The 123,130-nt window shown below is 36.9% G+C and overlaps 3 protein-coding genes across 14 annotated transcripts in view; 1 reads left to right on the forward strand and 2 right to left on the reverse strand.

Moving 5' to 3' along the window:
• Positions 1-1,257: 1,257 nt before the first annotated feature.
• Positions 1,258-15,940, reverse strand: ABRACL (ABRA C-terminal like). 5 transcript variants are annotated; one of them, XR_009957938.1, is made up of 6 exons: positions 15,821-15,940; positions 15,149-15,344; positions 12,669-12,735; positions 3,603-3,684; positions 2,756-2,848; positions 1,258-1,312 (listed from the first exon to the last, which is right to left on the reverse strand). XR_009957938.1 is itself a non-coding variant. In XM_062572466.1 (4 exons), exons 1-4 carry the CDS (start codon positions 15,829-15,831, stop codon positions 11,502-11,504), a joined length of 309 nt encoding a protein of 102 aa, XP_062428450.1. In that variant the 5' UTR covers positions 15,832-15,940; the 3' UTR covers positions 11,454-11,501. The 5 variants fall into 5 exon arrangements, 4 of the variants coding, with proteins under 4 accessions (XP_062428451.1, XP_062428452.1, XP_062428453.1 ...); XM_062572466.1 differs by lacking the exons at positions 1,258-1,312; positions 2,756-2,848; positions 3,603-3,684 and adding an exon at positions 11,454-11,536; XM_062572467.1 differs by lacking the exons at positions 1,258-1,312; positions 2,756-2,848; positions 3,603-3,684; positions 15,149-15,344 and adding an exon at positions 10,970-11,501 and having other exon boundaries at positions 15,821-15,922.
• Positions 15,941-35,274: 19,334 nt separating this feature from the next.
• Positions 35,275-104,061, forward strand: REPS1 (RALBP1 associated Eps domain containing 1). 8 transcript variants are annotated; one of them, XM_062572470.1, is made up of 20 exons: positions 35,275-35,493; positions 53,690-53,813; positions 58,136-58,332; positions 67,967-68,120; positions 74,501-74,628; positions 75,097-75,259; positions 75,564-75,627; positions 76,286-76,440; positions 82,118-82,257; positions 87,060-87,140; positions 90,089-90,176; positions 91,052-91,153; positions 94,320-94,392; positions 96,592-96,710; positions 97,416-97,480; positions 98,460-98,645; positions 100,113-100,208; positions 100,819-100,967; positions 101,548-101,653; positions 102,746-104,061. In XM_062572470.1, exons 1-20 carry the CDS (start codon positions 35,341-35,343, stop codon positions 102,812-102,814), a joined length of 2,412 nt encoding a protein of 803 aa, XP_062428454.1. In that variant the 5' UTR covers positions 35,275-35,340; the 3' UTR covers positions 102,815-104,061. The 8 variants fall into 8 exon arrangements, with proteins under 8 accessions (XP_062428454.1, XP_062428456.1, XP_062428455.1 ...); XM_062572472.1 differs by having other exon boundaries at positions 94,323-94,392; XM_062572471.1 differs by having other exon boundaries at positions 87,063-87,140.
• Positions 104,062-119,126: 15,065 nt separating this feature from the next.
• Positions 119,127-123,130, reverse strand: part of CCDC28A (coiled-coil domain containing 28A) — a 9,447-nt gene continuing 5,443 nt past the window's right edge. The window contains exons 4-6 of the mRNA XM_062573752.1: positions 121,576-121,730; positions 120,937-120,959; positions 119,127-119,863 (exon numbers count right to left, since the gene is read on the reverse strand). Coding sequence (XP_062429736.1) covers positions 119,809-119,863; positions 120,937-120,959; positions 121,576-121,730 — 233 coding nt within the window. The 3' untranslated portion in view covers positions 119,127-119,808. The remainder of the gene's footprint in view (positions 119,864-120,936; positions 120,960-121,575; positions 121,731-123,130) is intronic.

Consider the following 123,130-nt stretch of genomic DNA (forward strand, 5'->3'; position numbering starts at 1 on the left):
ATATAAATCACTTCAGCTACAATGGAATGTGATGATTTGAAACCGTCAGATCTGGAAATGGAAAAAAGAGATGGTCCTGAAAGATTCAAAACACCTTGAATATACTAAGCCCAGTCCTACAGCTTTGATTGAGACATATTCAACAAACATCAAAGTATAAGCTGCAAGATCAAACACTTTTTACTGGAAATCTTCCAATAAAACTTACCCTTTCTAGGTCTGCATATATTTATAAATACTGGGCCTAATTGTATAGCAGTTGCACTTTATGTAATCACCTGCTGTTGTGCAAACTGAGTATAAAACACCTTTTCTGATCTAGTAATAATTGTACATCATTTTGCCATTTTTGTGAGGTGCAAAGCCATGGAGAATGAATGCTTTGTTCAGTAGGGAGAAAGAAGTTGGAGTGACAATTTTCTTGCTTCCACAAGATTGCCAGGCTATAATAAGCAGAAAGGATAGCAAAATGAAAGGCACCCACAAAATTGTGGAAGTTACATAAAATGGAAGTGGAAAAAATGAAAGCACAGCAGATTCACTCATGCAAGCAACATCAGCTGCAAAGTAGGCAAACATTATCATCTTTACTAACTTGTCCTCTAACCTTGCTCATAGGCAGCCCTGAGGACTAGAGGGAAAACACAGCTTGCATCTAGTTTACATATTATTTCTGCTAGACTTGCACTGCATGAGACCTAGTAATGTGCTGATAGGAAATTTCAAGAAAGAAAAGCCTTAAATGGTGTTCAGGAAAAAAACGGTTGTCAGCTGGTGATGCTTAGCCACTCATTTCTAAAAGGAACTGTTTATCTACAGAGAAAAGAACAAATAATACTTCTAAACATACCAAAATTAACGCTCTTCTCAACAAGCTTCCTGGCTTTTGCCATGTCTTTGTTCAGCAGTAAAGATGATATGAGAGCGCAAACTAGACTTGCGTGTGCAGGTTGTGAGGAGTTATATGTTTAGCTTGATTAATATTTGTTAATGTAGAAGATATCTAGCCTTTCTGGAGGAAATTGGTTATACCTTTGCCTTGTAGCAAGTCTTTGCAAGTTCAAAAGGGGTGACAAATGTTCTTCAGTGGAAGTCGACACAAGCTTGGACAACAAATGCTGTTTTTCAGGTTGCCTTGGCTTCTGCCATTTGCATTAACACTGCCAAGATCCTGCCAAAATAACTGAGCATGAACTTTCCCAAGGGCTGGGCCCATGCACACGCCAGCACAGGAGGACAGTGTGCTACCAGGAACAGCTCCCATATGGATCCAGAATGAGTCCCTGTTTCTCCATCTTCCTTACACACGACTCTGCAAGGAGAAAGTGTTCCTATCAGCTTGGAACATAAAGGAGAAGAAAGATCTCCACGCAATGCTTTATCAGTGGCACAGTCACTGATAAAGTACCTGTCTTCTTTACACAGGCCACAGATTTTGCAGAACTTGTAGGAACTTAATGTCTCCAAGACATCTACTGCCCTATCAGATTTGATTGAAATTGGTAGTACATTTGAAATGTGTAAGGGACAAATTGAGTGAGACAGGAAATCACATGTTCTGTTTCCTCAGGAAATATATACACATTAAATATGCATCTATGTGTGTGCATGTGTATTAGTATTTAAGTATATATGTATATCTCTATGTATATATGTTCATACACATACCACTTAAATAATATGCTTTGGATTGAGGTTAAACACTCCACAGTTATAAATGACAACTTCCTTGCAGCCTTAATTCAGTTCTTTGTGTATGTGGAATGGGAGATAACCTTTTAACTAAATGTTCTCTCTCTTTTTCTTTGTCACAGGGATCTTGTCATACGGTGAGACCAGCAATAAGAAAATGAAGCAAGATTTAGAGGTAATGAGGCTCTTTGCTTCGTTTGCTCCACCATACAGGAAATGAAACTTCTGCAAAGAACAGGAGGAGGAGATTGCAAGGGAGAGCATGACTTTTGGGATAAAACAAGTGAATATTACAAAATAAAATTCAGTCCTATCCCTGCCTCTGCTACACACTTCCTCCCTGATCATAACCATGGTTCCTTCATTCTATTCCACTGACAGTGAATCCACAATTTAGACATGATAGAGAGGAAAAAAATGTATGAGGGTCAATATAATATAGGCTACTATTAGAGTATTTGGAAGCTGTGAAAGAACAGAAAAGACAGAGTCTTTGTAAGAATAGGAAGGTAAAAAACAGGACACAACACCCAGGAGGATTATGTACCTATTAATATCCTAACTCTATGTGATAAAATGTAATTCTTCCCTAATAGAAAATCTTCAGTTAGCAAAATTCCCCCGGGATATTTTTCTAAGATCCACTTTAGTGTGTGAAACACCCAAGTTTTCTGACAGACCAGTTATTCTATTTGAAAAAAACAACAGAAATTACTTCCCTAATTTTTCTTCCTATAACCATGGGTAAGTTAAATGACTTCAGTGTGGAAGAAGTCAAGTAGTAGTTTAGGAGTTTATTAGAAGAAATAAAATAAAGATTTGAAAGCATCTCTTCCATGGATTTTTTTTTTTTTTTAAGTTTTACAGTATTGGGGAAATAAATTCTGACAGGAAAAGTATATTTGAAAAGCTACTAAATGAAAATTTAGATGATACTAATATTTATGCCCCTACTTCACCAAAGCAAATGGTCCAGTCAGGACCAGGTTAGCTGTGCATAGCGTGGTAGATATCCAAAGTTATGATACTCATTCTGAAAAGTTTTGATTGAAAAGCATGCTACCTGGAAAAACACAGGGATGGACTCTTTGACCGGTTGCTTTTACAAGAGTTCGGTCTAGGATTTATGGGCTGATTCCAAAGTGATCTTGTCTACCTATTGTGCAAAGATAGAGACATTTTGCAGTATAAATGGTAAAGGTTTGCTCATTGGGTTTTGGTTGTGCAAAAGAGCAAGAGGGATGTAATTCTATTTAATTTAAATGTCTACTCTAGAGAGAGAAATAAAATCAAAAAATAGAGAGGATATGCCTATAGACTAGACTGTATAGAGATGCAAACTCACACTTTTCTTCCTCCAGTGAGGGCCAACATAGTCAATCTTTTGGCCCTGACGAGCCACATCTGGTGGTGGAGAGGCACCAGGCACCCGCCTTGTACTGCAGACAGCCCAGAGAGGAGGAGCGCTGTGGGCATTTCACCCATGGGAAAGGCCAGCGGAGTCCCACCTTGCAGCTGTGGGCAGAGCTGAGCTGAGCACACAGCAGGACCTCAGCCTCACTGAGACACTTCAACCTCTCCTTGGAGATCTCTGCCTTCCCACAGCCTCAAGACACTCAGCAATCACCACACCAGCACAACCACACTGCAAATTCAAACCAGAAACACATCTCCTACTGACTTGGGGTTTTTTAAACCTGGATAGAAATAAAAGCGTCACTCATAAGCCAAGTGTATTTAGAATTTCATCTGATGTCTGAGCTATAGGCTTGGTACCATCCAATCAGTGGTATGCCACTAACTCCTGTCAGTCATGATGCCACAGGATCACGCGGTTATGCCTGGATAGCTTACAAACTGCCTGGGCTGCAGATGGGAACTCTCAGAAATAGCGAGCGCTGTGATCGTACCTGTAATTTTTACACTGATTGTCCCCTTTTCTCTATAGCCATGGCTTTACACATGTGAACTGGCCCATAGATTGCTGAACACCTGCAAAGATAAAGGTCTTATGAAATGTAGCAAAATCCTTACAAATTTGATGGAAAAATATATTATTATGGTTTCACCTTAATTATAGAGTTAATTGTAACTATAGCAATTTTAAATAAAAAACTTTCCCTCATACTGTAGACAGTGGCTTGAAAATATGACCCATTCACAGCCAGAAAAAGAAAGGCAAAGAAGAACCTCAAGCACTCTTCAGTAAAGAACTTTTCAAAACCTCATCTTTACATCAACCTCTCGATATTTTTGCAGCCTGACTCATAAAATGCTGAGTGTATGTGGGAGAGGCAGAGTGGGAGTGAAGGGATGGCACTGCCATTTAAAAAATGATTATAAATAGATAAAGTACCAGCTGTCTGCATCTTACCCTCAAGATATCATTAACTGGCCAGGATTATAGCCTTCATCCATAGCTAATAAGGCAAAGATGATTAGTTTTGTTTCTTAAATTTAACAGAGTGTCGTAAGACTTGACAGCTACATATACAGCTTGCATGCTATGACTAAAGTCAATATTTTTCTAGACAATTTCAGTGATTTTTTTCATTTAAAATGGTGATGATGAATATAACATTTTTTAAATGTATTTGTATTATTACCAGCACTCTGGATTATAATAAAACAAGAATTCACAATATCACTCACTTTACACTGTTTATACCATTTACTTCCTCTTGCTTCTGTTGAAATAAATTGGTTTCATTTTTATTTCTGGAGAAGTGCAAGGTCTGTTTCACCTGTGGCTTTCATGCACCAGCACATCCCGATAGTGCTTAGGCTGCCGACCTTAGGGGAGAACATTTAACATTTAAATCCAAATATAAAGCCTGCTGTCTTCGGCTGTTTTAAAAGTGTAACAGAAGCATGTTGGGTCCAGGCACAAACATAGCAATGATAATGGGACTGTGGGATCATCATTTTTTTTAACCCTTTATTTTCTAGTCAGAATGTTGTTGCAGTTTTAAAACTAGATGTGTTCAGTAATGTCAACAGAGACGTAAAGACCCTTATCAGGGCACACATCTCCATGTGGGGTCCCAAGTATGATTAGAAACTCATTAGAAACCTATGAGAGGTATTTGACAGGCAACCAAGTTGATGTGCTGTAAACTGTCAGACGTGTTTATAGGGAACAAAACAATTCTGCGAGGTTCCCCGGCTGCAGTTCCAGTTATCTGGCCAGCTGCCTGGCTCATTTAAATGTAATACAATATAAGCATAGCTCCATAAAGTGCACATCGTTTTATATAACATAAAGCAAGGTGCAGGTGAGGGGATGCCATTCTTGGCTCTGCTGTTATGTGGCTTGAGCAAATCACTCGACTTTCATGCTGCTGATGCAGAACTACAGACCAGCTTCCCAAGGAGCCTGAGGTGCAGTGTTTCATGAAGGGATTTCTCTTTGCCTGCCGACATGTTTTGCGGGACCTCGGGTGCCATGCAGAAGGTAAATGTGTGGGGCCTCAATGGCAGACTGCGAACCACCCTTTCCAGCACTCCTAGTCCCTCCACGCATTACCACCAACCCAGAACAATTTGCCAAAATAATAAAATGCCTCTTGATGGCCCCTTTTGAAGAAAATTACAGATTTCTCTGTACAGGGCTGAGAATTGCTAAGTGTCTGTGCTTCCCAACGCAGATCCTAAGGGAATTTAGACACAAATATGTGCCAGTTCCCTCTGGATGTAAGATGGGCACTTTGATGGGCTCTCAGCATAGCCAAGATGGCAATGCCTCTGGGTATATAGAGGATCACATGATTTTAAGTTCCTCCCAAAAATTTTCAGTTATGACTTGGATGCCTGTAGACTTGGAGCTACCTCAGCCATTTGGAATCAAGCTACTTATTTAGTAGTAGTAGTCCACATCAGCAAATTACGTACTTGGATTTAGGTACCTAAATGCCACCAAAGTATCTGTAATGAAGTTATTCTCATGCTTGGATCTAGTCTTCTCACTGCTGTTACACAGTGCTGAACTCCTGCTGGACAGTGTTGAGTGTCTTTAACTGCTGTTGCTTTTACATCTTTTTCTCCCTCCCCCCCCCCCCAAGAAAACTGAAAGCAGAATTCCAAGAAAAATATATTGTGCTCCAAAATACAACTTTATAAAGGAAGCTTTTTATAACATTAGCTATGGAGATAGATCATGGCCTCTTGACTAATATAAAGACCTTGAACTTACAAATCAACTTGCACCAAAGCTTCACACAAGGTCTAATTCTGCAAGGTATAAACTCTCAGTTCTCTCAAAGTGATCTTTTGTGGCATTTAGTAGACTTACAAAAGACTGCTAAATGCAGCTCACTACATTCCTATTCAAACACGTCATTCACTGAGCATTTCCTCACTGGGAAAATTGTCAGGTTGTGGGTACATGTTGTATCGACATGGATGCATTATATGCATACATAAATATATGGTACATACTATTTTTTTCTCTGAAGAAACAGCTTTAAGGACAGCAAAGTGGCCTTATGACATTTTGTGTCACTCAAATTGCAGTGTTTGGGCCAGAATAAGCTCCAAAAAGAAGCAAGGGCATGAACATAATGCTACTATATTTGTGAAAATGCTGTGCTGGAAAATGTTCAAGGTCTGACACTAGGCATTTCATTGAAAGGAAGTTTGACCTGGATTTCATCTGACAAGATACTGGAGTGTGTTTGTAGATCACACTATTCCCTCCCCAGGTACCAGCCTGGTATTTAACCTCTCAGAATCACTTAGGTGCTCTGGCAGAGATAAACATAATCTGCAATGATATCTATGCTACACTATAAGATACTGTTTTTTTCTAGAGCTTTAGTCAAAATATCTGCCAAGAGACTAGCTTCAGCTGCTTAAATATGCATCTATATTGTGTTTGTGACTAAAGTTGTACTCAGAATGGTAGAACTAAACTGAACTGCCACCCTCAGGAAAACTTTATTAGAACAATTCCACAGAAGTAGTTTATGTAACTAGATCTTAAATACACTGGCTTTCTAAAAAATGCTGCTATGCAGTTATCTTTAACTAACCATACTTAAAAAAAAAAATGTATGTAGAAATAGTGAAATACAGACTCCTTGAAATCATTGCTCTGGAGCTTTTCTTCAATCTGGTGTTGATTTTTTTTTTTTTTTTTTTTTTTTTTGAGACTGTCATTTCAGATCAAAATATTGAAGATATCATGCCTTTAAAATCAGATTTTCACAAGATATAAGCTGGTATAGTGTTTGTTCATCGAGCAAAGGCAGACTTCTGTTTTTCACTGTCATCTACAGCATCAATAGTTTTGACTTTGATCCTGTCTACACCTATTTGATAGCACTTAGTAACTGTTTTGTCCTCACTTTGTTTTTGTGATACATGCACAAAAAGGAGCAGGTATGTCCTTATCACAAGCTTCATGGCCTATTTCCTAAAAAAACTTGGTCTGTAGGGAAGCAGAAAAAAAAATAGAGTATTTTTGGCACGTATCATTGCCATTTGGGGTGCAAAACAAAGTATGTCATACTAATTTTTGTACTGAAAGGTATTCAGGCTTAAATATGCTGTCGGGTCATCAAACTCATATTCTTTAACCTAACCAGATCACTCATTTTTCCAAAGAGCTGTCAGAGCACTGAAACATATTTTTGGTCTAGGAGTTCGTTTTCCTTCAAATTGCTTTGTTCATATTTAGTTCTACGCTTTGTGACCGAATTCAGAATGATTGCCTTCTTATTCTCCATCAGATAAAGATGTGTTACAGAGCAAAAGTTCCACATTTACTTGAGAAGGAAATTAACACTTTTGTAAAAGTTACTTTAAGCACCTTCCAAAAGAAATGCTTAAGCCTGGGAGGTTTGTGTTTGTTTGTGTTTTAAGTCTTGAAATCACAACCCCTGTCACACAATTATCAGACAGAGGATTTTCAGGCAATACTAAATGTGAACTATGCTGCACTGTGCAGACCAAACCTTCAGGACAGTTTTTTTATACTAGGTGGGGGTGAGTCAAAGATACTGATAATTTTTTGTGATGTTTTGGCTCTGAGCCAAAACATTAGGCCAGTCCTGTGGCATTATTTGGTTCATGCTGTAGCGGCCAAAGACTCTGCAACTGTTTAAACTTGCTTAACCATCATTTTGTGCTGCTGGCGGAGAAGAGAATCTCAGCCTCTCTCTGAAACATTCAACATTTTTTAAGTAAAACTCCTGAGTATCAGCTGCAGTATAGTCAGTATGTGCAAATTTCCTGCCACTCTTACTTTTTATTCTTTCATTCAAGTATTTTTTGCAACAAAGAATCTAAGCAAAGACAACCAACTTTATACAGATACAAACTGCAGAAGTGGCATTGCTGTCACCAAGAGAATTTCCCCTGAAGGAGAAAGAACACCTCCCGGAAAGCTCTGGAAGGGAGATGGAAAACGAGCAAAAACAATATGCATTTTCAAAATTCGTTCCAATGGGGAAGAGGCATGGGAAAGATAATACCGTATACATTTGAGTCCTTCATCTGCTCAAGTTTACTTCATGGCTTAGTCAAAACTGCCTTGGAAAGCACATTTATATTCAGTCACTGGATTTTGCATGGAAGCAGCTGAGGTGAGGTGAGTACATACATTCCACTCCATCCATTACTCTTAACAGTCCCTGCTGAAGACACAGTGGTAACATCTTAAGCTGCACTGGCTAGATTTACCTGCGGCTCATCAAATCTTGTTCCTGGGTTCCACCATGCTCCAAGAACTTGGGCAGGTAAGAGATTGAATCAGTTAAACTAGTCCTTAACTCATTTCCCAGCACTAGGATATGCAAGTAACCACTCCGTTGACCACTCTGACGTTGTTCAAGATCATACCTTTATATCTTCTTATTTTGCAGCAGTCAGGGGAATGACTTGCTATTTTGGAATCACTGTTGTTCCTGCCTGACCTACTCATTTCCCTCAGACCCATGACTGATAGGGTCATGAACCCACCATAGTGGATTGCTATCTGTCCTATTGCTCACAGAAATAGGTAATGTCTTTCCTGTAATTAGCTTTTCCATTATTGTGTCAAGTGCTCCAGGAACATCTTGCGTCTCAGCCATTAGCTGTGGTAATTATTTCCTTCTGGCAAGAGGATATAGAGGCCTGATCTCCCACATGTGAAATACTTAGCATTTGATTTTTGCTGTGACAAATTTAGAAATGAGGTCAGGAGTGCTGGTGTGGAGTCTAAAGAAGCCTACACAACTCAGGAGCCACCAGACAAGTTACACATTCCACTTAGGACAAGTTCCTGGATATACTTGTCTGTGTACATTGTTCCTCTTCTGCTTCCAGAAACAGAGCAAAAAATGAATCTTAACCTCCTCAGGCAGTACACAGTCGGAGTCTCCTGTGGTTGTTACACATTTGCTTTAGTGCCAAGTTTCTCCGTTTCTTGCTACACAGTGTTCCCAGAAGCCATGGATACATTTATTAGTGTTGCTAAAAGGATAAATTCAAAATGAGACGTAAAGGTCTTTTCATAATCCCTTCTCAGCTCCAAACCAGCACTGAACTTTGAATTTACTAGTACCTAAATCTTCAAGCCTGAAGCTCCTTCACTGCTTACTGAGCTGTTGTGAATGTGCCCAGAGAATCCCCCCCACACACTAAAGCCTACATCCCCAAATTTCACAAAGCACTATCTCAGCATATGCAGGCTATCCTAGGAAGCCAGACAATGACTCAGGCCTTCTGTAAAACAAGAGGCAGAGGAAAAAGAGGAAAAAACTGCGGTTATCTGGTATCACAAAGCCCTCTGCTTTCATCTCAAATGCAGAAGGTCTGGCCCCAGCCTCCCTTCTACCCATGGAGTACAGTGGCCCATGCATTTGTCAGCTCAGGTTTGGAAACAGAAGAACAGCATTTGAGTGACACTGCATTGGAGCCTGTAAACCTTGCTGACAGTCTGCCCTGCTTCCGAACTTGAACTGGCCTGTACACAGACAGCTCGACCTTCCCTGCATATCGCTTCCCTGCTGTCCAGATTCTAGGGCCAGCACAGGCAGAAGCAGCCCAAGTCTGTTCCACACATGCTTTAAGCTTTTCTCTTCCTGCATGAAGCAGAGTAAGCAAAGATTGAAGGGACAGCAGCTGGAATTACACAGAGACATTCCATCGTCATGCATGCATTTCCTCTGTCTAGAAATAAGAAGGTATCTTTAAAGCATTCTGCACTTGCAAAAGGCTGTTAAGCATAGGGAAATTCACCCACCTTGCAAGTTCATCAACTTTAAAGAGTGTAAGTGAAGCACAGAGCAGTAGTCAGTTTGCTTAGACTCACTGTGGCTTTCACCATAAAACAACTCTTTCTCCCTACTAAGAAGAATTAGCAGTAGGTTAGAAAACAATCTAAAGGGCTATTTTTTCCTCTCCTCTCAATCTATGCCTGGGGTGATTAAGAGAACATATGATTTCTGTGTGAGAAATAATCACAATCTGAAGTTGCTGTACAGCTTCCGGTTAACTTTGCGTGATAGCATTCAGGGAACTCCTCACCCATTTCCTTCATAAGTTTAGAGACAAATAAATGAAGGTATATTACACTGCCAGAGATGCATGGGGCACGTCTATCATTTGTAGCTTTCTGTGCACAATCTGGTCATTAAACAAACACTTTGTGACATATGAGCAGGCATCTATTTGTTAGTCTAACAAGAAAAAAAAATAGTGAAAATTGCTACTGAAGTAATTCTAGACTGAGAACAAGTTCATACTTACTATGCATTTATATGCTCTTTCCTTTTTCATGTGAGCCACCAGACAAGCTGAAGAAGCTCTACAGCTGCCTTAAACTGCATTCCTCACTGCCATTGCTTTTACAGAGCTAGAAACAATGAGGAATTGCTGTAGCATTGGCTTGCCTCAGCTATGCTTCCTCCCACTAACAGGAGAAACATGCAATACAGAGGTGGGAAGGGCTGGAGGTTATAGTAAATTCTGCTGAGGGAATTCAGCAGTGTGGGAAGTAAAACTGTGATTGCTACACAGAAGCAAATTATCACTAGTCTGAGCTTTGCTGAACATGTGGCACTCAGTTCACTCTTACAAACCCGCTCTGAAGCAAGCCTACTTACATATCTGACTCAATGTTCTTTGTTTTTGCTCCTTGTAACAAAAGATGGACATTCTTTGATTGAACCATGCTGCAAAGTTATTTCCAACTCACTGGCACATTTTCTGTATAGTCATTTAATCATGTTGCTTACCGGAATTCAATCTGCTTTCATTTCTGTTTGCAAGTAAAAAAATACAGCAATACAAATCTATTATGTGCTTTTATTTTACACTTTCATGGCACATTTTAATTTGTAAACATTAAATTATCAGTCTCCTTCTTCATGTGTTGAAAACAACCATCAAATACCTTTATGAGTATTACCTGAGATTGAAAAAAACCTGAAAACTGGCATCTTTCACCTTATCGTGTACAGTACTGTTTGAAGAAGAATTACAAAAGGGAATGTTTTCCAAAATAGGATGGCTTCTTTTAGACTAGAAAGATATAGAAAATACATCAAAACATACTAGAATCATTAGCCTTATTCAGAGAAAGTTGCAAGTCACTGCCTGAAACAATTCAATTAATGCACAGCTGAAATGTATGCTGCTTCAATCCTGCAGTAGCATGATATCAACGTTGTCATGAACACCTTGTAAAAGTAGTTCCCCTTGATAAGAGACAATCTTTCGTCGTTTTGCAGCCTTAAGAGTTCCCACTAAAGCTTCAAAGAGGTTGGCACATTTTTCATCAGCAAAGAGCACACCAAATTTCACACTCACTTGTCCATCAGCATCTAAATCAAAGATAAAACATGAAAACACATGCAGACTGTTTTCCAGTTAGGAGATTACTGGGGGAATAGAAGCATAATACTAGAATGCTGAAAGTAAACTCCATGGTGTTCCCCAATTGCTATCAACCTGATACTCCCTTCACTTCCATGATGTTTGTCCTTATAGGAAATAGCACTATGGGAGAAGATACTATGAATGCTGATGATAAACATTAGGCAAAGTTCCCGCACGGTAAGACTTTTCCTTTCCCTCCCCACCAGTGACTTGTATGAAGGACCATGTACCAACTGTGTTTCTTTTTACTGATGACTTCTGAAACCTATGACCAACCCAGGCTACTGAATGTCTTCAAAGCACAAGAAGTAAGTTTGTTTCAAATAAGTTTTTATATTTATGAATATTTAAGGTCCACATTAAAAAAGTGTGAGTGCCTTTCTCATATACAAAGAAAGAATCTGAAAATACATTTTAAGGTTAGCTAGATTGAATAATCTAAAAGACACATACAATCATACGAAATGTAAGAAGCATACAATAGTTTGATTTTTAAAAATAAATGAAAACAAAGGGAATTGCATGAGAACTGAGCAATATATAACAGGTTCCACATCCACAAATTGCAAAAATATTTGCAAAGAAAGTAGATTTTTAACAATGAAGAACATTCTGAATGGAAAAGTCTACATTCTAACCAAGTTCAAGAAAAGGTTGGGACTATAGCTCCTGGATTAAGAGTTTTAAGCATACAGATCAATTCCCTCAAAATAATACTACGATGATCAGGAATGAAGTGTATGAACACTGTACGGAAGTTCAGTAGTTACCAAGGAAGTGGCTGGAAGGTAAAGGAGTAACTTTTTCCTTTGATGGCTGTAGCCAGTATCTTTGAAGTCTAAATAAAAGGGTAATTTTGCAGTTGATTTTAATGGGAGTACAATTTCAGGCCAACTTCCCCTGTGCTGCAGAGCCTTAAGTGTTTAACTTCATAATGGGACTACTTTAGATGATGAATTCTAGAGAGTACTGTGCAGTCCAACATTAATCACATATACAAATTCTCAGGATATCTGAGCCTGATTAATTAAACTTGCCAAGTTCAAAAGTTGGTATAACATGACTACATATGTATGGTCACAGATATTATAATACTTTATTACAATACTTACTTTTGGTTCCCAACCGCCGAATCTCCTCAACTAAGAGGTCAATTTCATGTTCCACATTCATTGTTGTCTAAAAAATAAAATAAATTTAACAAAGTTATTAGGACACCATGTGGTCTTTGCATATGTCCATCATAGCCTGTTCTGTTTATCAGAAGTATCACAGCATCTTATAAATCCCTGCAGCCTGGAGACACATAGTTTATAGGATAGTCTAAGATTTCAGTACTGAAAGGATAGAGCCACCATATTTTTGTGGAAAAGGATAGAAAAAGAAAACCTCAGTACTTTCTAAACTCATATATGAAAAGCTCGCCTCAAAGTGCTAAAATGTGTGGGTCTGTTTGGGGGATATTTATTTTATTTGTTTCTTTCTTTTTAAACAATGATCAGCTTAGGCTGATCATTATTTCAAGAGCAGTCAAAAATAAAGAGCATCTTGGTTTGGTTACATCATAGGTCTTTGGGGGCTTCGCATTCTTCTATCAATGATCTCAGAAAAAAAAGGGAATACATTTCTTCAAATTCCCCTCTAAGAGGGCATATGGTGGTGGGCAAGTGGCTGTAGGGTTTTGTTTTTAAAACCATGCCCAGCTTTCTACTCATCCTGCCTAGATACCCCAGACATCTAGCTCGTTATAGCAGGTCTATGCATGTAGTGCCTGACAGGGCAGCTGCTACTGCACATCCACTACTGACAGTAGAACTGATCCTGAGACAAACTATGCAAGTGTCCTAAGGATGCCAATATTTATCTCCATTCACAGGGATCCCAAGAAAGTACTGCAATACAAAACATGATCTGGTGCATCTCCTCGCTGCAAAACATGGCAATTGTCATTAATGCACATCAATGCCATGAAAGTTTAAACATATGCAACTTATGGCAATACTACAGTTGCATAAAACATTTTTTTGGCAACAAACGACCCAAGGTTAATAACTGCAAGAACCTAAAATGTGCTTTGAGATCTATGCTGTATACAAGGCAGTGTCAACACAATGAAACCTTTAGACATGGAACATCTCAAGCTAATAATGGTGTCAATATAAGTACATGGAACCTGGAGCCACAAAGAAAGCAGACAGAAAGTGTCAAATGCAGCCTCAACAAGCACTGGCAACACAGTGTGGAATAAAAGCTATAGAGAGAGCTTTGGGGGTTGAGTACTATCTGAAAGGGTCTCAGGTTGTGAGCACAGATCCTGTCTCTACTGTTCAGGGAACTGCAATTCTGCACAGATCTAGTAAGAAAACAGAGCTAGATCATAATATCAGGCTGCATCAACAACTCTTCCTTCTAATAAAACAAAAAGAAATTCCTTTTCTTTTTAATTTATTGGTTTAAAATAGGTAAGAGTGATATAGTTCTACCTCCAGACCCCTCATGACTTATGCAAGTGCTAAAATACAACAAACAGAATTTGATTTTCAAAATACAAATTGACTCACAAAAAGATGCATCTTTTTTTTACATGACAATTTGAGCAAGCTTAGCATCAGCATGGATTTTAGACACAACCTCACCCAAGCCACAGTTTCATCCCCAACACACAATAACAACATTCAAGCAGATATTAACAAACTAACATATAGCTTTACAGCAGCATATAGTGCCTTGGTTATCTCCTCCCCAAAAAGTGTGTTAAAATTGCATGGCAACACGACTTCAGAATTTTAATTATGTTAGGTCATGGAACAAATAAACTCTATAAGCTTTTAAGCTTTATTTAACTGAGTATTATATCGTTAAAAGTCACTGAGGAAAATATGACCGACTAACAAAGAGTTTACAGTACCATTAATAATTTGCCAAACTGGCAATTTTAATATTTGCTGTTATAATATCATCAGCTTCCTTAAAGTTGTCCTTTTCTATCCCCCAGAGATATACACACCGTGAATTTAAATAGTAACATTTATAAATAAATTTTAAAAAAAATCTACATTACTATGCAAAATTCTCAAGATCAAAGAGAACTATAGCTGTGTAAGGCGTAAGTGGAAGAACGGATTCTAGGTATTTCAAAATTAAATATTCACGTTCAAATATTAATTTTATATTGTCATGTACTGCACACACCAAATAGCAAAGTGTCTCATGTTCATTAGACAGAGATACCGGCAGAGGCCAAGGTGGTTACTTAACATGAAAATTAAACTTCCCTCTATTTACTGGAAATTCACCCAAGAAGCGGGGCCCTCGTACTGCCGGCACACCGAGTTATTTCCCTTCGCGCTCATCTCTCGGAGCGACCGCACGCACCTCTCCCGTTACAGAGGCGCCAAGGCGCCGGAAAGATGGCGAGTCCCGTCCGAGGGCACGAGCTGAGCCCCCTCCCGCCCGGGGGGGCAACGCGCAGGAAAAGGGGAGCGCGGGAAGCGGAAAGGGGGAAGGAAAGGGGAGCGCCCTCCCCTCTCCTCCCCTCCGCGGGCAGCGCCTGCCCCGCTCTCCCCAGAGGCAGGGGAGCCCCGCTACTCACCCGCTGCCGTCGCCGGGAGCCGCGGAGAGCCGGAGGCAGGGAGGGCGGCAGGGAGGGCGGCAGCGGCGAGGCCGATGCCAAGCGAAAGGAGCCCGCGGCCGCCGAGGGAGAGAGGGGGCGGGCGGCGGCGAGGCCTCGCCTCGCGCGGTTTTCCGCCGAGAGCGGCTTCCGGGCGGGCGGGTAGCGACGGCCGCGGCTGTGCAGGGAAGGAGGGAGGCTGGGTGCTCACCGGGGTAACTTCTTCCCCCCGCCGCGCCCGGGCCCGGCGGCTGCGGGTTGCCCGGCGCCGCGCCCCGCCGCGGCTCGCGGATGGGGGAGCCGCGCCCGCGCCGCCATCTTGCGCCGTGCAGGCGCAGGGCGGCGGGGGCTGCTGTCAGCCCTGTCCGCTCGCCTCCGGGCCGGTGCGGCCGCCCCGCTGTTAGAAATCGGCTACTTCTCCCGGCCTCGGCCGCCCGTGGCCCTGTGCCACCCTGGCGGCCCTCGCCCGCTTCTGGAGGGCTCCTCATCGGGCAGACCGGGCCACTGGCTCCAGGCCCTCCACTCCTCCCCACTCCTCTGAGGGGACCAGCAGGCTGCTCTGCCCGCTGCAGCAGTATTTCTGTACATCTCGGAGGCAGCTGTGCCATTACTTGCTTTAATATGATTTATACTGACCTACCCGAATTACTTTACCTGTTAAACATCTAGAGTTGGTGTTGCCCTGCCTACCGAGTGCTGCAGCGCAGCACTGTCCCAGGGGCATCCCAGTCTTTGGCAGCAGGTCTGGTTCTTCCTCAGTCACTTTTAGCAGACGAGCTCCCAGACTAAGCACGTAACCGTGTGTTTCGGCAGACTTCTGTTTAAATCTGATGTTAAGGTTACGCAGTTCTCCCTCTGTGGGGACCTCATTCTTCACTATGTTTCACGACCCAATTTTGTGTCATCTGCAGGCTTCATCAGTATGCCTTGTTCTTTCTGTGAAAAGGGCATTAATGAATTTACTAGGAAAAATCAGTTCCAAGACTAGTCCTCGAGGAACTCCCCTTCTAGTATTTCTGTTCTCAATGTAAAACATTATGTTCTGTTCAGTCACTTTCTATTACTGTACTGTGCCTCGTATCCTCCATCTCTGCTGTTTTCCCCACAAAGCCAAAAGCTTTGTGAAGTCCAGGGCATTTGTTTTCTCCTAGAAAAACACTTATTTTCAAAAATGTTAATGAGCTACTTTAACATGATTTACTTTGATAAAGTCATGTTGCATATTAGCCTGTTTTTCATTCACCTCCAAGTCCTTGCACTTTGACACTACAGAAATAAGGAGAATGCAGTTTAAATTTTTGTATTGTATTTGCTACTGCTGTTGTCTTTCTTACTTCACCTCATAGCAGTGTTTACATTTTCTCTCAAGGACACAGGCATTAAAGGAAAGGACAAAGTACTCTTACAAAATAACAAGCCTGCTAGTCAGAGGCAAGGCGCTCACCAAGTATTTTCTGAAAATTCTCAGTGGCACAGCTTAAAACATTGGCATTCCTAGCTGTCTCTCCTCCTTTATCAGGCACAACTGCCCCCCCCCCCCCCAAAGCAGAGCTGGTATAAGATGCTATTTCCAGCCCTTGCAATTCATGTCTTCATGCCTTAGTTTATAAAGGTGAGACAGATAATTTCTCAGACTGTGAGCTGTGCATTTTAGGCCTGGTCCTTTACTACATTCTCTCATTCCTGATACAAGAGAATAAATATCTAAAGGCATCTTAAACCACTACAGCAAACTTTGCTAGGGCTCGTTTGGCAGAACCTGCAGCTAGATAAATTAATTTGCATGCTCAAAAGAATGCCAGGAGGATCCATTTTCATCACTCTTAAGTGATGCAAATGTAAAACTGGAGTCCAAGCCCTCTCCTTTTCCTAGGATTTTTTTAATGTTGGTGTTTTCATTAGAATATTACCTTTTCATTAAAAAATTACTACTTTCCTTAAACACCTCACTACTTTTCATTTAAAAAATCACAAGAATATCTTTGTCAAAATGAGAAATATTGTGTGCTGCTTTCTGCAAAAAGCTATAAATTCAGCAGGTGACAGAAAATCAAAACATTTCCATGAACAGATTAGCTGCATTTAACATTAATAAAGGCTAATCTTTTCAAGAAAACCAACTAACAATTAAGAAAATAAGGTTGAAAGAGGTACATTCCTAAGTTAATAATTAAATGAAAGAATCTTAAATCTCTCTGTGAGAGATTTAATTAATTATTCCAATGACACCTGAATTTTGACCCACTGTGCACATACTATAGGTATTGCATATGTGTATGTATGCATGAAGACACAGGCTTTTTTATTTACTCAAGGCCCAAGCTGAAAGTAGTTTTTAAGGGTTTTAAAGTGACAAAGACTAATCTTTATCATAGAGTCCTTCTTCTTCCACAGGTAAAGCCAGCTACCATCTAATGAGGGAGAAAGAGGGAGTCTGTATAGCTGGCCTTGCGTCATGTCACTCAGAGTATATGCAGTAACAAGCTATGCTAGCAGGAAATATAAGCCATCAAAACTGATCCTCGTTTCATCCCCAGGAGACGATTTGTCTTATTTGTTGCAGAAACTTGCAGTGAACAGTAGGGCAGTGCAGGAACTAAAAGGAGAGTCTTATGTTCTGGGAGTACCATCCTAAACTATTTTATTGTGTGACTTTGTGAGTTTTTTAAGTTGCTATTCAATTCCATTTTTTACCAGTATATTGCAAAAAATCAAATTAAGCTGAACTGAATTAAAAGACAGGAGGAGAGGATTCTAGGAAAAATGTAATATCTGAAGAGCGTTATATCTGTGCATATAAGGCCATATTATGTATTTATGTTACGGCATACTGCTTTTCATAAGATCGCCATATTGTTGGCCAACACAATGTTGAATACTGTATTAAAACGTATAGACTTTTAAGGAGAAATCAAGACAACCTTTTAAAACAGAATCTAATTAGTATGTTAGCAAATGTGGGAAGTATTTCAATTATTTGGCAGTACAGACTAAAAGTGCTATTTTTCTGCTTTTATAGTTAAGAGCATGCTTTCAGTTGAGTTATATAAGTACTCTAGATTTCTTAATCATCAGAACAGCATTACATTTGCACAAATAATGCAGTTCATTCTGGGTAATGTAATGGTTATTACAGATGATTTCTCTTTGATGGAGTAATAGTTTGGGACTTTTCAGACCAAAGGTATTATTATTATTATGAAAACTACATTAGAAATGCTTTCAAAATCTGTTTTGAATCATAACCATAATCTATAACAAGTATATCAACTATACATGTGAGAAAGAGAAACAAGGATCTGTAAGTCTTTATCTTATTTTCATTTAGCCTATTTTGAGGAATTAAAAGCATTTTTTAAATTCTGTTTCTTGAAAAGGAACAGTGTAATGTACCCAAATATTGACCCCCTGGGAGCACATCAAATGATCAAAACACAGTATGTTTTCATTACTGTTTCTTTCATGGCTCTTCCTTGTCATGTAATGTTAAGATAATTCTAGGTAAATCAGCAATCAAAAGCATCTGTTGCCATGACAATCAGGGGAACAGCGATTCTACTGGAGTATACAAACAAGCTGGGCAGCATAAGTAAGTGGTAAATGGCTGATTATGTTGTTGCATGGGCAGCAGCAGAGAGCAGCAAATGTGGAAATTGGGGAGATGGTGATTTTCTGTTGTTTTGTTTCCCCAAAATGATACTTAAAAAGCACAAAACAGGACACAGGAGCACATAGGACAAATATGGAAATCATTGCTCACACATATTTTGTATCACTGGTTAAGATCATCTTTGGAATCATAATGCAAATTCTCCTTACTGCATCCCTGAAGTAAGGCAGTTCTACCTTGAAATGATTGTTCTCATCTGACCATCACTGATACGTCGTCTCCTCAAAAATCCCACCTCCCTCATCTCCAAAAAAATACAGTTTTACAATTAGTTTACAATACTTTACAAAAAAGAGGAATTATGCAACACAAGGTTTAAAAATATGGGTTGAAAACACAAAAGCAGACATACTGGATCCAATCAAATATCTATTTAACCCAATATTTTGCCTCCAGCAGTTACAAGTAGGCATTTGAAGAAAAAGTGTAGTAAACAGGGAAACTAACAGTTGATCCCCTGGCTTTCTCTCCTAGCTGCTGGCACTTACTGGATTACGTTAGGGATTTCCTGAGCTGGAGGTTGCACCCAAATCATCACGTTTGAAAGTCACAGACGGGCATTTGTTTATGAGTTTTTCTAATTCCTTTTTTAACCTAATTACACTTTTGGCAAGATATCCTATGGCAATTATTGCATAATTAATTTATTGAATTATGTGTAAAAAGTAGCTTGTTTTGCTTATTTTTAACTTTCTCCCTGAGAATTCATTAAGTGCTTCCTCTTTCCTGTATTCTGAGAAAGCAGTCCATCTTTCTTCACCTTTCTCCGTGATTTCCATGACTATAGCTCTCCAACCACCCTTCCCTTTGGCAAACTGAAGAGTCCTAGTTTTATTTAATCTCTTGTATGATGAATGCCATTCTATGTTGCTGATCTTTCTTGTTCTTTATAATTTTTGAAATCGTTCCATGTTCTTTTTTGAGACTGAATTACTAGGACTGTCAACATTATTCAGCAAATGGCTATAGCACATACAATTGCATAATGATGTTTTCTGTTTTGCTTTCATTCCTAATAATTCCCTATATTCTACTTGCCTTTTTGAAAACTGCTGAGCACTGTCCACAGTGATTTCAAAAACTCTTTCCTAAGTGGTAGCAAGTCATTGTTCTGTTATATATAATTAAGATTATTTTCCTCCTAGATAGAACATTATTTTGCATTTTTCAGCACCATCTGCTATTTTATTGTGCAAATATCAAATATTAGGATAGCCTCTGGTAATTTGAAATAGAATCATTCACAGACTTTATCACCTTTTTTCCCATGTCAGTGATGACATTTGAACAACATGGGTCCCAACACAGATCTGCCAAAGAGCACTCTAGTAACCTCTCTCCTTTGTGGAAACTTGACAGTCAGCTTTATCCCTTTGTCTCCTTCTGCCTTTCAGCTGCTTACTGGTTCAGATTGGAGCCTGTCTTCTTATCCCATGAGAGATTAGTTTTGTAAAATCATTTAGTGTCTACAGTAAACATGTAAACAGATTTGTTGTAACAGGTTTCTCCAGACAGGCATGCAGTGCATCTGAAAAGAGCATGCAGAAGAATTTTACAAGGTCTTTTGCAAGGCAATGGCCATTTTTTCTGTTTTCTAGCATACATCAACTAAATATTTTTGTTTTGCTATTATCTTGACAATAAATAAACTGTGCTCTTCTTGTTTTGCACCATATTATGCTCTTAAGGTTTTGTTTCATTATGTGTGCTTGTGGGTGGGCAAACACACGTGCATACACAGATATACCACAGAACTTTCTGTTGAGATCCTTACTAGCTAAAATAGCAGTAGAATTGCCACTGTGATTTGCAGATCTTTGTGCTGGAAGAGACCATTTTATCTGTCTTCTTATCTAATCTAGGCCTTGTTTTGTTTTTTCAACACATTTTTGTCCGTGTTTTTGATTTAGTTAAGTTTAGTTCCTGCTTCATGTGCCTGTCTCACATTCCTTTGCTGTAACACTGGCAACTCACACCTACTGCAAAGTGCCACAGATTCTCCCTACTGTCTCCAAATCTGGAGAAGCTACTGCACTGATTTAAGCAGGAGTGTGCATGTGTGTCTTGTCTTACCCAGTCTCATCACCTGTCTATGCAATGGGCCTCCTGCGAGTCACTTCTCAACATGGGTGTGCCATATTGTGCAACCCACTCCAGGGTTATGATTCAACATGAAGTAGTAAAGCAACTTCAGCCCAGGCTAAAACAAGTTTTAAAAATATGTCTTTGCATGATTTAAAGATTTCAACTGATGGAAGATCTACTATCTTCCTAACACCTATGGACTTTCTAACCCCACAGAAAAAATAATATACCTTTTCTTGGAACAAGCCAGGTCACTGGCTGCAAAGAGAAAGAATCAAAGCAAGTCAGTGTAGAAATCTGAGGGGAGTAAACAACATTCAGCAAGCATGGCTGTTAGTCAGAAGAAAGACTATATTGTTTGGGACAAGCCAGTCAGCCAGGAAAACGGCACCATGTTCTCTTACCTACTCCACACCCAAAGCATTTCCATCATTCTTGGACTAATTATTAGTTGTATTTGGCTGTTCTCTCCGTCTTAGAGCAGCAGTTGTTTCAAAGGAGAAAATTATTTGAGCAAAATGAAAGACATAATGATGCTTTGCAAAACCTTCCAGGCATTTTCCTCTAAACTTTGTTTTAAGAGATCGCTTGTGTGGGGTCTTAGCTCCAACTTCTCCTATAAGAAAGAAAGAAAAAAAAAAGTTTCTTTCAGTGAGCTGGAAAAATAACAAAATATAGGCACTTTTTAAAATGTAAAAGCAAACATGACTGACCAGCCTTAGAACAAGAGAGACTGTAAATACAAACAGAGCTACTGCAGACAGTCTTGGCACTTGAATGAATACTTCCATTGAGTTACATGGAGTAATTCACTTAGGCTGTTATTCACCTGTATCTGTGTGTGTCTTATTTCGGAAATTGCCTCAGGGCAACTCTACTCTTCTTGTAATCCACTAGATGCTTCAAACAGTGTAATACCCCTAAATTAAGCATGTAAATCTTTGCTACACTTGAGCAGAAAAGGAGCCCTTAAAATCTTGATGGAAATCACCAAAATGACTTGCTCTTCACCTAACCCAATCTAATCCTGTGGGTGGAATGATAGAAATATCCTGCTGTCAGCACAGGCTAAAAGACTGGGCCCGTAATGTTAGTTATACATCAAAAGCTTTAACAGAACTAAAGGATGACCCTAATCATATCTGAGTATGGTCATATGAACATTGTAAGACAGAACTCAGAATCTCTCTAAATATGCACAAGGGCAGAATTAGTAGAGAGTATGTTTTGAGCTTGGGTGATGCTTTTCTATAGAGTAAGTTGTGAAGCAAAGGGTATGTACAGTCATACCCTTTGAAGGTGTTGAGGGAGCAAAGTATCAAAACGTTTTTAGAGACAAAAAGTAAAAATACTTAAATCGCTGGTTGTGTTTAATGTGTTTTATGGTATTCTTTGCTGTAACAGCTGAATTCTTGAAAGAGAGGAACAGGAAGACTAATTACATTTTCAGATTCCTTGCATCAGAAATCTCTTGCAGCAAGAAATGGCAACACATCTGATCTCCAGATAGCATGGTAACAGCTGAATCCTCCAGTCCCTCTGTCCTCGTGTTTAGCATGTATCCTGAAAAAAACCACCTCCCTTCTCCTCTTCCCTCTACACATACACATATATACACATTGACATTTTAGGGACTTTTTCAGAAAACCAACAAAACTGGCTTTGCATAAAGTTGTCACTAATGGTAACAAAGATGACAGTTAAATTAATACAGAACTACTATTCACATCTACTTCAAATACAGCTCTGGGTGTAATATCTTTATTTATTAGTTTCATATAAATTTATTTCCTAAAGCTCAAGCATTAATAATGGCTCGTGACAGAAGTTCATCAAATCTTTTCCTGAAGGAAAATTTTATTTAAATACAACTGTGGATTGACATTTGTCAGGTTGCATTTATTTAACAAAGTCTTGTCATGGTGAAAGTCAGTACATTTTTTTTTTTAGTGAAATGTCAATACCTCCTGCTGGCCATGGAAACTTTGTTCAGATAAGTTTATGGCTGGGAAAAAGCAAAAGAAAATTTTCTCTGTCACTGAAATAATGGGAGCCAATAACTATTTAATGCAATCGTCTTGATTAGGAGCATCACTTTTAGGAGAAAACAGCCAAAGCTTTTCCAGAAGTGAACTTTATTTTTGATAGTCTACATTCTAGGTTCCCAACTCAAAAACTGTGCTTAAAGGAGCAAGATACTGGATCTTTTGAAGCTGATAATCTTTGAAATTGCACTGTATTTTGAAGTCAATTACAGGGAATGTTATTGGTTCCTGCTTATGAGGAAGTGTATTTTTAGGGTCAATTTTTTACATAAACTGCCTTTTAAAAATTCTTTTCTGATTTCAAGATGCAAGACCACATCTGAAATCCAAATGAGCTGCAAATCATAATGGATTGAACTTACTAATTTCACTGGCACTGTTGCTGCAAGTCTTTTGATCCTAATTCATATTATTTCTTGCTGTTGTAAACTACAACACAGAACAACAATCAGATTCCAAATGCAGCTGCCCATATAGCACTGCTAATGGCCTCATTTACTGACCTAATATTCTAGAAAGAATTTCTGTCAAGGTGCAGAAGGCCAAACTGTATGCTGATTTCAAGTAGTAGACACATCTCTACTAGAGGTATATTAGAATATCAAATTAATTCACATTGTTGAGCATACCATGCTGTTTGATTATGTGCCAGTTTTCTCCTGCAGCTAACATCTAAGCTTCATGAAATTTCATGAATTTTTCCTCTGCAAATTTAATTGTAGTTGTGAATCCAAAACTTCTGGGTGGCTGTTTAAGTCTTACTTTTTTTTTTCCCCTTCCTCTTCTTTTTCTTTCTTTTTTTCTTATTTTTTTTTTTTCCTTTCTTCAAGGAAACTTTCCCCAGGCATCTCTGGTGTATTTTGTAAAGCTTAGATTTAAAACATAGTTAAGAAAATTAAATGTAATCATCTATTTTTTTGTTTTGTTAGCCTACCTAATTGTGTTACATGCTGACTTAGCTAAGTATATAAATAAGCCTCTCAAGTCCTTGTGACATTGATACTATTCTGAAACAAATATTATGTATTCTTTGTCACAAAGATGAATAGAACAAATGAATCTCACTTCTCATATGTTTACGGAAGGAAAGCACAAAAGCTGTCTTGCATGAAGACAAGTTTTTCTTTTCTTTGCGAACTGTTAGAGAAACTTCCCAGTACACTTCCTCTGAATCCAAGTCTTTCTTATGCAAGTTTAGACCAGCTTCAACTTCCTTCCTCTATTAGAAACCAACCTATTACCCTATTTAAAAAGTTTATCTCTATTTGACTTTAATGGAAGCATATACAGTAATTTTAGATTATGTGAGAGTATACTTCTGATGGTCTACAAATTTGACAAAATCAATAGGGTTTTGCTGATGATTCCAGAAACTATACATGTGTGTATTTCTGCTCTAGAAAACATAAAAAGCCATGTAAATACAGTACTATCAGGAAACAAAAAGGGAAAGGCAATATTATTTTTTCTTTAGACAATCAGTTGCGTCATGGACTGAGTAAAGTAAGTCTGTGTAGGATGAAGAACTTGCCAACTTTTTAAACAAGGTATGCATGTACATCAGAGAGAAAAAGTACATATGAGCACATGTACAGTATTTGAGATGGGTTACAGAGGAAGTACTTCTAGACATCTTCCTCAGATGTACATTAGGGAGAAGTGAGATCTTAAAATGGAGGGGAAAAAACCTGAGAAGACACTTATTTTCAGTTATTTAACACAGTGACATAGCTGAAGCCGTAAGAGGACAGTTCACAGAGATCCTATGGGTGGAAGAGAACACACAAAAAAGGTCTGAAACAGAGGTAGCTGACGATTAAGCCAAGTAATGGATGAATTCTGTCCAGTAGCAGGAAGGGATGTAGAGCCAAGGACTGCAGTGGGCCAACTTTCCCTTTCGCCTCCTATTGAGTTACCATTTCACCTGCCAGTAGAAGCAAAGGAGAAAAGAGAGCTGAAGAGATAATGTAGTTAGAGACTAGCCTCTTGTTTTTCCTTAAAAGGAAGGGTTGTGCCCCTTTATGTTCCAATCTTTTAGAAGATTTCCATTGTCCTCAGCCGGGGTTTTCTCAGCATATCTTTCAGAACAAAGTCTCTGATGAAGCACTGTTTAAAATGGCTGACATTGCACTATGATGTACATCAGCCACTGAAAACTGTTAACTTGTAGGTGCTGGCAGAATAGAAATACTGTGAACTGTGTAGAGAATACCATACAGACAATTAGCAGTCTTCCTGAAAAGTCAAGAGACATTTAAGAAGCATTTGCCCAAGTGTTGTGTCTAAGATTTGGGGTAGGAATCAAAAGATCTCAAGTTTTCAATCAAGCTTTTAAGTTCTATGACCTGTGCATACAGCTGCATTAATATTCATCTCAACAAATTTTAGCTTCCTGAAAGTAAGGTAAGGGCTATAGTATAAATAATTATCTCTCTGTAGTAAAGAAAAGAGATGAGGAGGTGAGGACCTTCAGAAGGTGAGGACCTTACCTTCTGAAGAGCACCACCATAGAGAGAGCTCCAGTAAGTAGCCTGGAGATGACATTTAACTTTTAAATAGCTAAAGACACGTGGAACCAGTAAAAGCTCTTTGGTCACAGTTGTAGGTTGAGAGATACATAACTGTTAATGCAGAGTAAGCTATTAACTGAAGTATCAAGAGTATATTGATGACCTTATTCTACTGATTAACCAAAGATTCCTTAAGTAAATGCACAAATGATCCTCAGCATTAATGGCTTCTCAGAATAGCAAATAGCCATTAATAAAGACTTGGTATGTCAGTTAATTAGCTACTACTGCTCAGATTGCCCTATCTTTGTGTTTCTATCACAGAGGCAAACAGAAGGTGGTAAGTCTAATATTTCATCAGTAGAAGTGCAGGCTCTTTTTCATTCACTTACTTTCTAAGGAATACCCATCCTTTATTTCAGTACTGGGAAATATAATTCATATGTGTTCCCAAGCTAACAACTGACTATGCAGGCTATTTTTCTCACAGGTCAGATGTGAAGAAACAGAGCCATTTCACTTCCTTCAAGATCTCTATATAAAGACAAGAGGAAAACAGGACCAGACCTATTGTTCTTTGAGTTTCCTGCCTCCTTTTTTACTGTGCCTCATTTGAAAAAGCAAGGCACTGCCACTCTGAGTCCATCATCTTTAGTTAGCATATTTAGATATCTAATAAGCTATAAATTGCTCTTGTAATACAAAATGTCAAATTTGATAAAAATTCATTTTCTTCTTTTGATAAAAAGGCTGTATAATGCTTTGTCAAAAGTAGCTGCTGCTTCAGTTTTTCTTTTAGATAAAATAAGGTAGCTCTTCATTTAAAATCTCCCTTTCAAATTAATAAGCTCAAGGTATACAAATAAATATCCTGTCCATAAAATCTCAGTAAACTATTTTTTAGGTTCCTTCTTCTCAATTGTTTTTTTCCAAGTCTTCAATCATTTGAATGGCTGGAGTATGCTGATCAAATATAAACAAGCCAAAAGTCTGAGTTATGAAGTATATTTGGCCTACTCTTTGGCTACCCTGGTCCTAGGCTTTTTGCCAGGGTTATAAGAATCCTCCTTGGAATGAATTGGGAAACAGTACAAGAAGTTTCTGCTCTTACTCAGCTAAGAATGGTTACTGAAGATCTGTGAAAGCAAGCATGAGATCACTGTATGCTCCCAGCAGGCCCTGGTTTACTATTTCTTCCATCTATACAAGATCTACCACAAAATAATTGTAGTGATCATGCTAGGCTTTTCCTTTCTCAATTTCTCAGCCATTTGTAAGACACTTACAAAAACAAGTGCTACTCAAGACATTTTCCAAAGCCAGCCATGAAGAAACATACTAGTACATCTCTCTGTGCTGTGAGGGAAAGGAGAGAATGGTATAGCCTGCTGCTTTCAAGCATCTCTTCAAACTGGAAGACCTAGACTGTCATCTTAGCAAGGTAAGAGCAGTGTTTGGATTCCTGTAAAGAATCAGTATTGCCTTTTTATCACAACAGTTGTTTGATCTATTGTGGAGTACAGAACAGATACCAATTCAGAAAACTCATAATCTTCCAATCAGAGAGGTAACTATACATTGTAATCCCTTCCTAATGAAATTGTTTTCTCTGTGAAAGAGCCAAACTGCTCTTAGCCTGAAAGAAGGGACATTTGGGAATAATAATGATGCAAGGAGCTGCATCATTTCTTCACCACCTATTTTACCCTCCAGTAAAAGAGAGAAATACACTTCATGCACTTGGGGTATTCTCTTCTCTCCCTTGTCACAGACACAAATCCTGTCAAAGGACTTTGGTGAGAAGAGCATACAGACACACAAGTTGACATTTGTATGCAAAAATGTATAGATAACAAGAGATACAATTGTCTTTCTGGATTTATGCATATACATTCATTCCATACTGCCAGTGCCCACTTTATGATTAGAAACTCTAAGATCAGAACCTTTTTGTAGAAGGCATAAAAAGAAATGAAGTATTTGGTAATAATTCTACTTAAATGCAGAGAGCCTTAGCTCTGTAGACTTAGCACCCATTCTACCAAGTGTAGTCCCTTTAAAATGCCTGGAACAGACTATAATGTTTCAAAAATAATGTAATTTCTTTAGAACATTTGAATGTATATTAATTAAGTATATTTCTGTTCTGATCAAGCAATAGTTTCAGTTCAAATAATATTGATTTTACATTATAGGATTGTCATTAGTATTTGCTAACAGTCAAATTTAGTATGAAGTTCTGATGGTAAGAGCTTTGTTTCAGGAATTATTTATACACTAACAAAAAATGCATCTTTCTGACTTTTTGAGTCATTTAATGCAACAGAAAAAGTTTCAATTCTATGTTTGTAGTATATATGTTATTGTCAAACTCAAAAAATCATTTTTCTTTGCATAGGAATCGTGGTACAGTGAAGATGCTACCATCTTTTAAAACCAAATTCTGCTTCCAAGTAGACTAATGTAAATGCAAAGTTATACTACTTATTGTGATGGCATTATTCTAATTTTTACAACAATATAGGTAAGCTGGGGACATGGCGGTGAAGTCAATGACTTAAAGGTGCCAGGGCCCCGGTTGCATCCTCCCTCCTCCTAGGGATTTGGCTGCTGGGGCCCAGGGCCAGCTCTGTGTTGGCACAGCTGAGGACAGCCCCTTCCCACCAGGGCCACAGGCTCCCTGGCAGCAGTGGGGAGGCTGCAGCCAGACCCAGCTCCCTCTCCCAGGAGTTGCTTCCAGCTGGGGCCCTTGTGCACGGCCCGGCTTGAGCTCAGCGTCTGCAGTGTAGCAGCCCTGCTTGGGCATGGCCGTGGGCTGCTGATCCAGGCCTGACCTTAACCCGCAGGCGACCACCCAGCCCAGCCTTGGCGCAGACCCATACGCCTGGAGGTCTCTGATGATCTGGATTGTTGGTTGAACCCAGCTACCATCCCCGGGCCTGCTCTGCTCCTTACTCCGGGGCAAAGGGACTCTTGCTGCCATGGTCATTGCCTCTACCTGTCTTGTCACCATGCTCGGCTCCTTGCTCCCATCCTCATAGGGAGCTGCCAGGCTTTGCTGGTCCCCAACAATAGGTGTGACTAAAGAGATGTAGTTAGAAATAAATCTTCAAAATAAGTCAAGATATTCAGTAGAAAGAAGGAAATAACAAATATTATAGAAAGAAAAAATAACAAATACAAGAAAGTGTGAAGAACTGAGATTCTCTAAAATATATTAAAGCAAAGCTACGTACATACATAAGCCTTATATATTAGGTTCCTTTATCATAGGTTGAGCATATAGCATTCTTAATCTCCCTGCTATCCCTGATTCAAACATCAGAGAAATGCCATTAAAATAGCATTACTTTTAACAAAAGAAGCAGATTTGAAAGAAGGCTGGGCTGTAGAAGGATCCAGAAGGCTTAAAGAAATAGACTAGATTATTGCCATCTTAAACAAATATAAGCCAGAGAGAGTGTTACATTTTATTATCTTACCACATCAAGAGCAGCCCACATCATCGAGGAGAAAAAGGAACACATTAAGGTCCTTGGGAAACTGACATTAATAGATAACAGTTAAAAATACAGGTTGAGTCAAATTCTGAGCAAGAGACAGAATCACACTATAAAATAACAACCTAGTGAATTCAGAAAAGATACCAAAGCTCAAGGAAAAGGAGTTGGGAGTACAAATCCCAGGAATATGGATATTGGGAGAAAGATGTAAAAGAAAAGAAGAAAAGGTGGAATTAAAATCCCTGGGTAAATGGTTTTAAGTAAAAACATGGAAAAAATAGTAGGATGGAAATGGAAATATAATTGAAATTGAAAGAAAAATTACATTTATATGGCTAAAAGCAGAGAGTAGAAAAAGGAAGGGTATATATGGGAAACTATAAATAGAGATCTGCAATTTGGATTTCAGCACTTCTTCCCACCCAGTAACCAATTTCTGACAAATTCAGTACTGTGCCAGAAGTTTCCTGAAGTAGCCATTAACAACCCTCGCAGATGGAGATCTTTATTCAGTTGGGAAGGAATAACATCCTTTTCCATCAGCAAGTTAGAGCGCACTTCCACATTCAAGGGGAAAGAGGAAAGAGTGAAAAGTATGAGAACAATGAGAACTGCTTATGAATCCAGCGAGACGGGAACTAAGTAAATTATAAAGGCACTGAAGGGAGTATAAGAATACGTTTAGACTAGCTCATGCTTCAGTAATGTAAACTTTAGGAACAAATATACAAAAATAAATACATGCATTAAGAAAAAGTTATTTAAATATAATGTTATCATACTTCGAGGCAGTTGTTATCAATATATAAAGGATTTTATAAGTAAGTATGTATGCTAGATAATGCCAAAAAGCACAAAGAGAAGTTAAACTATCTGACCTCTCCCAACACTACTAAATTATAAATAAAGGATATATTTATAAAACAGGATGTAGACTCTGTTGTGAATAACCTGTAAATAAATACGACAGCAGAACCAGATGCATTTATAATTAAATGTTAGCAGGCTCTAAAAGGAGTTTTAACTTCTATAATAAGAGACTAATTTAAAATTATCAGCAAGCATCCATTCAGAAGAAACAATAAGAGTTGTAAAATCTAAAGAGAAGTGGGATTTGACTAGCTGCTCAGGCTTTTGAGGTCCTGGGATAAATACAAAAAGTAACTCTCCATTCATCCTCTGAAGGAATTCCTCCCTAGAACTTATTGAACAGAGTTGTGCTAGGGCAAGGGCAGGTGCCCCCCACCTTCTGAGGTGCAGATATGAACTCTCACATAGAAATCCACCAAAATCATAAAGGAAAAAAAGATTTCTCTTTTCCAGTATCTTTCACTTGGATTTTTTTAAATAAAAAGTTTTTATTTTATAGGCTTTCATTTAACTGCTTGCTTCTCTCAATCAATTGATATATTTGGATTAAAGAAAAAAGGAGTCAAGTTCTGAAATATGTGCAGCTTTTACAAAGACCATGATAGATATATATGAATTAAAAGCTTAAGGGAAAATTGAGCAGGTGCAATGGTGGATGACATGGGAAAGGTATGATTCGTTCTCCATCGTGGCAATTTACACATTTGTTTTATAATACACCACAGATAATAAATATCTCCAGCCAGGATCCCATACATAGGTTAACAGTGATGTATCATGCTAGAGAGGCTATTGAGAAAGAAGTTATATTACCATATAAGATGTGCCTGCACAGAGAGGCAAAAGGGATTAGAATGACCACATTCTGGTAACTCTGTTCCTTTAGATCCACTGTTTACCTGCTGAATACCAAGGGGCTCTCTGCATTAAAGAAAAAAATGATACTCTCCCTGTTGTTATTGTCTGCTACGTAGCTCTGTGTGGAATTTTTTCACCCACCATTGAAAACAGACTAAATATGGGGCATTCCTTTGATGCAGAAACAATCTCAGCAGGATAGGTAAGGTAGATTTTTTGAAATATGGATGCTATACCATAGAAGATAAAAAAAAATCACCAGCAGGTATAACTTGACCAAAACCTGCTGTTTTGGTAGTTTACCAAAATCACAAGAATGTAAATATCAAGGATGAAAAGAGGTCACAAAGCATAACACATAGAACACACATGCAGAAATTTACAATTTGTAGACACAAGTATCTTTAAAGTCTATAAAAAGACTACATTTACATTAAAAATGATGATTTTTCAGACGATAGGAAATAAGGAGGCATTTAGAAGACCAGAACAAGGACTTCTTTGATTTAGAAATGTTAACAACATGGTCACAATATTCTTCAGTCTAGGAATCAAGTATGCAATCTCCAAAGAGATTTTTTTGAAAATCTTTTTGAAAAGATCAAGTCGTAACAAAAAAAGCAGCTCTGAAGCATTAATCTACTTGTCTTTCCACTAAAGGATCAGTATAGATCCTGTAATAGTTCCTGTAACTCCTGAGGAGTTGCAGGTAAAGGAGAACGAGTTTGTAAAACCTGCTCCACAGCATTACTTATGCAAAAGAATTTAGAAAAGCAGTGACAAATAACCTTTGGGCCATTCTTCTGAACTTGGGGAAAGAGGTACAAGATGGAAAAGGTGCCCAAACACCTACTGTAAAAGATTTAAAATTATTTAAATATGTTCAAATAAAAAGTTATCTGAACATATGACTTATTTTGCTGCAAATAATGGCAGTACATAAGAATCTCTAACAAGAATCAGAGATTCAGAGGCCCATCAGAAGCAGGGAGATTCTGCATCCAATTGGATATTACATCCAATAAAGACAAGAGTCTGTGTATTCATGTGATTATTTTTTAAAAAAAAAAATACTCTTAGTATGCATAACAACTAGCTTCTATTTCACAGCTAATAAAAGATACTGAAACCTGACAATTCCCTTAAATGAATAAAACATGACAATGTATGGGTTTTTTGGTTTTGTAATTTTTTTCCTAGTAGCAACTGACATGCATGTTTCTGGTTGCATACTAACTTATAAAGTATTCCTTTTCTAAAAAGTAGTATTTTATTGGTGTTTACTTTGGTTCTGATACTAAAAATTGTTACAAGCAGCAAAATAATTTTGCACTTCCTTCCATCTGGGTCCTTAGTCTTGGCCCTCCAATAATGATTATTTTCATTCTGATCCTGTAAAAGAATGACTGCTTTAACATGTCATCTAATAGTTGCTTCACAGAAAATACAATAAATCAGACATCAGCTACAGAATAGTTTAATTCTTAATTCATAACCCTGAATTCTAAGAAGGTGCATTACAAAGAGTATAAAAAGTATGCTGGTACCTTAAAAACCCAAGAATGTTCTCCTGTTTTGTTTAAATCATAATCTAAGGCAGTTAAATCAACTTTTTCATGTAGTACTATACCAAAAATGAAAATATTCTTTAAAATATATTTGGGAGGGTATTTTGCCATAAACCTCCTCTCTGCATATCTAATATGAACTCTGGGGAATGGTCTGATACAGATCTTCCCAAACCCAGTAAAACTAGAAAAAAAAGGAGGTTTCATTGTTTAGGTCATTTGCACTGAAAATTGCAAATATGAAGGAGTTAATGTAACCTACAAATATGTAGTGATTCTGTTTTCCTCAGTTCCTATAGGATGCAATGGAGACAAGAAGAAACTACTGAAGTGATGCCAGGAGGTCCTACAGAGAGCTAACAAGAGAAGAGCTGAATTTTAATAACAGGGAAGGAGGACCTGAAGCATACTTAGGATAGTTCTGTCTTTTTGTGAAAAGGAAGAGCAAACAAAACAAATAAAAAACAGGACACAAATTCTCATTGAAAAATCCACTGAATTTTTTCATTTCAGTAGACTTAAGAGTCTGACCTGATGGAAACAGGTAACAGGGAACATCATAATCTGCCTCGCTCTGGAGACTTGCAAAGGGCCTGCCTCAGTGAAAGGAGATCCCATAGCCAAACTCAGAAACACTGTAAATGGGACTCCTGAAGGCAAACATGCTTTTCACACATGTAGTAGCCCTTAGGAATTAGAAGTTGATTTGCTGTGCTTCATTTCATTCTTATTCTTTAAGCTAAGTCTCTGAATTAGCACAATGCAAGGAGGTACGTTTACAATACGGGAGTTGGAAATGGAACTGAACAACCTGTTTTCCAAAACAGCTACCTAAATGGTTTTCAGCGTGTTGATATACACAGTGAAAAGCCCTGAATACTCACCCAAAGCATTCTACTCTCCAGTAAACAATGACATCATACTTTGACAAAAAACTCATAAAATGAAATTATTTTGACAAGTACCACTACTTGTGTGTCCTAAAACTGATTTCTAAATAAGTTTATGACTACAGATATATATTTATCTTTCACATAGTAGTGCCCAAGGCAACAATCACTGAACTTCTAAGAAACAAAGGCTCTTGAAACCAAATCATGTGCTAATAAGTACTTTTAACCTCTCTCTTACAAATGACTCTGTTTAACAGATAGTATTGTAGTACGCAATTTATTCCTAGAGGAAGGTTATATTCATTTTACTTATGGAGATATGTGACAATGGCTCTCCAATTAACTGACCTCCAACGCTAATTTGTTCCTATCGCAGCTTATAAAATTATAACATGATATATCAAAAACTATAATTTCTTCAATATAACCTATATAGAAGAATTTTAACTAACTGAAAAACATGAAGAATCTGTATGGTTTCATCATTAATATCATCTGGGGTTGCAAAAGACTCAATAATGGGAACATTTCTGGGAAGACCTATTTTTCTGTTAACTACAAAGTAATTTGGTTTCTAGAAAATTTAGTCAGCAGCAGGAGGATATATTGCACATATCAAATATAGAAAGGAAGATTAATCTCTGATTTAAGTTCAGAACATAACCATCTAATTACAGAAAAAAATAGCATCACCTTGTTAAATTATCATGTTCTTTTAGTTCAAATAAAAGACATGCTGGAATCAAACTTCAGAAATCAGAGCTGATGAGCTGAAAGGATGAGATGCTTAAGCCAAGTGCAGCAAGGGCAGCAGCAGCCATTTAGAAAGAGAAGAAATGGAAGAGCTGGGAAAGACTATGGAATGAAAAAAGGAAAGATAAATAAAATGAGTGAGGAGGCCTCTGAACACTGGATGGCCATCTCAGGAGGATTTAAATCTGACGAGGTACCACTGAGGGTCTACCAGAAGACCATGGCATTCTGCATATGTTAATTTACTGCCAGGAATGGCAGACTCCCTTTAGAAGCTGAGTTACCTTGAAAAGACTCTGCAGTTGTACTGTGATGAGCGCATAGATTTACCCACCACGTCCAGGAAAAATGTAACAGAGACAACCAGAACGGCAACTCTGGCTGAAGAGTAAGTGAGCTCTTGTTTATTCTTGCTGGGCTGATGTATGGAGCCAGGCAAACCTGCTAGAGCAGGTAACGCAGTTCCAGAAAAACCTGCACGAGGGAGGCCTGTGTTCCCCGCGCGCTCCGGGCCAGGGGGAAGGCAGGCTGCGGGAGCCGTTCAGCCCTGCCCCCGCTGCCCCGTTCTCCTGCGGCAGACGGCTGGCTCTTGCTGGCTCCCCAGACCGGCCCGCAAGCGGGGACAGTCACAGCTTGCAAGCAAGGCAGCACCCGCGCTGCCGCAGGGCCTTCTGCAGGGCCTCCCCCAGCAGCGGTCGGTGCCCCAGCGGCCCACGGGCGGGACGCGGGCCCGGCCGGAGCGGCGAGCGGGCCCCACACGCGCGCGGCCGCGCACTGCCCTGATGCCGCAGCGGCGCCGCAGGGCGGGACGAGGCGCCACCGCGCGCGCCGCCCCGCCGCACGGCCGCCCTCGCGGCCGCCGCGCGCCAACGGCCGCCTCTCCCCGCAACGGCCGCCGCCGCCAGCCCCACAGGGGGCGCTGCCGCCGGGCGACACCGCGCCGCCGGCGGCCGCACATCCGGGTCATCGGGGACTGGGCGCTGCCGATGGCGTCGGCGCCGCGCCGCGCCGCACTGGGGGCGGGTTTCAGGGCCTGCGTTCCTCCCGCCCCGTCGAGCCTCGCACTTCCGGTGCCGCTCGCCGCCGCCTGGCGCTGGCGCGGTGGGGCAGCGCGCGCGCTCGCCCGCTGGTTGGCGCAGGCGCGGGGGGAGGCGCGCAGGCGCGCCGCCGTGCGGGAGCCGAGGGCGCGCGGGCGCGCGGGCTGGGCGGCTCGTGGGGGAACGTGCGAGCGGCCGCTCCCGCGCGGCCGTTGGCTGGGCGCGCGGCGGCGGCGCCCCCTCCCTCTCCTCCCCCGCCGGGCCGGGCCGGGCGGCGCGAGGCAGCTCGGCGCGCTCTGCCCTCCCCCCGCCTGCCGGGCCGCCGCCGTTGGATGCGAGGCGGCGGCGGCGGCGGCAGCGCTGCGCGGTGCCGGGGTGTAAGATGGAGGGCCTGACGCTGAGCGAGGCGGAGCAGCGCTACTACTGCGAGCTCTTCTCCTACTGCGACACCGAGAGCACCAAGAAGGTGGCGTCGAACGGGCGGGTCCTGGAGCTCTTCCGCGCCGCGCAGCTGCCCAACGACGTGGTCATGCAGGTAGCTGCCGCGGCCCTTCCTGGGCACCGCCTCGCCGTTACAGCCCGCGGGGCTGCCGCCCAGCCGTGCGCTCGGCTCGGCCCTGGCCGCCTCCTTCCCCGGCTGGGAGCCTGTTGGTGGGGGTCGTCCCGCTGGGGAGAGCGAGCCAGGGCGGGGAGGCCAGACCCGGCCCGCTGGGCGAGTCGGGGGCTTTTGTCCGGCCAAAGCGAGCCTGTGGCCGGCCAGCTGAGCCCAAGCCGGAGGGCAGGGCTGAGCCTTTCGGGCAGAGAGGGAAGGGGGATTCGCGGGGGGCTCTGCAGAGCTTAAATATTTGTGGGGCGTCCAGCTGCGAGCATGGGAAAGGTCTGCTGATAAACTGCAGTGGCCATGTGCAGCAACTGGTAGGAAAGTGTCTTGTTTGTTCCGTGTTGGTAAAGGCCGTCCGAAGCAGAAGACCTCTAAAGTGCTTTTGGGATGTGAGGAAGATTCGAACTACGATTTGTTGATGAAGTACAGAAGAAAACCGGGGTTTGTATTTTTGAGTACGGTTGAAGCTGATCCAATTTGCTTATGTCATGCGGTCCTTTTTGGGCATCTGTTCTCAGCTGGTATTAACTTACCTGTGGTCATCAAAACATTTTCTAACAATGAAAAATGCCTTATTAAGATTGAGTTAAGCCCATACTTGCAATATGTATATGAAGAGTTTTAGCACTACTTTTCTTGGCCAGATAACACACAGAAGCTGTAATTGTCTTACAGAATTACCAATGCAGAAAAAAGAAAGTCTACTCTGATGTGTCTCGTGTAATTATTTAAGGAAATTACGGGGAGCCATACTTAATCAACAGCTATTTGTAATAATTGCTGCTTGTGCAGTTCCCCCTGTCAGTTTTCATGCCTTAAAGTTTATGTCGTGTTTTGAATTCTTCTGAAAAACGCTTTAGGTAAAACTGCATCTGAAAAGCTGTTCTGTACATTATGCAGTTTTATGCTCTTCCTAGATAAGCCGCCGTTTTAATAAAGCATTAACTAGAACTACAGTACACGTATTTCAGCTTTCTGCAGTTTACCAGACTTCAGGAGAATACTTAGGCTTAACAATGGTTGTTGATAATGTCTTCTGGGCCCATAAAAACAAATGGATTAAAGGAGTTTAAGATGTCCTGAGTCATGTATTCCAGCTCAGTAGAAGAGCATGACAGTTGTCAGTGATTGGTGTTTTTCCTTTCTTAAAGAAAGGCTAAAAGAAATTGTTACTAGTAAAGCTAATCTTTTATGTGATGACTTGCTAGACTGTGCTTAATGTTAAGACAGTATTCTTGTTCAGTATTATGAATGAAGTTCCTCAAGGCTGCCCACTGTTTCTTTTTGTGTATGGCCAGTCCATTTCAGAAGACTCATCTTGGAAAGTGAGTGTTTCTGTTTGGTGTGTGTCTTTTTCATTAAACCTTTTGGGATCACTGTGTAGGTAAAATAGGCTAGTGCTAGAGATTTTATTCTACACAGCAGTTTAGTGCAAGAGTAAAAAGACTTGATGTTTTGGATACAAGTGGCCACAGACTGTATTCCTATCTGTTACAGAGAAGGTAAAATATTTTCTTGCAAAGTAGAGCAAATCTGAAGGAAAGAGAAAGTACTGAGACATCATTCCATGGGTTCTAAATTGTTAACTTAAGAAGCAGACCTGGCTAATCACTGTAGTGATCTCAAGGAAAACCTTTCAGTTAAAACAGCAAACAAGATGTTAGATTGCATGAGGAATGAGACTGTAAATAATACAAAGAAAGTCAAGATGCCCTTAGCAGTCTGACCCATTTCTAATGCCGTGTGCAGTCAATATTGATCACTTGTGAAGTACCTGATATTTGTGAGGGAGAGGACCAGTTGCCCAGTTCTTCTTTTTTCTTCCACCATAACTACCCTTCTTGTGTTCTCTTATCTGCTCCTCTGGAGTTCCTTGTCTTTATAAGAGAAAGGAACTTGATTCCGTTACCTAATTCTTACATTTTCCTGAAATACAAGTGTACTACTAGTCATGTGAATGCTGAGTACTTTTGTAGATGTTTAGATTAACTTGGTGCAAAACTGCTGCTATTCAAACTCCCAAGGACTGTGTAGTTTTGAGGAACTATCTGTAAGCTTTTCTCATCAGCAACACAGGTCTGTAGATACCTTTGAATAATTTAGAATTGATGCTACTGAAAATGCATGACTTGATTGCACTTCTGGGCACATAAATTGTTTGGTTTGCAAACCTGTTGTTTTGGGACTGGATATGTCTACAGCCTTTTCTGCAAGTAGTTATGTTTGTGCGAGATATCCGTCCTGCGAGAGAAAATTTAGTACATGTGGCTAATTTTCTTAATCGTTCTCATTTCTTCCTCTAAGGAACACTATCAACATTAAATATGAATAAATGAACATACAAACTGAAACATTGCTGTACACAAATCCTATGTGGACAAAACAGTAAAAACCTGTAAATGAAAAGCTAAATAGCTTAGTAGTACAGTATACATCCACAAAAGGATGCCCTTATTGCCACAGCAATAATGCCACAAACTGTTACAACCTTAACTGCACATATAAGGATGCCAGCCTTTCATTAACCCATGTTTCTGCCTATTTGTGCACATTCTTGAAATCAGCATTGAGGTAAAAGATTTGCATAGAATAATGAATGAAAGTATGTGTGTTGGGGTAACAAGTCCAGCTGCTTCACAACAGCTGTGAATTTTTTAATTGCTCTCAGGGTGCAGTTTCATGTTGCAGCTAAACCAACTAATGGTGAGCTATTACAGAAGGAGGCAGTTCAATCTTCCCCCAGCCATGTGGTCCTGCTGCTGCTTTCCCTTGCAGAAGCACCAGTACTGTCTGATACTGGTGTGTGCTGGTTCCAGGGGCTACACAGACAAAGTGAATCATAGTCTCTTTTTTTTTGTTGTTCTTTTTTTTAACTCTGTATCAGATAATTGTGGTTTTGAATGCATATCAGTGCTGTCATAAACAAGGAGGCAAGAAAACTGCTCACTGATGCTGCAGAAGAGGAGACCTATCCTCTGTATTAGCAGTTAGATCTATCAGTTGTGACCTAGCATGGATTTTGTATAGCTTAAACCACTTGAAGTTGGAGCTGCCGTGTTTTCATAGCTTCTCTTGCACTGGCATGCATTTGAACGGACAGCGAGATGGTTCAGGGGGCTTGTGCAGCTAAAAGTTAGGGATTTTTTTGTCAAGTTATTTTTCAGCTGGCTTGGCTCTCCGAGCTCATGGCTCAGTTGCATGTGCATTAGTGTTGGCACAAGAGGAGGGAGGCAGGTCTGGGAAGCAGGAATGGTGGGGACATGATGGGATTGCAGCAGCCCCGTTCTATGTAGCTGAGGTAGAAGTGCCATCATTTTGCATTGTTACCTGTCAGAAGAAAAAAAAAAAATTCTGGTTGGTCTAGGAACATGTTAGTACAGGAGTAATCCTTTTCCAGACATTATAGAGATCCAGGACAGCAGTAATTGTTCTCTGGAGAGGATACCAGTTTCTTCTGTGCAAAATTAAGGGATTGAATATACTGACTTTGTGATACTTTTTTTAGTCTAACCACAGACACTAAGATGCTCTGTACATGCTTATGCTTACATGGATATTATTGAAACTGCAAATATTAGATTTCCATTTTCTCAATTTAAACTAGAAGAATTTTGGCTGCCAAAAATATGTGGAGACTCATTGTATACTGTAGAAGGATTGTGTGAATTTCCTTTCTCTATTTGTAACTTGAGTGAATTGACAACTGTTCATGCATCAACTTTTTTTATATTGCAACCCAATATGGAATGGTGAAAGGGAAGATTTTCTAGTGAGAACTGGTGCCTAATAAGACTGTGATCTAAAGTATCTGTAAAGCTAGTTTCAATTACTGTTAATAAAATGATTACATATACATTTCTGAATAAAAGAGCATTGAGATAAAAAAAAAGGCTAGGAATCCAGAACTATTGATAAAGTAATACATAAAGCACTAGTGAGCTAAAATCTGTAGTTTCTGTTAGCCAGTAATACAACACAATAGGTGTGATGCTGAGGACCTCACATTTGTACTCTGTATGCATTTCAGAAAATTTTCTTTGAACTAGTTCTAGCCTAGTCCTGTAGACTGGGTAGTAGAATGAATTCTTTAGAGTGCACTCCTGAAGTGCATCTTCTAGTTTAGCTTCATACAAAAGAAATCTATTTGTGTGCTCTGAGATAGTTCTGTGATATGAACCAGAGCAGACTTGCTTCAAAAGCACATTTCTGATACGAAGTAAAATACTGCTGTAAGCATGTTCTTAAAGTCAGTTTAATGCCTCTATTCTGATGCTGAAATCTATTCTGAAACTGTAAAAGCTACAGTTAACCAAAAAAAGTATTGTGAAATTCATTATTTATGCATGTGATTAGTAATAATAGTTGTCCCATTTTCAAGTATGATGTTCTGAAATGAAAATATTTGCATCAGACTTTAATGTGATTTAATCACAGAAAATTTTATGAACTTGCATTGCTTTCTTTATGAATCTGGGAGTCTTCACAAGAGAAGGATAAAATCAATTGTGCATATGATACTCATCTGAAATTAATGTGTCAAAGTATCTTGCTTTACAATATAATATTTCTGTAAAACAATAAATAAGTAAGTATTTGCATGTACTTGCTCTAAAGCTAAGGAATTGTCATCTTTGGTGATAGCATTGTGCACCAGTTAACCTGACTTCTCATTTAGTATTAGAAAGTGTCTGACATGACAGATGAATTGTACAATTATGCCAGATTTCTCCAGTTACAAATATGCTTGCATTCACCCACTAAAAATGTAATGTAAAAGCTATTTTAGTCTTTATTTTGGCAGCGAGATGCAAGTCTTTTTTTTGTTTCCAAAGGTCTTTATGTTCAGATCAGTTTAGATTGTTCTTGTCATAGATATAAGAAATTACTGATACTAGTTGCCTACTTCAACCTTCTGTGAGAAGTTGCTGCCTTCACTGCAAGAACTTTTTTATTTTTTTAAGTGTACATATGCGATGCAGGTTGTTCGTTGTATAGTCCAGACTCATACTGTAAATCTTCATTCATCAGCTATGATTTCTGGACTGTGCAGAAAAATGGCCAAGATTCAAGCTTGTGTTCCCTTCTGTTGTTCTTGGGTTGACAGTTTTGGCAGACATAGGGAGCAGAGAACAGGGAATGGTACCTTCCTGAGCTGCCAGAGCTCATCTCTTAGCCTGTAGCATTCTTTGTGTAATGCTTTTCAGTGCTGTAGTTTAAGTGATAGCCTTCCAAATATCTGTATTACTCATTGAATGTAAAAGAATGTTGCTTGTGATTTCTCTTAGTTATCAGATTTTTTTTAAACAATCATTGTTTTGTCTTTTTGCTGGTGGTAGCTGTGATAGATTACACTTAATCTGAATTCAATAGATACTTGAATTATAAACCATAAGGAGAATATGGCAAAACAAAATAATAGGTTCTCAATTTAAAATGTTGATTTCTTTTTTTAGAGACTGGACATACAGAGAAAGGGGGCTAAGAAAATAAACATTTCTTCATTTTATTGATGCAGTTAATGTTTCAATTTTTCCTACAGAAAGACTACCTGCTTATCAAATCACTAGAATTCACTAAATGCCAACTGCAAATAGAAGCTGAGCTGAGAAGCATGTTTAAGATTACCTGTGTGGTGGAGACATGCAGAAAAGTCAACCTAGTTCTGATTAATATCTTTTTAGAGCTGTTGGAGGAAGAAGTTGGAATTGCTTTTGCACTACAAGTTCCATGCTTTCCTTTCAACTATTTGGATCTAGACTATTTTAAAAAATATATAGCTTTTTAAAATATTTAAAACCCTTCCTTTCCTCCACTCTCCAGAGGAAGCTATGTAAAAAGATTTCCTTTACTAATGATGACCTTTATTTGATCTGCCCCCCCCCTTTTTTTATAAGATCACTTCATTGTGTATTCAAATCCTAGTTTGGACCAAAAACTCTCCTATGTTTGGAGTATATATTTTTTATTTTAAAGCTTACAGCTTTTCTGCATGCCATTTAAAAACAAAATTAATTTAGATTTCTTCTGAGGAATATTCATAACAGTTTATTATTAAGGTATTCTTCCAGTATGGAAATGTATAATTACATTTAGTATTTTAATTAGTTTGAGTAGTGTTATTTCTCAACAGCATTTAGTCAGAGAATAATCACTTTTTTTTTTAAAGCAAAGGTGAGAAGTTAATGGCAAAACTTTAGTATTCTAGATAAGGCCTATTAGACTTGTATTTGCGTTTAGCTGATTTCTCAATATAATTGTTTTTGTGCCTTTGAAATTGACCCAGAATTCCTACCGTACAGTGTTTTATATGGTTAGTAATCCCTTCATAATTGCTGGTGCCAACACAGAGTACAACTATTTTCTAGTATCGTGTCTCAACTTGTTTGAAAACTTTTTTTTTTATGTACCATCAGAGGATTAATGTCCATTATAACATGGCTGGATAGAATTGTAAAATCTTTTCATAAATGCCAGAGTCCTTTGCATTAGATGCAGCTGCCATATAATCAAGTTAGTTGTACAGGATTATGTATTGTAAACTTGTTTTTTTTTCCCTATAAAAAAGGGAAATCATTTTTTATTAGTTGTTTTGAGCACTTCTCTAGCCATCTATGAAAAATTGCAAACATATCTTCATCTTTGTGTAATCATCAGTAAAAATTCCTGCAGATGCTGTGGAATTGCAGGATTTTGCTGCCATACTTAACTTCAGTTATACTTACTAGTTTTCGAAGCATTAGTCCTTACAGACAGATTTCATACCTATTAAAAAGGTCATAAATCTGTAGAAATTTGCATATATGTTATTTAATATATATTATAAAATATTATAAAATATATATTATTTAAGTTAGGCCTTTCTTGTAGAAATCCTAGACTTTAAAGAGTTCTTTTACTCTTTGCTTAGGTGAATTTGAAGTTGTGAGTATGGAAAAATATGTGTGTGTATGTGTTCTAACAGTGCTACTCTTGCCTTGTAGAATCAAATTTATTATTTTTTTCTGAAAATTTTCTTCTCATAAGTGAGTATGGAGCTATCTCATAGCTCCATATAGCTGCTGTATTGACTATCAGATTTTCTTTTGACTAGAATTTTAGTAGTGATTACAGTTAGGAGGATATATTTCCCATTTGTTCTTTTTGCTTTACCATTTCTTTAGATCATAGGCATATTATTAAAGAGCAGTGTTTTTCTTTCAGTTGAGTAATAACTCACTCCATTATTTGCATTTGTGGCTTACATGTTTTCTAACTGTGGCTGGCTTCTGTAGACACTGTAGACTATTCCCTGCCACTAGCTATACAAAAAAGCTATTAAAACTTAAACTTATCTGTCTTGTATAGGGATTGCATTTTTGCATTTTGTTAAGTTAAAGGACTTGGAAAAGATCTTAATTTCTGGAAGGGTTAACTTCCGAAGTCTAAAGTGCTCCTGAATTGTATTAACAGAACAATTAGTAGACCAGTTTCAAGTAACAACCTTTCAACTTCAGTAATTCAAAAAAAAAAAAAAAAAAAAAAAAAGTAACCAAGACTGAACTATAAAAAATTTAGTATTGGATAATAAATTGCTCCTTCTTCAGAATTAGTCGTGAATTTTGTAGAAACCTGTTCTCACCACAATAGTTTATACAACTTGGATTTTTTTTTCTGAATTGAAATGTCTTAAATCATTTAAGACCAGTGCTAGTAGCTCTAGTCCAAGTCTTTCTTAAATATAGCTGTGTAAATATGCAATTTTAAAAGTTTAAACAAAACTTAATCTAAGTTCTTATAGACATATTGTTAAGACTTGTAGCTCTTACTGGGAAAAAGAAAGTGATGCAAACCTAAGTCACTGATTGACACTACCTGGTCAGATTGACACTCAGAGGAAACTAAATAGAAGTAGGAGAGCAGCATAAAATAATGGAGATAGTAACTTCAGATAAAGTTGTATGGAAGTGCTCGGGAATACCAACGTCTGATGTGAGAAGTCGTATTTGGTTAGGCTGACCAATGGTTAGCATTTGGTTATTTGGTTAGCATGACCAATGTGGATGGGATAAGAGAAAGCCTTAATCTACATTGTATGTTAGCAAAAACAAACAGATGCTTGTGCTTGTTCTTTAAGGCATTTTGTCTTATGTGTGTTCTGCCATGGTGATGAAAGAAGACTTTTAATGAAAATACTAAAATCCAATAAGTAAGGAAATGATAATTAGGAGGATATATCAATTACCTGCTTAGAATATCAATTTTCTTCAGTCTCCAGTGGAGTGTTACAATTGCATAGAATGGCTGAAAGAAGTTGAAATGTCAATATACATGGTCCTTCTGTTCAGTGTTCAGCATGTAAGAAATTTTGCAGGAAAAATATTCAATTTAATATTACAGGGCAGGAATATTCATAGTTAGGACATCCATATGGCCTCTCATGAAGCAGCTTGCTTGACTCATTACTGGATTAATAATTTGAAATACTAAATATATTATTGTAAAATTCCTCTTTGGTGCCCATAGAAGATAGATGTTTTCTAATTAGTTATGTGGATACTTTGGCTGCTACTTTCTGTTACATAACAAATGATCACAGAGTGTCACAGAATCATTCCTGGGAGTCTCAAATTGGCACAGACTGGCTCAGGCATTGAGAGTTGGTGCTAAAATGTGTTTCCTCCTTATTGCTTGACCTCATCATGGTTGAGCATGGCCGCTCCCAGTGGCAGCACTAGGAGAAAGGAGATAGCCTTGTTTGGAGGGGAATTTTTAGCAGCATGATACGTGGGTACATCTTCCCCTTCAGCTCTATCAGAGCGACTTTCAAGTTAGAATGAGTACACAATAGCATCCTTACAGTACTTAAAATACTTTGCAGAATTTTTGGATGTTAATGTTTATGCCTGTTTTCTAGCTTCATGTTTTCAGATGGTTTTGATGTTGAGTCTTGCAGCTTTTTACTTAAAGAATTTGCGCTGTCTTCTGTATCTTAACTCCAGTCAGATGATCATCTTTACATAAATGGGGCACATAATCAGTTTGTCTTCCTGCTCTTCATGTGAGAGGTTGTGGATGATCTTTTTTTTTTCTAAGCCAGGAAAGACCCTATGCTGACACGAACAGTGAATATCTTAAGAATTGTCTTAAGTGGATGGTTGGTTCCTTGTGCTTCCTCACATATGCTGAAGAAGGCAAAGTCTATCTCAGCTTACTACATGTTCATGTGGCTTATCCATGGTATTGTTTTTTCCAGCAGTGAAATGTTGGAATCCTGCCCAGTTGGTTTAGTAGGCATCTGCTTTGTGTTGGTCCTCTGCAAAATGAGGTGGCTGCCCCTGCCAGGCACTAGGAGAGAAATTACATGTATGTTCACCTTTCTTATTACTGCATTGCAAATACCTAGAAATACATGTCTTTAGTTTGAGAGGTGGAAAGGTGTCATGTATAAAAGGTTTTGATCAGCATTGCTCCAGTTCTTGTGCTGTTCATCATACGTGAATTTAGATTCCTACCATTATTGAATCCCTCCCTAGTGATTGTAAGGAGGGTTTCTTTGAGTGAGGGCTAAAATACCTTTTGTAGGATTTTAAGTACTATTAAGATGACATCCTATTCAGTTGCCTCAGCTGTGCCACTTCTGCCACTTTCGAATGCAAATCACAGGACTTTCTTGAGGCTGTAGCTTTACAAGAAGCTTAGAGCCAATTGAACAAAGCATTTCCACCAACCATGTGCTCACATTCATGTCTTGTAGCTACTGAGTTGCTCATTGGTTGTACAGTAAACTGATTCAGCTGAATAAAGCTGCAGATAACTAAGCAAGCAGAAAGGTGAATAGGGTTTTGCTGGCTTACTGAGTGGAGTGTTCAGATAAGTGAGCAGCAGTTAGTGCTCAGGAACACTTATCTTATAACATGGATGATTCCCTAAAGCAGATAAAGACTCACTGCGATTAGTTCTTGTTAGCTGTAGGAAGGTATCTACTGGTTGACATACTTCAAGTGGATCATGTTTCTAGCATAGTGCACTCACCTCCCCATTGTAATCTTCCGATTCTTGAAGCTAGGCTTTGTATTTTTAGTAGGGCTTCTAAATCACTAACTTCTGCATGTACCAAAATTAGTTTTCATAGCTCAACTTAAGAAGGTACCAAGATAAATAACTAAGATATGTTTTAGATCCTTCATTTCTAAATCCATCTTTCTGACATAACTAGTCTAAAGCAGTCTCTTACCTATCTACAGTAGATGAAAATTTTGTTAATTAAATTTTTGAAATAGTACTGTTGGGTTTTAAAGCATTCATTTGTTGAAAGATGTGTATTGATTTTGTGCATCTATCACAAATCATAGTTTCTGTTAATATTAAAGCAGCGGACAAAAAGCACTGAAAAATTGAGTGAAAGCAGGACTGCAAACCTTCCAAGCTTCCTTCCAGAAGAACCTCACTCTGAGCACCTTTTCCTTGTTCAGGGGTTGGACACCCTTCTAAACCAAATGCCAAAGTATGGGGACAGAATCATTCCTCTGAGCCTTAAAAATGTTGGGTCATTCTTTGACCAGCTAATTAACTTTTGTTCTTTTACTTCTGGTGTAATGAATTCTGAAATTACATTTGATTGAAACATGTATAGTTGAACCTGAAATGATCGATGGCATGGGAAAGGTTAGCTCTAAGTATTTATGTAGTATTAATTGTCAAAGATGATCTGTAGGTTTTTTTTCCTATTGATATTTTAGTAGTCTACTTCCACTGTGCATTCTCATTAGCATTCTCATTAATGAATGGCTACATATTGGATACAATAATAACATTATTGATATGCTTTTCGTTTTAAATTGTGAATCAAAATCAATTTGTAGTCAGTTAAATTTTTAATATACAACCTAAAACTATAGACTAGTCTTCCAAATTTTTTAGCATTTTTATTTGAAGAAGGCTCTTAGCTTGTTTTTGAGTGTATTGCTTGCTTTTCATTAAGAAGTTACTGTTAATATGCATAGCAAAAATGGAAAATCGTGATAAACGTTGAACAGCACCTATATTCATTTAATCTAGTTTAAGTCAATTTAAGTCTTTGTCAGATACTGTAAAACTGAGGGGTACATTTATCTTTGCAACCCTGGGGCATGTTTTATATCATTCCTGATAATCATTCTGTTTAAGCATTAAAATTTTTTTTACCAATCAAACACTGGAACAGGATGCCCAGACAGATTGTAGAGTTTCCATTCTTGGGAATATTTAAAACCCAACTGCATATGGTCCTGAGGAACCTGCTCCAGCTTATCCTGCATTGAGCAGGGAAGCTGGACTAGATGGTCTCTGGAGGTCCCTTCCATGCTTTTCTATGGTTCTGTGTAGGGTTTCTTTGTGTTTATAACTTAAAAAACAAACAGACAAAACCTCACCCCAGCAATACAAACTGAAGATTCATGCCAAGTCACAGTAGGACTTCTAAAACACCTCAAACTAAGATTGTTTTTATAAACAGGATCAAAACTTTTATTTTAAATTCCAGTTCAGCTTCTTTCTCCCTTAATATCCTGAATATGTGTGTGTGTGTGTATGTGTGTGCAAATGTGTGTATATATATATGTGTGTGTGTGTGTGTATATATTTATATGTATCTTTGTATATGTGTGTGTATATATATAAATCTTTTTTTAGTGGAGAGCAGACTTGTGTTAATATCTTAGTTCAGATGCAGTGACACAAAAGGTTCTCCAGTGTGCTTATTCACTCTTCCCTACTACATGTGTTCCCACTGCCGGCCTTCAAAAGTTGCCTCACAGTCTTGCCTCTTATCTTCCTCTTTTATGGAAAAATTAGTGCTTTAATGACTTCCTACAAGCATATGAATGAAAAATCTTTATCATGTGTGTGGCACTTGTGCCTGTATGTTGCTTCCTTTATTATTTTACCACTGGAGGAGTCTCTGCATACTGTTGTTTGTTTGCATGCAAAGTGCTCACAGGTCATAGGCTCGATCTACCTTGTGGAAGAATCTGTAGGGGAGTGTGATATGTTGGTAGCCTTTCCAAGAGAGGTTTAACTTAATCGAAAAAATGTGATTTGTTCTGCTTCATCTAGAGGCTTAAGGCTCTTAGGTCTTTCAGATCTTTGGTTCATAAACTCTTCTTAGTTCAAGAACCTCTCATCTGAAATCTGCAAGAATTTTAGAAGGTGCATTTCATTGTCAAAATACCACTTCCTGTGTGTCTGCTCTGCATCAAGTCCTAATACTGTTGATGCTGCTGTTTCTTCTTTGCAGTATGGTGACTTTAGTGTGTGATTTCATATTCTATGGTTTTTGCACTCCTCTTTGCATCAATCACAAGCGGTTCTGGAGTTGTCACCTCTTACTCACTTAATTGCAGTAGTGTGACCTGAAGATGTTCACAGCTAAGGAAATGCAAATAGCTATGGAGGATTGTCTCTTGAAGATAGCATTCCTTACATTCCTTAACAAGTTTAAAGAAATTCATTATCCTCTCTAATCCTAGGAAGATGAAGGTTGTAAGCATAACAAATCTCAGAGAAGCAATCGCAATATTTTATCCTGTCTGTATAACTTATTGCCTGTTGAACATTTAAATCCTCTTTCAAGGAGATTATAGATAGGCTGTCTGAGTATGTTCAAACATGCTGTCAGTCCACAGAGGAGCTCCACTAGATCTTTGCGTTTAATGATTTTACTCACCATTCAGTTGTCTTTCTGATAGTATTATATGCTGCTTTTGAAATAGAGAATTCATTTAACTATGGGTAGATTTGACAGCTACTTGTTCAATAGCATAAGGGCATTCTATGTGATTAGTTGTTTTTCTATATCCATAGCTTTTTCCTTTTCTTGATACTTAAATGTGGTGTTTTTCAACATTTTTTCTTTCCTTTGAATCTGTTTTTCATTCTTTTATCATACTTATCTGCCATAGTAGCTTAGTTATTAATTCAGTATTTAACAAGCTACTTATTAGCTCTGAAAAAGACAATTTTTAACTCTGCACTGGCTTTGAAATTGCCCAAGGCCATTATTGTCTGGTGATTACATACGTTCCAAATACCAGTGTCACTGCTTCCTGTCATAAAGAGTTTTTCCAGAGTCTGCTCAGTTATTCATCTGTCAATGTTAGACCACTGGATCTACAAGCTTTTCCTGTTTTATGTGTAGTCAAGTACATGGATATTCATCAGTCTTCCAGGAAACAGTGCTTTTAAAAAAAGGCATTGCTCTTGCCATTGTCCTGATTTTGACTGTTAGCTGACTGTTGTTGAATCTTCAGTGCTTTAATTATGGCACTTATGAGTCATTACTTTCAACTTTGGTTTGGGTGTGGGCAATTTATTTTAGATGTTGATGCCTTGAACTTTATCCTTTGAATTGTCGCCTGTCAATTTAGGCTATGACTTGTTTTCTTGTGGCATGGTCTTTGCGGTCCAACTAGTTGAAGAGCTTTTGAACTGTTTCCTTTTAATTAATGAACTTAAGAAACATGCCCTGCTATCTTCTGTTCTAGACATCACGCTGCAGAGATAGTATAGCAGGGAAAGCTAATTAACACAGGTTCTGTAAGACAATGTCAGAAGTGTAATGCAGATATAACCAAGTGATTTAATGAAGCTAGCTTCTGTTCAGCAGGATTTGATTGCTGTGCACAGTCCTAGGCCTGCTGGTCTTCTTGAGGCTCCTTTGGAAGTAAGTATTTGTCAGCATCCCACTCCTTCTTGTACTAGGTTTCACAACAGCCTGCTTGTTTTGATCAGGTCCTGGAATTACAGGATATGGTAAGGAAGCACTCAAGCAGCCTTTTTTGAGCCATGTGAAGCTCAACTGTAATTAATGAACCCATCAATTTGTCTGATTGTGCATAGTTACTAAAGTGTCTTTCTTGCCTTAATAGCACTGAGGCTGACTTCTCATGGACTTCGTGGCTTAGATACTGCTATGTGAAAGTGCAGTTGACTTTTTTTTTTTTTTTTTTCCCCCAACTGGAACCTGCCTGAAAGCAGTAACTGTGAGCTTCTCTGCTCTTCAGAACTGTCTCCCAAGAGAGCTGGGAAATCACAGCTTTTCATAAACACAGTAATAGGAAAATGAGAAGACATACCAAAAGACTAGCTTTGCTAAACAGGGAAGTTATAACTGATCTCTTTGGGGGTGGGGAGAGAAATTAGTGCCAGTGAATGCAGATGAGGTTAAGATTTTCAGTGCCTTCTTTACATTGATCTTCACAGATGAGGTCTGCTTGGCCTTTGTGCTGGGAAACAGGGTTGAAGGAGGAGAAAAAACAGCAGCAGTGCAAGAAGATTGTCATGGATCTCCTGAGAAAATGAGATCTGTAAAAGTATATGGGACCAGATGTACCTGAGGGTGCTAAATGAGCTGGCTAGTGTCATTGTGAGGCTGCTCTTTCTTATCTTTAACTGGTTGTGGAGATCAGGGCTGGTCCTCAGTGACTGCACGTTACAGCAATTTTTAGAAAGGGCAAGAAGGATGATTCAGGGAACTGTAGGCTGGTGAGTCTCTGGTCTTGGAAAATCCTGGAGCAAGTCTACTTAGAAGCCATTTCTGGGCAAAAAAAGTAATGATTAAGATTAGCAAGCATGGATTTACCAAGGATGCTTATCAATCGGATTGCCTTCTGTGATGGAATGACTAGACCTGTAGTTGAGGGTCTATCTACCTTGACTTCAGGCAAGACTTTCAGCATAGTGTCCCACAGCAGTCTGTGGAATAACCTTTGGGATGTTATAGTCTAGATGAAACTGCTAAAGAGCTGTCTAGATCATTGAACTCGGAGCCTGATTTTGGACCCCTCCTTTTTAATGTCATCTTGGTGGCTTGGAAGAAGTGGGAATGCACCTTCATCAAGTTTGCAGGCACCCAAAGTAGTGGGTGCAGCTGATACGTTTGAGTACACGATTGCCATTCAAAGGGACCTAGGCAGGCTGGAAGAATGGGTCCACAGGAGTCTAATGAAATTCTAAAAAGAAAAGTACAAAGCCTTGCACCTGGAAGGGACTAACTACCTGGAACAGCATAGGCTAGGGGCTGACTGACTGGGTAGCAGCAGAAAAGGGCATGGTGGTCTTGGTTGACAGTTGCTGAATAATACGAGTTGACAGCATGCTTTGTCAGTGATGGAAGCTAATGTATTGGCTATGTTCAAAAGAGCATCACCAGTAGATCAAGGGAAGTGATTTGTTCCCTTTTACCTGGCACTTGTTAGATCATATTTGGGATACTGCATCCAGTTTTGGGCTCCCCAGTGTGCGAAGGTTGTTGATAAACTGGAGCAGTGCCAAGAGAAGGCCATCACAATGATCAGGAGCTGTAGCATGTGGCCTTTGAAGAGAGACTGGGAACTGGGCTCATTTAGCCCAAGACTTTGTGGTAGTACTGAGGAGAACCTAATAGCAGTCTTCCAGAACCAAACAGGAGGTGGTTATTGAGAAGACAGAGTCAGGCTCTTTAGCAAGCTGCACAGTAGGGAAAAAGACAACCGTATGGTAGAAACTGATACTATAATCCAGGAAAGATTGGTAGAAACTCAAAGTATGTATTCATATAGAAAAATTACATATTTTGTAAGAGCAATAATTGCAGTACCAGACTGGTAACTAAACTGCCTTTAGACAGCTGTGTTACTGCAAAGTGATGCTAACAGAAGCAGGCAGATCCCCTGCTTTAACAAAATCAGAGGAGTTGAAGAACTTTGCTAATGTTGTTATAGGCTCGTCAAGTTTGGAAGGGACCTTGGGAGGACATATACTGCAGCCTTCTGATCCAAACAGGACCAGCACTTAATTTAGTCCAGGTTGCTCAGGGCTTTAATCAGATAGGTTTTAAAAACCTCCAAGGACATAAATTCTGTTGCCTCTCTGGGCAGCTTATTCCAATGCTTAATCATCCTCATAGTGACAACCTCTCTCTCCCAATAAGTAGTTGAAACCTTCCCTTTTAAAATACATAACCATGGTCTCTTTAGCTCTGTTGGTTAGAGCATGGTGCTGATAATGCCGAGATCGTGAGTTCAATCCCTGTATGGGCCACTTGTTTGAGGGCTGGACTAGATGATCTCCAGAGGTCCCTTTCAACCTTACCAATTCTATGACTCTTTTTTCCCTACTGTACAGCTTGGTAAAGAGCCTGACTGTCTTCTCAATAACCACCACCTCTTTGGTTCTGGAAGGCTGCCATTAGGTCGTTTTCTCATCCCCTAAGTCTTCTCTTAGTCAGGCTAAGTGAGCCGGTTGGTTTATCAAAATAAAACCAACCATGTAAAAATCTGAATAAAGCTACATACACAGATTTTAGCCTTGTCTACAACAGTAGTATGCATAAGACTTTTCAGAATAGACTTTGTCTGTATTACTGGGATTTTTGAAGCAATGTTTGATCTAATTTTGAGTCAAATTCGGTGTACAGCACCTAAAGTGGTGTTTCACAGTACTCATGGTAAACCTCAGAAGAAATCATGAGGAAGAACAATATGGAAAGAAAACTTGTAAAGTTATATAAGCTCATAGTATTGGCAAGCTCATATACATTCTTATTCTTCCAGACTTTTTACTCTTGATGACTCTGCTCTGATTTTTAGTAAATGGCTAAATGTGTATAAACCTACTTAAAGTATAGAGAAGATATATGAATTTCAGTTCTCTGCTACTGTTTGCAAGCAAGGGAGAGCACATTGAGTAGAATTTTAGTTTTTTAATTGACTTGGTTTTGCAGTACAAAGAAGTGTCTAGAGTACTTTTAAACATCAGCTGTATTGTATATGTGTAAGATATTGAAAATATGCAGCTTGATTTTTTAAAAAATAAAGTTCATCTTTTGTGCTGTGCTGTTTTGTACATAAGAACACAAGGAAAAAACAATAGTGGAGTAAGTTGCTGACAAGAGTGTTTTATTGCTGACTTAGGCCATTGAGATCAGCAGTATCCAGCCTCTGGCCCCTAGAATGATTAAAAACTTCTGAATTCAGTTTGAAAATAATTAGAATGATTGTGTTGCCACAGCAAAATAATAGAGAAGCTAGGACTGTTCTGAGCAACTGCTAATCCCCTCCCCACCTTAACCGCAGTGGCTCTGTCCTGTTTTATGGTTTTCCCACCCCCAAATCATTGCGCCTTAGAAAAAGCAGCGTGAAGATTTCAGTAGATTTTTCTTAAGATTCATAATAAAAAGTATTCTCTTTTCAGTTATATAGAATACTAGGAAAGAAAATGGAATAATCTGATTCCCTGTGAACATCACTCTTCTCAGTGACATTTCTTAAATGAACATGAGCATCTGTGAGAACTTGAAGTTCTGTATTCTCAGTCAGTCCTGAAATGCATGCATATGTGTGGATACTTGTGTATGCTCTGAATGAATGCTTTATAGCTTTGTTTTACAAATTGGAAGTTATGGGCTACAGCAAGCCTGTGTCAGAGTAAGCTGCCAGGTACTGCTTGCAGTTGTTCAGGATTTTCACTTTTTATAAATTCTAACCTCTTCATTGAAATTTCTTCTGGGAGATATTTGGAGGCAGGAGCATTTCTCTAACTTGCTCAGTAACATACTGTACAAATTTGGCTGAAAATCACTGAAAAATTTTTGTCTTTGTTTTTTGGAGTACATCTGACATAACCAATAAAATGCTAACAGTGTTAGATACTCTTAAAGCGTCCTTCATTTTCTATAGCTGTAACTGGAGACACAAAGACATTACAGCTGCTAATTGACCAGTTCATGGAGACCTAGGATGTTTATTAGGTGGTTTCTTGTAAAAGAGTTGGAAAATAGGAACATAATCCCAGCAGCTAGTCTGTTTTGTTCCATCTCACATCATATCTCTGTAGAACCTCTAAAGTCTAGGCTTTAGAGCTAGGTGAAAGAAAAGGTGGATAATTAGGAAAGCCTTAAATTCTAGACTTGCTACTTTTGCAGATTATCATGAATTCCATACTCTTTGACCCTTGTCATTAATATTTAGAGATTGCATGTGAAGTTGTTATTGAAAGATTGCATAAAGAACGTGGACATTTCATACAAGGCATGCTGATGTTAAATTTATTAAATTGGGCTAAGTATTTTAACTTTATTCATAAAGCTAACTTTTTTTTTTTTTTTTTTTTTTTTTTTTTTTTTTTTTTTTTGCAGATTATGGAGCTTTGTGGTGCAACAAGACTTGGCTATTTTGGAAGAAGTCAATTTTACATTGCTTTGAAACTTGTTGCTGTGGCCCAATCTGGTCTCCCTCTAAGAGTGGAAAGTTTAAATACAGGTAAATGAAAGGGTGGGAGATAATTGAGTAAATAAGCAGAATTACTGTAGTTGGCTCAAAAATTCTGATAGAGCAAGCTTGTTAATTATTGGACTCTTTAATATAATATGTATTGCTACCCTAAAGACTGAAAATAATTTTAGGGAGAATATGAGGGTGTGTATTCTTTCCGTGCACTGAATGTAAGATGCCTTACTTTACTGAGATAAGCATTTGCTCGTTATGGGAGCAAGTGGGTAAATATGTTAATTTCCTAGACTGCCATGTGACAACTTGTTTTTGTGCTATATACCATAAATAGAAGTACTAAAAGGACTAATTTGAAAGAAAAGACGAATGCAACATTTCCAAAGTTTTGTAGTTAATGAATTTATTGCAACAAAAGAGAGGTTATCTTTTCCTGAGCTACTACGTTCCTTTGTTTTACACTTGGCTTAGGCATTACAATTTTCTCTCTTCTTAGTTCCAAGTAGAAAGATTAATGTCTTAAGATTAGCATTTTTCTAATTAAAAAAAAAAAAAGGAGACTTGCAAAAGATCTTTCTGTAAATGGTCTGTTATCAGCCAAAATAGCTGTCATCCTTCTTTTGAAAGACCATGGAGGAGATAGTGAAGTAGGAAAAAGGATAAAAACTGGCTGTAGGAGAAGGGTTCAGGACAACCCAAAGAGCTTTTGATTCTAGACTCTACAGTAGCCTGCTTGGTTTCTGTTTTGTAAGTGTATCTGTGTTCAGGTTGCTCTGTGGAATGAAAAGAGATTTGGAAAGATCAAGTAGGCAGTTTTAAGCCATTGCAGTAATTTGCAACAGAGTATGCAATTCTCAGCTTGGGGTATTATCTCTGGAGTACAGCTTTGCATCAGGTGACTTCTCTGGTGGATTTTGTTTGTGGAATACATGTTATGATAGAATCTATAGATGCTGGTAATTAAAAGAAAGATTAGGAGTCCTTATGTCTAAAGGATGTAGATTAAATGGAACTGATAAGAAGACTTTTTTTTTAAAGCCAAAATATGATAGACCTAAATTATTGGACAAAGCTATTAAAGAGCAAGAAATTATCATGTAAATTTTTAATTATGTTTGTTTACAGCTGTGCATCTACAAACAGTAGATGTTGCTTTCATGGGGCTTTTTTAGCTTTTTGGAAATATGCATGGTTTTATCCAGTGCTTTGCTAGTATTCAAGTTCTATGCTCCCGAGCCACTATATGATCATGAATTTTCCCTATTTTTCCTGTTGCATAGTCCTAAGATCTAAAGTTTCCGTGAGTTGTAGTAGAAAATTCTGGAATTCAATATTTGGAAATGGGACCTTCAGCTCTTAGTATCTGATAGAACTGAAACTTGGTATGACAACAGTTATGGGATTGCTCATCAAACATCCATTGGAGAAGGCAAGGACTAAAATCTGTGTATATAACTGTACTCAGATTTTTATATGCTTGGTTTTATTTTAATAAAAGACACCTTAAGCCTGGGAGGGGGCTTTCTAATTGGGGGGGGGGTCTGTAATGTCAGAAGAAATTTGAAAGAAGGAATTGGAATGAAAGAATGAAAGTACAAAATTAATTCCAAAATACAAAAAATACTTCTGTAAAATTAGCAAAGAGCCACTGGAACTTGTGTGATAGGATAAACTTCCTTGATTCATGACAATGCTAGGAATACTTCCGTGGTTTCTGGATTCTAGGAATAATTTTCTGTACTGGTTCCAAACCTACCAAATACAAGTATCATTAATGGAACACTTATTTTTACCCTAACTGTTTTTAGCTTTGGCTGTCTGCTGCATTGGTTGCAGTGGTTCCAGTCCTGTTGCTGAAGTTGCTGCTCCTAGGGTGATTCAACTGCTGTTGTAGCAGCTGCTAAACAGCTGAAATATGGCATGCTGAAGACTCATAAAATGATTCTGAACTTGGGTTACCTTCCTTTGTTCCCTGGGGTTCTGTAGCCTAGACAGCTGGGTTTTGCCCACAGTCTTGTCTCCAAGAGATCTGGAAGAGGAACCAAAAATAAACTGTACTCTCTTGTCAAAGTAAAATCTTTAACAAGATTTAAAGCTGGTATTTTAGGACATCTACTTTTTCTCACTGCAGTCCACACGTTTTTTATTCAGTGATTTTTCTTATGTTATTCACTCTATCCTTAGATTTTAGATCTTTCTCATCTAAGATTTTCATCTTAGATTTCTCCTTGTTTCTCTTGCTTTTGATTCCTTATCTTTTTATTCAGTAGATGGGAAATTTTCTTTATATGAATTGCTGAATAGAGGCTACAGTCAAATTTTGGGTACTTGGCCCATCCAATGCAAATATCATGCAAATGATTCTTAGTTAAATGCTTTTTTGATTACTCAAATGTAGTATACTAACAATATTGGCTTTTGTTATGGTGCTGCAAACCATAAACCTATTGCTCCTTTGCTGTCCTAGAAAAATTTCTTTCTAGGAAGCTAAAAACTTAAACTAATGACCAAGTATTAGTTAGTTCAGACTATTTCAATTTAATATTTTTTTTCTAGGTATGGAATACTTCTTTGTGTGTATGTGGAAGAAAATGCTAATGATGTAGGTGTGAAAAGAACAGAGAGCTTTCTGATTAGTTTCAATTTAAGATCTTAATTCCATTCATAGAGCTATTACAAGTATATTTGAAGAATTTCTGAATGGTAACAAATGTTGCAGTGTTAAAAATGAATTATTCTGTTTTTATGGGGAGAAGTTAGAGATGGGGAGAGGTTACAATGACAGTTTAATGTCTATGTAAAAATGTATACAGTACAGTGAAAATCTGTACTCAGTCTTTTTTAAATGAACCAATGACTAGAATATTTTTTGAGCCCTGTTTTGTGAGATAGTGCTAAATGTCTCATACCAAAGCCTCATGTTGGAACAATCAGTTGCCTTGACCACATAGATTTCCCCCGTGCTAGTTGCCTGTTCTTGGTTTGTACTATGCCCTGTATTGCAAGCATAAAATTTTCATTTGTATGCAGTGAACTTTCCCACTTTTTCATGGCAAGTTCTAGTTCACTGTTCAGTCACATGAATGACTTCTCTAGTACAACACAGGGAGCCATACAGATGTGGAAATGAGCATCTAGGAATGAAGGAGGCATCAAGATTTCCACCTGATATGTAACCACAAACTTTAATTAGACTGTGTCACATGCTTCTTCTCTGTGATGAAAATAATCTGGCATATTGAATTAAGCTCATGAGAGAGGCTTAAATCAAGTTTGTTCTTACTAGAGTGTTTTTCTTTGATACAGGGTACATAAATGTCTCTAGTTCCTGAGTATTATGGATTCAAATGAGACTCTTCAAGTACAAATAAGTTTAATGTTCAATTTTTATATAATAAACTGTATGTAGTTTTGTCTGTTTTAATATTGATAGTACCACTGACCAGTACTTAATACCAAAATTAAGAGATATACAGAAGTCAACACGAGAAGTTAAATTTTGGCCATGCTTTTAATTTGGGGGAGGGGGCAATTACAAGCAAGCTGTACAGTGAATTTACAGTTTATTTTGATTAGCAGTGGATCTGTGAGAAAGTTGTAGTCAGGATTCAGAAAAGTGGTAGACATCTTGCAGTGAGACATTAGAGATTTATATAACCTCATTTTTATATTGGACAACGCTGAACCAAGGTGCATAAAACTAAGGACCTCTTAGCTTTTTGTAGAAATCCTGAGTTCATTGATGTTTTTTACAAAGTGACAGTTGATATTGGAGCATTTCCAGTTGTATTGTAGTAAAACAACTAATTTAGCTTCTTACGTAGAAAGGTGCACACAGATGTGTTTAAGCAATACCCGCATTATTTGCAATAACATTAAATTACAGTTTCTGCTGTGGAAGATAAACATAATACCAGTTCATTCACTGAAGTTGAATATGCTGCAGTATTTTACTTTTGTTTTCACTGATGATTCATTCTGTATGAAGACACTTAGGCTAATTTTAGGTATGTGCTAGAAATGGTAGATTTTTTTTTTTTGAGAAATTATACTTGAGTAATTGTTGATAAAACTGAAAAATGAGCTGAATTCAGATTGTGTTTAAATGCAGTGGCAATTGGGCTGATTATGGAGCTAGATGAAATCATCGTATATTAAAACCAGAATTTGGGTAGCAGAATCATAAAATATGATGTAGAAAAGGTATTTTTTTTCAACTGACAGATACTGGTTTGACTGTAGCAGCAGACTGTTTAATTGTGGCACATGTTAAATTTTAACCAGGAAGTAAAAATGTGTTTTATTTATTTATTTTTAAGCATCATAATTATATGGCCTGCTCTATTTTTTAACAGTAAAGGACCTCCCTCTTCCCAGATTTGTTGTGTCAAAGAATGAACAAGAATCAAGACACACAGCCTTGTATTCTTCAGATGCTGATAACCCAGCTTCATATTCAGGTGTAATTCCTCCTCCACCTGGCAGGATACAAGTCAAAAAAGGCTCTGTGAGCCATGATGCAGTTCAGCAACGTACTTCATCAGATCAACAGGTAAATTAATTTAAAAGGATTAACTCAGGTAAATTAATTTAAAAGATTATCTAGGACTCCTAATTGCTAGTTTGCTGCATAGATACCAGACTAGTAGTGTTTCTGAACTCTGTTACATTTGATATAGTTTCTTCAGATGCCTCCCAGCCCCCGGGGTGTTAATATATACATGAGGACTGCTTATGCTTCTGAAACACTTACATGTGAGAAGCATTTTTGTAGTCTTCAACTTTGTATTGAAATATTGGTACTAATTCACAAAGAATTGAGACAGAAAACAGAATACAAATTTTAATGTGTAATATATGATAGAAAGTATCAAGCTTTAATCATTATGATATTAATGTCTGGTTTATTAGATGGTTCACATCAACATCCTGTACTTCCAGTGTTACTGAATGACATTGAAGACTAAGCATTTAGTCTTTCAAAATGCAATCCTATGTTTAAATCTGAAATACTTTATTCAGGGAGAAAAAAAACCTCACAGTGACTCTTTATATTTGATTGTTCAGCAGTTTAAGTAGGGAAGATGAGAATTGGAAATGAACAGATAGACAATTTTCACATAGCTTTTCACTGTGCACTAATAATGAGATAACTAGAAACTGATTCCTTTTGCTCGCTAGCTCTTTCATCTTCAGCTTAAAGGATAACTGAATGAATGAAAACTGAAAAGGCTTACATCTCTGAATATTATTCTTCATAACTCTGTTTAAAAGCTTTGTTGCTTATTCACTTAAGAGCTTTACACTTTCTTTCCAATAGGAAATCTTTATGCCAGTATTTCCTATCAAAATGAGAACACTAAGTGCAAATATTATGTTGTTGGATACATGTCTCTTTGTGTAGCTGACTGTCCTGTTTTCCTCCTTGTGGTGTGTCCTTTCCAGAGTTGTTTTATAAGGAATCATGAAACTTGCAAACATTCCTTAATGTGTTTGAGAACAAAGGAACTCACTCAAAAACATTTATTTACCTCTCCAAGAATAGTTCAGACTTTCCAGTATTGAAGAAAAAGCAAACTAGCAGATGCCATCTGTAATAGGTGTTTGACAAGTAAGCACCTCTGCCACTTCCCCCCTCCCCCACACCTCCAAAACAGGAGATGAGGACTACAGTGAAAGGAAGAGGAGTGACAGGAGATCTGAAGATAATTTGTCATTATCTAGCTTTGGATCGGTGTGTCTGTCATAGCACCTCAGAGGTTCATGGGGAAATCACCAGTCACACCTGCTTGTCTTGTCTGTAATAATCACTCAGAGATGACAATTTTTAATTTGTTTGAAATAAATTCAACACGACAATGAGAGAGTATTATTTAGTGACAGTTGTAGTCTGATACAGGACTCCCTACTGGTTTAACTTTAAAATAACAAAAAAATGGGTGTTTGAGGTCTCCCAAGTTCTGGTAAAAGAAGCCACAGATTTACATCTGCATCCAAATGCATGTACATTTGCATCCAAATTTCATTCTACCATCTTGGCTGATGCAAGCAGCCTGGTATTTGTCTTCTGCAGAGGCCCGTGTGAGTTTATCAAAATAAGGAAACTCTATATAGAATCATTTGTATACAACTCTGGCCCGGAAACCAGACTTGGAACAGATAAAACAGACAATACAACACTGACTCCAGTAGTATTAAGCTGTATTCATGGTCTGGGACCCAGAACATTAGGGAAGTATTGTCTGGTTTTGCACCCCGTTGTAAAACTGCGTTTTTCTGTGGCTGATTCTTAAATTTCTGACTGTGCAATAGATTTTTTCAAACCAGTGAAGATCAGCCTTGCCCCAATCTAATATTTTTTGGTTAGGATACCATATCAGAAATGAGCTGAGATTTTGAAGCCACTTGTGCTGAGAAGGAGCTTGAAAATAAGTTTCTCACTTCCAGATGAGTACTACAATTAGATTATTTTCCAAAAGATGGATAGAACTTTTAACCATATTTTTGGAGAAATATGTGATTTAGTTGTCTTTACCTAGAGATGTTACTCAGGTTTCTAAGACCTAGAAATAATTTCAGACTGAGTATCAGTTGCATGTCATCTTTTTCAGTAACTAAGTTAGAAAGGGCTGAAGTCTAACAGCAGCAAATTACAGCACATCATTTTCCTGGATTTTTCTTTTCTGAGGAATTCCAAGTGTCTAGGTTGTGTTTGTAGAATTTGTTCTTAGAGCTTGCCGCTTAGCTGTTAGATAGATCATTGAGGAGTCTGCGTTTTGATTTTTAACAAATACTTTTTACTGGCTTTAATAGTGTGCCTGCCCCTTCAAAATATATCAGTTTCTTACAAATACTTCAGCTACAGTATTTTATGAAACTAAAAGATATCTTGACCTTTGTCTTTAAAAGCCTCTTCTGTTCATGTATAACTTCTCATATTGATGAGGCTTTTGTCATGCATAGGTTAATATATCATGATTTCAAATAAATAATGGAATTTCACTTGGGGTATTGTGTACTGAAACGTCCTAGCTAAAATGATTTCTTTATAAATGCATTGTTTTAATATGTTCCCTCACCCAGAGGCAGGGGAGTATCAGGAGCTAGCAATCGTGTTGTGACTCCAAAGAGTAGCTGTAATGAGGTCATAGAATCATCTTTTAAAGCAATCACAAGCCAAATTCAGGAACATCTTTTTATCTCTTACCATTTTTATGATGACATTTGTCATTAATAGTAGGTTAGTATTATGTCAGTGCTGCATTTACAAGATGTTTGTGGGGTTTTTTTTTGTTGTTGTTGGTTTTTTTTAGTTACTATGAAGTTAGACAACAGCTCAACTGTTGTCAAAACTGCAAAACCGATTATAGGAGTTAAGCCAAATGATGAAAGGTACCTTTGCTTGCTAGAGGCTGTGTTGACTGCACAGTGGAGATAAAACACCTTTAGGGGAAAACAGTTTCTCTGCTGGCATAATGTCTTCCTAAATAATACACGAAGCAAATGAGAACATTTACGCTGACATTGTGACACCTATATCAACGGTTTTGTTGATACAGGTATGTTACTGTGGACTCTGTATACCTTTATACCTTGATTATAGTAGCTGTACTACTAAAAATTTGTAGTTTAGATCATTTTGGAGAGTCAGGATTCTTTAGCATTCTTGTGCTTTTTAAGAAATCCTCCTAGTATGATTAGGAGCTATCACTGTAGTTTCTTCTTCTTCTCCCTTTATTTTTTTTTAAGCAAAATTAATTCCTTAAAAATCTGTATGTTCTTAAAGCAATTTCTTAGAAGCAACAGTGTCAAGATTAGGAATTACTTTGCTTTTTGAAATTGTGATTTAGGTGTGACTAAATTTTTTCAACATCAGTCTACTAGATGTTGCCTTTGGATGTTTTGTGATTTATTGTTAAAGCACATAAGGGCATATACTTTCCAGTGTCTTTAAATGTGATCCAAATGTTGAGCCAGATAGCACTTTGGAATACTTTTACCTAGCCTGACATCTTTTCTGAGGAATAGGGGGGTGGGGAGTGACTATTTTGAATAGAACTTGCTGCTCTAACAGCTGAATACTGTACATGTGGCACATCTTCATAGGCTGACCTGTTGCTGTTTCTAGGTGAAAATAGAAGTAGGGCTGAAGGTATGCATATTCCAAAATGGGCATTAACCATAGTATTTGCAATCCAAATTATTGATGTGTCGGTTCAGCTTTAGGACGTGACAGCTCAGATCTGTCCCTCTCTCCCCCCAGCAGTCAAATTGGATCCTTTTAACTTTTTAAATTACATGAAAAGTTGTGTGACCACCTTGTAAGGTTTTGACAGTAGGCCGTTTTTGTTAGTTTCTTTTGTTAGCATTCTCTTTTGTAGAATGAACAGTTAATTGCAAGTAAAATACATCTGGTATCAAAGAAGCTGTTTAGGAACACAGAACTGGAAAAGACCTCTAGTGTCCCTGAGTATAATCCTCTATTATCATAGGCAATTGTATAAAATAAGTTAAAAATAATCAAGTTCTCTTGAAATTATGAACTTCTATCTACACTGGCCATATTGGGAAAGCTATTTTAGAGCCTGGGAATATTTCAATTCCCATCTAAATTTACTTAGGTCAAGTAATACCTTTTCCTTTAATAATGTTATCCTTTAGTATTTGCTGCAGATCACCACCATATGTACTAGAAAACCATTGTATTCCCTCTTAGCCTTCATTTTGCTTGGCTAAAAAATCCATGTTCTCAATTTCCTCTCATAAGATAGTTCCTTGTAATCCTTGTAACCCTTCTCTGCCTTTGATCCAACTTGAATGGGTTCTTGTTGCAAATATCTGAACTAGATTTGTACTTCTGGTTACAACTGAGATCGCACTAGCTTTAATGTTTTTTAAAAAAGATATGTCCTTCCTTCCACGTGCTATGTCTCATCTCATACGCTTCAACAACTTTGAGAAGCGGTTCTGTCATATTTGACATATTGTGGTGGTCCAACAGTTGACCTGTGCATCCACTGTTTTCTGTTTTCAGCTGTTTGACTCTCATTATGGATTTTGCTATTAACTTCAGCTATGCAGGAAACTTTGAAATTCGTATTTTTAGATTTGATCTTGTTACCATTATTTATGTCCTTGAGGTAATGCGGATCATCTTCATTAATGCCTCCTTACACTTGTTGTTAAACTGTGTAGGAGTATCTGCATGCTCCTATTTAGTGTGCCAGAGTTACCAAAGTATGAATTAAGATCATTACCCTAACCGGTCTTTCAGGAGCATTTTTAAAACTTCCCTTCAGTCTCACACTCCCCTTTCTCATACAGTCCAGCCTTGTTCCTCTGTAGCCAGTTCCTTTTTTCTTTAGATTCTTCTAATAATTTACACATTGTTGAATTTATCTTGTAGGACACCATGCTGAAGTTTACTGAAATTCAGGTTAAATGTAGTGCAGTTCCTTTGTTTAGAAAATTTTGAGAATAGTATCAGCCAACTGAACTAACCTGTGCTGTGAGTGGCTTATCCCTTTTCCATTTATTTCTATATTTTTAATTATTTTCTTCAAAGTTTAATCTAAAAGCTTTCATACTGTTGAGATCAGAATAACAAGCTTGCAAATTGGCTGATACACTCATCCCTTGTCTAAAAATATGTCCTGCTATATATAAAGAATTTCACAGTGAATCTTGGACTATTTTGCTCTTCAGTATGAATGATGGTTAATTACAAAAAAACACAGGTTCTACAATACTTTGCCATCTCTAGCATAATCTTTCTTCATGATGGATCTGTTCCCTGACTCTTATGCAGGCTGTGTGATATCAGGACCTGGATCACAACATCCTTAGAGCTACTCTTCGGATACCATGTCTGGCTTCCTTGTCTCTGGAATTCTCCTTAGGAGACTTTCTTCTGGCCTGAGGTGTGAGATCCAGGAAAAGGTTTATAAACTCATTTGACTCATGTATGCTTGCAGTTCCTTTCTGAGATTGAGGTCACCCCAGAGTTGCTTTAGCACACTGTTGCCTTGCCTTTCACTCGTTTGTTTGACTTACCTTCACTAAGGGTCTCCTTTTAGAGCCATCCGTTATACCACCTTTTTGCGATTAACATGATATTTTTAGTAACTGCTTGTCAATCCAATGAAGTTCAAGTTCTGAATACTTTATAGTGTCCTGGTTTAGTAATTCCACTTTAACAAAAACTTTACAATTTAGATTGGTTAGATTTTTTTAAATGTATTTTTTAATCAAGATCTGTTACATTTTATTGTGTGTGTGTGTGTGTGTATCCTTATTTTTTGATATTGAGGAAAGTATTCTCAGCAGTTTGGTTTAACATGAAAATATGCTGATCTCCATTTAAAATTGATATGAATTACAAAGGTGTTTATTTAGATCTTATTTTTCCCCTTTACGTTATTGTAGAACACCTTGATAGTAATTATAACTTTCTGGGTTTTTTACTTCATTTTTTTATGAAGCTTTATTTGGATGGAAATTAGAATCTAATGTTTTAAATGAATACAATGAATAGAATTATATTAAAAGTGCTAAAACAATTTATCAATTTCAGTTTCTAATAGTAGTTGATTTAATAAATGATACATTAACTGTAGTTAATTTTGTGCCAGATCTTTGGTCAATTATCAAACAAACACAGATAGTTAATAGAATTGTCAAAGTTTCCAAAGAGATTAGATGTGTAACTTATGTTGAAATTGGTGGAATTCAAAATTGATGAGTTAATCATTGACCTGAGCTGCAAAACTGCCTTTAAATCTGTAGTAGTTATCAACTATTAGGAATTTCAAAAGCAGTTAGGTTAGATACCTTAATAATGTCAGAAAAACTGATCCCAGACATTTCAGGCTTTCAAAACAACTTACCAATGAATTAGATAAAAGTGAACTTTCCTACTTTCTCAACTGCTAAATACAATCAGTTTAGAGAGAGGTGGTTCTAATGAACATACTGCCTCTGTTTGCTGAAACTGAAGACCAGTGCAAAATTAAAGCAGAAATTGTTCTACATCAAACATTTTTAGGCACTAGTATATTAAAATGTGAACTTATTCCCTACAAAGGCAAATACCTAGTTGACGTTAACTTATTTATAAAGGATGAATTAACCTAAAATTCTATATAGAATCAAAATTCAATAAATGCCTACCCACTGTATTTTTCGATGTCTACATTTGAGTCTGAGTCAACATTGATGCTACAGTCTTGTCTCCTCAGCCTTTTCTGGCCTGAATCCTCGTTTCTTTGCATTGACCTATCAGTATTTTGGCTAAGCCATTTAATTTTTTTTCTTTCTCTGTTTTAGTTCTGGGGAAGCTCTTCTGAGCTTCTTATAAGCTCAATCAGTGAATGCTGATATGAGAGAGGGAGTGCGATTGCATAGGGGAAAGATGGTGCCAATATAATCTTAAATTGATTTAAACTGTTTTTGGAGTATCTATCTCATAATGAAAGTAAAGCTGAAGATGTGGCCTGCTCCTTTTCCAGAAACTTTTTGATACCAGAATTAGTAGCATGTTTGTTTGTTTTACTGTTTAATTTTGGAGTCTGTAAGTAGAAGTACCAGATTAATTGTGGAAAAATCTGTAAAAGTGTTCAGAATTCTGATCTAACACTGACTGGAACTTTGAAAAGTTAAATATTTATTATGTTTCTTGTGCTTCACGTGTTCTTATTTTCTCTATTATGTGCTTTGGATACAAAGTAAATGTTTAGCAAAACTGAGGTTGAGGATCCTGTTAACTATTTATGGCTATGGGTGGACATAGGGCAAAATGTTAAATGCTTACTGGATAGTAATGTTTGTCAGAATGTTTAGGACAAAGCTGCTTTGTGAGAGCCGTGTGTCAGAGTTTAAATGTTCATATCCAGTTTCTGGAAACAGTGAGTAGTCTCCTTCAGGTAGATTATGATACATTTGTCTGCTTTAGAATTTCTTCTGTGTCCCTCTGGACCAGCTGATTCATCAAAGAATTCATTGAGAATACAAACAATGGCTGTTTCCCAAGATAGCAGTCCCGAAGTCTGCTCATGGTGTTTTGCCAAAAAATTCAAATATCCTTCTTATCTTATCTGAAAAAAAATGACGAAGAAAGAGGAAGCTTTTCATGTAGATTTCAGTTATGCATCATCTTGCCACTTCTAGCACCTGTTGCACTATGTTCTTAATGACCTTAACTGCTCAACCTCAGTTCTAGCTTCCAGGCTACAAGTGACACTGAATACTCTGACTTCTCTCTGTTGTTCCCCCATATACCTGTAAGGGTAAGAATATACTATTATCTAAAATAGTTTTCCTGTCATTGAATAAGATGCTAAGAAGCATCTTCCTGAAGCAAATTTCAGATGGGTGAGCAACTGCAACAAAAAATCCTGAGCTAGTAGAGGTACTACAGAAAAATGATGACTTTGGCTATGCAATTGTCTGGTCCCTGAATTAAATGTTTGAGTTAATTAGTACTATTCTAGGCCACTTTGTAACACTTTTCACAAATACGCGCATAGGCATAATTTAAATGCTTTGAATACAAAGTTCAAAATCCTGTGGTCTAGGAACTTGTCTAAAAAGACAATTGTTACTGAACTTTGACTTTGTGGCCAGAGGCTTTCGAAAATACCTCAACTGCAGAATCAGCCAAGAAATGGCTGAATGTGGAAAAAAAATGTGAAAATCAGTGGGGAAAAAACAGTGAGAGACTGTTCACATCAACACATTAGAAACTCATCAGTTATCGTGGCCCTAAAGCTCTTGTAGTAGGATGTGTGTAGTTGTATTATGTACCTTATTTGGAAAAATGGTGGTTTCTTTCTGAATTTCAGACTTTACAGATGTCATATTGATAAAAGGCATAATGGCCTTGGAATATTTGGCAAGGTAAACAAGTTCAGTATTGGAAATCTAGTTAAATGGAAACCTTCAGTCAGTCTGGCTGTTGGTGCTTGATAATATGTTAACAGTTGACAGGGAACTATCTCCTAGATGTTCATGCACTTTCAGGTCAGAAAGAGGCTTGTTTGGATAGCTCTCTTCGAAAGTAATTCAAACTTCAAAGCATGCGTTCAAATGTGTTAGTAGATTTTTTTTGAAAATATATTTACAGAGTTAATTTCTGTGCCTTGTGGGTGAGCTGAAAAGGAAAATGAAGATTATATACTACTTAGTGCTCCTGTTCAGTCAACAGAGAACCAAACAAGTAGACTTTTTTTCCTACTGCTGAAATAACTTTGAGATTTTTAGTTTTGTTTTTACTTTGAGAAACGCGGAGCTGAAGCTTTGCCTTCTTGATGCATTTGTTTTTACTGATGTAGTTGGATTTAAGCTGGGAGATCTTGCAAACAGGGATTTTAAAAGATCTAGAAGTAGTGAGAAGTTTGGTTTCTATAATATAAATGCTTCTTCCATCATATTTTGCTGTGAAATGGAATAAATTAGTAATCTAAATGTCTAGTAAGTACTGATTTTAGGTAGAAATTGTACCTGTGATTCTTCCCCTGCTTGTTCAGAGAGACTAGAGTATGAGATTAAAAAAAAAACAAAAACAAAAATAGAAAGACCCTGAGCCTTAAAATTGTGACAGAGCTACCTTATAGTTTGTATATAGTAAAATATATTCTAGATGGAATCGTTCCTTGAAAAAAAAAATCACATCCTGGTGTTTGCTTAAAAAAAAAGGTTCATTGGTCTGTCTGCTGATTTTGAAAATGTTTAATTCTGATTTGTTTTTTTTTTTAATGAAAGTAACTGTGATTGTATTTCACTTGATGAAAGTTAGGTTGTACAGTAAGTAACCTTTTCTTTTGAGACCTGGGTTCAGACGTAGCTTTTATCACAAGTGAAAGTGAGTCTTGTAATCTTGTAGTTTTCTTTATAGCAAAGCCATTTTACTCAACATGACTGTCTTAAGAATGCTATATTCAAGAACATGTTAGATGAAGTTTTTTGAAGTGGATGTGTTCAGTGTCAATCGTATTATAGCTGACTTCTCCTGTTATCTCATTTTGGTAAGAACTAAACTTTTCCATCTCAAAAAAAAAAAAAAAAGAAAAAAGAAAAAGAAAGAAAATTAACCATAACGAATGGTTGTTCCTAGAAATAATGGTTTCAGATAGGCTTTTATGTATTTAGTTATATAGTACAAAACTTAAAAGGTTCCTTTGTTTTATTAGGAGTCCACATCTCCAGTTGTTTCACCACAGCAATCCCCACCAACCTCTCCACATACATGGAGGAAGCACAACCGCCATCCCAGCGGAGGGAATAATGAACGACCTCTTGCTGGACCTGGGCCTTTTTGGGCTCCATTTAGTGAAGCACAACCAGGTATAAATGTCTTCTGTTACGCTTCAGCTGTAACCCGAAGTTACGGAACTCTTTAAATACAATTTTTAAAAATTGAGTTTAGGACAATTTATCTCCATATTTTTCAAATCTGGAAACTTTGTTGCAGATTCAAATATCCATGTTGATGTCAGCAATGTGGAATCTGTGGTCTTGTGTATGGCGGATCCACTTCTTAGTGTGATACTGAAAATGCTAAGAATTTGGAGGGAGGGAAAGTATGAAATCTTCCCCGTCAAAAGTTACAATATAGAATCGACCTCCTGTTGAAATTGTGCAGGAACTGCTGGTATTCCCCAAAACATGGGGAGCTCAAGGGAAAGAGAAAGATAATGTATTGCTTGGTTTAATTATGTTTCTGGTAGATTAGATGAATTGTCAGAGTAACTAATTCTCTAAGCTATTTTTTCTCTTTAAGTTTATGTAAGCATAACTGAAGCTTAGTATCTTGAATACGTCAAGGTGGAATGATAACTTGTTTTTTGGTATGTGGCTTTTCATGATGTATTAATTGCTCTTCATTTAACATGAAGATCATCACTATTGTTTTTTCTCTGTGCTCAAACTGTAAAAAGCTTTCCACCATAATATGTCGTATTGCAACAGGTTGTTTTCTGATATCTGCTAACTTTATTAAATTTGGGAACAATAAAGCAATTCTAATTCAGCTCACATTTTCTGACAATACTACTAAATAATATGTTGCATTTTGTAGTTCATAGTTTCAGATTGAATTGTGGTTTATTTCAGTATTGATACTCCCAAGTGAGTTCATTATCTTTCAGTATATTTTGATTTTAAAGTTATAACCATTGATAGAGGACCAAGTATTACATTGTTAGAATTAGCTGAATTACAGTTTTAAAGGAAATAAAACTTGTTTTCATGAGCATTTAGGCATGAAATAGGTTGTATAGAAAGGTTTATGCCCATTTTCTGAACATGACTTGCTAGTGAGTGCTAATCAATTTACAGTTAAAACGTATTGTTAATGATTTTTCAGCTTTCAATCTCTTGACTTTTTTCTTGCATATTTAGTTCTTGAGAATGACATTTCTTACAGGCTGCAATACAAGTTTGTCTGGTAGCTGCTTTCTAATTTGTGAAGTTTCCTTAACTAGTGAAGTCAAGGACTAAAAGAAAGCATGGAAGCTGCTCCTAATGATTGAACTTCTCCACATGGTTTTTCTAAAACTAAAATTGTAATGCCATGTTAATACTGGAATGCTTTCTCTGTGATGTCTAGCAGATACTTTTTTAAGAGGTCTGAAAAGCTTTCTGAATTAGCTCAACATTTGTCAAATTTGTATTCCACACTGAAATAAATTCTTAGTGTGTTTAAAATAATTTGGATGTACTGTTACAGAAGAATTGCTTGTTCTGTCAGTGCTAATATTGTAAGAGTGGATTTTCTCATCATACTAGTTTTACAAAAACTGTCATCCTGATTAACTGTAGATGATTCTTTTTCACCATTAATTATTCCTTTGAATTCTAGCTGAATTTTAGACAGTTCTTCATGCATTTTTTCCCCTTTCTCTTGAGGATATTTTTTAAGGAACATACTTTGCAGAAAAACTGAGTTCTACCTGCTAATTTAGGTAGAATCAGGTAGGCTGTTTACTTTTTCTTTAGACAAGCAGTGCAAGCTCATCTCGATTCTGATACGAGCTATACTGTCAAAGCAGTCTTGAGAAGTCGGATAATTTACCAGTATGTGACATTATTTCATTAGAATTTAAGATGGGACTGTGCCATTTCACTTGTGATCCAAGAAAAACAAGAACCCAGGTCTCTGCTTGTATAACAGTGGGTGAAAGATTAGGTTGGAGAGAATGGTGAGGTTGTCAATTGAAAGCACGGTGTGCTTTCAATTATGGTATGAAAGGTATGAAAGTTTCTGATGGGTCTAATAATACATAGCATATTGCCTTTATCAAGAAAAACAACAATCATAGTATAAATTGGTTTGATTTAAAAATACATATTTACAAAAATTCTGACTTGTGCACAGTAAAGACTCCAATATATTGTCATACTACCATTGCAAATAAAACTAAATGATGCTTTCTGTATTGAATTGGCCCAGTTAAAAAAATCGTTTTAAAAACTTTACACCTCATCTTGTATTAAAAGTCTAAATCATAGCTTCTAGTGGTGGTCCTCAATTTCTTGAGGAAGAAAACCTGTTCTGGCAAAGCAGAATTTGGATTTTATAATTTTTCCCTCACCTTTCTGTTCAGTACTTCAGTTAGGATTCTGTTAGGGATGCAGTTAGGATTCTGTTAGGGATGCTTCATAAGACATTGTCACAAGTAGCTCAGTTTGCTTATATGTAACTGACCTAAGATAAGCAGCCAAAGTTTGTTGGCATTTTGTGTTGAGTCTTTCTGCAAAGAGGGCTTGAAGGGGTATGTGTATTTTAATATTAGGAATGAAAAGTTTAGTGATAATCATTTAAGGATTAGATGTAAGTAAGCTTTCAAATGTCAGTTAGTTTTATTAAAACCTGAAGCTCGTCTTCCGTGTGTTTAATATATTGTTAACATAAAGCTATTTAAAAAATCATGTTCTACTTGAGTTCTGGCTTGCGTCTCTGATCAGTCTTGAACATTTCTTCTGTATTAGTATTCATAGAACAGTAAAGTGGAAGACTGAACTTTTTATATTACAAGGAAGCAGAATTGTATCTGAGACAAGAACCTCCTGTTCCTGGAGTTATAGGAGAGGGGAAAAAATTGCATGCTTTTCCCTTTTCAGCTCACTTTATGCTCCAGCTTCAGCAACTAGAAGGATACTGACTATCCCAAACTTGGGAAGAACAACTGCTTCCTCATCCTCCAACTCAAATGATAGTTGAGTGGCATGTCAGAATAGAGGGTAAAAATTACTTTTAAGTTTGCTTGTCTCAATGGGGGAAAAATAAAAGAGCAGAACATTAGTATCCAAATAATAATTTCAAGCTAATTGAGAAATCTGAGGTGGTCTGTTTAATCACAGAACCTCTGTCAGCTTTCTTTGCCATTACAAGAAAGCTTTATTTTGATGCTCAGATATATAGGAAAATCTGCACCCCCAAACTACGCTGGTTTCTTTTCCTTGTTAAGTGATTTTGTTGCAGTTCATGAAATCAGGAACCAGAAAGGTTTGTGAAAGTGGAAGATATGTACTGTGGTTATCAATTCACTTGCATCTTTACAGTCCTGAAATACTTGCTGTGCTTTCAGAGTACTGAATTGTGCTTTGTTTCCTAGTGTCTGTTTCAGCAACTACTGATAACTGACCTTCCTTATTAAAGGATTGTGTTTTTACCTAGACATGATTATTCAAGGAGGGAGGAGCTCTGCAACACCTTGTCTTGTTTCCAAAATTGTGCTCCCCTTCTAGTTATATTTTGCCACAAAGCAGTGGTGAGGAAAGCTGATGCTAGTTTAAAAAGTTATTTTTAAATTTAACTTCTATAAGTAGAAGCCATACTTGCACAGTGTGTATAGAAAAGTACAGACTATACTCAGATGTTATGTAGATGGACCATTTCTTACATTTTATGTTTACAGCTCAAAGGGATAAATTCCGTCTCATAGGAACTGAAATCTGTTTTCCACAAGTAGTCAATGTGTTGGTAAGATGTGTAAGTTACAGGAGAGGGAAACATAGCAGCTGCAGGAATTCAGGTTTTGTCTTCATATTAAACAGTGCATTAAATAGTGCAGTTAGTTCAAATCTGACATCTGATAATCAGTCTTAACCCTACCGTCTATTTAAAGTGCTGTAAATGCTTCCAACTTCCCTTCTATTTCAGTAATCTCAGTCTGGCTTTGTGGTTGACAAGGAGAAATTGAGGGACAGCAATCTCCAGTTCAGATGTCAAATAGATGTAGCTTTGATGTTTTGAGACTATAAGTATCAGCTAGTGGCAATGCATTGAGTATATATACAGCCAGATGTGTGCAGTTAGTTGTGAAGTAACTTTTTTTCAACCTTCCCATCCTATCACTTAAAAGTTGCATCACAGAGTAAGTAACCAGAACTGTAAAGCAGCAGTATTCTTGCTGAGATGATTTGATCAGCAGAAAATAAAATCTGTTGTAATACTTGCAAAGTACTCAGAAAATATAACCATTTGGTACTGTTGGCTTCCTCATTGCTATCACAGTGATGTTTTTGGAAGAGGTGCTGTGCTAAGAGATATGCAAAGTAGACTGCATTAAAACAACCTATTGGAGGAAATAAAGATGGGGTAAATATATATGGGCATAGTGGTAATAATGTCAGTGACTTAGAGACAGAGGAGGAGAAAACCACTGCATCAAAAATGAATTTGTAGTACCATATCTCCATGGAAGAGATGAGAAGGACTTGCATCAACGTTATTGTCTGTCAACCCTGTGCTCTGTGAGACAAGGTGGAGAGAGATTCTGAGCTTTTTCACATGTTTCTTTTTAATCTTTTAGACGTAGGGTAAGTATTGAGGAAGAATCCCAAGTCAAGAATTGTGAAACTCGTTGCCTTTATTCTCAGCAATTTTTGGATAAAGCTACCAGAAGCTCCAGATCATCACATCAGGAGCTTCCAGAAGTGGAAGGCAAAGTGGGGAACAAAGGAAGCATTTAATAGGGGTTTCTATCCACAGCTTTTTATCCTAATAAAAGCAAGCTTGAAATACTGTTGATGTTACTCTGGTATCTTGATGAAATTCAGAAATTATGTTAACCTCTCAGTTTTATGTATTCAGTTTACCTAAAAGATTTTTGGAGGAGGTGTTCTTTCTCCTACCAGAGATCCAGGCCTATCTCTTCTTATTTTGCTTTATATAATGCAAGGTTAAACTCATTGTACCCAAATAAGGCTACCGTACATAGCAAAAGAAAAGACAAACCAATTCTGAGCAGTTCTCGTTATTTTCTTCTGGGGGGGGGGGAAGTCAATTACCAATCTAAAGAATAATTGCCACCTGCCAAATGTTAAATAGTAACTCTGTATACTAACAGTGTTAAGGGTACTTTAGGTGTTAGTCATCAGTGTTCCTCATTGATTTTTAGACTTCCTTTACTGTTTGCAGTAGATTGGGTACTAGAAGTGTCATTAGTCTCCAAGATACTGAAAACATTGTCAATTTCATAGAATAAATCACCTATATAAATGGACTTCTCATGGCTATGTTTTTAGTCAGCATCTTGTCAAAAATTTCTGGGGTTTGTTGCTTGAATTCGGATGTGAGTGGAAAGATTGAGGTTATAATGTTGATGTCTCACTGCTTGTTTGTGGGTTGTACTGAATACTTAGGAAAAGTCACAAAAAATTGACCTGCTTGAAAGCAAATCTGCTTCTACATGAGATAGGAATTCCTAAGTATTACTGTCTGAGAATGATTAACAGATCTCAAGACAAAGCATTGTTGTACAAGAAAAATAACTTGGAATATAAGGATTCAGTGTCACAACTGCTTTTTTTAGGTGTCAGGTGCTCAACTTTTCTTTTATGAGTTAGGAAATAGACTGGAGTCTTCTGATTCTTCTAGAATTTTCTAGAGCGTTTGTTTTACCCTGGTTTAACTCACATTTTTAATTTGTAACTGTAACTTAAGAGAATTTAGAGTCTTTGGTATAGTGAGCAGTGGGTGGCCACATCTTTATATAATGGTTTCATCATCATTTTAATATTAAGATATTGAACAGCAGCAGTATTTCAGAAGAAGCTTATACGAAAGCTTCAGCTGAATCTCAGCTATTGTATTCTAGATACTTAACACGTAGTTGTCAGTGCCATATATGGATGCCTTTTACTATTCATTGACTATTTTTAAACAATTGAGTAAGTTGGTCTAGAAATTATTTCAGGGAAAAAAAATGTGATCTGTGCCAAGAGAAATAATTCTTAAGATGAATTTCCAAGACAGAGTTCTTTGACCAAACCAAAACCTAAAAGAAAAGTTAAAAACATAATGAAGTTATGTGTTAATATCGTATACCACTTTTAAATAACTGCTTGTCCATGCAAGTTATTCATTACAGTTAAGTGAAAACATGGAGTATTAATTAGCTCATTCAAAACCATTATATATGTAAAATCTAGTTTTAGTTTTACAAATGTTACAATAAGCTTATTGCTCACTTCTTCCTTTTTAGCGCAGATTTAAATTGGCCAAATTATAGAAGTCCATGTGAGTGAGTGGATGGGAGGTGAACATTGTTACCTCGGTGCAGTTCACTGTCCTTTTCACAGTTCTACAAGTGTAGAAGAAGCTCTACACTCTCAGGATCAAAGAGGAGCTTGTGTCTCCTGTGACTGCTTTCCCTATCCAGAGATTTCAGTTTTCCAAAAATTGTGTTTTGAAAAGGAATTATTTCTTCTGCTTTCAGGCTCATCTACTACTAGTGATCCCATATGGTCTGGCCATTCACCACCACCTCATCAAGAAAATTGGGTCAGTTTTGCAGATACCCCACCAACCAGTGCTCTTTTAGCCATGCATCCTGCTTCTGTCCAGGTGTGACACTTTATTGGTATTTGATTTGCTTCATTCAGATTGATGTTGCAGGTTTTTTTTGTACATTCTTTTTCATTGCAGTTGCTTACTATGGAGCTGGGCTGTAGTCCATTTGTTGCTATTTACCCAACAGATATTTCATTCATTGAGTTGACTTCATTTGCAGTGTTTTGACAGAAAGTTACTTATTTTAAAAAATGTCAGTAATCATGACTTTAAAATATTTGTGCTTAGCTTTTTTGCCTGTGCTTCATGTATTTGTTTTTGCTTACATAATTGCGATCATTCCTACCCATTTGTATTGGTGTTCAAAAATATTTTGTCATTGTCCTGTAGATGCAATCTAGTTTCCTGCAGTTCTTAAACTACCATGAGATTTAACTATACTTTGCTTTTTGAAGGCAAGAAGTTTAGAATTCATAGGAGCATTTTAGGTAGATAATACTGAGGAAAAATATTTCATTTCAGGACCAGACAACAGTACGAACTGTAGCATCAGCTACAACAGCAAATGAAATTCGTAGGCAATCAAGTAGTTATGATGATCCCTGGAAAATAACTGATGAACAAAGGCAGTATTATGTTAATCAGTTTAAAACCATTCAACCTGATCTAAATGGATTTATACCAGGTAAGTTCTTTTCTAAAAATACAATTACGGGTGCAGCGATTTTGTTACAAAGACAGTGTTATGTACGTAGGTCTGTATGCTATTTTGAAGAAAGTTACACATTTTACTGATACTACTCTAGTAAAGTTCAGTGTAATTCAAGAAAGGACTTGAATCTTGGCTTTTCTTCATTTAACTTTTGTAATTAGTGCTATTTTCCCCCAAAACCTTTGCTAAGTAGCCTACCTCCTTTACCATGCATTTCTATGTTTTCTAATGATTTAAACTGCATTAAATATTAAGTACTGTTGTTATAATCTTTCAGGATCTGCAGCTAAAGAATTTTTCACTAAGTCAAAACTACCTATTCTTGAGCTTTCTCATATTTGGTAAGTATGATGTGTTTTTATCTGGGATAATTATTTCGAAGAATGGCAGCTGTTTGGCAATCAGTCATCTAATCTACTTTTTAGAAGCTGTTCCTTAAGTAAAAATTTACTTCTGTTTCAGTGTTCAGTCTTGGTCATGTTTATGCTACTGTTTTTATGGACTTAAGAGTCTGGGCAAAATACTGTTTACAAGGTGTTCCGAGCTTTGGAAGAAATTTCAAACACTTCACAGTATAAGTAGTACTTTGAGGTTTGTTACTGGTAAAGACAAATTTAATTATAAATAATTATATAGTTTTGTTTTAGCTAGTATGAGTAGATAGAATATGCAGAAACATATTTTTAAATGCTGATGGTACTTTACGACAAATTTGACTTAGCATAAAGCTTGTCTTTCATTGTATTTTGGAATGCCTACTGCATCATTGGATGAACAAAGATTAAACTGAGTTTAAATCTCATTTTTAGCCTCAAATGTCATTAATGAAGGTTCATTCTTAGAATGGTATATGCTCTATTCTTTAAATTACATGGTGTTAATAGGGTGAAATTGACTGCAGTCTACATTCTTTGATCTTCCAGGTAATACAGTAAAAATGTCTTTTGTAAAAACAACCTTAAGAAACTTAATTTTATTGATACTAAGCTTTTCTTGTAGGGAACTATCAGATTTTGATAAAGATGGTGCACTGACTTTGGATGAGTTCTGTGCTGCTTTTCATCTGGTAGTTGCTAGGAAGAATGGATATGATTTACCAGAAAAACTACCTGAAAGTTTAATGCCCAAACTGATTGATTTGGAAGACTCCGCAGGTAAGACATGTTTCAATACCAAAATTTCACTATTTTCAAATGACCATGTAGTTAAGGTTGTTACAGTGTAACAGCTGATATTTATAGGGTTGTAAATAGACTGAGCATAATGTTTTATTCAACACAAAGCAAAGCTGTGTGTGCTTTTTAGAAACTTTAATCAGTGCTCAGAATTTTTCTGTACAGCTAGATGTTATTTAGGAATAGAGTATCTGTGGACTCATTTGGAAATACTGCCTGTGTCTTTTAAAAGTGGCTTAAGAAAAACAAGATTATTGCTATATGGATTTATTCATGATCAGCTATTGAATTCCAAAATCCCAATCCGATCATACTTCAGATTTGCTTTCAAATAAATATGCTTTCTGTTTGCAGTCACTTCTGAAAAGAGAGCATGAGCTTCTAAGTCTTGAAGGTACTTAAAGAATATTCCCATTTAAAATGAGGTCGGATAATTTCATATTTCTGAAGTACAGTATCAGTAGTGCAGAATTTGTTACTCTACTCCTGAATTGATAACAGCATTTATACTTGTGATACCTAGTCTTTCTATGCATAGTCCTTTACCTTTGGATGCTCTCAGATAAACCATTGAATATGAGTCCTATTCACATCTGTCAAAAATACTTGAATTCCCATGGCTGAAAAGCAAACTACTGTTCCGTGTAAAGTGACATTTAAAAACAATATTTGTAGCCGTTTTTTCATTATTATAATAAACTGATAAAGGAAGCTGAGTATTTCTAAATTACTTTGTAAATAGTATATTTACATTGAATATTGAATCTTTGCAGAACTGACGATATAACAACTCTAAAATTACAAATCATACAAATATAATACAAAAATACAAATTCATTACAAAATTCCATGCTTATCAAAGTGGATGTTTACAGACGTAGAGAGACACAACCTATATAAAAGCCTGGAATAAACCTCAGGTACACTAACCCTTTTCAAGCCCCCTACCCATTTTGTACCACATTACTTCCTGTTTGCAGAAAACTAACTACTTCTCACTTGTTTTTAAAGATGATGAGGCTTTGAATTTTTAGATTAAAACTTGACATTCTTTTTACTATTGTACTTGCTTCCAGTTTATTACAGTCAAGGAGGATAGATCTTTTCAGGTGTATGAATTACTGATTATTTCTGTATTTGTGGGTGGATTTTTTTTTTAAGCAAGATATGGTGACTAGAGAAAAACATTGACAGCTACAGAATCATAAAATGGTAAAAATTTAATTTCCTTAGTAGATCACTTTTTAGCAAGCAGTCTTTGCTTTGGAAAGCCAGGTGAATATGGTGAGTGTACAGATTTTTTTGGTTTTCTTTTTAGTAAACATGTTGAAGGAGTAGTTTCATCCTGTGTTTGTAGTATATCTTATCAGTATATCTCTATATCAGAGAATTAGGCTGCAAGGTTTTCACCTGATAACTATTGACAAGTTCTTAAACTAGATACATCTGTTTTAATAATTAAATTATTTTTATGAGAGTATCTTGGTCCCTGAAAGTACCTCTCAGCAGCAGTCAGCAGTAATTATTTTCGGTATGAGTAAGCACATTATTATGGCTAAAATACTTGTAAGAAATATCTGTGGTGAATTTGAATGAATGCCTAGAAATGTCTAAAACTCAACTGCTCTACTGATTTTAGTATAAAGTTGCTGGCCAAGCAGGGTCATGATAGGAAATGAAGTAACATTCGCTTGTATAAACCATTGTTATAACTATAAACATCTACAACTGGGCTTTTATTGGCATAGTCCATCCAGAGGGTTTTGTGTCATTTTTAACTGAAATTGTCTGGAAACCTTAAGGTATAAATTAGCTGTTAAACTAAAAAGCTTTATATGGTGTTTTTATTCTAGAGCCAGCTTGGTTAATATAAAACTTTTTGTGACTGACCTTTGTGAGGTACAGAGTTTCTTAAAGGTGAAAAAAAACAGCTTTCTAAAAATAAAAAAAATATTTTTCTTCTGATAAAGTGATTTGATTTGTTCTAGTAAATATTATAAGGTTGCTGTACTGTGTAAGCTATGCTTTAAAAAAAATGTCCACTGGTGTCATTAATAGCTGAAATTAAAAGCAGCAGTTCTTGCAAGCTTGTTCAGTTTTATCTACTAATATTAATTTTTTAATTTGAGTCACCAGTAATGGAAATAGATCATGTTAGGCTCTAGAAAAAAAAATTTATCACCAGAACTTCTAAGTTGACTAAAAGAATTCAGGAAGAGTTACATGATTGGCTATAGTTTTATTTCTAGTTACAACAGTCCAAATCTCCAATATATGTTTAATATTTTAATCCAAATAAAAAGCTACTAAGAGATCTATGTGAGGGCTAGTGTGCAAGTTAAGTTATACAGGTACAATTTGATGATGAAGTCAGCCTGGAGAAGTTAACCAATTACATTTTTGTAGTGTTTCTTTTGAAGCTATATTCCAATAAAGTTTGTTTCCAACAGCCTTTTCAGAAGTAAGAACTGTGAAGTAGGGCACTGGGAGTATCTTTTTAAGTATGTTTTCTCATGGAATGCAGCTTTTTCAAAGAAATTGTGTTAGTGATACTCTCCTGCTGCCTGAAGCTATAAGGTGATTAACATTTTCAAATGGTTCAAGAAGATTGATTAAATTTGTGTTTACCTATTTCATATCAATTTTAAGCTTATTCTCAAAACTTCTGAACTGAAGATAAATTTCTATCCCTTTGTTAGAGCTTTTTGCTTTGCTCTTCCACACTGCAGCGCTCTCTGCTTGAAACTTGCTGTCTCTTGCAAGCAAGCACATATATGCTGCTCTTGTGTGAAGCACCTGTATACCTGGTCATTTTTATGGCAGATTAGCACTCTAGCACTATGGATTGTGGTCCATCTCAGCTGAAAATTGTTTAAAAAAAAGAAAAACACAATTTTTGAAAAGAAAGATATTAATATATCTTTCTCATGACTAGAGAAAGAGAGGTTTTAATCTTTGAGTTGATTTTAAGTTCTTGGAAATTATGATGTTGGAATAATGTGGCAATTTCACAATACATTTGAATCATTTCATATTTTGAATTGGATCATATACTTCAAAGTTATTAGGATTGCAGCAGCTCCAATTAAACTTAAGAATATGTTGTGCTTTGGTATTTGTAGTTATATAATGTCGGCTCTTCAGAACAAGCAAGGTGTGTCTGGGTAAGAATCTCTAGAAGAAAAAACTGCAGTGGATGAAAATCCACAAAGACTAGTTATACAAATATTTTTCTATTTAAATGCATATGCATTTATTTTATCGATTGAGTACTGTGACTCGCAACTGTCTTGAGACAATATTTTCTTGATCTGCAGTTGAAAAGAGTAGTAATCCCCGTTCTTATTATGTAAAAAAAAAATGAGTATTTTCTCTTAAAAATCACTTATTAAGTCAAGAAAAGCTACAAAGTCTTTACAAAACTCAAGACAGTTTTTACCTTTCTTTCTGTGAATTTGTTTTTTGTTCAGATTGCTGCTACAATACCATTTCCTTTTAAGAAAAGGAAAGTTAGGTTGTAACTCTCTTCCTTATTAATAGATAATAGACTGAGAATTTTTCCAGGAATACTTTCTCTACGCAGGATACTTTTCTTATGAAATAAAATTTTAGTCTTGATTTGTTTTATTGCTTAGTTAAAACTTTTTCAGTCTTACGGAACGCAGCATATAATTCAAATTTGCTGCTTATTGATGATATTTTATGGAGAATCTGCTATGCTTTGTGTCTTATACAGCTTAATAACTCTGACCACTTAACATTCTTCCTGTATGTGTATTGTTTGTGTAGATCTTTGTAAATTCCCTGGATTAAAAAAAATCTGGATAGTCTATTCACAGGAGTTTTCAGCCTTATCTTTTGACCTTGCATTTAACAGTATTCATTCAGTATCTACAATAGCACAGTTAAAATCAGAATTTGGAGTGATTTTTTTCGTAACTTATTAGAAAACTTTTGTTTAGTTTGCACTTCAAAGCAATTGATACGCACTAAGTATTCTCAAAGCATTACCACTAGCATATTTTGAATTTAGTACGAGTGTTACAGACAATGGCCACAGTATGTAATCTTGGCTACTTGCTTATAAACACTAGCTTGTTGTGAACTATTTTTTTTATTGCTTGCCTTTTTTTATTTTTAACCTGAAGGAGGTGGAGCTTCTGTCTTGAATAATATATAAACTTTTTTCTGAAGGACAGCAGTACGAGATGTATGTGCTTGATACAATTTTAGGAAGGTTGAGACCTGATACCTGGTTATTCACAGACAGTTTACAAGATCTTTGTTTTAAGTTACTGCTTTTTCTATGTGCATGTGTTCTTTTTTTCTTATCAGTAACATCTCAGCCTCCCATTATTGCATTACAGTACCATTAATTCCGTTATGGGTTTTAGCGAGATTTTTTGTTCTGCCTCTCTTGCTGGAGACCGTGGCCTATTACTGACTTTCCAAGGTGCCGGTAGTCACCACTGACCGTTCAAGTGTCTACAGTTCAAGCTTTTTTGGGGGAGCACATTTACTAGTTGGTTGGTTGGTTTGTTGTTTGTCCTTTTTATTATAAATCAATTTTTGGTACATTGTATCATGTGTTGTTAGTGACAGTCATCTTCAGTCATATATCTGATCATTAAAAAACATTAAAAGCTTTTTTAAGTGGATAACTTCAGTTAAGCTTGCTCTTCTTAGGCAATATTTTTCTTTGCTCAGAGTTTAATTCTTTGGACTGCAGTCATCCATCAGTCTGTCTAGCTACTTATCAGTCACACTCCCAACTGCTGCTTTTACTTAAATTGCACAGTTGTAATCTGAACTTCTGTTTTTTGAAGTTTTCATGGCGTTACTTTCATCTGCATTATTAGATCTAACAAATTAGAAGACACTCTAAGCAGGATTTCACCAAGTTGTGCAGAACACTTAACCTACTGTTTGCATTTCATTTATACCATCTTATTATATTTTGGACAGAACAAAAATGCAATTTTTTCATGAAAATTTGTATCACTTTGAAGAAGGGTATCTTCAAAGGATTGTAATTGTTTGAAACCTGTGAAAAACTAGAATTACAATAATTTAAAATGTGACAGCTGCTAGGCTAGTTTGCAAAAGGCAGTGAATTTAAACACCAATAATTTAGTAGGAAGTTTTAAAACACAAGATATTCTTCAGAGAATAATCTTATACGTGAACTAGTGGTTTACTTCAGCTCTGGTTTCTCTTTTGTGTGTGTGTGTGTGTGTGTGTGTTAATATATTGTTGCTGCATTAGCCTTTCATTCAAGGGAGTCTTCTTTACTGTAAGATAAAACTTCTCAGTGGTTCTGAATTTGAAGTAATAAATAGCAGTGTGAAGTTAATTGCTCATAGTGTAAGTGTAATTTATATTTATTTCTACATGTAGTCAGTGTTCATGCTACTTAAAATCTCAAGCAAAGGGAGGTAGTGTGACACAGAATAATCTTCAAAGTGCTTTTCAGGAAGGTCCTCAAAATGAGTGCAGTGCCTTATAAATAGCATATTTGACTTGAATGAGTGTGTTTTGTCTGCTGCTAAATATTTACATAGAAAAGTCAAAAACAAAAGGTACTTGTACTTTCCATGAAATGGTGAGCAGCTTTTCTGAGATTAAACTGAATGCAAGTCATGATTTTGGTTTATAGTGGTTCCTGTCATTTCAGAAGCTGGGGAACAGACCGGTGAGGTAGGTTATGCCAGCTCTCCAGCAGAAGCACCTCCAAGCAAGTCACCATCTATGCCATCCCTAAACCAGACCTGGCCAGAACTGAATCAGAGCAGTGAGGTTAGAAAACGCTTTTATCTAAGAATTCTTTATTTGCCAAAGTCGTTAACTAAATTATATATGCATCCATAATTCATCATAAGTGCAGTATTGATTACAGATTGAATGCATTGAAAAAACTTCTGCTCTACAATAGACATTAAAAAAAGAGGAAGGTTCTGCATATATTAAATTGTAATAAAAGTAATGTTTACTGTCCCATGGTGAGATGAGCTACTGTTTAAATGTTGACAGTAATTAAGCTTTATATGACTGATAAAATGATCTTGTTTCATATTTATTGGAGTTTTAATCCATTCTTGATTTTCTTGGGGGTTTTCTCAAACTTTTATAGACACAACTTTTGCAAAACTGCAAATAAATGTAAAACATCTCGCTGGTAAGGTAGAGAAGCTGTAGCTCTGTGTTTGTTTCAGAAGCTCAGATTCAAAGTTGAATCTGAAACCAAACACTGGCTAAATTTATTTAAATATTACGTTTCTGCTGTCTTGTACTGCTAGTGTTCATTTTATCATCTAGATAAGATTGTTTATAGTAAACCTGTATTTTGTCAGAATTTGAAACCTAAATTGCCCAAGAGGATTCTTTCAGAAGTAGCCTTTGATTTAAAGGAAAAAAAAATCTGTAAGAGTTTCATTATCCTAGAATTTTTTGTTGTTGATCTGTTTCAACAGATTTTGGGGTTGGCAGTGTATTCTGAATAAATCAGTGTTTTATTTTAAGAACTATTTCAGATACTTAAATGGTAAACAGAAGGAGAAAATTACACAGTTTGTACAGTGACTGTCAAAGTTGGGGGCATGAGCTACACCTGGTACTCCTGGATGCAGTCATACTGTAAAGATGTAGGCTTAATTTAAATTATAAGAAAACAAGAGGAAAGTACTGGAAGTATTTGTTGAAAAGTCTTTTCATTTAATAATCTGAGATGCACAAGAATCTAAAACTTCTTTTAACAACTAAGATAATATCTACCTATAGGTAGAACTGTTTTTCTTGGGTCTCATACTAAAAGGACTTCTTTTGGCTTTTTTCTCCTCTTTAGCCTTCAAGTGAATAGACTTGGTAGTAGGAAACCTAGACAAACTGAAGAGGAGTCAAGATGAAAATGAAAATAAGCAGGCCTTTTACCATTAAAAGGCAAGAGCAGATGAGTTTTTGTTTATCTCTTAGAAGGACGGACTTGTGAGAGCCTACCTTGCCTTTTAATGACAAATGGAAGCCTTGCAGTGATGCTATCATTAAATAAGTTACCTAAGGATGTGATTTAGTGATTCTTAGCTGTTCTGTTTAACAGAGTGGCTCTTAGACTGCTGTTTGAAGCTGTTTTAGAAAGGAGGTGAGCAGATACTCAGTTGTTGCTAAGAAGTTGTAAATACCTGCAACTGTTTTAAATTTTGTGTTGATGTATTCCCCTGTACTTGTAATGAAGGTTTAATAGGCTAATCATTGGGTAAACTGAAACACAACTGAACAAATTCCTCCAGTGGCCAGTGCAACTCAAACTAATTAAAGTAGCAAATTGTCATTAACTTTGCTCCACTAATGCAACTGTGTTGTGAGCCAAAATCTCTCTTACTTAACTGACATTCTCCATCTAAATACACAGTGTGGTATTTTTCTCTCTGAATATCAATTCAAACTTTAAAAGATTTGGAAAAACTCTCAGACTAAATATACTAGCAAACACTAATTATACTAAAATGATTTAAAATTATTAAGAAATTGGTGAAATGCATGAGGAGGTTTTCATCTAACACCAAGGAATTTGGATTTTTTTCACCTACATTGTTATGCATGTTTCTTGCTCCTCATCCTTCCTTCCATCATGAGTCAGGTCAAAGTCCACAAGGTTTTAATGTCATGAAGGAATTTCTGGTATTACTTCAGGCGCTAGTATAACTGTTTCCTCTTTGAACCTCTTCTAACTGTCATCTGCAAAGGGATTGTTTGAAAAACTTACGCAACATTGCCTGAAATGACAGTTGATCATATTTTCATTGCACTTGATTTCAAAAGCTGTGATTCCTCTGTTTTTTCTAGCTCAGAGTAGATTTTTAGACTCTAATTGCTACACTCTGTCAGTGTAAACTCGTGAGTATGGACCAAAGCATCAGCCTCAAACCTCAAAAGAAATAGCACCATAAAAGTCTACCTTACTCTTGATGCTATCTTATGCATGCATTCTCATGTTTTTACTCATCACTTCACTTCTTTCTCATTTTTAGACACCTATGTTGTCCAGTCTCAAGTCTCAGTGCTTAGTTCTGAGAATATATATATAAAAAAAGAAGCCTTTTAAAATTTTTAATTTCTTTGAAAACTGTCTAGTATGATATGGTTTAGCACCACGCTCTAACCAACTGAGCTAATAATGCCAAGGTCACGGGCTCAATCCCTGTAGGGGCCGCTCATTTGAGGGTTGGACTAGATGATCTCCAGAAGTTCCTTCCAACCTTACGATTCGATGATATGATCATAGTAGCTTTGACACAGATATGGACAGCTGGTTTGGGCTCACAACTACATGACCTTTTTTTGAGTGTTTAGACCTTGTAGTAACAGGTTGTTGCAAGTTTTAGTTGCTAGTAGTTAACCTTTTGAAAGGATTTCCTGAAAGATTTTTAAGAGTCTGGAAGATATAATTTAATTAGTGGGAGTTTTAATCTTGGAACTAACCAGCTGCAATTCACTTCTTTCTTAAACTATACACAGTGCTTGAGATGCAGTCCAGTAGATACTTAATATATATGTTTCTCTGTTAACTGGGGAATTAGCAATGACTACCCCTTAGTAATATTTCAGGATCGAGCACAAATGGCTTGTTCCCCTGAGCAGCCAGAAGGAATTAGCTGGAGAACCTGAGGCCAATTAATAAATGTCCTGCAGGATCCTGCAGAATAAAAAGTATATTCAGCACACTGCAATCTTAGGTTTTAAAATAAAAAGTACATCAGCATTTCTGACATCCACCTTAAATGAGATTTAGCACTGATATAGATGTAACATGGATACTGTATGTCTTAATTTTTTAAAAAAACTTCTCTGTAAAGGAGCAAGATTTCTATAATCAAACTATTTGCCAGTCTCACCAGTAACTTTGAAGCCATAGACCAAGTTGTGTTTGACTAGTAGTAGTCCTAAAATAGATGCTACTGCAAAACTACAAGTTTCAAAATAGATGCTACTGCAGGTTTTGCAGAAACAAGCAGCTGTGTGAAGGCCAGAGGCCAAGCCAAGGAAAAGGCTAGCAGAGCTCAGCTGTTAAGTTTCTGACTTTGTCAAGACTGACTCACTCAATGTGTTTATATAGCTCCAAAGCAATAGTACTATGCTGCCCCTTCTTGCCCAGGAGAGGGGAAGCACAGAGATGAGTTAAGAGTTAATACAGGGAGTAGGAGAGCGTATTTAGGGAGAGAAAGCTTACATTCTTGTTATAAAAGTTTTATTGGAGTCTGACAAAGGGACAGTTCTGTGTGTGGGGGAAAAAAAAAAAAGGCAGCTGAATAATTCCCCATGATTTATGCCTTAATTGAAATTCTGAAATTTCAGAATCTTTCTGAAAGATATGGTTCTGTCTATACAAGAAACATTTCCATATATGAAGGCACTTAAAAATTTTGGGTCTTTTCCTGAATTTTTGTAACTAATTTCAGCTGATTAAAAAGTTATTTAGGAGTTTCCATAAAAAGAACTATTTCTGGAATAACTGTTCTAAACTAGTTTCATATACAGGCTATTCACTGAATACAGTGTGGTAGAAAGGAGTGCGTGAGATTAGCTTGCCTAACAACCATATAGGCCATCCTGTGTCTTCAGGAAACATTTACAGTTACTTGCCTTTAAAGATGGGACAAGAGTATTCATTTGTTTTCATAGCTATACTAATGTCATTTTTGTCAATTTCTCTGAGCACTAAAAATCTTGTATCTGTAGTTTTTGCTGTACTGTTTGAAACTTGACTAATGTTTATTTGTTATTTTACCAAGATGTAACAATTTTAGCATTGCTTGTGTGATTTGTCATCTAGTTTCTGTATTACAAATTAATTGTATGTACTTTAGTACTTCATTGATCCAACTGTGGCTGTAGCTTGATTTATTAAGCATGAGGACTCTGAGAATTATGTATTGATACAGCATGCCTATATCTTGTAAAACTGTTCAGAGATTCTCATTTGCTTTTTGCAATCAACAGTATATTTGAATTTAATTCTGTGTGTTGTCAGTGATTTAGTCTTGTAAAAATACTCTTTTTACAGAATAGAATCAATTCTCGGGTTGCACTGGCAAGCGAACTGGTTTAATTAGATTACTCTGCTCAGTGTTCATTTTAACTGAGATTTTGAAGAAAAATCACATTTACTAAATGGATTTTCAACTTGGCAACTACAAAACTGAGGAATCTTTCTGTGGGCTTTGTAATTATGAACACCCACAACATATGACATTGATCATATTGTAAAGATATGTTAGTGGCTTAAGCACCTTTTTTAACTTGTTTGTGTTTGTCAGTGAAAATTATACTCTTAGAATACTTCTGAACTGACTGCTTACCTGTATCTTCATCACGAAAAGTGAATATAGATGGTTAATGTTGATGGGTAATACGCTTGCTTGCACAGCAATCTCAAATTGAAATAAAAGATTCAGTGTATATTAGTGTGCTTTCCAAGTCAAATACTGTCCAGTGTGAATACAGCGCTTTCCAGTGCAGCCTCCAAACTACTATGCTAAATCTCCTCAGTGATCTTTTACTCCCATCTTTCTCATCATGCTGACTTCTCTCCTCTGTCTGTTCAGCAGTGGGAGACATTTAGCGAACGCTCTTCAAGCTCACAAACTCTGACCCAATTTGATTCTAACATTGCACCAGCTGATCCTGTAAGTCAATCACTTAGCTTGCTTGTTTGAAATTAATTTTATTAACACTGAATTTCTGTACATTGTGTTTAGCTGTTATGCATGATTCTATGGACTGCTTTTTTGGGAATGGTGGCAGGCTTATTAATTTTTTTGCTTATGTTAGGAATATAAGTTTTTCTGGTACTACTCACTTAATATCAAAGTGCAGAAAATGCTTTCTTGATTTTGATGCAATACAACACTGCTTTCAAACCTGTATTATGTAAAATGTTTAAATGTAAGGATTTTCTGAAAATATTCATAAGATAACTTCAAGGCCTCTCCCAGTAATAAATCAAAACAAGCTCTGCAATTAGAACAAAACCTTAGTGCTGACAGTGCCAATCTAAGGGAAAAAACTATCAGACTTTGGGTGTGGTATTTCATATGTTAACGTTTTTACCATGTTACTTATTAGTAGGGCTTTTAGTATTTCTCCAGCTAAATCTTTTGCTGTTTTAGTTCTTTAGTGAGGAGTGCTCTGAATGATCGTGTAGTTAAATATTTGCCTTGAATGATTATGTAGTTAAATATTTTGCCAGGCTTTGGAGCCAGAAATTTACTACAGTGCTTCAAGTTCTGCTGGTTTTAAACTTACAGCATGTGACACTGAAACAGTTCTAAAGTGCATTAAAACTACTTTGGTACTTAAGTGCTTTCATCCTGCTTTTCTCACAGATTTAATTATCATGGTGTTAGTGTTCATTTTAATTTATTTGTATAACATAATAGAGGCACATAATGCACATTTCACTGTTTCTAATGTTAAACAGGACACCTGTGTGAAAAAAATATGTATATAGGAGGTCTGTATTCTTGGAATTAACGCTAATATTTATTAGAAACAATGTTTCTAGGTGCTGGAAAATAGAAACAGTGCAGTTTCAATTCTAACCTCTAGAATCACCCTTATTTAATATATTCAAAGAAATTGAAATGTCATACTTAAAATCCAACCCTTTTTCATCTCTATGATAAACTTCTTCAGTTCTCTGTTCTACAGTTACAAAGTTTTAAAGAATTGTACATATTTGAAATCAGTTCCTAGTTTTATTTCTTAATTTATAGAATTGCTCAGTATCACTGTATTGCTTCCACAACAGATTACAATAGTAATTACAATAGTAATTTATTTTTACATATAATTAGCAAATAGGAGAAATCTGAAGTATAAATTTTTTTCCCTGTATGTGGATAATTTTAAAAGTAGAACTGTGATGATAGTATATGGAAAGAGTATGTATAAAAATACTGGAAGATCACGTTTTTGAAAGTTTTTTATTTTTTTTTTTTTTTATTTATTTATTTTTTTTTTACTTACTCTCTCTGCAATACAACTACAATCATGGTAGGTTTTTTAAAAAAACAGTGAGCACCTTTGCATGCTAAAGTAAGTCTTAGGGACAACTACTTTAGAGGCTTTATTTTCTTACTGAAATACAAAACAAATTGCATCAAATTTCTGTTAGTACTTTGCAGACTTCTTATCTTAATCTCTATAGTAATGATATAGGCCCGAGTTATAAAACAACTTGTTCTCCTGTGTTCCCAAAGGAGAGAATCTATTTTCTTGAGCATTTGTTAATAACTAACTAAAGGGTCAGTTCTGACTCTTTTTTCTTACTGTTGGAGAAGCAGCTTGTTTGAAGGGAAAAGATAAGTGGGAGGAGTTAAAAAAAAAAAAAAAAAAAAAGAAAAGAAAAGAAAAAGGCACATTCATTCCTTAGGAAATGAACATAATTTGCCTATTTTAAATGAAAGTTGGTAACATGTTAAGTTGCTTTGTGTGTATTGATCTGTATTAATACTTTGTATGAAGTTCATTTAACTTTTTCAGACAAATAAAGTTTTTTGTTTTAGCTGCTTATTAGATTTGAGCACAGGAACAAAGTAGCTACAGCAAGAGTGATATTTGCATGGCATTTCTCCCCTATTTTATTGAAACATCCAATATATTTTTAATTGACCTCCATAAGTTATGTTAAGAGAGTGTTTGACCTGTTATTAAAAGTTTATATTTACAGCAAAAGAGTAATACAGATCAGTTTAAACAATTATTGGAAATTATTTGTGCAAGTGTACTATGCTTTGTGAAAGCATTCTACTTAAATAGTCAAAATGAGGTTAGCCCAAACAGTTTTGAAACCTCTTGATATATACCTAGAGATGGAATACGTTCTGTTTCTTTATGCCATCATTGGCCTTTACATTCACATATTCTGAAGATTGATGACAGAAGAAAATCTCAAATGAGTGTGTCCATATTTTTGTTACACGTGGGCCAGCGTAAAAGTTTAGGGTCTTTTTTAAGCTATATAGACTTGATATACGAATCAAATGGAAAGGGCTGTTTATAAAGTACATTGTAATAATGTAGTCTGTTGTTCAAAATACAAAGAAAATGCCTAGGTATAAAGTCAATGTCTATCTATGCTTATATATTTCATAGTGTTTACTAAGGCTTCAAGAATTTTTCTATTTTAAAATACCTGAAATTATTTGGCTTGAATTCCTACAAAGTGTATTTTACAGAGAATTACTCACGCTGTTTTAAAGAGCCCATAACTTTGGGGGACATTGTAAGTAAAACCCAGGAGTGGGGTTTTGAAGTTTGTTTTGAAGATGCATTTGCAACGGCAGATAATCTGGTATGCCAGGCAATGGCAGAAAGCTAGCAAAGTAGAGCTTCTAATTACATCAGTTAGAGTTAACTATAAAAATATTTCTAGTGCCCTTTTAAACTTGAATGCTAGGTACACATTATAGATGTTTAGAGTAACCTTGGCTCATAGAGCTTTGGATGTAACTCCCTGAAACTCTGTAAAAATTAAATTTATGAATTTTTGTTTGGAAGTTGCTTTCACATGATATGAGAGATATAACAATTTAAAACTGGATTGACACTGCTTCCTCCATCTCCTCCACAGGATACTGCAATTGTGCACCCAGTTCCCATAAGAATGACTCCAAGCAAAATCCACATGCAGGAAATGGAGCTTAAAAGGACTGGAAGTGGTAGGATGTTTTTCCTTGCTAATTGGGAGAGTTCTGTGCAATTGGAGTTGGCTTTGCTTCCTTAAAAATTCTGACATTTCTTTTCTATGTCCTTAAATAAAAATATCTGGAGTTGCAGCAGTATAACTACTCATGAGATTGTGTTAAGTATTAGACTACCATTCTGATATATGCTGAGTTTGTGTTGGCTGTTCAGTGCTGGGAGGATTTCACCGTCTATAGGAGATGATTGCTTGGAGGAGTTCAGAAGCATGTTAGTATAGATTTGTTTGGGGACTCTGCGAGGATGCCTAGGTCTCCTCGTTAAATACTGAAGGAGACTGTGCAAATTGAGAACATTGCCTGCTTTGGTAAATTCTGTGTTTTGTAGTTAATAAAATTGAGCTGTGGAGAAATGGCATGTTCTGCTGTCAAACCAAGTCAAAAATACCAAGTTTATTCCTTTGAAACCTGATAGCATTTGAAAGGCCTTCTTTATACTGTGGTCAACAACAAGCAAACTTGATATATTTTCTTTAGGAATAGTGGAGTCCACAGTCTCAATTTATAAATGTGAACTAATACTCCAATATTTCATAAACTCATTTAACTTTTGTACAGCTTATAGTGTATGAGAATAAACAAGTATGCACAACACATTTCTTTCAACATTTTGCTGACCTTGTAAATAAAGATTCATAACGGAGCACTGAGAAATAAAGGTACACTATTGAAATGTGTAACTTAACACTTTTATGTAAAAGTGTTATTTAATTTAAACACTTTTAGTTTAAATACAGCGTTCAGTCTAGGGGAGAAAATTTTTTGTAAAGCTTTGACCTGGGAAGTGAAGACTAGTTTGAATACATTTGCTTATTTAGACTTTTTTTGTCTAGATCATGCTAACCCTACTAGTCCATTACTTGTGAAACCACCTGATCTCCCGGAAGAAAACAAAATGAGTTCATCTGTAAAATTTACAGCTGGAAATACAGTTAGTAAGTATCAAAGTATTTTTGGATATCACTATTAAATTAAGCAAACTATAGAGCTGATTATTTTTCAGTGAATGAAACCTTGCTAGATGCAGAAGCCCTGAAATGAGCCTAAACTTAACATGAGAATACAGGTATTTCTCACATAAAGTATTTATTACAATTTTTTAACTAGTTTTATATATATGTCTGTGTGTAATATATATATATATATTGTATATATATATACATATATATATATATGTGTGTATATATATATATATACACACACATACACACATACATATACACACACACATATATATTTAAAATAAATGTCCTTGGAAATGTTCCTGCTAGCTCTGTTCAAAAAAGTACATTTCCTGTCAACTGCTTTATCTTTGTTTTCTATTTTAATTTCAGAATGAGAAATTGAAATGTATTGAAGGTTAAATTGAATAAGTAACATTTGATTCTACTTCAGACCCATGTAACATTTTTTGAAAAAAAAAAAAGGCTATTCTCCTCTGTTTTAGCTCTTAACAAAATGTGGTAGACTTACAGATTTCTTTTGCAGGTACAGCTTTTTAGCTGCCCATGATAGCTTTCATTTATTTTAAGCACCTTCTACATCTATAACTTTTTGGTTTGGTTTAGTTAGCCTATTTGTCTAGTATTGAGAAAAGTCCTAGATCACATGCAGTCTGAGTCTCTAGAGTCTGTTTCTGAAACTGTTTTCTCTAACTCAGGAACTTTCCTTCAGCAAAAGGATAAAGATGTGGAAGTATTTTAGTAGGTCTGTAATACAAGAGTAATCTAGAAGGTGCCTTTCTGAAACAGTTTTTCTGTTGCTCATGAGGTCTGTTTCAGTGACACTGTTTTCTTTCATGGTAGTTTCTTGAGCCTTTCTGTCTTTTTTTTTCCTAGCAGAACTCTGTTCTTACTAGGAAGTCTTCTGATGCAAAAGAAAAATCCTAGCAATATAGAGGTTTGGAAAATACCAGGCAGAATATTAGAATATCTACCTTGTACACTGAGATACTCTTTACTTAAGCTTGGTAGACCTAGAGGCAGATGCAATAGAAACTTAATACTCTATTTCAGTGATATTGAACTTAGCAGTTTAAAAGCAAGAGAAAGAATGAGCAAAAATGGTCTTTTAGTGGGGAAATTACTACTATAAGCAGGATCTGACCTCTGAGAACCCTTTCATTTATCTGAATCCTTCCATTCCTCCTCATTTATCTGAATATAGGTTAATTCTCCAACACAACAGCAATAGTTTTGATAAAATAATAGGCCTGTAATTCTAGTTGTACCAAGAACGACACTTCCCTCAGAAGATTGTAGGGAAATAAAACAGATCTCGTTGCTGTGTAGTGAGCCTGCTCTGTAACACCTCAAAATGTTCTTTGTAGTTGTTGTGGGAAACCCATCCTTCTACTGAAGAAATAGCTCTTGTAGGTGTTGAGTGCAACTTGGATGCTTAACACTTTTGTGGTGACTCCTGAAGAAATCACTTAGTTTAACTTCAGAAACTGAATTTCTAGTGTTTAAAGACAACGAAGAATTTGACAGGATTTTCTTTGCAGGCTTGCTGTCTTAGTAATTATATTTCTTATGGTTCTTCAGTCGTACATTGACAATGTATCTAAGCACTTCCCATGCTAAATCAGTGACAGTATTGGTAGTGCATTCTTTGAGTTATTGGGCTGGTCTTATTTCAGTGTTAAATTGTGTGTTTTGGTTTACCTTAAGGGGATGGGGCCAAACTCTTTTTAGTAGTGCTACGCGACAGGACAAGAGGCAACAGGCACAAACTGAAACACAGTACCAGAGCACTGGAACAGGTGGCCCCGAGAGGTTGTGGAGTCTCCTTCTCTGGAGATACTCAAAACCCACCTGGATACAGTCCAGTCCAACATGCTGTATGTGACCCTGCATGAGCAGGGAGGTTGGACTAGATGATCTCCGGAGGGCCCTTCCAACCATACCAACTCCGTAACTGTGCCAGAAAGCATTTAAGAATAGGGAGTCTCATTCTTACTCTTAGAAAAAGATTTATTTAAAAAAGTTTTTTGTCTATTTTTGTTTTAGAAGTGTTATTTCATACATTGGTATTCTTAACTGTGAGTATTTTGTTCTGGGGGTTTTATTACTCAAAATTTAGACGTAGGGTATTTTACTTCATGTAGTCTACTCTTCTTGGGTCACAATATTAAAATAGTATCTGAAACTGAGAACCAGTAGAGATTTTTGAGCATCAGCCTGATGTTGAGAAGTTTGCATTTTGTCTTTATTAGTGCTTTGTATTAATCATAATTTAGCCTAGAAATGATGAGTTTGTATGTTGTAGCTCAAACCTTGTCCAGGAAGAAGGGACAAACTTACCTCTAGGTGTTCAAGTGTCTTAACGCTTTTGAAAGTTTTAATATCCTAGGAGGTTAAAGTAATCCTTTGAGTCTGTGTAATTCAGAAGAATTAATTGTACGAGTTGATGTTCTTAAGTAGAATTTTCTTCCTACTGTCTTCTGATCATGAATCTTATTGCTCCAGTGACTTTCCATCTTGCATTGTGCCTCACTAGGTGCTCTGGAGTCATCCAATGTGATAAATTATTCTTTTCTTTCAGTTAATATGAATTCCACAAAAATATAGTGATTTTTTTTGAGACTCCTGACTACTAGCCTCAATGGTAAAGAAATTACGGGAGTAATGAAACTATTAGAATTCATCTGTGTACTGTACATACCTCTTCCTTTGACTTCTAAGGTTAATGATAGGGTTCTTGAGAGCTTCTAAAATCAAGCATTGTCCTACTGCGTGCAGGTTTTTGTTTTGTTTTTTTCCTTGCTCATGTTGGCTAGATTGTTGAAGTGATAGAATGTCAAGTGATAAAAATTGCACTTAGGAAACTTGCCATTCATGTTTTAAATATAACGTTGTTGTCACTGTTTATTCTTCGAACCATCACAGTAGTAACCAGCAACTCATAGTATTGGGGATTGGTTTTGGTTTGTATTAGGACATTCAGTTATGTGAACTCAAGAGTTTTGAATCCCATCCAGATGATACCTTACAAGGACATTAAATTGTTTTTGGTAATTTGAAATTGTATATTAACTGTATCTGATAGACTATAACAGTGATGCAAAAATGAATATGAAATGTTGTGCTTTCCTTCTACCAGCAGATGGTTACAGCAGTTCAGACTCCTATACTTCAGATCCAGAGCAAATTGGAAGCACTATAACACGACAACGGTCAGTAGAGCAGCAACGGAATAAACAAACTAAGGCTGTTTAGACTAAGGTCTAGTTTTCCTATTCCGAATTTTTGGTTATTTGACAACTAGCTTTTAAAGTGATGGCCAGGGCTGTTGCTTCAGCAGTCAGGAGTCTGAAGGCAGTCTGTTTTCTAACGTGTTGGAAATGTATGCTGTTTCTGTTAATGTGTAAAGTGAGAATTCAAAAAATAATATAGTCTAAAGAATTGTTTGAGATTGGCCAATCAAATGAGTCTGATCAGTCAAATTTTGATGAAAACTTTTTCCTTAAACACAAGGTGTAATCATAGATAATCATAGTGTTGCTTGCAACTGATTTTTTTAAAAAACACCATATTAAGCATTAAGGAGAAGGACCTCGTAATTCTGTGTAGCATAGGATTAAAAAAAAAATAAATTAGAAATATCATGGCAGTAAATCAATCTCTGTTTATAATGAGCTTGTATAAGATAAATGGCAGCCATAGGCCCAGTATGAATTAAGGGATTGGAGGAAGCTGTGCAAGCACATAACCAAAAATGCATCTTATGACATAAGAGAATGTGCTCTACCAGCTGGTGCTAATTGTCCCCATTAAATCTGTGCCTGAATAGGATTAAAACCAGCTACGCCATTAACCATCTTACAATCAGTTTCAAAGGTAAGTTTCAAAACAAAAATAATTAGGGTGACTTCAATAACAAAGACAGACTTGCAATTACTTTTCAGTACAACATCCTGAAAACTTTACCCCATTGTTACTTAATGGCAAATCTGATTCTCTGTCCTGATTCTATATATGCTTTTGCCCTATCCAGATGATGATGTTTGTTGTTTTTTGTCATAGCACGTTCTTCTTGTCTCTGATTTTTGTGTTGGGTTGCCTTGCTGACTTATGTAGATCAGCTTATTTCTGGCACAGGTAGCTTCTGTCCAGATCTTCCAAACATGGCAATGTCTAGCTAGGAAATTACTCTCCTACTTCCTCTTTTATTTGCTTCCATTGATATCTCTCTTACCAATTGCAACTTTACCTATAAACATGGCATTCTGCTTAATACTGCCATAAGTTCAGAGTACTCTTTATATTTTAAAGAAGCTAAAACTGGCAAAGCTTTGTCAGATAATGATATTTCAGGAGTGTTCTTAACCCACTTTTTCCTTTTTTATCCTACCTATGCCTTTAAGACACTACTAGCTGTAGGAGTCATTGTAATTAGATTTGTATTTTGTTAACTTAGAGGGGTTATGCTTCTGTAACACCGCACCTTCCTGGGAGGAGAAAAGCAGATACTTGTATTCAAATAACTCAATTTTCTGTCTGAATTTATAAATTTGGAAATATCAGATTTTGGTGTGACACTTAGGGTACCTCTTAATTCTCCTAGTTTCATCTCATGATGTTTGTAGAAAAATGTTAGAGGGGTCGATCATGTAGAAAACTCACTTTTGTATAATAAAAGTGTGGCTATGTTAACGTCAGATGTCCGTGTTTTGCTCTAAATTGTACTACTCTAAGAATTTTATGCAAGCTGCTTTTTAAAAGAAAACAGCATAAAAATATTGTAGACAGTAAGTCCCACTTAAATTGTACTTGAGTAGTGCAGTACTTCATCCTTCTAACATGCTTTATGTATGCTTGATGAACTTACAGGAGATATCCACTAGATGGTGATCCTACCTAACATACTTTATGTATGCTTGATTAACTTAAGAGATGTCCCCTAGATGGTGATCCTACCTAAAAATGAGTCAAAATTTCTGAAGAAACATAATATTCTCTTTCAGTGACATTGAACTTAACAGCTTAAAAGCTAGTAAAGGTGTTGACATCATCTTACATATTTCGCAAATCATAGTGACTACCATCTGGGTGGAATTACCTCATTGAGGATTCTGCATTCCTGAACTATTGTGGTTTGGGATGTCTGTTAGAAGCTATAGGTTTCCCCAAGATAAAGTACGAGAGGCCAAATAAGAATAATTTGGAGAAGGGAGTTTAAGGCAAATAGAAATATAGAAACTGTGAAATCAATATCAGAACTTTAAAAGTGATTTTGCACTCTTCAAAATCAAAAGCAATCGGACTCTTTTCCACCTATCAAACTTATTTTAATTGCGTACATTGAAGAAATTTTGAATTTTAATTCTGTTGTAACTGCCTTAAAAAAAACTACAGACTTATATTTTTTGCAGATCACATTCAGGAAACTCTCCAGACAATACTGCGCCACCTCCACCCCCTCCAAGGCCTCATCAGTCTCATTCTCGATCATCATCTTTAGATATGAACAGATCCTTTTCCGTTACCCCAGGTAGGTATACTGTGTTCCTTGTATATTTTATATTTCAGAACATCGATCTCTGAAGCAGACAGAATGTGTTTTCAAAACATTACTTCTGAATGAGCAAGCTGAAAATGTCAAGTTGTTACTGTTTATACAAAAATATATATGCTACTTTGATTAAATAGGTAATTTAAAAGTAAATTCTGAGTGCTTGCATTGTAGTCTTGTGGATGAATGTGTGAAGTAGAGTTGGGAAATAGTATTTTCATAGTGTATCTGCATGTCATGGATTGCACCTACCTGTTATGTTCAAGAGGAGTTCTTTTGTTATTTGAGCTATTTAGAAGATTAGTATTAAATACTTAAGAGGAAATGATTAAAGGTCACTTTTGATGCTCTTGTAAATGTTTCTATTGTGCTTCTGCAAGGTACTTATCAGCTCAGGGTCGTGAAATGCAAGGAAATGCTAGCAGTATATAGTGGGGTTAAAAAAGGCTAAAATCAGAAAAGTATGACCACGTTTATGTTTCAAAGTGGAGTAAAAGACAATATCCCCACATTCTTGTTTTTTTCTATTTGTAAATTTTTGAAAGGAGATTACACTCCTAAATATGGCAGATTTATATGTAGGCATCATTTTCAAGATTTTTCATATTGACAAGTTGAAAAATCAGATAACGTTCTAATAAAGTAGAATTACAATCTTAGCCAAATACGATACCTCTCTTACAGGACAGCAACAGACTGGAGTTGTTGCCTATCCCCCTGCAGTGCCTCCAAGACCACAGCCTTCACAGGTGACATGACTTTTGAAAAAATCATACTCTAACTTGATGCATGAGACGGTAATATTTTTATCTTGCTCTAAGTTGTAACTTCTCTCTAAAATGTGGACCATTGGCTGGTATTTTTGGAAAACAAATGGAATACCTATGTTCTAGACTTTGCCATATGTTAGCTTTTCCTGAAAAAGGAATTGCTTCTGGTGGAAACATGGAGAAGAGCTTAACCTGGAGATTGAGGAGGAATGAACAGTTTTAGCACTCTGTAAGAGAGGAAACTTCAATTTTACATTTCTTTCTCTGTTTCTGCATTGCTAATAGTGCATAGCATATAATGTGAGAGAGATTTTTTGAAGTGCTGTGAAACTTAAGTACTTGTCTTTATATCCATATGTCGGGCGCAGGGTGTGGTTTTACATAATGTGTTTGCTCCCAAGAAGAGTGATCCCACTCCTTTCCATGTTACAGACTAAGTGATCTTGCAGTACTAACCTGGATCAGTTCAGTTAGCTAGCCTGTTAGAAAACATGTCCTGCAAAGTTGTTTTTCCTTGTCTCAACCAGCTGAATCCTTCAGCTGCTGCCCAAATTTGACATGGGACAAGTAGAGTTACTTTTTCGATTGTTTTTCAACAGCAGCTAGAATCTGAGTTATATGGCAATTAATTTTCTGTGTCACATGTAGAAGACTATTAGTTTTATAAACACCAGAAATAAAGCCTAGTTCTTAAGGATTTCTTATTTTGCTTGAAGCTGCTTCTGCAGTGTAAATATTCTTAAGCAGTCTTCTGTGTGTTTTTCTCCGCAGTGTGTAGTTTGTCTGTTTTTCTTGGATGAATGTGCTTCGTTCTAATAACGAGACATAAATTGTGAGGCTAAAAAGGCAATTTTCATTACTAGTGTTCTGCCACAAACTGCTGTTTGGGAAGTTTCTTTATCTTAGATCCATTATGTCAAGAGCTTTGTTGCTAATTATTTTCATTGTTCTGTTGTAGGGTGCAGGTCCTCCTGTGCATCGCCCAGTAGATGCTGAAGGCCTAATAGCTCATACCAGTACTTCACCTCAACAAATACCAGAGCAGCCAAATTTTGCAGACTTCAGCCAGTTTGAGGCATTTGCTGTTTCAGGTGTAAACAAAGAGGAAGATGATGAAATTGAAACACACTCAGAAGTCTTGCAGGTGAGCAGAAATATATTATCATATTGTCAATATTATCACGTACTTAATACTACCAATAGTTATGAGACTTCCACTGTTAAAACTCACTTACGTTGTTTGAAGTAATGATTTTTTCTTAGTGACCTAATCTATTGCTAGAAAACAATTTTATTATGTATTGTTGTGCTTCTTTAGTAATTACTAAACACCTAGGCAGAAGAATTTTTATGCTCTTGATTCTCGCTCTTAATAAATACAAAATCGTTTGAATTAGTGTGTGTATGTGAACAAATATATTTGTGTTAGTTCATTTAAAACTCAGTGCAGGAGAGAGTTCTCTTCTTGTTGTTTCTGCCAGTCTTTCAAATGACTTGCAGGTAAGTGCTAAAGTAGTATGTCCTTCTAAATGAGGTAACTGTCTTGTATCATAAACAGATGCTAAAATCCAGTTATTCAATTTAGTTCAAAGCCATTGGACAAACTGAAGTGAAGAGAGCTCCAGAATCTTTCTGTAATAGATTTTTCTGAGATATTTACAAAGGCTAGTTCCCTACTATGTGACACAGGACTTGGAATTGGGAAACCTGAAGGTTTATTTCCATTTGTTACTGCATTATTGTGACTACATGAATTGCTTCATGTTTTCCTTCTCATAATTTGCACCCTCCATACAGACTGTAAATTCTTTGGAGCGCTTGGGCATCATCAGTTGCAAAAGCATCTAATGCTTCAAAATTCTCCTGCTGATAGGCAGGAAAATACTGCTTCTCTCCCCCGGGAAAATCAGTGAGATAGACAACTTGAGCACTTTTCATGTACTTCATCGCAAAATTAGCTGTCAGCTTAAGCTGCTACTTAGCTGCTTAAGCTAAGCCTGCTGATTATTTTGCACTGAGGTGGATGGGGAACAGTCATATCTGTTCCACTGGAGGAGTTAGCCTTTGGCAGTAACAAATAGCTAGATGTTAGTAATAATGTTATTGCAGAAATAGCTGTAGTGTTTTATCATCGGGTCACAACCTCTGCTGTAAATGCCTTGCAACAGCAGGAAGCAGACTTTGTTCAGAGATCTTCTGGTGTTCTAAACATCCAGAGTACAAATGCTTGAGAGAAGAGCACTTTCAAATAACTGTTTAGCAGGTTTTTCTTAGTGAATTTTGATTCTGTATCTAAATCTGAATTTCTGATACAAAAGGCAGGTCAGGCTATTGATTCTGGAAATGCTGCTTTTTCCTTTGTGCCTTTTCTGTAACCTACTCCCAGAACAGAGCAGTTTGTGACCAAGATTATTTTGGATGAGTTTTGCTCTAAAGCAGGTATTGTTATTATATTCCAGCACATGCTTCTAAAGAAGACTTAAGCTAGAATTTAGGATGTTAACTGTATTCTTACATCAGAAACACAGCATCCTCCTTTTTATTCCAACTGATGCTGAATCAAATATTTGTTAAGCAATGGTTTTCTAAATGTAGTTTTAAATTCTTCTAGGTTGAAAAGACCTCTGATTCTGCAAGTTCTCTTAGAGTTGCCAAAGCAGATGGAAGAGTTGAAGACAAAGCACCTGCTAATGTCCCCACTACTGCGGTATGTAAAGTACATTTGGAAAATGAGTGCAGTTGTCTGATGTATATGAAAATATGTTTTTTTGATTGATCACAAATTTTATACGCTTCCACTCTAATTCAGTTTTCTTACACTTAGAAGTCTCAAAATAGACCAACATATGGTGAATTTTTGCATCATAAGATGTTCACAATTAGTTTTATTCTCAAGATGAACAACAGAGCATTACAATACTTTTAAGTATTCAAGTTTTAGAAACAGTTCAAAACTGTTTTAGTGCAAAACTTGGTAACAGTATGATGTGGGCATGTAGATATTGGAGGAGGGAAGGAATGTAACCAAGATGCTATTGTGTATTTGCAGTTATGTCAGTGATACCACTGGGTTTTTGCTTGCACATCAAGCATGTCAGCATTTAGCAACTTACTGCCCTTTTACCAGAGAAGGAGTTAGTTTTTATCCAGACAGTGTGAGGATGCATCTAGATCTATCAAAATGTATCTGGTAGGGTTATAAACTTGCATTTGGCCATGTAACTGGTTCTAAGAGTACATAACACAAATTAACAGATACGGTAAAGTAGAAATGCACTATATTTGTGAGAATTAATAGACTGTGTTTCCTCTCTCAGGGTAAAGGTACTACTCCCCTTGCTCCACCTCCAAAGCCTATTCGCAGGAGATTAAAGTCAGAAGATGAGCTAAGACCTGAAGCTGAGGAACATGCACAGAAAACAGGTGTCATAGCTGCTGTTCTTGCTTCACAGCCATCTATTCCTAGGTAACCCAAGAAGTGTATAAATACATATGTTGTTGGGAAGTTTACATTTAGTAGCAGACAGACTTTCTAGGAAAGAATTGTGAGCAATTTCAGTGTGTTTGAATTAGTCACTTAATGTTTTAAAGTGATGAGGGTTGTGGTTTGTTTTTTTAATGAAATCATCCTGAAGCCCCCACTATCGAGAGACTTTTATAATGAGCTTGATTTTTAGAGTGTGGACTCTTAACTTCTGCAAGAATGCTGGAAAGAAGTGATGAAAATATTATAATGTAGTATTTAATTTTAGATAATGGTTGCTATTAACAATGCGAAATTTAAACCTGCAGTCTTTGTGTCCTAGCATGAGAATAGACTATTAAATTAGTCAGTTAGAGGTAAATGTGCTATAGTACGTTTGGACTTCAAGAGCCTTATTACAGTTTTTAAAATGTGCTTTTCACTGTTTCATTGAAACAAGTTATATTTTGAAAAGGAGTTTCTGCTCACTTAAAGAGGGGTTATAAATGAGAGGTTATGAGGGGTTATAAATTCAGTTAAACAACAAAATGACATATTAAAATATTTCTAATTGTATTCTCAGATCAGCGGGGAAGGACAAGAAGGCAATTCAGGCATCAATCAGACGTAACAAGGAAACAAACACTGTTTTGGCCAGATTGAATAGTGAACTACAGCAGCAATTAAAGGTAATGCCATAATCTTTGTCTATTTAAAAAAAAAAAAAAAGAAAGAAAGAAAGAAAAAAGAAATCCAAAGAGGACAAGACATTAGTGATGTATTATAACTGATATCTGTGCATGCAAACGATAGGTAGTAGAAGATACCAATTTAGAATATTTAGTTGTTTTTATAGATCATAAAAGATACCTAATTGTGACATTTTTTGTGAAAGTTGCATTACAAAGGATACCTTTACTGCTATAAAACATACTTTTCAGTGTCTTGATTTGCTCTCAGCTGCATTAAAAATGAGGAGGCAAAAAGTTGAAATTTTAAATTAGTATTAATAATTCGGGGTAACTGTTGTGGTTGTCCAGTATTCTATAAGCAGAGTATTAAGAAGAGCAGTTGAGGTGACTTTCCTTTTCTGAGGGAAAAGAAGACTTTAAAGTCTTCTTGTAAATAAATGTACATAATAAAATAGGATAGAATGCAAAGCTTCCAGCTCAGTAAACAGAATAGTTATCAGTTTAAGCTATTGTCCTTTTGGATTTGTTTGTAGGCATCTACACTCCTACTATCTTATATTTACAATGGGTAAATTCAATGATCAAGTTAATAAAAATAAATTTTAAAATGAATTAATGTGCTATCTAGCCTGAAGATAGGCCATTTTAAATACTACCAAACCTGAATTTTACTTGTTAGTGGTTATTTAAAAAATAAAGATGCATAAAATTCACAAAAGAGGAAAAATTGGGGGAAAAAAGTAGGCAGCTACTAATCTTTTAACTAACAGGAGGGCCTCTCTTAATACATCAGACTTCATTTGAAAATGCTACAGCTATATTTGCAGCTAGTTACTACTTCGTAATTGTGGGTAATTTGAAAGGAAAGAAGAAATAATAAATGACTTCAATTTTTAGCAAAGTACAGATTTTCATTTAGAAATACTCAGTAGCCAGACTGCTGTTCAGATTATGGGAAAAATTTCCAGATTTTAGAAAGGACATAATAGTTCTCAAAACTGAAGCTGACATTTGCCAGTTTTCATCACATGAGGAAATTTTTAGTTTTCTTTCTCTGTGTACATTGAGTAGAAAATCTTTCTTTTGTAGGATGTTCTTGAAGAAAGAATCTCCCTGGAAGTCCAACTGGAACAGCTTCGACCCTTCTCTCACCTTTAAAGCCTACTGCCGTTAACTGTGAATTTACTAATTTTGAAAGGGGTATTGGTTTCAAAGCCTATTTAAAGATCCATGCGTTTAGCTCAGTGCACTCTATTCTACATTAAATGTTGTGGCTCTGTTTTGTCAATCTGTCCACTTTTGTATTTAAGTATTTTAATTTCAATACAGGAAAAAAAATTCCTTGAATGTGACACTGCCTCTCACATTTTCTGTGGGCATCAGTGATCTTTGTTGGACTTGAGTTTGCAGAGTTCATCACCAAAATTTCCTACTGGAATCTCTTAATGGTTTCTTTTTTTCCTTATCTTTGCAGAAGAGAGTTGCTAATCAGTTGACTTCAGACTTCAAGCACATAAGCTCTTTTGCTATGACATTTGTTTTGTTGTGCAAGAAAAGAGAAAAACAAATAGGCTATCATCAGCCACAAATTATCTCCCAGGCTGCCTTCACAATTTGGAAATTGTTGACAATTTCAGAAAGACCTCTTTGCAATAAGCCAACTTATTCAGGCTGACAGTGTTCTTGCAGGTTGTTAGCTCTATCAGCCAGATTTGATTTTGTGTTTTTGTTGCATACGTTGTAGAGTATGTGACCACAGATTGCCGGGTGTTCACATTTTATTCATTCATGATCCTGATTCAGCCACATGCATATAAAGACTTATGGTACAATTGATAGTCTATCAAACAGACCTTTTCCAGTCATTCCTTCTGTGAAGAGAGTTGAGTATAAATCCCAAACATACTGATGACACATTTCCTGAGCACCACCTATAATTGCATGTTTCACACATTACCTTTTAATAACTGATCACATCCATCAGTCTCCACTATAACAAATCATTTTGTCCAGTAATGTGTCAATACCTCTATGAACTTCTAATTCCCAGCAAAATAAATAAATGAACAGTTTGTTTCTTAGGAATCCTGGGATACCCTCTGTCATCTTGTTTTCAAGCCTTATTTCTCTGGCATATAGACAGACTTCACTATTAACAGAGTTCCCTGAGTGTATTCTGCTATTCAGGTTGATGTACTGTATTAGGATTTGTTGTATATTGTATGATACACACCTTTTGATCTCATATGTAAATTTGCATTAATTGCTGACTAACAGCAGATATTCTATTTAATGGCTGCTTCTGGCTGTGGGATCATAGATGTTTAACTGCATGGATGTATCTCTGCAGAATCAGAACTAGCAATTGTGTGATTTTTACACCAATAAAACAGCACAATATTTTAGTTTTGTTGATTCATCTTTACCTGGGGATTGAAACCTATTCAGAGATGGAGAAGGATTTATTACAGGTTTACAGGTATTTATTACAGTGTTTTTTTTTTCATTTTATGGCATGTACAAGAAGCAATTGATTATAATCCATTGACTTTTTTTTTTTTTGCTCATTTTCTCAGCTATTGGACAGAAGTGGTCAAGTTCTCTTGGTAATCTGTTGTTCCTCTTGTATACCCGTACAAGCAAACTAATATAGTTACAATTTATAAAAAGTAAATGCTAGTACTGACTTGGGTCAAAGAAATATATAGTTCCTTAGCCTATATTTCTGGTAGATTTCACTGAGCACTATTCAAAATTCAAACTAAATAGATCGCCTATTAGCAGTCCTCATCCTCACAGTCTCATTTTTATACTTAATTTCTATTACCATCTACTTACCCTATGAAAGGATAGCTAAAACCTTTTTTTTTTTTTCCTGAGTATGCTGTTTGTTATGGTGAAAATCTAAGTATTTCCCTTTTTGGTTATCTTGCACAGACCAGGTAATTATGCAGTTTTTTTCTTCTTACTATAGCTATTCCAAGATGTATCTTTTTGATATCATAGAAGTGTTGCAGTTTGCTAATGTATATATCCAAAGAAAGATTCCTTGGTGTGGAAGACATGAATGTTATAATTGCATGAAAAGACATTTTCTGTTTGCATGTGAATGGATTAAGAAATGATGGTTAGATAGGTACAAATGTTACACAGAAATTACACTTCCAATATAACACAGAACAGTTGTGGCTAGAAGGGACCTTTGGAGATCATTTAGTCCAACCTCCTCCCCTCTCCACCCCTGCTCAAGCAGGGTCACATAGAGCATGTTGAACACAATTGCATCCAGGTGAGTTCTGAATATCTCCAGAGAAGGAGACTCCACAACCTTTCTGGGCAACCTGTTCCAGTGCTCTGTCATGCTCACAGTAAAGCAATTCCTCCTCATATTCAGGTGGGGCTTCCTGTGGTTCAGTTTGTGTCCATTGCCTCTTGTCCTGTCACTTGACACTACTGAAAAGAGTTCAGCCCCGTTCTCTTGACACCCCCCTTAAGGTATTTGTAGACATTGCTAAGATCTCCTCTCAGCCTTCTCTTCTTCAGGCCAAACAGGCTAAACAGGCCCAATTCTCCTGTGAGGAAAGGCTGCAAGAGATGCTTCAGTCCTCTAATCATCTTCATAGCCCTACGCTGGACTCTCTCCAGTAGCTCCATGTCTCTCTTGTACTGGGGAGCCCAGAACTGGGCACACTACTCCAGATGAGGCCTCCCCAGGGCTGAGTAGAAGGGCAGGATCACCTCCCTCGACCTGCTGGCAACACTCTTCCTAATGCACCCCAGGAGAGCATTGGCCTTCCTGGCCACAAGGCACATTGCTGGCTCATGGTCAACCTGTCATCCACCAGCACTCCCAGGTCCTTCTCTGCAGAGCTGCTCTCCAGAAGGTCAGCCCCCAGCTTGTACTGGTGCCTAGGGTTATTCCTTCCTAGGTGCAGGACTCTGCACTTGCCCTTGTTGAACCTCATCAGGTTCCTCTCTGCCCAACTCTCCAGCCTGTCCAGGTCTCTCTGAATGGCAGCACAGCCCTCAGGTGTCTCAGCCACTCCTCCCAGCTTGGTATCATCAGCAAACTTGCTGAGGAGGCACTCTGCCCCCTCATCCAGGTCACTGATGATGAAGATGAATGGGATGGGACCCAGTCCTGAGTCCTGGGGAGTTCCACTAGCCACAGGCCTCCAACTGGACCCCACGCCACTGATGACGACCCTCTGAGCTCTGCCTTTCAGCCAGTTCTCAATCCATCTCACTGGCCACTCATCTAGCCTACACTTTCTGAGCTTATCTAGGAGAATGTCATGGGAGACAGTGTCAAAAGCCTTGCTGAAGTCAAGGTACACAACCTCCGCTGCTCTCCCCTCATCTACCCCGCCAGTCATTCCATCATAGAAGGCCATCGTGTTGGTTAAGCAGGATTTCCCCTTGGTGGATCCGTACTGACTATTCCTGATCACCTTTGTCTCCTTCACCTTCTTAGAGATGACACCCAGAATGAGCTGTTCCATCCCCTTTCCAGGGATGGAGGTGAGGCTGACTGGCCTGTAGTTGCCTGGGTCCTCCTTCTTGCCCTTTTTGAAGACTGGAGTGATATTGGCTTTCTTCAGTCCTTGGCACCTCTCCAGTTCTCCAGGACCTTTCAAAGATGATGGAGAGTGGCATAGCAATAACATCCACCAGCTTGCTCAGCCCTCGTGGGTGCATCCCATCTGGGCCCATGGATTTGTGGATGTCATCCATCTTCTGGGACTTAAAATATTCAAAGGAATCAAATACTATTTTGTGATTTTTTTTTTACACTTTTCTATGTCTGTAGCCTTTTCAAACAATATAATCTGTTGATGATGTTTTAAAATTTCCTTTTACAAAAATATATGCTTAAAGAATAACAACAAAATTCTTCTTCCAGTTATTAAGAAATTTTATCCATTGATTTGACTGGAGTTGTATTTCAGCTGTCACAGCTTGGACTGTTCAAACTCAAACTGATACAGAGCAAATACTGCCAAAATTTGAACTAAAAATAGATATGTTGATTCTAAGCTATAAATTTGAGTTTTAAATTTGATCAAGAATTTATTTTATGTTTGTGTCCTTGCACAACAGTGCAAATGCAACAGTAAGGATGTGGTGGAAATGGGGACCAACAGAATGAATACTGGCTCCAAAGAAAGTTCACAACTGTGTGTATATTGGTATCTATATATAATGCTATTGGCTAGGTTATGTACTTGATATTGTGGGGTTTAAATACAAGTCTTAATGGATATTTGCTTAATCTGTTTAAATGAGGTAGAAATAGGATTGAGATCTGCAATAATAGGCTTACTCCAAACTTTGCTGTGGTTTTATGCTGCTTACATATGTTTTCTATGATAGAAATTATGTGAATAGTAATTGTTATCATGCCTTCATAGGGAGTAGAAAATAATGAAATACTCTCTCTGTGCTATGAAAAGCAGAAGTCAGGTTGTAACACTTACTTTATATAGTCATCCAAGTTCGTCTTAAGGACAGCATACTGTAACAGAATTTATTGCAAATGTATCTGTCAAAGATATACTGATGTGATTGATTTATGTCTTTTCCTCCTGTTAAGAAACCTTTTTTCTTTATTCCAATAGTTTATTAATGCCTTGAAGCCTAAAGTCCAACATTGTTAGTATTTTGATGTGCAATAAATGATGACTATGGGTTGGTTTGTGCCCTAGGCAGTCCTACGATGCTTAAGAATGGATGAAGGAAGAACAGTGAAGTATGTGTCTGGCCCTTGAAATTCAATGCTAGTCTCATGTGCATTTTATTAAATGGAAATATAACTGTAATTCTAGAGAACTACCTCTCTTAAGGTTGCCTACTGAAATGAAAATGTTTTCCTGAGGACTGCATAGTGCTAGTTAAAAGTTGACATGAGTAGTGTTCTTTAAAGCTCATTCTAGCTTGTGATACGCTGTGCCGTGCAAAACAGTCATTAAATTTCCAGCAAAAGCAAAAATCAGTGGCAGCTTGGTCGCTGTCTTTTTGTACGTGTCAAGTGCATTAAAGGCAAGCTGATCATTTTAAGAGTTACTAAGTCAGCCTTTCAGTGAAGTACATCATAAATACACCATTTAATATGCTAAATTTGTGCATACTTGCTGCTTTCTTTTCAAGCAAATCTATTTTAAGTGCATTGCTGAAGCCTTAAGGTAGAGGTACAGCCTTATGCCAATTCTTAGTGGTAGTACAGTACTTCCAGTTCTTGTTGCTGTGAAGCTGCATAAAGTCAGTAGTCCTTACATATTTAACTCTCTTGGGTTGCATATGGATTTACAATCTGCCTATAGTTGTTTTCAGAAAATTTCAGTATTGCCATCGGATCCTGTGGAATCAAACCTTCATTAAAACTATTTCTTCTGTCAAACAAGCTGTGAGACATTCCTTTCAGTTTCTGGCAAATTAAATATGGTTTTCATTGTTGATCGAGAGAGACTTTAACCTGCAAACTACTGAGCTTGTAGGAAGAAATGTTGCTGCTGAAAAAGTTTGTGCATGTTTGGAGATGTAGTCCAAACTTATAACTTGCTAAACTCTGGACTGACTTCACTCTGCAAATGTTGCTGTTAGTATATCTAAAACCTACCTAGGTTTCAAGTGAGAGCAAAACAACTGGTTGCCTGTAGAATCTTAAACAAGTTACTTGGGATAACTACTTCCTTAATAGTTTAAAAACATTTCCTGTCTACTTGAATTGAAGTGTTCTTATTTCTCTTTGTAGACTGATATTTAGCATCTGTTTAAGGTAAATTAGCCTTTCCCCATTCTTGAGTTAGCAGCTTACCCCAGTGAGAGGTGAAATGGTTTGTTTTTGTTAAAATCTTTAGGATCTTTATGAATTTCAAGACATTCTAAAATGCATACATTTGATCTCTTAAACATTTAGATTGAAAATCTTTACATAAAAATTGAAACAACTTTTATGGTAGTCTAAACTATTTTAACCTAGAATACTAGCCTTTTGTACTCATTTTCTTCTAAATAAATACCTTGTGTCTTTCATAGGTGCATTGCAATTATAAGTGATCATATCAGTGTTTAATGTATTGGCACTTACTTAACTCTTAGACTGTACTTGGCCTAGTTTGTTTTTTGCATTTTGGCCCTTCACTTACAGTGTTGCAATATTGCACTATCAAGATGGTCTATTTCCTTGCAAACTAAATTGTTCATCTTTCGTTTGCTCTTTGACCCAGTCTTAGAAGCGTCAGGTGGACTTTTTGGTGTAGAATAGAAATGTACAGTTCTTGTGGAAGTGTAACACGAGCTTCTGTCTCTGTGTAGAGCCTTATTTCAGCAAAGTTCTGTACTAACACGGAAATCTACCAACTCAGGTCTAATGGCAGAGCCAGAGCTGCGGTCATTTCTAGTGCTAGACCTCTTGAACTGTCTTATTTTTTGCTATTATATATGGTCACTAAAGAAAAATCACAACCTTCTATGCATATGGATCTGAAAAGTCAGCAGTATGAGCGAAAGTGGGGTAATGGTTCCCAGCTGCTCCTGCACCTCAGACAGCAGTATGGTTTCCTGTGACTTGAGAAGGTGGATACCATTTTAGTGCTCTTTTGATCAGATTCTTGCTTGCCTATCTTATCTTCTAGAACACATTTAGTTGTAAGATCTTGATATTGGAGAACATCATTTGAGAATTAACACAGGATGGCTCAATGCTGATTTAGTGGAATAAACCTTTTCAGCAGAATAAAATAATACTTCTTCACAATTTCCAGTATCAACTGTATGAACAGTCCTGGACATCAGTGAAATATGTTTATTAAAAACATTTTAAACTAAATTTTATTCTAGGAGAGCTCTGAAGTTGTAATGAAAATGTTGTGTTAGTGATTTCTGAGGATGATGTATTCTATATATTCCTGCATGGAGCAGAGCTTTTCATTCACTCTAAGGCTGAATAATTTTTTTTTCTCTCTGAAGTCAATAATGTTAAGTTTCAATAGAGTAGGGACTAACAATTGAAGCACTACCTCGAAGTTTCACTGTTTTTTCTGATCACATTTAAAACAATCTTTTTCTGCTCTTTCTTATCTAGAAATAGTTTTTCTTTGATTAGAGAACAACAGAAGCTTGAATTTAAGGCAAGGTTACTTATTGTTAAAAGTACACAAATCAAAATGATGTAATCGTTGAAATGTATTCGATTCTGAATTCTATGTACATATTCCAATGTAATCATATTTTCTAGGCATCTGCTTAGCAAAAAGTAACAATTATTAAAAAGTACTAGTGTGACCATTTCTATGTCTATTTTCCTGGTCATTTTCACTTTCTAGCACTTACATAATAAATTACAGATGAAAAATATACAGAAAACTCTAGAACAACTGATTCTACTTCCTATAACTGTATCAGCTGGCTTACATGTTGTTCTTACTTACTCTGTGGCAAGACTTTTCATTCAAAGGTATCTTATTTTCTGTAGTCTCTTTGAGAATTAAATATAAAAATTTTTGCATTTGAGTAGGAAATATGTTTAAAGTATTTTTTTGCAATAAGCTTTTTAAAAGAAATATTAGCAATGCAATCAAACTTAATGCAGTGATAAATTCTTGAGAAAATATTTTTAAGGTTCTACATCCCTACTAGTTAAGTGTCACAACTCATCCTGTATGACAGGTTTTAGTTATGAAAAGTAAACTTTGCTCATATATATTCACACCTCCCTCCTATTTTAAGAGCCCCGTGGCAGGTTGTATGTCTGGTATCTAATTTATAAACAAATTTGACACTACTCTAAACTGAGCAGTGGCTTTCTGACACAGGTGAATGTCCTTAAGAAAGTAAGGAAGGACACAAAACATTCATTTGACTTAAAACAGCCATGGAAACTAAACCCCAAGAACTGCAAGGTAAGTGCATTATCTGATTGCGTTATCAGACTGCTAAAGGCTCACGCCTCTCAAGGGACCTTCTACTGAAAAGAGGACAGTGCACCTGATGGCATGGACCAAGTCTCACTTTGTTCAGGGATAATTTCTGAGTTTTCCATATATAATATTTCTGAAGTAAGGAAATAAGAAAATATTAATGGATTTTTCCTTATTAACCAACAGCAAGATAACCCGTTTATCCACAGTGGTTTAGTGTGATACTTAGTTGGATTAATCATTCAGTCCTTATCCACAATGACTTTTACATGAAGAGTTCGTAACATTGAGCTATGTTCATCCACTTACTATATTTATTTCATGGGTTAAAAGTGTCAGATGAAGCTTTAACAGCTTTCAGATTCCTAGACAAAACTAAAAGGAAATGAACTAAGTTGGAAGTAAAATCTAAGCCAGTAACATTATTTTTTCAAAAGATTATCATATTTCCTAGGAGTCGGAATCTGTTTTTATGGGGACTTTGAAGACTAAAGCACTTCAATTGTTTCACTAATCAAAAATGGACAATGAGAGAATGATTTTATAAGTTCAATTTTGGGTCAAAATTAAAAATGCAGCTAAGAAATTGTCAAAAGTAATCTGATGCTCTGGAAAACCAAGCTGCATTTTATGAATCTGCAGTTAATCAGGCATCTTTCCCTCTGAGACTTGCTTAAACCAATTATAAAATGCATTATTATTTTCCTGTAAGTAATAACATTTAATGTATTAAGTGTGGCCTTTTTAAATTCTTTCATAAATGTTGAACAAACAGTGTTGCAATTTTCCAAAACTGAGCTGAAAAGGATCATGAAAAGAAATATTAATTTAAGCTGATTTTTCTTTGCCTCACATTCTGGTTCATTTGTAGTTTTCACTTTATTGCTGTTCAGGATCCAGACGTCATGCGCTTATTCTGAGAACAAAACCATCGATCACAGATTATTCCTGGAGTATACCAGTCATGTGGGATCAGGCAGATGCCTTCTTGAATGCTTAATCACGTTGGTAATATTTGAAGGAAGAATTTGAACTTGCTTGTTGCACTAGTGATTCTAGTTCAGGTGTAGTTCTATGCGAGGTCTCTTCACACATGCCAGAGGTGAGAATTGCTGGTGAGGCTCCATTGCGCCCTCATATCTTGGTAGAACAAGCTGCAGTGCTGCTCTAGCTGGAGCGTCAACCATTGTACTTGAGTGAACCTTTTATAGACTGACCTTCTGAGCAGAAGGAGGTACTTGGTAAGCAGTGACAGGCAGGCTCTGTGTTCAGCAACTGCTTATTGCAGGATGCTGCTAATATGGACTCCAGTCTTGGAGTAAGAAAAGAGGAGGACCATAGTACCAGAACCAGAACCACCTAACTAAGCACTGAATATATATTTACAGCACAATGAAGTTGTTAGTGTGTGTTCTTACATTAAGTTGTTGTTTCCTCCGGGTATTAGATATTGTTTTATTTGCATAATTGTATCTGAACAGGTTCAATTAACCCCCCTGCTAAAGTCTAGTCAAATTCTTGCTCAGTGTTTATTTAAGTTTTACTGTCAGTATCAAAGCAAAACGGAGCTGAATGTGCAAAGTTTTACATGTTACGTTAGTCACTTTAAATAGTTACTACATACTTGCCTTATGGTTTATTACTGGTAACTACTATAGCGAAGGTACTAAGCAGCTCTGTGTGCAACTCATATTTTGACGGGGAGTCGTACACAGCAATATGTTTTATCTTGGTACACATTTTTCTTGCAGCTCATGGTATCTACAGTGATTTAGTTCCAGAGGCCTTTACATATGTTCTTCTTCTGAGGGTTACTGTATTTTACATGTGCACATGATTTCTGTGCCTGCAGTAGTGGTCTAAATTGGTGCTGTTACAGTGAAGCATAGGTGACACCAAAGCATGGATGGGATCTGCCCGGCAGTCTAAAAATGGCCTTCTGGGGCTCTCTTTTTCAAACCTATTCTTGCTATTACAAAAGTACTCATTTCACCGCTTTTAATTACCACAGCACAGAGGTGAAGATTGGAGATGAAGCATCATTTCCCTGATTGTGTCCTGTTAGAGGGAGGCCTAGTTGCCATTTTAAAATGTGCCACTCCTTAATATTTATCAAATTCTATACAAAGACTGCTTGCCGATCTAAACAGACGTATCCACAGGAAATAGGACTGATGATTGTGTTAATAAGATGAATAGTGACAAAGAACAACTTGTTTCCATTCTTTATTCTTCTTGGGAGTGTCCCAGGTTGACATGTGTTTCCAAAATTGTAAATTTCTAACTTAGTAATTTCTGTTTAACATAATAAAGGTTGGTTTAAAAATGTTTCTGAAACTCCATCCAAACAGAGCATTTGTGGTTGTTCTTTTGGTCATGATCCAGCTTTCCAACATTTATTTGGCTAAGTATGTTTACAGAAATAATACAGAATTCTGTTGTAAGATATTTTTCATTTGCTACTGAAAGCCAGCTTTTCTAGCAGAAAAACAAACTTCATGACCTAATAATGTGGAAATGTAGATTTCTAAACTTACACAGTTCAGCTAATCTGTTTAATTTTAGGCTATGTCATAGTGCTTTTTATGGCAGAGCTGTCCTATGGGGACGCATGGAGTTTAAAAGCATGCTTTTGATGTATATAAAGAAACATTAAATTAATCATTTTCTTTGTAAATCCACACAGAACACACTTGTCTTTTCACAAAGATTTAGTCCAAGGGGAGCACAACTTTCAAAATATGTTAATATCCCACTGTTGAGAAAAAAAGTAAGAAATGGGTGTGCAATTTTCCACTTCAGACTAGCAGCCTCTTGAGTGCTGGGTTACTGCAAAGGGACAGCTATTTTTTTGTTCTGTGCATGGATTTTTGAATCAATGCTTGTAGTTTTAAATTAGATCTGTTGGACTAATTTCATACACTCCTGGGAACAATAATTTCAGGCCAATCTGGAATGTAAAAGAGAAGGCTGGTATTTCCAGACATTGCCTTGCTTAGAAATCAAGTTTCTATCCAAAATCATATTTCACATTCTTGGGATAAAAGCCTTATAGTTCCCATTAAATCTGAAGACATTGTATTTTACAGTGCATCTACTGCAATTGCTTCCAGAGGAAGGGAATCACCACTGCACCAAAATCAAAGGTGTGTTAGGATGAAGAAAGCAGCTCAGCCTCTCCATCCAGATAGGTGTGTTCAAAAAGCCAGATGATGTGAACACAGACATCTGCATTTTTGATGTTACTTCTTATGTGCAATATGATTTATTTTCCTTCCTAATCATTGCATTCTGAGAGCCACTTTGTATTTTATGTTGAAATTGTGTCCAGTATTTTGAACGTTTTGAACATTGTTTTTAAAGGGGTTGCTACAGTCAGTTTCTGCTGCCATATTAAAACTAGATGCATCTTTTGTGTCTTCAAAAGCAAAGCTGAAAGAATGATTTTGAAGGAGTATCTTTCTCCTGCAAGTTTTTAAAAAAATTTCTAAGAATTGTAGAATACGGAGTAACAATAAATGTAATGGAAGATAGAAACATTTTTGTTAAGAAATGTTAAACTTGTTCATAGCAATACCAACACATTCTCAGGAGCAAAGAAACATGCAAATACCCTCAGTGATCTGTGATATGAAGTCTTTTTATAGTGGCACCCACAAATTAAAAGGTATCACCTTGGTCTGCAGCTTGTTTGCATTTACTTGAACAATCAGTAGCCTGTTATGATCCCTTGCTATGAGCCAGCGGGAGCCTAGAGATGTATTTAGATTGTTCTGCTTTATTAATGTATGTATGTCCAAAAAAATCTCTTTTTTTATTTTTATTTTATTTTATTTTTTATTTACAGTGCAATTATATGGGGCCTAGCTTGATGTCTTATTCCCACTATCAAATGTTTTACACTGCATGCTGACAGGTACTTCTTGGAGGTCAGTAGAAACATTTGGTATGTACTCAGTCATATCAAATATTCATTCCCTACCAAAAAAAAAAAAAAAAAAAAAGTAGTGGGAAAGAGGCTATGAGAAATAAAGCCCATGTTTTGTGATGACTATACTGAGATTGCATGAGGCATAAATCACTGACAGCAAATTTAATTACTTATAATTAAAAGGGAGTGGATTTCATGTCATACATGCTAAAACATGTTCTATATTAGCAATGTTAAACAATCGCTGAACTGAGAACTCCATGTTTGCATATGGGGGAAAATTATTATTGTGTATAATATTGTACATGAGCAATGTCATGTTTGATAGCATGAGGGCTGATAAAATGCCTAGAGGAACTACCCTAACACACAGTAAACCTGTTTGCATTCTAGTGTGGTTTAGAATAGTCTATGCCCGTTTTGGCTGTCGTCACTTTTTAAAAGTGAGCTCTATGCCCAGCTTCCCTGTGATGGGTAAGTTCTGAATAACTCTTGTCTAGAAAAAAGTACTTTCAAAACATGTATTGTATGTGATGTCCTTCCTGGTAGCGTGTGTTTATATGTGGGAAAAGTTAGGCAAATTAGCTATGTGAAAACAGAATCATTGATTTCTCATAAGAATCTTGACAGTTCATATGGACAAAGCATTCCCCCATGGCTGCGCCTATCATAGGACAGGAGTTTGGTTTTATTGCCTTTATATGGGAAACATGTAATTATTTATTTTATCTTTTATGTGAAAGAGCAGAGTGTGATAACCTGTGTGTTCAAGTCGTGAACTGTTTCAAGAAATACAGAAATAGGAGAAAAATACTAGATTCTTTGACTTTTAGAAGGTGAAGAATTTGAGTTAGCATTTTTGAATTTCTGTAATGAGTAGAAATAAAATTTTTTTAAAAGGGTATTTTTAACATAATGTGGTTTGACAAGTTTAAGTAAATGAAAATGCTAAGTATCACACTGATGCTGAAAGATGTACTCTTCAAAATCTTTATGTGGGTGGGTCTATATAAGGGTGAAATCCTTTAAATTACAACCTAACCATAAATGGGGATCAGTAGGGATACTGAATAAGTATTAATAATCTATATCCATATATCTCCATCAAATATGGAGAACATGGCATATTCATCAAGTCTCAGTATGCTGTGCATGGTTTGTGAGGATCTAATATGCTCTTGAACTCTACAGTAATACTCCCCTTTGTTAGCGATTTTACTAAATTCACATAAAATGATGTTTCAAATTTAACCAAGTATTTCTTTTCTAGCTGAACCTGTTGTTATGCTTTTTCTCCTTTTACCTAGTTGTAAAATAGTTTGAATGCTAATAGAATTAAGTCAGCAGGCCTTGAAAAACTTGTATCTGTTACTTCACACAACCAAGAGTACTTCAAAACTACAGTATACTCAAAAACATCTCTTTTCAGGACTTGCTCCTTTACGTTAAAAGTTACTTTTAGGGTTCAATATATTTTCCTAAACAAAAGATCTCTAGCTGTTCGAATAGTTTGCCTTACTATTTTAGAAGAAAGAGGCAGTTAATTTAATAGTACTAATTCTTATCTTTTTCAAGTCCTCTTTTATTAGACACTTTGCTTTGCCTTTAACTTTTGTTCCTCATTCTTGTCTTCTGTTTTTGGGTTCACTGAGGTTCCACAGCTTTATCTTGGAGTGAGGTAATAAAAGTTGGTGCCACAGGAAATATTCTGCCTGCAAGCACTGTATTTGTTGTCAGCTAGGTGTAGGACAGGAACCATTCAAGGTTAATACATTTTCATCTCTGAACAACTCTTCAAACAACAAGATAACAGAAAAGGAGTTAGTTCTCTCAGAACACTTACGGCCTGTCTATTTTTATAATTGCAAAAGACTGTAATTATATGTTAAAATATGTTTTTCATATCTAGGCAAGGGTCTATAAATGTGGTCAGTTTCTTACCAGGTAAATATAAAGAAAAGCTCATTCTCTCAAAGAACTTGTCACAAAATTTTCCTGTATCTATCCGAAAATTAACAGTTATGCTGCATTAATGGATTGTGTTAAAGAAGTACATTTGTTTGCAGGTGCTGAGAGAATCTTAGTTTCTTAATTTGGAATGCATGTGGTCTCCTTGCCTTCTGATTGCCTGTGGTCTTAAGACATTTGAAAAAAAAAAGTGCTAATTTCTGTATCTTTCTTAAAAAACTGTTAAGCTTGACAACAAGATTTATTTTTATGTGGACACCTTGAATTAGACCTATGCATTATGTACATGCAAAAATTGCAAGTATACATACTGTGGAAGCTCAATATAGACCAAGTCTGCTCAGATCTAACTGCAAGATCAGGAGTGGGATTTTGTGGGACAGGGAATCTTCTCAGTTCTGTATAGTAGTGGTTAGTAGACAAGATATTTCTTCCTATGTTAGGTGGAGTGATTGTAGAGAGCTTTTTTTTAATTTCATTTCTCGTCAGGTGCACAAAGAAGAGGAAAAAGGTGCAACCAAAAGGTCCACACTACTGAAAAAATATTGTCACCAATACGCTTTGAAACTTACAGGTTGTTTGAGGGGGAAAGACTGACATAGCTTAAGGTCCCACTTATGCAATCCAAGCAGACAGCTGGTCTAGTTCCAAGGAATTTCATGAAATTTTTGCAGAACTGTAGCTATTCACTTGACAAATCTGTAGCAATAGCTATAGAAATACTACTTGCTTCTCCCTTTTTTTTTTTATATATAAACACTTTTAAGAGAGGCAAAAATATAATGTCAGCCTTCTCCTCCTGTAGATACAAACAGGAGTTTGTGATACCCATTTACCTCTGAAAGAAAACGTGCCTTGCTTTCCAGGCTGTTGAAGAATCTCATGAGAAACGGGGGTGCTTGCTGCAGTGGTGTAGGGAGAGGGTTAGCACACCCAAAAGCAACCGCACAATGAGTTGCACCCCGTGGTCCCCATCAGCTTTGGACACAAGCTACAGATGCCCTGCAGGTGCTCAGCTTCCAAAGGATGTGAATCTTCTTCCTTGCATGGGATAGTTCTGGTTTTACTGGTGACCTGTGATCACAAGGGATCACTAATTCATGGCAGACATGGAAAAAAGTATTTGAGGCTGTACTAGGCAAAATAGTTCAGAGGATACAGGACAGTATTAGCGCCGCTGTTCAGAGCTCCAATAGTATTTCATCTGTGTTGTGTACAATAATGATAAAAACAGATTCAATCTTAAACAACTGCAGGAGGACTCCAGGATAATGGTGACTCTGTCTTGCCAGGAGAGATTTAAAAAGCTTCATTTGTTTAGCCTAGTAGAACAATCACTGCTTTTCTACATAGCAAATTTCTGTTTAATGAACCAGTAAGAAAATTGAGCTCTTCTGGCAAAATCACTCTCACTTTATGAAATTATCTGTATGTATCACTTAAGCATTTTTTTGTTGCATTGCCTGATTAGCAGTCAATGCCATAGAATATTGTTTCTTTAAAATCCCGGGACATACTTACGCCATGTCACTTGGAAACACATCCAAAAGTCTGCACAGAAACTAGGCTACAGTGCCAACAGTGAAAAGTTACTGTGCAGAAAAGGATAAAGGCCTAATTATTGGTTAAAGTGTGAAAAAAAAATGGCTTCATTTTGTGAGGTGTACATTCTCCAAAGTTCTCTTTGGATTTCACAACATTACAGGTACGTATCCAGCAGCAGGCTGGGAGTAGTACGTGATTTTGCCAGCATGCAAACACCCTAACAAATCTCAAAAGGAAGAAGATGAAGTCATTAAAAGAACAAGAACATCCAGAAGGAAGAGCCTGGGGTCCTATTGGTTAACTGTTGAGATACACCTGGCAGATGAGCCAGGGAGTATCAGTATTAAAGGGGGAATTTGTATTCAGAGCACACTGGTATTTAAATGTTCTCACTCCAGAGTGCAGACTTGAAGCTACATGGATTCAGAAAGGAGCTGGAGCTAACGGAATGCAGTACTCCGTCTTGTGGCCTAAGAGACTGCTTTTCCAATTTAGTATCTTTTATTCCCTGGCCATGTGCCTACTCTGGAGTGATAAAAGCTTCACCCTGAAGTAGAAGGATAAAGATTTTACTCTTTGTAGAGTAAGTACACTCTGTAGAGTAAGTATACACAGTACAGAATCTGAACGTATTATCTAAAAGCTGCACAAAAAATAAATCCAGTACTAAGGCATATTTTGATGGAAGAATGTTGAAATTTTGCATCTAAAACCAGCCAGGGTTTACACTAATATGGATTTTTTTCCCCCCTCTGGCTGTGAAAACGAAGATACTGATTTATACCAGATTACTTGTAACACAGGAATGACTGCTATTGCCAGGGATTTGTTTTAGCAGCTCTTGTTTTGTTGCTCAAACACTATATGGCCAGTTTGTGTTTGCTAGCTGGCAGCCTGACTTATGAACCTTTGATCCATTAACAACTCACTGAAAAAAAGTATATTGCTACGTGGGCAGAAAAGCTATGAGCAGAAGTACACACACTTTATTATATGTGCACTTTATTATATAGTTCTTCCCCCTCATACCCTTGAAATAACTAAAAGGTGAAAATTCTCATTAATGTAAGGGATGCTTTGCTACAACATAAAGAAAATGAGAATGAAATTCATTTATATTGGATTTATTGAACAATAACTGCATTTATGCAATTTTGGATTTTTCACAATACTTCATCCAATTATGTGGACTGATAGCATGTATGATAATTTTAATTTAGTGACATTTTACAATTATTGCAAGCAATGGAATAAGTCAAGTCTGAAGAAATTCAATCACACAAGAATTAATATCTTAACATAGCCGAACAGATAGCAACTTCTTTAAATAAAACATGTCATGTATTTATAAGTCTTACTTTTATTAATAATAAATTAATAAAAATTCAGTGGCATCACTGGTCAACAAAACACACTGAAGGTAGTGTGCAGATTGTCTACATATCAATCAGAAAGGTAACAACACTGCTACCTCAATCAAAATTGGAGAAATACTAGTGAACTTATATACATATATCACTTCAGACATATGAAGAACACCAAGCAGAAGAAATTACTTCCATGTTTCCCCAATTTTTTGTATTAAATAAGGCAATTATGTAAAGCATAGCATCACAGAAACATAATTAGATCTCTAGGTACTGAGTCCTGACATAATGCCATACTCAAAGAGGAATGTGTAAAAACAAACACCTGAATTTACACTTTGATTCTTTGTTGTGTAACTCCAGACTCCACTGATAGGAAAAACAGAAGTTTCTGGGAGAATTCAAATCAAGAAAGCTGTGCTTTCAGCCTGTACCACTATTTGGAATATCTTGAGCATCTGCTAAATGCAATTTTTGTCTGGATAAAACCATTAAGGAATAAAACTGTCACATGTCAGTAAGGGACAAAAAAGTCAGTAATGTTATAGAAAATTATGCTACACTTACTTACTCCTGCAACAGGTATATACCAGCCCAGATAAATACAGGTCTACGTCCCATGCTAGTGCTTAACTGGTAAATCAATCTTCCTCAATGAGACTTAAGCATTACATATCTCCAGAATAAGCTGGCAATTCAAGGAGGATGCCAGAGGATTTGTATCATTATTATGGGATATCTTTATCACATTCCACTTGCATTCTTTGAGATCTAGCCTCAAACAGCTTTTCACAGACAGAGAGGATGTATATACTAGCACAATATTCTATATTCCAAACTAGAGTCCCACCCACTGGATGGTCCTTCCTCAACGAGTAGGAAGTGTGTAAAATCAGAAATAGCTAGACTATACTACAGACTGAGTGTATCACCCGTCATCTCTAGTGATAGCTCATCAAAAGCACAACATAGAAGATAAATACCCTATTTAGATTTGACTTATGGACAGGCTAAGAACACATGTGTTCAGTTACCAAAGCTCAGTTGAAATAATTGACTCAATCATAGTCTGACCTTAGAAATAAAAAATCAGGTTACCACAGAATTCACAGTAAAGCCAGCAATAAAAAGCTGCATATATTTTTAGAAAAACTAAATGGTAATAGGAGTCATTTATCAGTGGGACGGAATATTTCTGAATACCACAGAAGGAATAATGCTATGTATGCTGGCTTCAGTTTCTCAGCAAAATATATGTAAAGAAAATCTGCTTCTGATGGCTTTGCTATCCACTGTCAACATGTCTAATATGCTGTACCTGCTAAATAATACTTCTAATTACAGGCTGTTTGTCATATGGCAGTTTAAGATCCAGCCGTTTATATGTTGGAAAAACTTAAAGTCCATGATATATTACAATACTAATTAAAAAGAAGGGATATTACTGAAGAGATTTGATCCCTATGAAGACACAGTTATTGGAGAAATATAGCATAATTCAGTTATAGCTAATAATTATAATGTGAAATAGACATTTAAGAAAAAGGATACATAGATGAATTCAGTTCTTCCAGCTGCAATATAAATGTAAAAAGTATCAGAAATGTTATTTCAGTTAGTCAAATAAATACAACAATTATGCTAATATACTGAAACAAATAAGATGGTGAAATGAAAATAATAATTATTGGTTTAAGTGGAAATATTTATTTTTATTACAAAAAGCAAAGCAAACTAGCACTTAATTCTACACCAACAGAGCTAAGTACCAAATTAAATTTAAATCTAGGTATCTCAGGAAATATAAAGAAATTTTAACAATTTTGTTGTTTACAGAAATAATGCACTAATGAAACAAGAAATTGAAAGTCTAGAATATATAGACCTAAATTCCTTGTTATGTGTGGTCTCCCCTATATGTAGGGCTGATAAGCCTACATCCTCACATAGTTTACTGTTACACTGCTCTAATCACCAAAACAAGAAGCAACCTAAGGAAAGAAAACAAGGTGCTGTATTTCTCAAAACCAATATGAAGACCTTACATCTTGTTCATTACAGAGCTGTGTTTTCCTCAACTGTAAATTTATTGGAATGTAGGCTGAATCATTACTCATCCAACAGAGTGTTTTATTTCTGAGCCTAGTTGTGTGGACAAACTTCAATGTTTTCTGCCTTCCTTATACTTACATCTGATAGTAATCTATCCAAATTAGAGTCACTAGCTAGTTTTCTTTTATCTTCAGGGAGTTCTTCCAGCTCCCCATAGAGCTCCAAGTTGAGACGAGCAAGCTTCTCCTGCATACTCCGCACATGCTCCATCTGCTCTATGGAACACTCATTTCCTAAACGGCACAAATGAACAAAACGAAAGCTTTAAAGAAAGAAACCTGAAAGAGCAAGTGAAGGTGTAAAGTCATAGCTCAACATGACAAAAATCCTACAACTCTAACTGACATCAGAGAAGACAAATTTAAACATCTGATCTACTTTTTGCATGATTTCATCCTGCTTCACAACTGAAGTGTCTGTCCTTCCATCTGATACTATGTTGTGCTGAATTTATGATAACCACCAAATGTACTATACTGACTTTTAAAGTATACAGTTGCTGGCTATGGCCTGAATTTGTCTCCTATTAGAAAGGTCCTATATTTTTAAAATCATATGTGACCATAATGAATCTTCTTCCTACTTTCGATTTTTCATGGAGTTTTCTCTCTTGTAACTAACATGTTCTATAACAGAGACCTTTCACCTTCTCTCATACAATCAGTCCAGAGGTAATGTAATATGCTGACCTATCACTAAGCTTGCATCCTTCTACAGAGTGCAGAAACAATGAAGCAGAAGTCACAGAATCATAGAATCACTAATGTGGGAAGGGACCTCTGGAGATCACCTAGTCCAACCTCCCTGCTCAGCACGGTCACCTAGAGCATGGTAGACAGGGTTGCATCCAGACGGGCCTTGAAGATCTCCAGAGAAGGAGACTCCACAGCCTCTCTGGGCAACCTGGTCCAGTGCTCCGTCACTCTCACAAGGAAGAAATTCCCCCTCACGGTCAGGCGGAACTTCCTGGGCTTCAATTTCTGCCCATTGCCTCTTGTCCTGTCCCATGTGACAACTGAAAAGAGTTTGGCCCTGTGCCCTTGACACCCTCCCTTCAGGTACTTATACACATTGATAAGATCCCCCCTCAGTCTGCTCTTCACCAGGCTGTAGAAGCCCAACTCTCGCAGCCGTTCCTCATAGGGCAGGTGCTCCAGCCCTCAGATCATCTTCATAGCCCTACACTGGACTCTCTCCAGTAGCTCCATGTCTCTCTTGTACTGGGGAGCCCAGAACTGGGCACACTACTCCAGATGAGGCCTCCCCAGGGCTGAGGAGAGGGGCAGGATCACCTCCCTCGACCTGCTGGCAACACTCTTCCTAATGCACCCCAGGAGAGCATTGGCCTTCCTGGCCACAAGGCACATTGCTGGCTCATGGTCAACCTGTCATCCACCAGCACTCCCAGGTCCTTCTCTGCAGAGCTGCTCTCCAAAAGGTCAGCCCCCAGCTTGTACTGGTGCCTAGGGTTATTCCTTCCTAGGTGCAGGACTCTGCACTTGCCCTTGTTGAACCTCATCAGGTTCCTCTCTGCCCAACTCTCCAGCCTGTCCAGGTCTCTCTGAATAGCAGCACAGCCCTCAGGTGTCTCAGCCACTCCTCCCAGCTTGGTATCATCAGCAAACTTGCTGAG

Source organism: Rhea pennata, chromosome 3 (genome assembly GCF_028389875.1).
Source record: "Rhea pennata isolate bPtePen1 chromosome 3, bPtePen1.pri, whole genome shotgun sequence".
Lineage (NCBI taxonomy): Eukaryota > Metazoa > Chordata > Aves > Rheiformes > Rheidae > Rhea > Rhea pennata.

What these genes read in the sequence shown, in the direction of transcription:
- ABRACL (XM_062572466.1), bottom strand. An exon ending in GCTCCCGGCGACGGCAGCGG is followed by an intron (nt 12,736 to 15,148) that starts GTGAGTAGCGGG and finishes TTTATTTTTTAG; the next exon opens with ACAACAATGAATGTGGAACA. An exon ending in TCGGCGGTTGGGAACCAAAA is followed by an intron (nt 11,537 to 12,668) that starts GTAAGTATTGTA and finishes ACTGGAAAACAG; the next exon opens with TCTGCATGTGTTTTCATGTT.
- REPS1 (XM_062572470.1), top strand. Translation starts at nt 35,341, where the DNA reads ATGGAGGGCCTGACGCTGAGCGAGGCGGAGCAGCGCTACTACTGCGAG. An exon ending in CTTGAGCTTTCTCATATTTG is followed by an intron (nt 75,628 to 76,285) that starts GTAAGTATGATG and finishes CTTTTCTTGTAG; the next exon opens with GGAACTATCAGATTTTGATA. An exon ending in AGCACTATAACACGACAACG is followed by an intron (nt 94,393 to 96,591) that starts GTCAGTAGAGCA and finishes TATTTTTTGCAG; the next exon opens with ATCACATTCAGGAAACTCTC.